General features: G+C 44.9%; 12 protein-coding genes and 3 non-coding genes across 33 annotated transcripts; 11 read left to right on the top strand and 4 right to left on the bottom strand.

Moving 5' to 3' along the window:
* The first annotated feature begins 24067 nt into the window (after nucleotides 1-24067).
* On the top strand, nucleotides 24068-26940 carry LOC100834390 (amino acid transporter AVT1I). Its single transcript, XM_003564002.4, has 3 exons — nucleotides 24068-25189; nucleotides 25332-25939; nucleotides 26209-26940. Exons 1-3 carry the CDS (start codon nucleotides 25114-25116, stop codon nucleotides 26722-26724), a joined length of 1200 nt encoding a protein of 399 aa, XP_003564050.1. The 5' UTR covers nucleotides 24068-25113; the 3' UTR covers nucleotides 26725-26940.
* An 18371-nt stretch (nucleotides 26941-45311) lies between these two features.
* On the bottom strand, nucleotides 45312-48010 carry LOC100835990 (amino acid permease 8). The gene is made up of 6 exons (XM_014900367.2): nucleotides 47792-48010; nucleotides 47314-47547; nucleotides 47048-47141; nucleotides 46728-46945; nucleotides 46410-46552; nucleotides 45312-46313 (listed from the first exon to the last, which is right to left on the bottom strand). The coding sequence occupies exons 1-6, from the start codon at nucleotides 47919-47921 to the stop codon at nucleotides 45666-45668; spliced, it is 1467 nt and encodes a 488-aa protein (XP_014755853.1). The 5' UTR covers nucleotides 47922-48010; the 3' UTR covers nucleotides 45312-45665.
* A 5698-nt stretch (nucleotides 48011-53708) lies between these two features.
* On the top strand, nucleotides 53709-56187 carry LOC100835683 (pentatricopeptide repeat-containing protein At1g62260, mitochondrial). Of its 2 annotated transcripts, none has more exons than XM_024458012.1 (2): nucleotides 53709-55794; nucleotides 56105-56187. In XM_024458012.1, the coding sequence occupies exon 1, from the start codon at nucleotides 53761-53763 to the stop codon at nucleotides 55789-55791; it is 2031 nt and encodes a 676-aa protein (XP_024313780.1). In that variant the 5' UTR covers nucleotides 53709-53760; the 3' UTR covers nucleotides 55792-55794; nucleotides 56105-56187. The 2 variants fall into 2 exon arrangements, with proteins under 2 accessions (XP_024313780.1, XP_014753167.1); XM_014897681.2 differs by having other exon boundaries at nucleotides 56110-56177.
* Nucleotides 56110-58645, top strand: LOC104581604 (protein RKD1). The gene is made up of 5 exons (XM_014896257.2): nucleotides 56110-56214; nucleotides 56324-56335; nucleotides 57580-57725; nucleotides 57812-58155; nucleotides 58261-58645. The coding sequence occupies exons 4-5, from the start codon at nucleotides 57862-57864 to the stop codon at nucleotides 58348-58350; spliced, it is 384 nt and encodes a 127-aa protein (XP_014751743.1). The 5' UTR covers nucleotides 56110-56214; nucleotides 56324-56335; nucleotides 57580-57725; nucleotides 57812-57861; the 3' UTR covers nucleotides 58351-58645.
* Nucleotides 58646-58790: 145 nt separating this feature from the next.
* Nucleotides 58791-61196, bottom strand: LOC100834087 (ATP-dependent zinc metalloprotease FTSH 6, chloroplastic). Its single transcript, XM_003564001.4, has 2 exons — nucleotides 59634-61196; nucleotides 58791-59554 (listed from the first exon to the last, which is right to left on the bottom strand). Exons 1-2 carry the CDS (start codon nucleotides 61058-61060, stop codon nucleotides 58972-58974), a joined length of 2010 nt encoding a protein of 669 aa, XP_003564049.1. The 5' UTR covers nucleotides 61061-61196; the 3' UTR covers nucleotides 58791-58971.
* A 5890-nt stretch (nucleotides 61197-67086) lies between these two features.
* LOC100833777 (beta-1,3-galactosyltransferase GALT1) lies at nucleotides 67087-72614 on the top strand. 2 transcript variants are annotated; one of them, XM_010229525.3, is made up of 9 exons: nucleotides 67087-67642; nucleotides 68225-68368; nucleotides 68472-69297; nucleotides 69647-69882; nucleotides 70046-70327; nucleotides 71081-71209; nucleotides 71298-71477; nucleotides 71694-71801; nucleotides 71966-72614. In XM_010229525.3, exons 3-9 carry the CDS (start codon nucleotides 68529-68531, stop codon nucleotides 72173-72175), a joined length of 1914 nt encoding a protein of 637 aa, XP_010227827.1. In that variant the 5' UTR covers nucleotides 67087-67642; nucleotides 68225-68368; nucleotides 68472-68528; the 3' UTR covers nucleotides 72176-72614. The 2 variants fall into 2 exon arrangements, with proteins under 2 accessions (XP_010227827.1, XP_003564048.1); XM_003564000.4 differs by having other exon boundaries at nucleotides 68261-69297.
* Nucleotides 72615-73497: 883 nt separating this feature from the next.
* Nucleotides 73498-75113, top strand: LOC100833470 (GDSL esterase/lipase At1g74460). Its single transcript, XM_003563999.4, has 2 exons — nucleotides 73498-74053; nucleotides 74156-75113. The coding sequence occupies exons 1-2, from the start codon at nucleotides 73667-73669 to the stop codon at nucleotides 74855-74857; spliced, it is 1089 nt and encodes a 362-aa protein (XP_003564047.1). The 5' UTR covers nucleotides 73498-73666; the 3' UTR covers nucleotides 74858-75113.
* A 689-nt stretch (nucleotides 75114-75802) lies between these two features.
* LOC100835372 (soluble starch synthase 2-2, chloroplastic/amyloplastic) lies at nucleotides 75803-81600 on the top strand. The gene is made up of 8 exons (XM_010229523.3): nucleotides 75803-76365; nucleotides 76484-77297; nucleotides 77385-77449; nucleotides 79022-79099; nucleotides 79190-79300; nucleotides 79387-79431; nucleotides 79854-80027; nucleotides 80210-81600. Exons 1-8 carry the CDS (start codon nucleotides 76093-76095, stop codon nucleotides 81164-81166), a joined length of 2517 nt encoding a protein of 838 aa, XP_010227825.1. The 5' UTR covers nucleotides 75803-76092; the 3' UTR covers nucleotides 81167-81600.
* Nucleotides 81601-84603: 3003 nt separating this feature from the next.
* On the top strand, nucleotides 84604-88920 carry LOC100835066 (probable mannan synthase 3). 3 transcript variants are annotated; one of them, XM_010229521.3, is made up of 9 exons: nucleotides 84604-85077; nucleotides 85659-85757; nucleotides 86338-86590; nucleotides 86964-87041; nucleotides 87170-87306; nucleotides 87595-87708; nucleotides 87933-88132; nucleotides 88223-88417; nucleotides 88527-88920. In XM_010229521.3, the coding sequence occupies exons 1-9, from the start codon at nucleotides 84727-84729 to the stop codon at nucleotides 88681-88683; spliced, it is 1584 nt and encodes a 527-aa protein (XP_010227823.1). In that variant the 5' UTR covers nucleotides 84604-84726; the 3' UTR covers nucleotides 88684-88920. The 3 variants fall into 3 exon arrangements, with proteins under 3 accessions (XP_010227823.1, XP_003560885.1, XP_010227824.1); XM_003560837.4 differs by having other exon boundaries at nucleotides 84605-85077; nucleotides 86964-87074; XM_010229522.3 differs by lacking the exon at nucleotides 84604-85077 and adding an exon at nucleotides 85233-85476 and having other exon boundaries at nucleotides 86964-87074.
* A 944-nt stretch (nucleotides 88921-89864) lies between these two features.
* Nucleotides 89865-101544, top strand: LOC100834758 (myosin-11). 3 transcript variants are annotated; one of them, XM_010229520.3, is made up of 39 exons: nucleotides 89866-90209; nucleotides 90632-90760; nucleotides 90847-90990; nucleotides 91122-91267; nucleotides 91348-91504; nucleotides 91598-91656; nucleotides 91766-91925; nucleotides 92047-92196; nucleotides 92290-92426; nucleotides 92514-92660; nucleotides 92779-92880; nucleotides 92961-93018; nucleotides 93109-93210; nucleotides 93647-93684; nucleotides 93823-93949; nucleotides 94028-94198; nucleotides 94340-94471; nucleotides 94587-94696; nucleotides 94810-94870; nucleotides 95113-95290; nucleotides 95372-95577; nucleotides 95698-95817; nucleotides 96803-96901; nucleotides 97082-97303; nucleotides 97468-97607; nucleotides 97980-98091; nucleotides 98177-98227; nucleotides 98328-98408; nucleotides 98506-98676; nucleotides 98753-98908; nucleotides 98986-99192; nucleotides 99337-99480; nucleotides 99622-99692; nucleotides 99792-99891; nucleotides 100002-100058; nucleotides 100390-100446; nucleotides 100543-100623; nucleotides 100703-100785; nucleotides 100876-101544. In XM_010229520.3, the coding sequence occupies exons 1-39, from the start codon at nucleotides 90207-90209 to the stop codon at nucleotides 100997-100999; spliced, it is 4593 nt and encodes a 1530-aa protein (XP_010227822.1). In that variant the 5' UTR covers nucleotides 89866-90206; the 3' UTR covers nucleotides 101000-101544. The 3 variants fall into 3 exon arrangements, 2 of the variants coding, with proteins under 2 accessions (XP_010227822.1, XP_010227821.1); XM_010229519.3 differs by having other exon boundaries at nucleotides 98322-98408; XR_002962081.1 differs by lacking the exons at nucleotides 100703-100785; nucleotides 100876-101544 and adding an exon at nucleotides 100226-100321 and having other exon boundaries at nucleotides 89865-90209; nucleotides 98322-98408; nucleotides 100543-100625.
* Nucleotides 101545-107069: 5525 nt separating this feature from the next.
* LOC100834455 lies at nucleotides 107070-113293 on the bottom strand. Of its 13 annotated transcripts, none has more exons than XR_002961702.1 (7): nucleotides 112850-113289; nucleotides 111798-111875; nucleotides 111612-111672; nucleotides 111360-111461; nucleotides 111226-111273; nucleotides 110167-110246; nucleotides 107070-107389 (listed from the first exon to the last, which is right to left on the bottom strand). XR_002961702.1 is itself a non-coding variant. In XM_010229518.3 (4 exons), exons 1-3 carry the CDS (start codon nucleotides 113254-113256, stop codon nucleotides 111639-111641), a joined length of 519 nt encoding a protein of 172 aa, XP_010227820.1. In that variant the 5' UTR covers nucleotides 113257-113293; the 3' UTR covers nucleotides 111360-111461; nucleotides 111612-111638. The 13 variants fall into 13 exon arrangements, 1 of the variants encoding a protein (XP_010227820.1); XR_002961705.1 differs by having other exon boundaries at nucleotides 111226-111264; XR_002961696.1 differs by lacking the exon at nucleotides 107070-107389 and adding exons at nucleotides 107431-107628; nucleotides 109722-109753 and having other exon boundaries at nucleotides 111226-111461.
* A 129-nt stretch (nucleotides 113294-113422) lies between these two features.
* LOC112269752 (protein ALP1-like) lies at nucleotides 113423-117031 on the bottom strand. The gene is made up of 2 exons (XM_024456785.1): nucleotides 116059-117031; nucleotides 113423-115976 (listed from the first exon to the last, which is right to left on the bottom strand). Exons 1-2 carry the CDS (start codon nucleotides 116228-116230, stop codon nucleotides 115522-115524), a joined length of 627 nt encoding a protein of 208 aa, XP_024312553.1. The 5' UTR covers nucleotides 116231-117031; the 3' UTR covers nucleotides 113423-115521.
* A 993-nt stretch (nucleotides 117032-118024) lies between these two features.
* Nucleotides 118025-118123, top strand: LOC112270286. Its single transcript, XR_002962681.1, has one exon. It is a non-coding gene; the product is annotated as a small nucleolar RNA R44/J54/Z268 family (small nucleolar RNA).
* A 150-nt stretch (nucleotides 118124-118273) lies between these two features.
* On the top strand, nucleotides 118274-118371 carry LOC112270283. Its single transcript, XR_002962678.1, has one exon. It is a non-coding gene; the product is annotated as a small nucleolar RNA R44/J54/Z268 family (small nucleolar RNA).
* Nucleotides 118372-118486: 115 nt separating this feature from the next.
* Nucleotides 118487-118583, top strand: LOC112270284. The gene has a single exon (XR_002962679.1). It is a non-coding gene; the product is annotated as a small nucleolar RNA R44/J54/Z268 family (small nucleolar RNA).
* The last annotated feature ends 3313 nt before the right edge of the window (nucleotides 118584-121896 follow it).

Genomic DNA, 121896 nt, shown 5'->3' with positions numbered 1-121896 from the left:
CTTTGACTAAATTTGAATGCATCTATACATTAAGTCATGTCTAGATACGTCCAAATTTTGTTGAGACATGAGGGAGTATTTTTTTTGAGGCTGTAGAGGAAATTCCTAAAGTATATTGTGAGCACCAGGATTTGAACCATAGTGGGTGGAGTCATGCACCCATACACCACCACACCATGAGCTGTTTCTCTTATTTTTTAGTGAATTTCACCTTTTACCTCCGTTAAGAAAGTTTTCGACACATTTTACCGTATCTAGTAAAAACTTCTTTCATATTGGCACAACTAGCATGGTGTCCCGCGCAATTGTGTGGATCTTTATGTGTCTTTAATTACTTTGGCTCACATAGATACAATTGCTATATTATTTTAAAAACCACCTAAACACTAGTAGAATAGAAGCTATGCATGGTGTTTGTGAGGCAGAGTGCAACGTCGTAGCCGCCGTTAGGGATCTACCAGTTCCTCTGGCCTTTGGATGTCATCTTGTCATCTCGAGGTGGGAGGAACCTTTGGGTCCTCCTAGACGTATCAAATCTATACCAATATATTAAATTGTAGTTGGTGATGATGGTATGGTCGCGGCGGTACGTTACTTCACCGAAAACACGCTCCATATGCCACCGGAAAAAATCGTAAACCGTCCCACGCACACTAACAAGAAAAAGAAAACAGAACATCTGTCTTGCGCCGCCGGTCGTACGTCAACATCGTGTGTGCCCGTCCCGCTCCGATTCTCTTTCCCTCCTCCGCGCCCGAGGCCATTCTGCCCTAGCTCGTTTCCCGCGTCAACATCGTGTGCGATCCGTCCCGCCCCGATTCTCTTTCCCTCCTCCTTGCCCGGGGCCACCGTGCCCTAGCTCGTTTCCCGCGCGGCCACGGAACAGGTCGGGATCCATCCCCGTTGCGACTTGCGAGGGAATCCTCCAGACGGCCATGTCACGATGGCATCTCCAGGTGGCCAGCGGTGAGCATTCCTGCCGGAAGTTCCGATCCGTGCTCGCCCCCCAGTGTGCCGCGTACACGTGCTTCGCCACCAAGTGTGTTGTGCCACCAAAAGATCGTGCAGTGCACCACTACCAGATCAGGGACGAGGAAGGGGCTTCGTCGTCCAGATCGATGGGATTGGGGAATTTGGGAGATCTAGCTCCTGCTTACTCGTGGTCCTGGATGTAGATAGGAAGAAGGGAAGAACATGCATTGGTGGGCCGCCAGATCGGGAGTAGTTGGGGAGGGGGCAGGCCCGCAACGAATGAGGGAAGTGGCAGAGTGGGCTGCCAGATCGAGAATGACATGGGTTGCCTGTGTAACAGATTAAAAAAAGTTAAATGGGCCGGGTCGACCGGCATGTAGGCTTGAGATCCAGGCTTGCGGGCCAGCACAACCCGTTTAGTTCCATACTTTTTGGCCCCGCGGGCTCATGGGCTTTTTGGCCCGATCAATTGGCCACCTATAGTCATGGGATAGCGCAACGTCTTCTATTTTTTTTATTGATGATCAAATTTTTGCGAGCACATGTAGTCAAAGTGAAAGAGACATCGTGTGCATAATAACAGATTATCTTGTTTGTGTGAGATATATTCTCCGCAGTGACACAAATTCTATTGACTTTGAGCATTCATGTCGATTTCTACATAGTTTCGTCATTATACATTTGCAGGAGAGCATGTGGTGGCCCGTTGGAAGGCACGGGTATTTTACTAGTAGTAATATAAATTGTGTGTTTCTCGTTGACAACACTATGATGCAGAGTGCGGTGTCTAATATTAGGACACAGAGTCAGAGATGGATAGTACATATTAGGACTTGCCAAAAGAAAATTGCTAAAATTAAAATTTTGTGTATTAGGCTTACTACTAATTCTGGCATGATACAATGTAGAACTGAATTCCAATCTGGTAAAAAAAAGAACTGAATTCCAATTACTAACTTCTAATGCCTCACACGGACACACCTGCGCGGTCCGCCCTGACGCAACCCATTTCTTTTATTTTTTGGCACGATGTAGTCTATCCTCGCCGTTTGCTATTTTTGTACCGGCCAGCTACACGACGCTAAAATCAAAAAGCCCTAGGAAATCAATGGTCCAATTATAGCACCTACAATTACGTAGATCAATCGTTATGTATTGGATTAGGTTAGCCTTAAACCAATTCGTAACCCCATAAAAAAACATATCCCTCTCATTAAATTCTAACCATTAAATATAAGATCCGATGCAAATATAATTCAGGTGATGTGGATCAACGGGAAGCTTCCCTCGTATTCCTCCTATGTCTAAATCTTAAATCTTAGTGATCTTTGAAATTTCAGCCAGTCAGGGTACATCCAGGGCCGTACCTATGAATTCAAGGCCCGGCGCAAAATCCAATAGTGGGACCTAAAATTTGGGAGATGCTAGTAACCAAAATATTGTTTTGGCCAATGCTGTATTTTAGTGTTGTTGTTGTTGTTGTTACTTGGGAGACGAAACAATCCGTGGTCAGGAATGGATCAATCTAATGATCTACGTACATGTTCTGGGCTTTCTCCTTTTTCTCTTGTGCCACTTGGTTTTTCACTAATTCATCATTAAATATGTGCTTAGTAGTACTAAATAAAGAAATTTGGGGTCCTAATTTTTAAGAGGTCCTGTTCGGTCGGCCACCTGTCCCTGCTACTATACGGCCCTGGGTACATCATGCGTGCGTCTAACAAATGGACCGCGACGGCCGGCTGGTTTTCGACCGAGCGAGCTGGCCTGTGTACTGTAGAGAAGAAGACGACCGTCGGCCGTTGGGGGCGCTCTTTTTTCCGGTAGAGGACACGACCGTGACACGACATACGTGCGCGCTTTCGCCCCGACCCCGATGAGCACTCTTTAGGCAGGCACTCGCGAGTTCTCATCACATCCCCGCTTCTATCTTCGTTCCATTTTTCTTTGGCCGAAAACAACCGGTCGGCGGGCATTATTCGCCCCAATATACCGCCTTTGTACGGTCACATTACTCTCGTTTAAATTTGGTCCTTCTTCCTGGAAGGAGTAGTCGTGCTCGTGCCCGTGCTCAGTTTACGCTTTTCTGCCTTGGGAGGTGGTCCGTGCCATTCCGGCGCGCCCACGTACATTGACCAGGGGGTTCATTGGACGTCAGATTCCTGATGGATCGAGTTGGTTAAATTACCAACATGCGTATATATACGCGTAATGCAGCGATCGATCGATTCATATGGACTAGCTGATATTTTCCAATGATTTGATGGCACGAGTTATACAGGTTGCTCCAGCGGTCCAGCCTCTTGTGTTGCGTTGAAAGTTGAAACGATATTTATGAGCAAGTGCTTGAAGCACATATGCATACGGGATTGAATTGTTTGTTATGTATTTTGCGTGCTCCTGGTGCAATTATATGACTCGGTCAACAAGAACTTGCGTCATTGCCAGCCAAGATGCGCATGGATGAAGATAAGCTCTGTCGTTCATGAGAGAATCTGTTTCTTGATTAGATTTAGATGGATAATGGCTTGCAACCTTGGGGAATCTGCAAAAGTTCACATCTTAGTCGACTTTTATCTAAAGATTTGCCGAATTTGAAACAAAAACACATGAGAAAAGAAAACTGACTTTTCATGAAGAGTCCGACTCTTTAGCTATAAGTTAATTAAGAGTTGGCTCAATGTCGACAATTTTATCATTGCACATCATCCATTTTTACGCTAACAAATCATGTCAAATCATGTATCATCAGCTTACTGACACAAATGACTGTATATGTTATTGTCGTATCGTCAACTCAAGGTGACATGGAGAGTCAATATTGACTCTACCTTCGTAGATGCCCTTTTTTTAGTCCAACCAAGACAAAATGCTGCTAGAAGTGCTCTCTTTTTAATAACAATTATTGCACCTAATACATGTAAAATTATTTATGAGAGAAATTGTCCAAATTTTTGGAGTGGTTTTAAATAGTGTCGTTTTAAGGTAATAGGGCCCTGTTTGTTTGGGCTTCTGCTCCAGCTTTTGGTGCTTTCAGCTTCATGTATAAACTGAAAGCACCAAAAGCTGGAACAGAAGACCAAACAAACAGGGCCTAGATTTGTAATTAATGGGATTTTCGTAATTGATGAGGTCGGACGATTGAGTATACCAATGGCACTGGTGTGTAATTAAAATGTCATGTATCGTTCAAACATCATGGGGCGCTAGAATTAGTCGGTTGGCTGGCTAATTTAGATCTTTTGGATCCACCACGACTCGTACTTTTCTTAATAATAGAGAAGATATTAGAAAGAATACTCTATGCATGTCTCTCCGTAGATTAACAATGCCTTAAATGACCGGATCGGTTGCAAGTTACAAGGTGATGAGAGAATTACAAAGAAAACAGAAAGGAACAAATAGGAAACAAATAAAGAGGAGAGACAACATAAATAACCATGCCTCATCCACCAAAGCGGTTTTTAATCACGAAAGAGGCAAGTTCAGAGCCAAAATGTGGAAACCGTCTATCTCTAGGAGGAAGAACCATTGTCTATTTCGGAAAAGAAATGAACGACAAAGTGACCATCGGTCAACCATGGGCCCAAGAGGGCCCCTACTATCTCACACTAGCTCAATGGGCATTGGACCATCAAACGACAAAAAGCTCACCGGGAGAGCTCAGAAAGGAAAGTGTGATGGAGTCACCATGAGGATAGACTCTGAGTGCGACCACCACTTCAAGTCGAACACACACCAAGAGAAACATGTGCATTGTTCATAGGTTAACTCCGCAACGACTAGTCGGCAGAGATATAGGCTCCCGAAACGCCACCCCCAAGGGAGGAAGGATGCGAACACAGGGGCGTTTCTAGGTTGAGCGAGTGGAGTGTACCGGACACGGGTAAAAAATTATTATTATTGGTATATTATTGTTCTAAACATAGCGCATGTCACCCCTAAATTTAGAAGAGAAATATGTGAGTTAGATGCATGGTCATAGATCGGTTTCGTTTCGTTTCGTTCTAGGTCCACCAGAACGCGTTGCCCTCTTTTAGTAAATAGAAAACTTTTTACACATAAACAAATACCTCCAATGAATGTAAAATTTAGGTTAAGCATTATAGTTTAGCGCTAGTGTTCGATGTTGTGACATCTCTCTAAATCTAAGGGTGGATGTGTTACTAGATATTCCGACGATGGTGAGGTTCAAGGAGTAGCGGCGGTCTCCGTCCATGCCAGTAGTCACCCCCTCTTGTTCTTCCACCCGCATTCCTGCATTTTTCCTCCCTTCTAGATCAGACAACACCTGAGCGTTTCCTCCCAAAGACCAGGAAGAGATCTTTGGTGCCAATTAGATTTTCCGAAACATATAACCTATAAAATGCCAACATGTGTTTAATATTGTAAAATATACTCCCTCTGATTCTAAATTTTTGACTCAAATTTGCTTAAATATGGATGTATCTATTTTTAAAAACGTCTAGATACATGTAATATTTGGACAACAGTTTAGGATCGAAGAGAGTATACAAAAGAAACTAATGCTTCAGGCCTCAGCTACCGGCCGGCAATCAATCTGCATAATAAAGATTAGACTCTAAAGATTACTTTCCTCCTGGCACAAGGTGGATCACACAAGTGGGAGGCAGGAGGAGCGAGAGAGGAAACAAGCGTACTACTCCTAAGATAGTGGGGGCGTGCGCGCTGCAGGCGTTCAGGATCGCTTCCTTTTCCGAGAATATTTGCAGAGAAAAAGGGTGAGCTAGCAGTGGCCGCGAGGGCGACGGGATCGATACACGCGCCCAAATGGCCCGTCGAACACCTTGCCATCCATCGCGCCCAAGCTCAAACCGCGCAGCGGTGCCTACGACGTCGTGGCTCGGTCTGTAAATTAATTTGGTCATTTTGGGTCGTTGCAATCGGTGTGCAGTGCGACGACAACGTCCGTGTCAAGAAGACGACCTTCCATGATGTGGGTCAACGGTATGGGGGTGCAGGCCGGCGTTTCTTTTCTCCGAGTCGTGCTCGTGATCGAGTGACACCAGGATTATTTCATACTTTGGACGTGGCAATAGGTCCCTCGGGAAATAGCAGGACAAAGCAACTAAGCAAGGAATTGAAGGGACTAGCTAGGGAGGATCGAGGAGAAATGTGAATTTGTGCAAAACACACAGCCAGTGACCGCTGCTGGTGGAGGAGGAGGACACTGGACACTTATTTTCCCGATCGTGCATCGATCGGATCAGAACAGCAGAGCAAGGTTCATGCTGCGCATGGACAACGCTCACTGTTCCGATCGGTAATTCCATTATAGGCTGACCTGGTACTGTGCAGGGCTCAAGGGCTGCATGCCTGTTTGGTCAGGTTTGTAGTTTTCCCAGCGATCCAACGGCCCTGCCGGCCGGTGAGGCTCAAGTCGGGCCAGATCGCGCTGCTCTCGCCGATGGACGAGCCTTTTTGAAAACAGTGCCGGCCGGCCGGTCACATGCTGTGGATGGATCATGGATATACCGCATGGCCTGTTGTTAGGCTAGCTTTGACACTGCAAATATATTTATGCGAATATGAGATACTCCATGATTGCGTATAAAATACTTGCATGGAAGGAAGATGAGGCCGTTTGGTCTTGTCTAGAGCATCATCGGGGTGCGCGTGCTCTGGTTGCTGCTCTGTCTGTTGTGTGCTTCAGGATAAGAGCTGGCAATGGCATGGACAAGAGAATTTCTGCTTCCTTTTGCAAATAGTAGTATAGTACCCGCTTTTTTATTGTTTTCCTTTTTTTAGGGACGAGACAGTAGTTTCGTTCTGAATTTTCCCTAAATAATTGGGCATCGCGGTGGTTTATCTGCTTGGGCTACAATGTTTGCTAACCTCGGCCTGTTGGGCCGTAAACGTCCGTCGTGTCTGTATGGGAGCTCCAAACTGCCGCCAGGTTTGCCTGTACTCCTTTCTATGTGGCACAAGTTGGCACCCCCACATGGACGGCAAGTCGGCAACCCACGGCACGAAAAGCAGGCGAGGACCAGCTGGGGAGCGTCACGGGCATCACGGACAAGGAGCGGGCGCGCTGAGGCGGGAGAATCTGGGCGAGCAGCAAGCCCAAGGCCAGGGAGAGCAACCAGAGGCCCAGGTGGGCGCTGGGTCAGTCCAGGTTTAACCCCACTAATTACACTTAATTTAACAAGATGCACATGCAGCCTATCCACGTTAGCATTTCAACTAATTTCTAATTTTCATTTAATTCCGGTTCTAATTTTGATTTATTCCATTAGATAACTTGGCCCATCACGTCCAGCCCACTGTGTGCAGCCCATCTTACGTGCAGAGCTGCCAGCCCACGAACAGGCCTCGCGTACTCGCGTTTGCGTCGAGGCAAGCCATGGACGAGCTTTGCATCCAGATCCAGCCAGCCATGAAGCACGAGCCTGTTCCACCGCCGCCGCCGGCCGCCGTTAGCATTGCGCGCACCCCTGAGCACCCTGCCTGCCGTCCCCGAGCGCCCCGCCCGCCGCCATGCGCTGCCCCTTGCTGCGCCATCCCCATCAGGCTTCGTCGTTGCCGACCCAGCCGCCGCCATGCGCTTCCCCTTGCTGCTCCATACCCGCCGGGTTTCGCCGCTGCCGACCACTGCCATGGCTCCCACGGCGCCCGTCTTCGAGGTCGTGCTTACGCGCGCCCCCGCCGTAACCACGACCATCTGATTCGTTTGCCCGTCGCGTCAAGTCTACTGTCGTTGGGACGGCCCACCAAGTGCAGCCCATTTAGGGCAGATCTGGAAGTGCTTTCTTTTAGGTCTTCGAAGGAAGAATTCAAAATCAAACTAGCCCAAGTCTTGCAGCTCCTTAATTATTTGTTTTACAGCAAGGGCTTTTGCGCCCATTTCTCTGTCTTTGTACATACATGTAAATTGTTTTTGCTCTCTTCATATTAATATATCTGATTCGTTTGCTCGTCGCGTCGAGTCTACTGTCGTTGGGACGGCCCACCAAGTGCAGCCCGTTTAGGGCAGATCTGGAAGTGCTTGCTTTTAGGTCTTCGAAGGAAGAATTCAAAATCAAACTAGCCCAAGTCTTGCCTTGTTTATTTGTTTTACAGCAAGGGCTTTTGCCCCCGTTTCTCTGTCTTTGTACATACATGTAAATTGTTTTTACTCTCTTCATATTAATACAAGTGCAGTAGGAGCCTCTCCTGCTGTTTTCAAGGTCAAAAAAAAAAGTGCAGCCCGTCTTGCGTCGTCCTGTCGGTCGTGAGTGTTCCTCCGCTGCCAATTCGTTGATTTGTTCCGCCGTCGCTCCACCTCCGGCCGCGCTAAGTAACCGCAGCTTTCACTCCCCTCTCATTTACGACAGAAACGGCAGCCATCCCACCTGAATTCGAGGGGACTTCGGGCCGGTTTTAATGGCGACCGCTCTATTTAGTCCCTTCTTCCACGCGGTTCTTCCTCACCCCTACTTCTGCCGAGAACTGCCGAATTCCAGGAGCCATTCCAAGGTTTGGGATTTCCCATCTTAGGTTTTATGTGTGGGTGTCCAGATTGTGCGCCAGCGTGGTGTTGAATTGGTTATTTTCGTCAGGGATTTGCAAACCACTTTCTCAAATTGATCCGTTTTTGAAGTTAGAATGCACCAGCAGTAAGAAGAATTATGTCGTATTTCTGTGCGAATTGATATCATCCGTATCAGCGAACTCTCTCCTGACGGTATGTACTCAAGATCTTTTTTTGTGTTATCCTTTTGTCTTATTAAATTTTGATATCTGCATCTTTTTGTTGTTCTATATGCATATGCGTCATAAGATACAAGCTTATGTCCATGCCAAAAAGACAATTGGATTGCAGTTGAGTCAAATAAATATTATAGGATATCAAAGAGAAGGACATATGCTCATTCATGTTTGGTACTACTGATTTTGAAGTAAGTGTGTGATTGGTGAAGTAAACATATGTAGCACTGTGGCAGCCCGGCAGGAGCCGGCCGCCGGTGGCCTCTCCAGTCTCCACACTTGCATGTGTATTGCATCGCAATTAAGTTTTAAGTGGTCTCATTAATGTTGGGAATTGCAAATTTTAGAAAAAAATTTGTACCGATTGCTAGAGGCAGTAGGTGTAAACCAAGCACCCATGAAAGTGTAAATGTTATGGTACAAACATGAAGATGAGCAAGAGTAAGAAATGGAAGGAGAGACTAAAAATTCTATGGCCACTGAACAAGTGGAAGAATATTTTGTAAATTCAATCGAAGTAGTAGTGGAAGAGAATGTTTATTACTGATTTAAGTGTAGATCACATTGAGTTTGATATAGGACTTTGCATTCCAGTTGATAGATTTTCTCCCAATATTGAGATGATGTTATATTTGCTTATCTTGAGAAAGGTCCAACTCTGGGAATAAAAGATGGGGTTTATTACCTTGATACATTCTCAATATTGGCTAAGACTGTGAAGATATGCCCACAGGAAGAGGGAAAAATAAAAAAAACATCCTTGGTATAACTTGATTTACATCCCTGTTTCATCAAATTATTTTTATGTTTGAGTTCGCCTAACTTTAAGTCTGTTTCATCCTCCGCCCTGTCGGCTCAAATTCTTCTTTCTTAGTCGTTGCTCAATATTCAAGCTTTAGGGAGCAGCAAAGTACTTCCACGATCTTTCCATCCTCTTCTCTTTGCTTCGGATGATCACCTTTTTTACTGCAGGCCTTTTAAGTGGATCCTTAATCCTAATGCTTGCCTTCTGACTGGATGTTGTAGGAGATAAATGACTGCCTTTTAGAGTGCAGGAAATGAATCACATGATGAGCATCTCAATGCTCTTCATATTTTTCTATAATATTAGTTCCATGTCAGATGCATATTTATTGTATAAGAAGTAACTGATTTGAGCTAATACATCTGAGGTTAAGTTGCTTCAAAGGATTTTTGCACCAGAAATTTGACGCAACACCTTAATTGGAGTTTATTGTTATATGCTTGGTAGTCTCACACAAATTTCTCCACCCATGTATTTCCTTAATTGAATTGAGTTGTTTTGCCTCTCACTGTATATATCTCATCAGGTTATGGCTCTGCGGGGTGTTCTACAGTATCCTCTCACCTGTGTACATGGAGTCACTCATCTAAACTGTGTGTTGATCGATCATCCGGAATATATATCATCAACTCCTTTAATTGGATCCAGTTCACCTCCATTTGGTGCTTCTACAGTTCTATCTGGCTCAAGTTTGAATTTATTTTTAATATATACATTAGGATGAAGTCCTTCCTTTTGGCCAGTGATGCTACTTGCATTGTGGTGTTACCATTTTTTTGTCATCTCATACATATTCTACGATTGAGCAGGTTGCTCATTCAACAAGAGAGAAGCATGTGCAGTGTCGAATTTTGAGACGTAGAAGCAGAATCTTCTTTTGCCCCCGTTTACAATTTTGGATCTCCTTTTGTTAATCCTTTATTACATTTTTTGTCATGCTTTGTTCTCTCCTCAACACCTAATAATTAAGTTTATGCCAAATATTCAAATGGAGTCCTGTGTAGATTGCTAAATAATTAAGTTTATGCCAAATATTCAAATGGAGTCATGTATGTCAAACTCTTTGTATCTTGGACGTTTGTTGAGGTTGTATGTAATTGATGGTTTTGTGTTGTACACATATGACATATGTAGTTTCTGTTGTTCTAATATATGGAACTTTCATCTTTACAAAATCTAGGCTTTGTGCAATGCTGAATTTCAACAGTTTTCTTACTGCTGCACCGAGTACTTTGAACGGGTACTTTCAAATTATATCTATTGTAATCTTCTTCATTTATGTTCTGTTTACTCACTGTACAATGAGAGTGTCCTTTTACCTCATGTAGAGACAATGCATTTTCTGCCTGGCTTGGCTTTTTCCAATCACATATTATCATACCAAATTTATGATATTTATCATGATTTATGTCTTATGCTCATTTTTTTTTTGTTCAAACTTCATTCTTCGTAAAAAAATGTTTTGAGTTTCCGCAGCAACGCGTGGGGAATCATCTAGTTGAATTTATGCACAACCAATGCAATCAAAAGTCTTGACTAATACTCCCTCCGATCCATATGAATTGTCGAAATATTACATGTATCTAAACGCTTGTCAGCATAGATACATCCATATTTTGGCAAATTTGAGACAATTAATATCGATTGGAGGGTTCCTAAATACTTGTCGTGGTTTTAGTGCAACAAACTCATCACTTCTTGCAAAAGATGAAGGATATGGGGTTCAAATGCCATACTGATATTCTGGTGGGTGCGATCACTGGTTTGAAAGAGATACTATACTCAAATTCTAATAATGGTGCTTACACTTTCTCAATTGCAAATGGGAAGAAGGATGGAGTCTATAACCTACGTCATTTCGAGAGCGAAAATATTGATTTTGAGTTTGATCACTAAAACCACGACAAGTATTTAGGAGGGAGTAGTAGCCTTCCCATTCATAGATTTTTTTCCCCAATGAACCATTGAACAATAAGGTTGATTTCACAAATTCCTACAAAATCTATTGCCATATCCTTGATTACAAAAGAGTACCAACACAATTCTAAATCTCATTTTATTTTTCCTTTGAAAAGTCTAATGCACTTGTACTCTATCTCTCTCTACTATATTGTGTGAAATTTCTGTGTTTACTTCATGTGCAATATCCAAAAGGCACATTTTACATAATTCTTTTAATTTGAAATCCTGTAGGAATTCAACTTACGTAGTATCTTAATCTTGTGTAATTTCTAGTCCTGTGCTTTTAAAATCCTACAATCCAAAGAAGCACTTCACATGGCAAGCAATAAAAATAGGGCTCCTATAGTGGCCGTTTAATCATGTGAGTTGATTTCTCTGCATATGCAGACATGCCACATACATGGTCTCCATGCAACCTGGGCTAGCAATCCAACTTTACTTGATCAATTGTGTGCCTCTCTAATAGAAGTTTAATGTGGATGGATTTATTTCACAACACGGTGACTCTGGTGTGTGCTAGATAGCATGCTTGTTTCGCCCGTCGATTTGGTGCTCCGGAATTCATGTCAAGATGTTTCACTAAGTTTCGTCATGTGGTACATCCTAAACATCCCACTACAATTTTCTAGAATACTCTACATGTATATTGGTTCTAGGTAATTCTCACTCGTTCTTGAAACTTACCCTACGACCTTCCATGATAAATAGCAACCTTCTTTAACTAACCTCTCCAGCCTTGTAGAACATTCCAATCCTCTAATGACACTAGAAGGCTCATTGTAAATATCTTCTCCTCCAATAATCTAAGGTATTTTAGAATCTTCTCGAATATGCATAGCTAATTCTCAATACTCTCCAATTATCTAAAGTATTCTGGAATATTCTTAAATAGGCATTGCTATTTCTCAACAATTCCCTTCAATGCATACTTGACCGCCAAAATATCTCTTCAATGATATCCTTGGATCTTCTGAGCTCTTCCGTTCCGAACTTTCTTCTTTTCTTCATGCATTGGGTAGTTCTTAACCTCATTGCATTTTTGCGGCTCAACCTTCTTCTTTGTCCTTCTCCAAACTTGGACTTTTTCTATTACATTGGATGAAGATACTCGGGAAAGATAAGCATCGACATACCTGGAATCTGGTGGCTTTGTCCCGCACACTTCATGTTTCTTGACCTCCAGTTGACTCCGCTGGGGCTCCTTGACTCTAGGTTGATCCATACATTTGTTCTCCATTACTTTCATGGATCATCTTTCATGATTAATGCTCCATCACTATCTTCGTTATACTCAGACCCCTCGTGTGGCTTCTCGTACACATAATATATAAGCTCTTGTTCCTTTGGCTTATCCTCACTATCCTCCAAGTCTCCATTACTGTCATATCCGATTACTTGGAGGTTAGTTATAGGCTCTATATTTCTCACCTCGTTGGAGAAGCCACCTTCTGCATCCAATTCTTCTCATTATCATTATTATTCTCTTCTCTAGATTCTTCTAGATCCTCAGTGGAGAAGCCAACTTCAGCATCCCATTCCTCTTCATCCTCATTCTCTTCCTCTTTAGATTCTTCTAGAGCCACAGCATGGGTTGATGGATGCTCCCCTTCAGTAAGGTCTTTACCTTTGTAAAGTAATCACTAGTTGCCACTTCTTCCATGAAATTCTGATTCGGCGCAAGTTGAGATATCTCATGACAAATATTTTTCACCTTTGTGAAGTACTCACTAGTTACCACTTCTTTCCCGATTGCTTCTTTGGACTCCAACAATCTCTAGCAAGATGACCACTATTGCCACAAGTAAAGCACTCATCTTTTTTTCTCCTTTCATATATCAGCTCCCATCGATCTTCTTTTCTTCTTGGAGCTCCCCTTGAATAGCTGCTCTTCCTTGGGCACCACCTCTCATCTCTTGTCCACTTTTCCTTCACTATTGCAAGGTTCTTTAGTGGATTCTTCTTCCTATAGGTGAGGAGCGCCTTCTATTCATCTCTTTCTTTCAAGGGGATACTGCCCATCTGTTTGGCCAGCTCCTCTTGATTAGCCAATAAATTTTCCAACTCACTATCGAAGGTTGAGTAGGCCATCCCATCACCGCAGCCATAAACCCATTTTATTCGGGTCTAAGACCATGGATGATGATTCTCCTCATTCGAGCCTTGCTCACTTTCTCATCTGGCGCAAGTTGAGATATCTCACGACAAATATTTTTCACCTTTGTAAAATACTCACCTGCGAGCTCATTTTCTAGGAGCTGAAGTCTCGCCTCTTTCTTCCTTAAGAACATCTTTGCCAATGTGTCCCAAGCCGCTTTCGGTGTCTTATGTGATGTATGTAATTCAAATGTGGTATACACCTGTGTTAGGTCATGCTTATGCTTGATCCATTTGTTGTGAGGCCACTCTGAGTGCCTGTAAAATTAGATGTTAATCTTCTTTTCATTCTTTCCTGTGCTCCTTCTGATGGATGATTGTTTAGCCTTACTATTAAGCCAATTTAATTGCCAAGCTCCTAAACTATTTACTAAAGGAATCCTTCTCTATGGTACTTCCTTAGGGAGGATGCACAGAGATTGTATTCAGTGAATTGGTATTAGGGATGCACTATCAATGTGATGTTTAATTAGTTTTGCTGAGACCACCATTCAAATGATGGCCCAAGTTGTACACAAGCTTTATGCTTGATGACATTTTTTGCTAGAATACACCAAAGCTGGTGTATCATCTTGTATTAGAGAAGAATGTTGCAAAGCAGCTACAAGCCTTAGAAGGCTGGGTTTACATTACTCTGCCCATTGTCTCTCCACTCCACACAACCGGGTAAACAACCAAACTCTAGACCACTAATCAATCCATCTTGGCACCACTGTTTGCTTCCAATGCAATGATGTTGATAATAGTTCCTTTGTTAACTGATTCTCCATCAAAGACAGCTCTATTGTGTGCCTTCCAGATAGACTAGAAAATGAGCGCTGAAGAGGTGGCCATCTGGACTTTGTCCTTGCCGACCAAAGGAATGGAGGACACCAATTAGTGATATTGTCCGTAGCACTAGCAAGCCAGGCTTCTTTTCTCCAACCCTTCAAGATGTGCCACCAAATCTCCCGTGCAACCACACATCCATCTAACAGTTGGTATGGTAGCACTTGCATGAGGCCGATGGGTGACTGGTGTATGTGGAAGCTACAGTGTGCGTTGGTGAGCCAGGAGATGCAAATTAAGCGATAGGAGGTGCATGAGGCCCAGAGGCCAAGTACGCATAATAAGGCCTCAAGAGTCTTCAGCGTGTCTTTCGGACTAGAACCTCTAGTATTCCCAACAAGACAAATTCTCTCGCGTTTGACAGACCAATTTTTTTTTTGACCAGGTGATATTACGCGATCACAAGAGCAATTTTCAGCCTCTGCATGGACTGATGCACACATACATATATTATGCGATAAAGAAAGTACGCAAGGTCAGTTGGAACAGAGACAATGATGATATCGATGTTGATGACATATGAGCGTGATGTTTTCTCTAAACAGTGAGTGTGATAATGACAATGCTTGAGTCTAGTTGGTGTGGCAACACGTGGTAGACACCCCCAATGTGTAGATTTTAACATGGCATGGTGTGTTGTGGATTGGGAATAGTATCTGCGCAAACATGGATAGAGAGATATCTCAATTTGACGAGCGCGAATGTGGGGTGTACATCTATTATCGAGTGGTGTTGAAGGTGAAGGTAGAGTCCTAGGAGGATTTCACTCGGCACGTGAGGGTCTGATGGAGCCTGGAGGCATGACACTCATCATTGGTCAGATATGGATATGGTCAGTTGTTTTCACTGCTATAAGCGATTCAGGACGTGTGGTGTTGCCATACAAGAGACTTAAGTTGAGTTGGCATTGGGGTGAATTATGATAATCCAGCTTTTTAACTAGTTTTACCTATTTTTCTGTTTGGCTAACCAATTTTTCAGTGCTTTCCTATGTATTTTCACACAACAGATTATGAAATAAGTTCAGCAATGTCATATTGAACCTTAGCCAAGACAATAGAGGCTTGACGGGGTAATTTATGTAAGCCATGCGGTCAACAGAAACAAGGATCTTGAGTACGGATAACTTGTGCAAGTCATACCTAATGAGCGAGTTGTTTCTTTTCATGGAGACGAATAAACGATGCGTGATGGCGTTGAATGAATAATACGAAAAGTTGAAACTCAAATTATTACTCCCTCTGATCCTAAATTCTTGACTCAAATTTGTCAAAATATGAATGTATCTATTCTTAAAATGCGTCTAGATACATGTAATATTTCGATAACAATTTAGGATCAGAGGGAGTAGATCGCAAAATAAAGATGGAAAAAAACTTAATTTTGGCAAAGCATTTATTATGATAAAGACAAGAATGGTGTAAATCTATAGGTGCAGTTTTAGTGCTATGTTCAAATAGTCTCTCCGTCCACAAATAAGTACACAAATAAGTGTACATGTGAAAATTTCAAAAAAGAAGAAGAAATGAGATAGAAAATGCATTGGAAAGGTACCAACCACTAGCTCTCTCATTTTTAATTCTCCCAACTCTAATGAGTTAAGTGCATAGAGAAATGTTATTTGGTTTGATTTCCATGTAACGAGAGGAAAACGATTTTTCTTAGTCTAAAGTTCTTTGAAAAGAGAAAAGTACACTATTTTATGTACAAATTTTAAAGTCAAACGTACACTTGTGGACGGATGGAGTATGTGCATGGACGAAGATTTACCATTAAACCTCCGGGGTCTAGGGTATGTTTGGATGGTGGCCAAACTTTGCCAAACCAATTTTTTGGTCATTGACCAAGAATTGTTATTGTTTGGATCAAACCAATTTTTTGGCAAGTCAATATCTCGTTACGGTTCATTTTTTTTGTCAAAGTTGGCCAATTCATGGTGTGAAACCCCAGGTTTCAAGCACCTAAATTATATAGCCTAATCATCATATATCACAAAAATAATACAAAGTCCTTTACTACAAATTAATATTTCGAAAATTACAAACAGGTCATTGAAGTTCTACAACTCAGCCCTTGAGCAAATTCTTAACATTTAAGAAACCCCTAGGTGGGCCCAGCTGCATGCTTGCCAATTGTCACTTGCTGTGTGCCATTTGTCACCAGAAGCTAGCACGTGGAGGACATGCAACATCACCGCACACCACCTGTCACCGCACTACACAGTACACTAACACTATAAATAGCAAATTTCTTCTTTTACTGTTGCTTTTTCCACCGACCCACCACTTTTCACCTCTGTTTGGACACAAAGTTTTTTTCAAACTGTGGTATTGCAAAACTACAATATTATTTACCCTGCGTAGAGAATACTGTAGTTTCTAGCAATACCAGTTTTTCTCAGTTTTAACAAAACCACATGTAGCGTTTGGCAAGTGCTATGTTTTACCGCATATCCTAGCTCTGTTCGCATGACCTGTGGCGGCAGTGCGCGGCAACCAGCGGCAGTGGCACGGCGACCTGCAGCGAGGGGCGGCGCCGCGACTGGCAGAGGGCGGCAGCGGCACGGCAACCCGCAGCGGTGGGCAGCGCGGCGGCCAGCAGCAGGCGCCAGCGGCTACCGGCAGCGAGGGCGGAGGCCAGCAGCGGAGGCGGTGCGCAGCAGGGCTGCAGGGGGCGGAGCGGCGACCGGCAGCAGGCGGCGGCATGGGGATCTGCAGCAGGGGTGCCGGGGCGGCGACCTCCAGCGGCAGCGCGCGTCCCCCTGCAGCGGTGGCACGCGGATCTGCGGCGGCCGAGACCTCCAGCCACGGCCGCGCATTGATCTCCAGCGGCAGCAACCTCCAGCCATGACCGCGCATCAATCTGCAGCGTCGGCGCGGCGGCGACATCCAACGGCAGTCGCGCATGGATCTCCGGTGCTCAGTTTTTCTTGTCCGTGCTTGGTAAAAAATAAAGAGGTCCGGATCTCTTTATTTTATACAGAGGAAATACCACAGTTTTAGGGATACCATGGTATTAAACTGCAGTATTTTTTAGATAACCAAACACCACACTGGTTTATAAAACCACAGTAAATCTAGAAACCGTAGTATTTTAGAAATACTGAGAAAAAACTGAGCTCCCAAACATAGCTGTTCTTCTTCCTCCACGAGCTTTTCCTCTGCAAAAAGGGGTGGACAGGTACCGAAAGTAGATGTAGTGATTATAGAAGTTTTGCTACTCTTTGCATGATTGTTTTGCTTGTACGATTACAGTAGAGTAAAATACATGTTTAGTCAGTACTTTATAAAGCTAATCTAGAACCCATATATATGCTTTGTGAAAGTATTTTCATTTTGCTAATAGGGAGTAGAACACAACTACCTGCTAGTAATCACCATCTTATTTAATTTGTTCACACAAATCATTTAGTCATCTGAATCTCATCTCCACATGCACAACACTAGGACTTGTTTCCCTAAAACACTAAAACTTGTTGTCAGAGAGAGAGAGAGAGGGACTTAACTTTTCTTGGAGCACTTAGCAGTAGGCCGCGCACGCCGGACCACCGGTCCCAACGCCGGCGAGCTGGGGAGGAGGAAGTGTGACCCCAGCCTCGCCGTCGCCGGCGACGACGCCTTGAAGTCGTTGCCTTTTCTTGTAGATGTTGTAGCTCCGCGTCTAGACGACTAGTAGGGGGAGGAACGCCATGGTAGCAAGGAGACGGCGAGGTAGTCCTCGCCGGAGCCGAGGTTGACGGACGCGGCCATGGCAGCCCCAAAGACTAGGGTTGCACTCTCGGGGTGAGTTGGTGGCGTTTTGTAGAAATTAGTTTGGGGATCTAGAAGAGGAGGGAGAGAGGAGTCTAGGGCTGGTCTCAGCTTGGCCGGGCATGGCCGGATCAGGGAGATCCAGGCGGCGGCGTGGTGCTGAGCTTGCTCGAGAGAGAGAAAGGAGAAAAGGGAGAGAGGCCGAGAGAAAGGAGAGAAGGGAGAGGGAGGAGTACTACTAGCGATAGCTGGACAGTGCTCCGGAGCATTTTGTGCTTCGTTGGTCTTTAGTCTGACATAGTAGCACACATCGACACTCATATACTAGAGAGACTACGTGTAAGTAGCTTAGAAAATTTGTTATAAATGCATGTTTATGTTTGTCTTGCTTTATTTTACTTGTTACAGTTCTGTTTAGGAAAGTTTTAAGTATGTTATGAATTAAATATTAGGAGTTAACTCCGGACAAGTAGGACACCCGGACGGTGTTTCCGAGCTGACCGGAACGCTACCAGGCAAGTCGCATCCTTTGAACATGTTTTCGAAAATGTTTTTATGAAATTTGTCGGATTTCAAAATTCTTGCATGTCACTCAAAAATAAGTTTTATAAATATTAAGAATTTTTATGTGGATTAGGAAGATCCATTAGTTTGGTCAGTACTAGATATGCCAGCCCGGACAGGGTTACGGCTAGAGTATATTCAGCGTTTAGGGAGCTCAGGTAGTAGAGCAACCAGGATAGGGTTGACGGAAAATCAGGGCTCTCCTGCATAGGAATATCATATAAGGACAAACCAACTGGCGCTTACTTCAAAAGCGGCGAAGACCGTACTGACCATAGACATGGAATGGGACAGGCTGAGCCGAACCACGCCAAGTAGCTGCCTCTGCCCAGATGAGAAGGTGACTGTATTCGGGTAGGTGCAGACACCCTAGGGCGGGACCTACCGGTCAGGGGTCTCGACCCGCAGGCCTACGTAAGGCAAGGCGGCGAAGCAGAGGTAGTGTACGGGCCGGTTTTGGTTCTGGTTCCTTGGTCTAGTCACGTGCCAACGATTAGTGCACCGATGAGAATTGACCAAGTGATGGTATGGGTAAAGTAGTACACCTCAGATCAGAGTCAAATGTGATACCACTCCTAGCTTCCGGGTTTGGAAGTGGGTCGTGTGGGTTTTCCTCTAACACGGGATGTAAGATCACACGTCGATCTACCGCCAGTAGATTTTTCATTTTCAACAAAATACTAAAAATAGCTTATTTTCGGATATAATTATTTTTGGACCGACGGCTTGATGGTCGTCAAGGTTAACTCATGCATAATGCTTTCTGGCGACTTGCAGAGTACGTATGAAATAAGTATTTTCATACGTACTCAGCCTTGCTTCTTATGTTGATTTTAGAACCAATGATCTTGCTGAGCCCCGAAGAGGTAGAGGCCGGTACTTATGATGAGTCCGGTCCTTACTATGAAACTGAATATGCTGAAGTGGAGTATGAGTATGAGGATGCCGCTGGCGAAGATGATGTTGCGTAGTTCCACCAGGAGGGTAGTACAAGATGGCCTAATAATGTCTAGATGAGAAGCATCTCTTGCCGTAATAAGACTTGATACATTTTGAGTGTCCTTGTAATAAGACACCGTCTGCGAACGGTGAAGGTTCCTATTGTACATGCTACTGTTTTCCTCAAGTTGATCTTGACGCAACACTTTATGTGGTGATTCTTTCGTTATGCTGACTTTGTCAGAGATAACGGGACGTCACAGAAAAGTTGGTATCAGACGCTGCTTGAGGAAACATACGTGTACTTAGCTAGAGACTGTTGGAGCCTTAAGGAAGAATAATTCCCTTCTCATCTAAATAACTAAAGTCTTCTCATCTTGAACTAATTTGTCTATTCTTATTTTATTTTATTTAAAAAAAAATTATCTATCTATTTCCGGCGTCTGTTCTGTAGCAAGGGTACCTACTGACCTGACCAAAGTAACTAGTAAATAAAATAAGGACTATATATTAGTGCTGGACCAGAACGTGTGGCAAACAAATAAATTGAACAAGCATGCATGATTGAATAGATTTGTGCTACTTAGAGTATATTGTACTGCATGGTATTGATCGCTTACTACCTAGAGTCAATATATCGCTTACTTGCTTGCTTACTGTCTTGGAGTAAATGTATTGAATAATTAATTGAATTCTTATCTAACCGATGCAGGATGAAGAGTACAGTGACGGGTACGGGTTTTAAGTACGGGGTTTTTGCTCGCTTCTTGGTTCAGCTCCTTTACATTCTGTGTATTCGCTTTGAACCGTACTACACCGTGGTTCAAGACCCTTGTGACGTTGCGTACTTAGTCACTTGCACCTTCCCCCTGAGGGAGACTTGTAGGTGTTGTTCCGTCGACCTACAGTGTTGCACGTTACAACTTCGTGTCAGCACTTCAGGGAGCGACACGAAACGCTGCTTTGCACATCTTCCATGCGTACCATGCTTCACTAGCTCGGATTGGCGTGGGAGAGTGGCCTCACCACCTAGAGGAGTCAGGGAGTACATATACAGCTTCCCCGCCCACCTTCGTGCCCCCGCAGCTCGTGTCCACCTCCGTGTTGCCTCCACTTTCACCACTTGTCCCCACGTTCGTACCACCAGCGCCACCACCTCCGAGTGCTCTTCCTCCTCTGTACCCGTTCCACCCAGTACTTCAGACTTCTCAGCTCCACCTAGAGTGTTTAGAGGTTCTTCCTCTCGAGCCGTGTCGCGTCCACCTACACCCTACAGACGGCCACCTTCACCTCAGAGTTCACTACAGGAGCTGTTGAGCCTGCTTGATAGCGTACAGCAGCGTTGCTTCCGCCTTGAGCGGGAGAACCGCGACTTGACTGCCGCGTTGAGGGACTACACCCACTCGGGTATGGCCCTCACCCCACTTGTGCTTGAGAGCTCTCCTTCTGTCACTCCAGACCGTGTTGGGTACTCGATTGACCAGCAATCTCTTGCCGTAATAAGACTTGGAGACACTTTGAGTGTCCTTGTAATAAGACACCGTCCTCAGGTGTAGGTTTCTTTTGTATATGCTATTGTTTTCCTCAAGTTGGTCTTGGCGCAACTCTTTACGTAGCGATTTTTTCGTTACGTTGACTTTGTCACAGGTAACAGGACGCCACGGGCAAGTAAAACCTCAACCCATATTTTTGGCATGGCATTTGTGAGCTCAAACAAAAGAGCCCCTGTCTCTTTTTTATGTTTTTTTGAACCGGGGATTTAGTCTCTGAGAGACTGACGGTTTTCGCTTGTGCGTTTTTTAGGTTTGAGCGGGAGGCCGCCGCTGGTGCTGCTTGGTCGATGGCGCCGCGCCGCGCGTTCATCGTCCGTCCGGTGGGGTATTATTTTCCAGGCGCGGGCACATGGGAAGCGATGCAGAGCCGGAACTGCTGGGCGGCAATTGGAAGGTAACTGAAGTATTCAGTTCACTGGCCGGCCGCATCATCAGAAAGGTAGGTGTATCCTGTGCGAGCACAACTCTTTTCTTAATTTATAGTGGTGATGCACAATGTGTGGGTGCGCGTGCGGTGCACTGGTTATGCGGCATAATTAGACGCAGGGATTCTGACGGATCTAAATTCTGAGAAGAACAGGCAGTGCTTGCTGAGTAGGTGCGCGTTCATACTTCTCGTCACTATAATTTTGAGTTTTCCTTTGAACTATGTTGGGACTTTCCTGGGTCTCCCATAACCAGGATAAATCTGAACTTCTCCTTTCAAGTTAAATTGCCGATCTTGTTCGAATTTGGGTAATAGAATGGTGATTTGCTTTGCATTGTTCGATGCTGCACCTGTCCGTCAGAAAAAGGAGGGACAATAACTTGGGAGGTAGGAAGGTAAAGTTGTGGCTTCACTAGTTTCTTCTGTTGGCATGTCAGATTCATCCTATGCATTTTGGCGAGGGTCTTATTCAACTCTTGAAGGCCATATTGTATTTGACACCACCACCACCATTTTCCCACAGAAAGAACCAGACCAAACTGTTTAATTGAATCAATTCAGAAGATCTTGAAATAGTATTCGTTCTGATGCTCCGTTGTGCCCAAACATAATATCCTGCACCATGAAGATATTTTGCCGGATTATTGCAGGAGATATTTGTTTCCTGCAAGACTCCTGTGAAGTTCCAGCACTCTGTGCATGCCCTGAATATTAGAAATGTAAGAAAAACAAAAAACAAAAAAAGTGACTTAGCTTTGAGAAAAAGTTAAGATTCTACTGCTTTTCACTAAGCATCTTCTACTACCTGTCTGGTAACTTTCCCATTAAAGAATACCTAATCATGATCACTTGCTGCTGCAGCCTCCATCAACTTTTGCTTGCTTTCATTACTCTTTTATTTTTTGGTTATCCTGTTAGCATGCATTCATTTTATGAAATTGAAAATGTTTTATTTCATGTCTTGTGCTATTTCGTCTGAGTACACTTCTTTAACACATAACTTATATGTTTGCTTTCATGCATTGAAATGCGTGCTTTAGCTTTTATGTATGATCAAATTGATAAGCTGACAGGTGTAAGAGTACGCAACTAACACTTGTGGCTGTGGAGATTGTATTTGTGCTTTCTTTTAGATTTATCAGGATATAGGGTGGACCACTTGAAGTAACTTTAATGGGTAGACAAGACTCTAGAGGATACCACAAGGGATACCACAATGACATCTTTTGTGCTACCTCACTGAAGTGCTTCAGACCGAATCAATTTCAAACCTAGCATTGTAAAACTTGAATCATATTATGGGTTTGCTGAGGCTCCAAGTTTCATTTCTAAGAAGGAACTCTGAACCCTCGATACATTAATACGATACATCCTTTGCGTGTACATTTATAGTTTGATACTTGAAAAATTGCCTATTTTTGGTGTCAAATTCATCCTGACATAAAGAATCCGAAAAGACAAAGGCAGACTTGCAATCTGCATATATATGTGAAGACTGTCAATTTATCTTTCTTGCATCTTGAATTCTTTATACCCGGGACAAATTTGATACTGAAATTAGCAGTTTTGCACAACCTTTTTGTGTAATTTGTGCTGCATGTATGACTTTCTGTTGGAATTTTGGAATCATTGTATCATCATTTTTTATGGAACTTTAGAATCATTGTATAATCAATTTTTATGAAAAAAATTCACAAATGAGAATGCCTCCATTTACGCAGGACTTCATAGGATTGTTTAAGTAAACCCTGCAGTACTTTACTTTTGGCACACAAATTATATTTATCATTGTTAAAGAAGTAAAATAGAATGATTTTTTCAAGTGCTTACGTTTGGAATCTTTCACATAATCTGCTTTATATACTTGGCCTAGCACCTTTCAAGTGCACACCCATGTGGCTTATATACTACTCTCATAAAGTGGTTCTTTTGTCATCTGCTTTGATCTAAATAATGGAACCATTCTGCAGATAGTGAAGTTCTTCTGTTTGCAGAAAAATATGTTATTATCATTTTGGTACTTATTATTTAATACGATCCCACCAGATATAGAATAGTCACAATTTAGTATAATGGTCATCTTTTATGTATTTACTAGAGCAACATGGTAGCAGAGAGCTTTATGGTTGTGTCGGTTCCATATTTATTCTGTGCAACATTTTTTATCACTAGAATGGAGACATCACATAGTGGGATGTGTCATGATTTTCAAGAGTAGCAGGTTCTGGCCACATATTTTGTCTTCTGTCATCATTCTCTTTCTTCTCATTGAAATATTATTTTTACACAATTACCACTTAAGAGGGTTATTGTTCTTTCTGCATTGGAAGGTCATTTGGGATCAAAATTCTCTGATCAGACAATCAGTAATCAGGTACAATTCTCATCAAGTCTAACCTTTAAGAAAATGTATTCTAGAAAGAAAAAAACTTTAAGAAAATGATTCTTTTTTTCAATTCTGTTGCTGTTGGATGCTAAATTTGTGGACCCCTTTACTGTCTACATCCCACTATGACATGTAATTAACAGAAAGTCGTCTGCTTGACGTATGTTCCGTCACATCTTAAAATGTGACTGGGCTGGGCGTAAAGTGCACTGCATGCAGGATGTGAGCTAATCTTGAAAAGGCATCAAGTCAGTTTTATGGTTAACGACTTAATGTTAATCCTGGATACTCATCTAGTTCTGCTGGTTTATTCACATTATTTGCTAGGTTAGTGTATCACTCTAGGATGTTTCTTGGCTGCTGGCTAAATATATATTCTCACTCTTAATAATGAATCTAGTTTTGACTTCCTAGCTATCTAACTTACCTCTGTTCTTTTCATGGATATACACTAAAACATGGTGGTAAGAAATGCAGAATATTCTTTCTGCATCATGATACCACACCAATTTCATGTGTGCAATTAACAAAGAATAACTTAATAGCCTACCTTTCAAAAAAATATTTCGGTTGTATAAAGTGTCAACAGACTATATAGCCTTGTCCAAGGAAAAGGGCAAACGACAGCACAAAAAGAGATGTTCAAAAAGTTTGAATCTATGCATATCCTAGTTACTCATTTGCACCAAAGCAATTCAAGAATATTAGAAGATGGAGCTATTTCACTCGTTTGACTCGTTTCCCTGCTTTTTGCATGGCCCCTACATGCATTTTGGATGGGCGTCTTTCCCTCCTTAACTTCTGGGAGCATTTATTTAGATCGCCAGTGTATGGTACATATCTGCTATCGAGAAACTCAATATCCATCACGAATCCACTTTGCTGCCCTTGCAACTCCACTAAGTGTTTTTTTTATATATTTCCTTTTCCCTTCTTTTGAATAAATGGACATCTACTCAATTTACACAAGCAGTGCCCTGCTAATGCCAACCTCTTGCACCTGCACCCTTCTCTTTAAAAGGCAAGGCAATGCACATAGTATAGTCCAATAGCACTAGGAGTTTGTGATGGACACTAGTGCTCCTTCGAAGTCTGGGACAGGTTTCTTCAAAACTTGCTTCAATGGAGTTAATGCTCTCTCAGGTTTCTTCGATTCTGTCCCTGTCTTGCTCAAGCATGAGATTGGAGAAGCCATGTTATATGTATTTACTTACTCGTACCGCTCCATATTTCCTCCTCAACCTAGCTGCTAACTTGCGGTATATATTAACTTGCTATTTTGCAGGGGTTGGAATATTATCCATTCCTTATGCATTATCTCAAGGGGGGTGGTTGAGCTTACTTATCTTCACAACTATAGCAATTATCTGCTTCTACACTGGGATTCTCTTACAAAGGTGTATAAATTCAAGCTCACTTGTTAAGACCTATCCTGATATAGGCGAGCTGGCTTTTGGACGGAAAGGAAAAATCATCGTAGCAATATTCATGTACCTGGAGCTGTACCTTGTGGCAATTGATTTCATGATATTAGAAGGCGACAACTTGGATAAATTATTTCCAAGTGTCAACTTCCATGTTGCTGGACTCAAGATTGGAGGCAAGCAAGGGTTTGTTCTGATTTTCAGCCTGTTGGTTTTGCCGACAACATGGTTTCGGAGCTTGAATGCGCTAGCGTATGTCTCTCTTGGAGGAATCTTTGCTTCAATCGTTCTCATCGCCTCTGTTACATGGGTAGGAGCATTTGATGGTGTTGGTTTCCACGAGAAAGGCGTGCTTTTGAACTGGGCTGGTATTCCAACTGCTATGAGCTTATATTCCTTCTGTTTCAGTGGCCATGCCGTTTTCCCCATGATATACACAGGAATGAGTGACAGAAAAAAGTTCCCAACAGTAAGTAAAGCAGTTCTTTCACTGATCTATTGTGTTTGTTTGACCAAGAATTTGTATGCCCAACTATTATGGTTCTCTTTTGCTTTACATGTTCTTAGTCAAAGCAAAATATAACCTTTTTAACTGATCGGATAAAATATATGTTGCACATACAAAAATGTTAACTCCTATTCTGGGAACTGGAATCCTGTCAAACTTTCCGATTACATAAAGTTGCAGAGTCCTAGCTAGTGACATCACCGCGCCTTCTTCTCCTTTTACGATTTCAGGTGTTGCTCTCGTGCTTCATCGTCTGCACTCTTGGCTATGGGCTGATGGGCGTCGTTGGGTACTTGATGTTTGGCAAATCGCTGAGGTCCCAAGTCACCCTGAACCTTCCGACAAGGAATTGGAGCTCCAGCATCGCCATATACACTACCCTGATCAACCCGTTCACCAAGTTCGCGTTACTGGTGACTCCAATAGCAGAAGCGATCGAGGACAGCCTTCATGTTGGCAAGAACAAGGCTGTCAGCGTTACCATTAGGACTGCGTTGGTCGTCAGCACAACCATCGTGGCGCTTTCTGTGCCATTCTTCGCCTACGCTGTTGCCCTCACGGGCTCATTCCTGAGCGGCACTGCCACGATGTTGCTGCCATGTGCTTGCTACCTGAAGATCAGATCCAGAACCTGCAGAAAGCTGGGGTTCGAGCAGGTGGTTTGCCTGGGTATTATCGTAGTTGGTGTAGGAGTTGTGGTCGTTGGCACTTGCAGTTCCCTGAAACAGATTGTTCAAAGCTTATGAAAAACTGTATGATGTGGACGAATCATATGTGGAGCTGACTATGGTAAAGTTATATCTGTTCTCTGTACTTGTATTTTGGCAGGATATAGATAGGCATTTTCAGGCTACGAAAAGGCTGGATAAGAAAAATGCCTAATATCTTGTGATACGGAGACTTACTTCTTCCAAAGAAACTGGTTGCATCTATTATGTTTATAAACATTATTCACATGTCTACTCTGGGGTTGTTTCTTACTATTGATTGTTCAGCAGAGTTCCTGCATGCCTCTCTTTTTTGGGTAAGAGGACATCATATTCAGGTCTGCATCCAGGTCGTAATTTTCAGGTCAAAGATTCAAAGTCTGCTCTCTTCTTCAAGACAAGCACTCAGCCCATGACAAACAAGCATACTGATACGCATTCGTATATTTTCATATTGTTATTATAATTTTGCCAGAAGATGCACGTTCGTGTACTATGTAATGCAGTGGCAGAGGCGGCCGTGGCTCCCTTATGATTTCGAATTTCTACTTATAGCTCGTTTGGCAACCAAGAATTCATTTCATTTGATCAAAACGAAATGAAATTCAATTTTTGACAGGATTTCATTTGGTTGAATTTGAATTCCGGGTTGAAAAATCATGTTTGTCTACCACATGGAATTGAAGAGTGAGAGACAATTCTAAAAAAATGATGGCTTTTAGAGAAAAATTGAGGCTAGTTATACTGTGATTTCATGGAATTTGAGATTGAATTCCTGTGGTTAATTCCGTGCCAACCAAACAAGTTGTTTTTTGAAATTCAAAATGAATTCTACAATTCTATGCCCAAATGATGGGTGCAAACGAGCTGTAAGTCCTTCTATATTCTTTGCAATTTCATCATATGAGCTTCATATTCTTATGATTTAGCCCTCCCTAATAAATCATCATTTTATTCTGATCCTCCCCGTATCATTTTCCTGCCTCCGCCCTGATGTAATGTCTATACATTCAAGTTGAAATAAACAGTACCTGTGACTTCCATCGGTATCTGGATATGGTGTCGGCACAGATCCTCTAACGTAAGTGATGAGTGTGAATTCTCAGCCCTAGCTTAATTGATGTTTTAAAATATTCAAAAGTCATATTTTAAGTGCCAAAAAACTTTTGTATATACCTATAAATTGTCATGCATACCTGTTTTGTACACACACACAAATATATATATAGGGCAGCACTAAACCGTAACCTACCTTAAGAGTTCCTGTTTAACTTAAACAGGAACTATTCCCCTGTTTAGAGCATCCCCGACCCGACCACTCCCAATCCCGAGAAACAGACCACCCCGATCCCAACCACCTTCTTCCCAACCCGACACGGGCGAGCGAGCGGCGGCAGAGGCCAATGCGAGGGAGCCCGCGGCGGCCGCCACGCGCCGCCCACCTCCTTCCTGTCGGTGCGGCCAAGCGAGCGAATGATGCAATCTAAAAAGGACGGACAATATTTTTACGATTGTGTTTGAACCGCTTGTCGGGATGATGCAAGTAATACGGCGTTGGAAAGCTATGAACCAGGCGCACCTTTTTCGTATATAATGTTTTTGCTAATTCTTAACGGTTTAAGAGAAGTTTGCAAATTATCGTCCGCCGGATTACGACCAAACAAAAACCAGCGGACGGTATTTCTACGATATATTTTGAAGCAAATGTTGTAATGATGCAAATGATACGGCGTTGGAAAGCTATGAACTAGGCGCAACTTTTTCGTGTATAAAGGTTTTGCTAATTCCTTATGGTTTAAGAGCAGATTTCGAATTATCGTCCGCTGTTCGAAACCGTCAGGAAGTTCACATGGTATAAACGAGGAAGATATAAGCGGCGGAGGTTCAGAGACCGCCGGGAAGTTCACAGTCTATAAAACGGAAGTTCACTCGTGCATCGATGGAAGTTCAGAACGTTCACGCCCGTTGACCTCCTTGTTCTCTAACACGGGCAAAAATTACAGTCGGCGGAGCTTCAGAGACTGTCAGGAAGTTCACAGTTTATAAAACGGAAGTTCACTCGTGTGGTCGATATAAGTTCAGAACGTTCACGCCCGTAGACCACAGTTATAGGCGTGGTACGCTGGGAAGTTCACATTGGCTTTTAGGGAAGTTCACGTATGCAGATTGAGAAGTTCACTAGGTAATTTTCATGAGAGTTTACTTGTACAGAAGTTCAGATGCCCTATCATGGGAGTTCGCTCGTACAGACTGAGAAGTTCACCAGCTAGTTTTCATGGGAGTTCACTTGTTTAGACTGAGAAGTTCAGATGCCCTTTCATGGAAGTTTCGTTTGTTTAGACTGAGAAGTTCACTGTTAGTTTCATGGGAATTCGCAAGTTTTATTTGGGAAGTTCACTAGCTGGCACGCTGCAAAAATAGGGGTGTAGTAGCCTTGTTAATCTGGATTTGCAAAACTTCCTCGCCAAAATTTTTGTACTAGGGAAGTTCACGGTCTATAAAATAAGAAGTTCACACTTGTATTTAGAAAAGTTCAGTACATTTACGTCCGGACACCTCCTCCTTCTCTAGCGCGGACAAAATATTACAGCCGACGGAGGTTCAGAGACCGTCATGAAGTTCACGGTCTATAAAATGGAAGTTCACTCGTGTATCAATGGAAGTTCAGAACATGCACGCCGTGTTGCCGCGTAAGATGTACTGATTTTTCTTCGCGTTTCTCAAACTTTTTCAGATTTGCACAAACGATATACCGTTGGAAAGCTACTGAAAATTCTCAGCTTTTTCATATGTAATGTTTTTCCAAATTCTCCACGGTTTAGGAATAATTTCAAAAATACCGAAATCGGATCAATCTAAAATGGACGGACAGTATTTTTACGATTGTGTTTGAACCGCTTGTCGGAATGATGCAAGTAATACGGTGTTGGAAAGCTATGAACTAGGCGCACCTTTTTCGTATATAACGTTTTTGCTAATTCCGTACGGTTTAAGAGTAGATTTCAAATTACCGTCTGCACAGATCACCCGTACTGCGTGCGCGTGCAGAATATAGTGCAGCGAGGGAAAGTTCACATCCGCATAAGCGGAAGTTCACTCGTGCAGGCGTGGGGGTTCGCTTCGTTCCCTATTTAGTTAAACAGGAACCGGTTCCTGTTTAGCTTGTAGGTGTGTGTGTGTGTATATGTTCATTTGTGTGATATATAAGAAAAACTATAATAGTGAATATTGAATGAATAGTGCATCCACAATAATAGCCAATATTTGTATTTATTTTTTACGTAGTCCACACCAAGTTATTGCACCTATGTGATTCTGCAAATGTATCCATATGACACGAAACTATCTCTTCTAATGGGGGACACACGAAACTATGTCATGCAATGGGGGAGGGGGTCACGGGTTTATTCGTGACTTGATTTCAAAGATTTAAGAAAAAACCATTAAAGTATCCTCTGGAAACCGAAACCCTAGTTCACACATAATAATTTTGCTCGATGGATTGTAGTAGGGTGTAGTAAAAATCTATAGGTATGTGTGAAAAAATTTCTTAACTTTTGAAAACTTTAACATTTTATTTCTTTAAAAGTGATAGGTGTTATTTTTCGGTACCATAATAGAAAAAATCAGAAGATCTAGTTATGTAAAGACACACCAGTCAAGCTAAACGTTAGGTTGGTTAGGTGTCTCCGGGCTAGTTCTTTTTAGCTTCGGTTTCTTCAGTAACAGCTTTAACTTCTCTGCCCACATAAATCACGGTGGGGAGAAGCTATTGAGAAACCTAATTCCAGTTTTTTTAGCTTCCATCGTTTGAGCTTGCTGGCTTGAAATTTGTTCGTCAGAAATTGCGCTTCCCCTGCGACTGAATGAAGACCAACCACGGGGCAGCGCCTGCAACTGAAGACCTGCGTCGCTGCGTCAAGGCTCCCGCACTTGCCGTACATGTCGATGAGTGCCGTGGCCACGACGCCGTCCACCTGCCCCCTCCCGGCAACGAGCGCATGCAGCCACCTCCCTTGCTCCAGCGCCTTGAGCGAGCCGCACGCGGCCAGAGCGCCCATGACGGCCGCGACTGTTGGGCTTGGAGACCCACGCGGCGGCAGCGGTTGTTTCTGGCGGCCCACACGGCGGGGGCGGCGAACCTGCAGGGCGGCGGAGGAGCGAGGGAATCTCCGGCGGAGGAAGGTGGCGGGCCTCCCGGCGAGAGGAGGGTGGCTGACCCCGGCGGATGGAGGTGGCTGGCCCCGACGGATGGAGGTAGGCGAAGGGAGAGATGCAGATGCGACGGGTCGCAGGGTCGGGTTCGGGAGAAAAAAAGATCGATTGAATCGGTACGGGTGGTAATCTCGTCGTAATTAGCTACATCTCCGTGGGCGAAGAAAGGTGGAATTTTTCAGAACCGGGAAGCTGTCCTGGACTAGCGTTTTCTCGTAGACGGATTTTGAGGGTTGGATTGATCATAGAAATCGGTTGGAGTGGAGTCCTTTTCGATTTCAGGTGCTTTGGACCTAGAAGTCTTTTTAGAATCCCAAAGAACTGGCCCTTAGCTCAGTATGATCGCTGATCCAAAAAATTGCATGTTCAAAATGACCAAAACCATTATTAATAAAAACTAAAAATAGTTGCGCACTTCATTGATTCCCGTCCAAGTCTCGGTACGGAGTAATATAATTTTTCCATCACATATTAAGTGATTCAAATTTATTCAAATATGAATATATTTATATCAAAAAATATTTAAATACATGTAATATTTCGTCATTTAACATGGGACGAATGGAATAATAGACAGGCCCCTGTTGATCTTCTTTTTTTCTTGTGACGGACAGCCCCCTTGTTGTACGGAGAACAGGTGCCAGGCGACGAGAGGAAGAACAGGACAAGTCATCCATACGATCCGGAGACGAGCACCTGCCGAGAGTTCACATGGGCCTGCTGGAGCTGGGGCAATTCTATTGTATTGGGCCTAATCAATACAGACCGATCAAGGGGAGACGAGCACCTGTCGAGAGGGGAGTACTCGTCGAGAGGGAGACCAGCATCCACACGATCCGGAGCGGTTTTGTCGAGAGTTCACATGAGCCTGCTGGTGCTTGGACAATTCTATTGTATTGGGCCTAATCAATACAAATCGAGGATCTATTCCCTTGGGCTTAAATCCGTTTTTCTAACATGTACGCACAAAAAAAGAGAGATTCTCAAAAAAAAAAGAGAGAGGGAGAAAAAACATTTGGCTCACAGATGCCTCTTCTTTTTTTTTTGAAAGGCCCAGATGCCTCTTCTCTCTTAACGGAAGACAAACATTTTTTTTTTTGAAAAAAAGTGTCGTGCTGGTGTCATGACAGATGTCATATGATAGTTTAACTTGGGGCCGATGGACGAAGGAGGAACCGGAGGAATGAGGACGTGAAGAAGAACACGCACGATTCACACAAGAACACACAGATTTACCCAGGTTCGGAGCCCTCTTGTCGAGGTAAGACTCCTACTCCTGCTTTGTTGAATTCGTCGAGATAGGCAAGCTCTACAATGGCGCTCCTTGAGCTGTATTCTTGAGGAAGAAGAAGAAGAAGGGGAAACCCTAAAATGTCTAAGTGCTCGATCTTCTCTCCGGGGAGGTGTAGTGCTCTATTTATGGGCCAGGCATGTTACACTGACATGCGGGCCGAATCTAACGTCACCTTCCTTGGGCCCCGCGGGCACGCGGCTCGGTTCCCTCCAGGCAGTACCGCAGGGGACAAGACAACTTGACTTTTCCCTGCCAGCCTGCAACGGGTACAGCTATCCTCTGCCGGCTTCCGTCATAGATTCCCTTTCGGTGCTTCTCTAGCGTGGTCACCTGACACCGGTACGCAGACGCTGACTGCTTTTCTGAGATGATGATGACGCTGCTTTACTTTGCACCGCGTGGTCAGGATAAGACCGTTGAAGGATCTCGGCACCACCGAGGTCAAGGGGCCCGTCCTTATCCTGCAAACTTACAAGATAAGAAAACTATGCCGGCATACGCCCGGGATGCCTTCTTAGCGTTAGTTTAACTTTATGATGCCGGCATACGTTGCTATGCCGGGTTTGCCTCCGTTATCTCGGCTAGAGTTATGTCGCCATGACCCTACCCGAGGTCATCCCCTCGACACTAGTCCCCGAAGCTGTTGTGGTCCGGCATAGAAGGATGTCGGGTAGCGACAGTTTCCCATAGATAGACCACTAACACCTACTTGGGTCCAGCCGAGAGGGATGCCAAGACAACCCCAGGTCCTCCTAGCCGAGATCAATTCATTCCGGGACTCCGGGTTGGCGTTCTTATCCAGCCCTTAGCCGAGATTCTTTCTTCTCCATGACCGACAATTAAAAACTTACTTCTGCCGACATAACCGCCACCAACGGAAGGATAACGCTTGAGTTACTGCCACCGTGCTTTTTGATGCGTGCGTGTTGTCGCGTCGGACAGTAAAGCCGACAGAGCCTTTAAGGATAGAACTTCAGTTCCCACGCGAACACTTATCCTCTGGATCTCGCAGGATTCTCGGCGGCACGCCGCGCAGTAACCGAGCGTGCGCCTTGATGAGCATAACTGCCCAAATCGTGCACAATCTTCCCGTCAGCCACTAAGGTGGTGGCACGGGAAATGCGCACCCCATTACTTCGCCTCATATATAAAAGGAGGAGGAGGGCGTGGGCAAAAAACCCTTCGCACTCCTCGCTCTCTTCGCCCCTTCGTTCTCCTCTGGTAAGCCTTAACTTTTACTCATTTCATGCTTGTATCCCACATACGGCTATGCCGGCACTTGTCCAATATAAGCTTATCTCGGTTCAACCCGATTCCTTTGTGCAGATGTTCTCTCTTCAGGGAGGGAATACGGGGGCTCTCCCGACAAGCGCTCCGCCGCCCCGCGCAGATCCGCTGACGCTGAGGATCCGGACTCGGAGGATTTCATGCCAATCCCCCATGCCGGTCCTCGCAGTACTGAAAGTAAGGACCTTTGACACTCTTCTGTAATTTCTTCAATATCTGTTAGTAAAATACTCATACTTGCGTTTTTCCGGATATAGCCGACTCGGGCGAGCCTGCCACGGAGGCGCCGACTCGGGAGAAACGCGCCGTCTCAAAGAAGTGCGCCGCCGAGAAGGACCTTCCGGCGAATGTGAAGCGTAAGAGGGCTGCGGCTCGTGGCCCCAAGCCCAAGCCCTTGGTCGTCGGGTAAGGCCAATCTCACCTCGATCGCTTATGTTGGTCTTCTTCTTTCGTTGTCAAGCAAATAGCTAAGTTTTACTTCTACAGGGAGGCTTTGACGGCCACACAATCTCAGACGTGTATCGCGTATGAGATTCCGGTGGCTCATTCTTCCCATGCCGAGGCCTCAAACCCGGCTACGGGTGGGACTGAGACCGCCCGGGGTCCGACATCCCCCACCCAGGATGTCGGCTCAAGTGCCGACGCCACGGTCGTCGGCTAGACCGAGATTCCTTCGACCGGGGTCTCGGCGACCGAGGCTGCAACCGAGGTAGCCCCTTCCTCGGCCGCAGCCGAGACATCAACGGAGCCGCCGGCCTCCGAGACGCCGCAAGACCCGGCGACGGGTCCCCAGGACCTCCAAGAGCCGCAGCCGACTCCGATGCCGCCTCCGTCTACGTCGCGGCCGAAGGATGCCCAAGTTGCTGCCACACAGGCTAAGAAAGCCAAGGGCCCTGCTACTGCAACAAAGTCGGCAACCCCAGGCTCCGCTGGCCCGCTGCCTTCCGGCAGGCCGCAGGACGTTCCCCATCGGACAACCAATGGGCACACCTGGGGTCATTGGGCCAGTCCGTCATGGACTGGAACAATGCTGATCACTATGAAGTGACCTCCAGCAGCGTGCAGTCGGCACGGCAGAGCCCCTTGGTGGGGCCACCGCCGGCAGCGACTCCGGAGTCGATCTCGACCCGGATGTACCAAGCCAGGGTGGCTTTGTTCGAGGCCGGCCGAGCCACCGAGGTGTGAACAATCCTTCAAAAAACTTTAACTTCTAAATTTAGCATCGTATCCGTATTCTTAGTCCCCGAGGTTTAGGGCAAGTAGAAAATAGTCGGCCTGAAGCTTAGAATACTTCAAACAGTTATTCTCCGAGATTCAGGCCGGGTTTAGAATAGTCGGCCTGAAGCTTAGAATACTTCAAATACTTATTCCCCGAGATTCAAGTCGGGTTTAGAATAGTCGGCCTGAAGCTTAGAATACTTCAAACACTTATTCCCCGAGATTCGGGCCGGGTTTAGAATAGTCGGCCTGAAGCTTAGAATACTTCGAACACTTATTCCTCGAGATTCGGATCGGGTTTATAATAGTCGGCCCGAAGCTTAGAATACTTCGAACACTTATTCCTCGAGATTCGGGTATTAACTTCCTGTTGCGGTAATCTTAGCTGTGAATCACTGTTTTGCAGCTTTGCATGAATAAGCGCACCGCCATCTTCAAGACTTTGCTAGCGAAGTACAAGAAGTTGGAGGCAGAGCACAGGGCTCTGAAGGCTGAGCGCGAGAGCCAGAGTAAGTATATCCTACCGAGATAAGATCTCTGTCCGAGTATCAGTATTCTGCACACACTAACACTTATTCTTGTTCACAGCCGGGGACAACGCTCAAGTAGCGGAGCTGCTAAAGCGCGTCGCCGAGGTTCAAGGTAACATTTCATCCTCAGTCCGGGTTCCATTCATATTAAATGTCAGCCTCTGTAATCTGCATCCGTTTAAACAGATGAGAAGACTAGCCTGGCCGATCAGCACCGAGAAGAAATTACCCGGCTGCAAGCGCAGATCGCGGCGCAGGCGCAGATCGCGGTGCAGGCTGAGGCGCACTAGGCCGATGAGAAAATCCGCCTGGAAGACGAGGTGAAGAAGGGCAAGGCCCTCGCTGCCAGCTCGAGACTCGTGCCACTTCCACCGAGTTGGAGGACGCCGAGAAGGCCGGCTTGCTTGAGGTCCTCCGTCGTGACATCATCAAGATCGAGAGCATGCTGATGAGTAAGTTGAACTTCTTCATTCAGTTACTTGTTTGAATAGTAGCACTAACATGCCGAGATTGACTACAATTCCTCTGCTTCTGCCAGAATTCTTCCCCTTATCCGTCCAGCATGCTCAAGATAGCGTGAGTGTCGCTCCCCGGAAGAGGGATCCGGCGGTAGCAATGGGGGAGCCCTACGAATGGGACTTGGTGGACTACCTAGTGAGCATCGTGAGCCGGGTTAAGCCTCTCAAGTCATTCGGCATCGACATGCTGGACGCCGCCCTCCAAACCTTCCGCGCATTGTGGCCCGGCGAAGAGGTTCCGATGGAGATCCCGGACCTGGCGAGGCGGTTACACGAGGCCCCGTCCTGGCTGCAAGAATGGCGGGAGTCGGCTGCACGCGTCGGTGCCGACGAGGCCCTGTCGTTTGTACTATCTTGGTACGACGGCATCAACCTCGATGTGCTGCAGACAATGCGGGCTGGCTCCCCCCATCTCTCTGATCCGGAGTTGGTGGTCAAACGCAAAGAGCGAGCTACTCCTTCATACAATATGCTGACGTGAATAAGTTTGTTGAGGGCCCAATCTCCGACGCCGAGGCTGAGATGACGGATGGGGAAGAGGAAGCGGAAGAAGAAGAAGCCGTTGTGGAGTCGGGCTCCACTACGCCGAGTTCCGGCACCAATAACCCTGATGTATCTTCTTAGTTTATTCATGAAAAATTGTAGAATGGTTAGATCCCCGGAATGCCGGGTGCAAGTGTAACCGACATACTTCTATCCTCTCAATTTTAACTAAGTCTTTTGTTTATCAAATTCCCGACCGAGTCCCCGAGTGCATTTTTTTTCTCTTAGTGAAATCTTAGAACTTCGGTTCTTTTGTCTGTCTAACCGGCGTTCGACGTATGAATCGCAAAGTCATAAAACCACTCTCTCAAAAAAAGTAACTCGAAGAATTCGCTCGGCAATAACCGAGTTACAATGAAATGCCGAGTTAAGATAACATGTATCTCGGATCGCCTCTTTGCTTGCTTCTACAGTCATTTTTCATGTGGTCGGTTATTTTATATCCATTTCTAGCTTTCCATGAAGCCGGGTTGCGGACAACAGCGAAGTCATAGAGGAGTTTTTTCAATACCGACACACTACTAGATTAACATAAGATTACGCAACCAAACCATGCCGACATACAAAAGAGAATTGTAACAAAGCACTTAAATTTAAGTCCTTGAGTTTCTTTTAAGAACCCGGCAGATAATTTCGTTGTCTTAATCAAAACATTCAACATAATGAAAAAACGATACACATACTCAGCTCTCAAGTATAGAACGGACGAAGCAATGCTACATTCCACGGCCTCTTGGTCTCCTCGCCTGACCGGTCCATCCTGTTCGCCTTGGGATCTTGTGCATCTATAAGATAGTAAGAATCATTGTGGAGTGCTTTGCTCACAATGAAGGGTCCTTCCCATGGAGGTGATAATTTGTGCATGCCGGTTGTGCGCTGCACAAGCCAAAGGACCAGATCTCCTTCCCGGAATACTCACGGGCTGACCTTTCGGCTGTGATAACGCTTTAGGTGCTGTTGATAGATGGCCGACCGAGATAGAGCCAATTCCCGTACTTCTTCGAGCATGTCGACATAATTTTCTCGGGCCTCTTTCACCTCGGCCTCCGTATACATGGTTACTACTGGAGAGTCATGTTCAATGTAGGCTGGTAGGACAGCTTCCGCCCCGTACACAAAGAAGAATGTCGTGTAGCCTGTAGAGCGATTGGGAGTCGTCCTGAGACTCCAAAGCACAGCCGGGAGTTCATCCAGCCAGCATCCCGGAGTACGCTCCAATGGTTCGATTAGCCGGGGTTTTATGCCGGCCAAAACCATGCCGTTCGCCCTTTCAACTTGCCCATTGGATTGAGGATGTGGTACGGAAGCAACATCCAGCCGGATTTTCTTTTCAGCACAGAATCGCGCGAAAGGTCCCTCCGCGAAGTTCGTTCCATTATCCGTGATGATACTGTGCGGGTACCCATATCTCAAGATGATATCCTTCAGAAATGACACCGCGGTTTTGCCGTCACACTTTTTTATCGGCTTGAGCTCAATCCATTTGGTGAACTTGTCGACCATGACCAGGATATGCGTCATGCCTCCTCGCGCCCGCTTGAACGGTCCTACCATATCCAAACACCAGACGGCAAAAGGCCAAGTGATTGGAATAGTCTTGAGTTCGGATGCCGGCATATGAATCTTGCTGGCATATCTCTAGCAGCCTTTGCACTTCCTGACTATGTCTTCTGCTTCTTGTAGTGCACTCAGCCAGTAAAAACCATGCCGGAAAGCTTTGCCCACTAGCGTTCTCGAAGATGCGTGATGGCCACACTCTCCTTGATGAATATCCCGAAGTATTTCTTGTCCTTCCTCCGGCTCGACGCACCACTGTAGGACGTTAGTGACGCTCCTCTTGTAAAGCTCGCCATTGATGATGGTGTACGCTTTTGCTCTTCTCTGGATTTGTCTTGCCAACTGTTCCTCTTCCGGGAGACTCCCATCTTTGAGGTAAGACATTATAAGTTGCGCCCAGGCCGGCACGGGGCGAGTGGTGAAGATCGGCTCATCTGGTTTGTCTATCTCCATTGGTTGAACCGCCATTGCTTCCGCTGAGTTAAGGCGCTCAGTCCCCGGGTTATTGGAACCGTTGTCACTGTCAATGTCCATGGGGGTGGCGTCAGCTTCTGAACTTGTCGGGATAAATATCGACTCCGATTCTGGCGAGGGTTTGATGGACGGTTTCCGTAAATGTTCTAACGCCACCCCAGCTGGAATAGCCTGTCGTGTCGAGCTGAGTTTCGACAATGTGTCGGTTGCTTCATTTTCTGCCCGAGATACATGGTGAAATTCACACCCGTCAAAGTGACCACTGATTTTCTGAACGTGAAACCGGTATAGCGCCATATTGGCATCCAATGCATCCCAGTTACCAGAAGCCTGCTGGACGACAAGATCCGAATCACTGAAACATTGGATCCGGTGAACTCCAATTTCCTTTGCCATTTTCAATCCATGTACAAGCGCTTCATACTCGGCCACGTTGTTGGATGCTGCGAAGTGAATTTGCAATACGTACTTAAGCTGATCGCGCTTTGGCGAGGTCAGAACTATGCCGGCGCCAAGCCCGCTTTTCATCTTAGAGCCGTCAAAATGTAATTTCCAGTAGTTAGTTTCCGGGGGCGGTGGTTCGTACTCCATCTCGGCCCAATCCACCAAGAAATCCATCGAAGCCTGAGATTTCACTGCATCCCGTCTGTCGTACTGCAGCGCATAGGACGCCAACTCGACGGCCCATTTTGCGACTCGGCCGCTCGCATCTTTGTTACTCATGATTCCCGAGACGGGTGCCTCACATATAATTCGGATCTGATGTGCCTCAAAGTAATGCTTTACCTTTTTTGCCGCCATATATACGCCATACGCCATCTTTTGGTAGTGGGGATAATTTTGCTTGGACGACGATAACACCTCGCTCAAGTAATATACTGGCCTCTGCACCGATTTGCCATTTTCATCCCTTTCCACTACGATGACAGCACTGACAACTCGATTTGTCGCTGCAATGTATAACAACATAGGCTCCTTCTCCATCGGCGAAGCTAATATAGGTGCCGTAGCAATCATCTTCTTCAGCTCTTGAAAAGCTAGGTCTGCCTGTGGTGTCCACACAAATTTGTCGGTTTTCTTCATCAGCTGGTATAAGGGCATAGCCTTTTCCCCTAGCCGACTAACGAAACGACTCAGCGACGCTAGGCATCCCGTGAATTTCTGCACATCTTTGAGGCGCTTTGGCAGTTTCATTCTTTCTATAGCAGCAATTTTCACATGGTTTGTTTCTCTTCCTCGGCTTGATACCAGGAAACCGAGCAACTTTCCTGCCGGCACACCGAATGTGCACTTGGCCGGGTTCAGTTTCATTCGGAATCTCCGCAGATTTGCGAATGTTTTCCGGATATCATCCAGGAGCGTGGCGCTTTTCTTGGTTTTTATGACGACATCGTCGACATACACTTGCACATTTTTGCCGAGTTGATCGTGCAAGCACTTCTGCATGCACCTTTGATAGGTAGCCCCTGCATTTCTCAAATCAAACGGCATAGTGCGATAGCAAATAGCCCCGAACAAGGTGATAAATGATGTCTTTATTTGATCATTAGGATTCAGCGATATTTGATGAAAACCAGAGTACGCATCCACAAAATACAACAACTCACACCCGACAGTGGAGCCGATCACTTGATAGATCCGAGGTAATGCAAAGGGATCTTTGGGACATGCCTTGTTGAGGCTGGTGTAATCGATACACATGCGCCACACCCTGGCAGTAGTTGGGTCGTCTTTCTTCTTCTCGACCATGACCGGGTTTGCCAGCCAGTCGGGATACAACACCTCCATGATGAAGCCGGCAGCTAGAAGCCGGGATACCTCTTCTGGTATAACTTTCCTTCCGTCGTCAGTGAAGCGTCGAAGGGGCTGCTTCACCGATCTTGCGTCTGGTCTGACATGCAATGAGTGCTCAGCTAACTCCCTCGGCACACCTGGCAGGTCTTGAGTTGACCATGCAAAGATATCCTGATTCTCACGGAGGAAGCTGCTGAGCTCGCCTTCCTATTTCTCCCCCAGGCCGGCACCAATGATGACGGTGCGGTCCGGGAACTCGCTGTCGACATGTATCTTCTTTGTCTCCTTGGCTGCCTGAAAAGCCACACTTCCATGGGGATTGGTCATAGCCGGCAGGCCAATTTGTGCCGCCTGAGCCATCGCAACAGTTTCTTGTAATTTCTTCTTCTCGCCAGCGATGACCAGCGACTCGACCAGAGCGGATCCTGCCGCCGTGCATTCAATTGAACGCTTGTAATTGCCAGAGATGGTTATGGTACCATTTGGTCCCGGCATCTTCATCTTGAGATAGCCAATGTGAGTAGTTGCCATGAACTTGGTGAGTGCCGGTCTGCCAAGCAGGGTGTGGTACGGACTATTGAGGTCCACCACCTCGAACACTAGGTTCTCAGTCCGACAATTCTCCCCGGTGCCGAATAAGACGTCCACTCGAATCTTGCCTACCGGAGCACAAGACACTGCCGGCACAATACCGTGAAAGGTAGTCCGGCTGGGTTCAAGCATGTTATCTGTAATGCCGAGCTTGAGCATCGTGTCCCAGTATAGGATATTGATGCTGCTCTCATTATCAATGAGAACCCGAGTGAATTTGACGTTAACGTCGGGCCCGATGAGTGTCGGATCAACCACCAGGGCGTATCCGCCAGGATTGGGCATAACCTTTGGATGGTCTACCCGGTTCCAGTTGATCTCCTGCTCCGACCAATACATGAATTTTGGGACTACCGGCATAACAACATTGACTTCCATCTCTCGCATGCGCTGACTTTGCTTGTCAGTAGCCTCAGTGATTAAAATCATGTAGCTTTGGTGATGCTCTTTGTACCCATTTCTCCCGGCATACCCTTGGATTTCTTGTTCCTCCACCTGATTAACAGCGTTGTTTGCCTGATGGGGTCCCTGAATCTGTGCGTTTGCACCTGTGAGAGGTGGAGGCGGGGGTAATCGACTGGCCTCACCCTTCTCGGCTCGCTGCATCTAGCTACAGTGTTGAGTGATATGGTTCGCCGGCTTGTTGGGGTTAATCGTATGAAAACGACAAGGCTGATCCAACATCACCTTGAACGTATACTTCGGCTTATCCTGCCAGGGCTTCTTTTGCTCCCCCTTCTTAACCTATTGTTGATTTCCTGTTTTCTGACACTGGTTTGAACCGGCATCAGGTTGGTCCTGAATCGCAGCGACATGGGTTGGCCCATATCGGTAATCCTTCCTGTCATCCCTTCTTTTGTTGCGGTGATCTTGATGATCATTCCTCCGGAAAGCCCCAGCAGGATTGTATGTCGGCTGCTCCCTTTGTGGCTCTACCGGCATCAGCGATGGCTGAGTCGGATCACCAAGCGCGTACATGTCGGCGATCCTGATCATTTCCGACAGAGTGGCCGGCATCTCTCTTTGCAGTTTTTGCCACAACATGCTGCCGTGTCGACATCCTTGGGCAAACCACGCTATGGCTTGCGATTCCACTATCCCTTCACAGGAATTGCAGAGATTTGTTCCATCTTGTCAGGTAATCCCGGTCGGTTCGTTGTCTCTTTGCTTGCACATGGACAACTGTTGGGGACGATTTGGCCTTTTGTAAGTGCTAGTGAAATTACTGACAAAAGCTTCCTCAAAGTCTATACAGCAATTGACACTGCCCTCCGGCAGGTTGTTCAGCCATATTCTTGCCGGCCCTACCAGCATCTGGGGCGAATAGCGTACCGCCCATCTGCGGTTGCCGCCTGCCACGCTCACCGTCGTGACATAGTCTTCCAGTCAATCTTCCGGCTTAGTGCTGCCGTCATATGTTCTTGTACCCCTGGGCAGCTGGAAACCCGGGGCTGGTCTCTCCCTCATGATCCGATGCGCAAAGCAACACGGTCCCGGAGGGCCTTGTTCCTCCAGAAGTTCGGAGATAAATTCTGTCAAGCCGATGTCGGGCATCCAGAGGTGATACTTGTTTGTTCCCAACTCTGGCTCCAAGTGGGCCGAGATTGTCGCGCTCCCGCCTGATATAGCCCTCGTCAGCCATGGCCGAGTATCCGTCATCGTAACGGTCATAACGGTGATCTTCACCTCGATACAGGGGGTTGCGCCCGACACCCTGCTGTCCCGCAGCAGTATTTGGTGCCGGACCCCGAGGTCAGTGCCCATGATCAAACGAGTAACGTTCTTGCTGGTCTCGACGATTGTTGTCGGGACGTAGACCACTTTGGCTGTCATCAACCCAACTGAATATTTGTTTCTCAGCCAGGGTTGGGTCATAGCGTTCTAACTACTTATCCCGGCCAGAGTTAACGCTTTTGTCCCGCTTACCACCAGGCGAAGACGCTTGCTTGTCAACCCGGCCACCAGCATCTGCCGCCGAGTGACTGACCTACGATGCACCGGATTTACCGTGCATTCTCATGTATGCCTCATTCTGCTCCTTAGTTGTCTGTAGCAACTCTTTTACGCGCTGCTGCTGCTGCCGAAGTGCCTCTCCTGTAAGATTCGGCAACTCCTCAGTCGCAGCCTCGGCAGCCCTGAGATTTTTGGCTAGGGTATTGTATTTCGGCTTTAGTGCCGAGGCAAAACTTGCCGACACAGCTGGCACACCCCTGCCATCTCTTGTCATCTCGGCATTCAAGTTCTTGCCACGGTTACGCACTTCCCCAACTCTGCTAGGGTTAGTAAACGTAGTAGAACTAAGACCATGAGCTTTGTTATACTCACGAAGTGAGATCTCGAGCTGTTGTCGGGAGTTGGCAACGTCGACTGCTTCTTTTAGCAGCTTCTGTCTCTCCAACTCCAACTCCGCCTGCAGCTGGGCCGGGTTAGCGTTTGATGCTACCGGCGCAGTTAGCCGCTCGATGGAGGCCTGGATCGAAGTTGGCTTTGGCGGCAGAGCCGATGTGCCGGCTTGAGCGGTGATGTTCTCCGGCTTCTCCAAGTGGAGCTTCGCCGTTCTCCCGGACTTGGTTGGGACCGCGCCACTTCCTGCAGCGTCCCTTCCCGTATCAGCACCGTGAGCGGTCACCATGACCTCCACACGGTCAGCAGGGCAGTCAACATGCCAGCCGCGACCCGTGCAGATGGCGGGGGGATCTTCGGCCATCACCACCTGCTCCGGATACCTGCAAGGGCTATCAGTGGCAACATAGACCTCGTGCATGCCGAAGTTGATGAAGCGGCCTGCACAGGGAAGCGGTGCTCCGTTGAAGCAGTCCGCGTTGTTGTCGATGAAGCCCAGAGAGCCGAATCTCTGGACCAAACCAGAGACCACGCGTTCTCCGGTGACGAGGAAGCTTCCCGTCCGGATGAAAACTCCAGCCAGCGCCGCTGCTGGCCCCACGGTGGGCACCAACTGTCGTGGTGGTGTCACGGCAGATGCCATAGGATGGCTTAACTTGGGGCCGATGGACGAAGGAGGAACCGGAGGAGGGAGGACGTGAAGAAGAACACGCACGATTCACACAAGAACACACAAATTTACCCAGGTTCGGAGCCCTCTTGTCGAGGTAAGACTCCTATTCCTGCTTTATTGTATTAGCCGAGATAGACAAGCTCTACAATGGCGCTCCTTGAGCTGTATTCTTAGGAAGAAGAAGAAGAAGGGGAAACCCTAAAATGTCTAAGTGCTTGATCTCCTCTCCAGGGAGGTGTAGTGCTCTATTTATGGGCCAGGCATGTCACACTGACATGCGGGCCGAGTCTAACGTCACCTTCTTGGGCCCCGCCGGGCACGCGGCTCGGTTCCCTCCAGGCAGTACCGCAGGGGACAAGACAACTTGACTTTTCCCTGCCAGCCTGCAACGGGTACAGCTATCCTCTGCCGGCTTCCGTCATAGATTCCCTTTCGGTGCTTCTCTAGCGTGGTCACCTGACACTGGTACGCAAGCGCTGACTGCTTTTCTGAGATGATGATGGCGCTGCTTTATTTTGCACCGCGTGGTCAGGATAAGACCGTCGAAGGATCTCGGCACCACCGAGATCAAGGGGCCCGTCCTTATCCTACAAACTTAAAAGATAAGAAAACTATGCCGGCATACGTCCGGGATGCCGGCTTAGCGTTAGTTTAACTTTATGATGCCGGCATACGTTGGCTATGCCGGCTTTGCCTCCGTTATCTCGGCTAGAGTTGTGTCTCCATGAGCCTATCCGGGGTCATCCCCCCGACAAAAAGGGTGCGTGGGTGAGAGAGAGATGTTTTTTTTCGAAAAAGAGAAACTCCCGGCAATCTCCTCATAATGATACACCAAATTATTTTATTGCAAAATCAAGCTAACAACCAGCGTAGTTCACGGATCACACGACGTGGATACAAAAATCAACCAACGAAACGATATATGATATATCTCATGAAGAGTGTATATGCATCTTGCGATCCATGTGACCATCGAAGCCATATTACTTCCTTTGTCGGTGGGCAGAAGTAGGGACCATAAGCAGATCAAAGAAGTGGCCCCGTAGACAACCTGCAGAAAATCGATAATTATAGATATGTTACAAATAGTTTCACTTTTGCATTTCCAAATAACCCAACAAAAAGAAAAAGAAGAGATTCGTAGGTCCAGTATATCAACATCATAGAGAAACCAATGTACTTCCTCCGTCCAATAAAGGATGTCTTAAGTTTGTTAAAGTTTGGATGCATCTATACACTAAGTCATGTCTAGATACATCCAAATTTTGACAAACTTGAGACATCTTTTGTTGGACGGAGGAAGTACACAGATTTTTTGTATGCACATATAGTTGTTGAAGATCAGTAAGCTCAACCATCCTCTTTGAGATTCATAGGTCCGGCATCACAGAAAATTGAGATTCCAAAACAAACTTGTCAGCAGCCCTGAGATATGAACCATCATTAATTTTTGGACTAAGTGCAACCACAATGTCCACTTATCTTCAGTCGAGCCTTCTGAAGCTGATATTAAGACATCAGCAACACGTTGCACAATGTTAAATAATGATGGATATTGATAAGATAATTGCCCATCCCTGAGCCAAGTGTCCTCCCAAAATCGAGTCCTCCACCGTTGCATATAACAAAATCATTTTTAACTCACATGAAACCTTTTCAATATGGTGAATCAGTCAGTCTAATCTTAACTTGTGATATGTGCTAGAATGAAGGTATTAATTGTGAAGTAGCTCTTGTCACGTACCTTCCTCACTCAGAAGTTTAAACAATCATTTGCTGAGTAAACACTTGTTCTGAGGGCGACAAATGATGTTCCATTTGCTTAATCAATATTTGTTCTTTTGATCATCAGTTTGCCATATGGCGTTGTAGCTTCATTGGAGTATCTATTTGAATAAAAAAAACTTAATGATGAATCTGGTCAACTCCCTACTGTATTTTGTTCACAGCTTTGTCTTGAACGGCACATAGTTCTTGAGCGACAGGGTGATCCCCTCTATGGACGCGACGGTCGCCGCCGCCGACACCACGAAGCACAGCACGCTGATGCTCTGCAGCAGGAGCCACTTCCTGGAGAACCTCTCCACCTTGCTCTGCCGGATGTACATCTCCACGGGGAAGTAGACGGTGAGCGGCCAGAACCCGAGCGCGCCGAGGAGCCCCAGAATGTCGTTGAAGAAGGGCAGCGAGATCGCAAGCACCGTGCTCACGACCACGAACGCCGTCCTCCACACCAGCCTGAACATGTTGACGCTGAACTTGCCGTTAGCCAGGACCGGGTACTCGCGGAGGACGAAGCCGGAGCGCGGCCAGCGGGCCGCGGCCCAGTTCTCGACGGCCGCGTAGATGGGCTGGCAGTAGACCTGGTAGGCGCCCACGAGGTGCACCACGATGCAGACGTTGGCGAAGTCGATGAGCCAGAAGGGCTCGTAGAAGCCGAACCCCGTGAGCATGTTCCCCGGCGCCGCGTTGCCGAAGGCCGAGTAGCCGAGGCAGCCGCAGAGCATGTAGAATGCCGTGGTGGTGGACACGCCCAGCAGGTTCGCCTTCCTCATCGTCTTGTTCTCGGCCGGGGGCGCCTTCACCGTGTCCTGAACAATTTTCCAGGCCACAGATGCCATTAGGACCAGCTAGCTGTGATTAATTAATGATGGTCGTAATTTATACGAGTAATTACTTATGCATACCTGGATTTCTATGAGGACCATGGAGTATGAGTAGGCGAACGCGATGTTGCCAAGAGCCTGCAACGTCAGCCATACCTTCTGGGACGAATCGACAACGTCCACCCCAACTACAGTGCCACCCAAGGTCGTCTTGCCAGTTGGACCTGGTAATTATAATTATAATTGTGACAAAATAATAAGTACTCCGTATACAGAATCGTACTGGCACTACTACTACTCAACAGTGACAGCGTGCATGCATTAAATGCTTTGGTATCTTGCGGGATTTTCTTTCCATCTGAAAAAGGATCTTGGAAGGTTCCCGAATTTAGTACTTACCTGATATGGTTTGTGCCAGGGAGAGGCCAACGCCGATGGTGGCGTAGGAGAAGGACATGACGGCTGCGAGGATGGACAGCCAGGCCATCTCGTGGAGGTTGGGGAGCTGGGAGAAGAAGATCTGGGAGACACCGAAGACGACCATGTACATGGTGGTGAAGACGCCGCAGTCGGCGGAGTGGCCGTTCTTGTGGAAGCAATTGGACTTGTACACAGCTCTGTATATTGATCAGAAATGCCACAACAACAATGAGATCGATTCCTCGGAAATTAACTGAACATTACGCCATGGAAATTCAGAAACGGGGATTCCGACTTACGCGGCACTGATCGACGCTGTAATGGTGTACCCGATTGCGGTTCCAACAAGATTGACATACTGGCAGAGTCCGCAAAACCACACTTGCCAGCCACCTACAACGACGAGCAGAGCAAGGTAAAGATTGTGCGTGAAAATGCTGCCCGAATTCAAGGACAAATCAACTGCTTAATTCTTCGGTCCACGTCTTCACGCAGCAGGCATGGACTAGAGAGTTCTAATGAAGAACGAAAAAGAAGTCTTTGTTCTTCGTGCGGCGTTCGTTACCTAGGTAGGACTCGACGGCCTCCATGTAGGTGTAGTTCCTCTTGCCGGTGACGGGGTTGTCGCTGCGGTAGCAGTCGGTGAGGAGCACGGAGGTGTAGTAGGTGATGACGGCGAAGAGGAAGAGCGTCACCGGCCCGGCCACCCAGCCCAGCTGCGCCGTCGACCAGGGCAGCGACAGCACGCCGGAGCCGATGACCGCCGTTATGATGTGCGCCCCCGCCGTCCAAACCGTCCCTGCTCTCGCCAAAAAATTCGAAACGCTTAGCCGATAAAAACAGAGTAAGATCGAACAACTTAGTCGACAAAACAGAGCAAATTTCGAGAAATTAACCGTCCGACAAAACAAACGCACGCACGTGCCCATCTCCAGCGCGTTAGTGATGCATGTGCGCATGCAAACGATGCGATTGATTTGCGGCGAAGACTAGATAGAAATAGAAAAGAGAGAGGGTTTGAATCTGCGTTTTTTCTTTCTTGCCTGTTCTCTTGGGCTTGCCGTCGTCGTCGAAGGCGGCGTCGTCGCCGCCGCCGCTGATCCGCCGGTGAGGAGAGCGGTGCGGCAGCGCCGCCACCGCCAGTCCCCCGGCCTCGAGGTCTGCCCGCGCCATCTCTCTCAATAGACGGTGAGTGTGGGGAGCCCGCGGCGTGTACGTTTGGGGAGAAGAACGATATGCCAACGCCAATATATTGCCGACCGTGACCTCTGGAGTTCCGGTCCTTCCCGTCTTCCAGTCGAATTTCCAAATCGGGTCACTTTCGAATTAGGGGATATGTAAACCGCGTACGAGTAGACGATTTGTGCTTGACGTGGTCGCTAATTTCAGATTTGATCTCGGCTTCCATCGCTAGGGCCCGCATCTCCCCTACTCCAGCTAATAGTGGGGGGAAGCCTCGTTTCTGTCGGACTAAAATTCAATTCCGGTGGGTTGTGTTTGGCTGGTGATTAAATTTAAATTTAATCTCATTAATGTTTTACCCGTGATAATTTTTTTTTTACTTTAGCTAGGATGAAGGTCAAATTGCTGCCATGCCTATGACCCTTAGGTTATGTTTGCGATTTGTTAACCGGTGTTCTGCTACGAAAGATATGCAAGAGTCTAAATGATAAAATAGATGATCTATCCTTGAAAATTGGATTACCGTAATCAAATTTAATGCCAAATGTTGTAAGAACATGTTAGATAGACACAAGCATTTTGTAACTCACTTTGTACATATTTTTTATGAATAAATTGCAGTAGGTCTTTACTCTTTAGACCTCATGTTTACCTTAAAAAAAACATGTTAGATACTCTATTCAATATGGCACATCTAGTTTACTAAAACAATTCAAGTAATAGGATGTTGTTACTAGGCATCTCTGTTTGAATTTATAAGGCTTGCACATATTTCTAAATCCTCAATTTCATGAAAACTACATCATTAGAGTTGTATTCGGAAGAAGTTTTTAATGATATGCTTGTTGTCATAAGTTTTAAATTAGTGATCTACTACTAATACCTTATATGCCCCTTATATACCCGAATGGCGGGAGTAAACATGACTCATACAAGCGTATGTCATCCGCATTAGTGCAACGCATGGCAACATGTATAATCATGTAATGTGGCATTGAATTCATGGCCTGTTAACCATGTGAGTTAATGGGTTAATTGCTCGCCCCATTGTCACGTGGAATAAATGGCGATGCACGGCAGTTGCATTTGTGTATGTAAGCCATATGCACTAATCGGCAGTTAGCAATCTGATTGCTTGGCTGCTTTGGAAGAGACACGTCAGCTGGAAGCAGAGTCTCATGCCTTTTGGACCGCAACGCATGCACGCACTAGCATTGCATGGCACGTGTGCACGTTTGGGTGATTAGCACGGGAAACTGCTGTGGCGTGTGTTGCTTCGACGAGTGGAATAACGGCCGGCGTCTGCTCGGAGGGATGTGTCTGTTACTCTGTTCGGTAATGTCTCTAGTGCTAACATTATATATATCCCTTCCTCCTGGGAGGAGCACAAGGTGCTGTAAAATCTATGTGTCAGGACTTAAGGATCGTTAGATTAAACTTAATCATGCACTGTCCATCAAAAGAGCACTAACAGTAGAGAGATTAGACGAGATGCAATCATACGTGCGATGGAGGAGGACGCCATGGTCGGAGATGCCGTAGAGGAAGTAGTCGTACGATGGAGCTAGCGACGTCCTTCCGGTCTGTACCGGCACTGCCCGGTCACCGGAGCGGACGTCGTGGTTGGAGTCGATCTTCCCGATGCTTCAGCGCTTACCCAGATCGGTAGGGTCGTTGGGATTTTGGGTTTTGGCGTAGCACTCACGGAGATGGGATGAACCTCGTGAGAGTACCGGCCTTCCCTTTTATATGTAGCGCTGCACATCAGAGGACAGAAACCAAAATTGGTTAGAGCCTCCGATTAAGGCGCGTTTGACTCGGGAATGGCCCGTTGGGGCTCATACCTATCCTCTCGATCAATTTATTTTAACCGAGATCAATTTTCCAACACTATGCTGTCAAAAAAAGTGTGCGCCTCAATATATGTGTCAATAAAATGGCCTGCCTTAGTAAGGAGTGAACAACAACAGCCTAGGCAGTAGAACATTCGGGAGTTGGCGAGAAAGAACCATGCATGGTGACCACACCTCCTTGCAAGTCTCAAATGCAGTAAGTCAGTCTTGCACCGTCCAAACGTATACACATATCTGTAGCGGCAATGTCATAAACGCAACCATTTATGTCATTCTACAAGTACTAGAAAATTACAAACGGTAGCAGGAAAAGACAGGCTTGGTATGCAGACAAAAAGCAATTTAACACCTCCCATTTTTCACCTTAATTAGCATATGTGCATGCACCCAGCTTTTCCACTCGTTCGCTCCACTGTCAAACGGTCGGCTAGGCAAAAAAAATTTACAAAACTGCACCAGCTGAGGAACACACAATTACTCCGTATTCTGGACTACGGAAGCAGAGTCATGCCTCCTGGACTACGGAATTCCTACATTGGTAAAGAATTAGCATAAGAGGAAAGGAAATGAGCGCTTGTATTTCGCTAAATTATGTGGTGGAAATCTGGGTTTAAATTCTAAATTTGCATTAGTACTTACATTTATTTTAATTTATTTCAAGATGATATTTTTCACTGGGAGTGAGCTACCTGCCAATTATAATTATGATGTGCTTGTGTCTCAGATATGCTCATAGGGATATTCAACTAGGAGGCGCTTGTCTCTCACAGAAATAGGGTGTTTGTGCGTTCATACGAACAATTGTTCGTGCGTGTTTGTAGTGTATACATTTTACTGTTTTTTTAGTCAGAACCAAAGATAATGGGAACGGTGGACATTAAACGGAGATAAACAAATAATTCTCTACGGCTTGATTGACAATTCCGTGATACATGACCAATGAATGGAAGGGGGCAGCCGGGCAGGGGCTTCCGTCCCCTTTGACCCGAATATTCCCAGTTGACGCCCCTTGGGGTTTGTTTATCTTTATTTTTGCGTATCACGTGTTGTAACTCGTAGAAAACTCTTCTCCTGATTGATGATAGAAACCCTCCTCTAAAAATGCATAAAAGAACGCATAGAGAATAAGCGGCAAACAGGCAATAATGCAAAGAGAATAAGTGAATGTCTCTGCGTACTGTGCATAGAGAATAATGCAAAGCTTCAATTATACTAGAATCGTATAAAATATGTTCTACGCATAGCACTGCTCAAGTATAATTAGTCCCATAAAACAAACATTGACCTCCGTCCAATGATACCTTGCAAGCTCACCACACGTTTGGTGCACACGTAGAATTTGGTTCGTAAACTTTGCACTAAAATCACGACAAATATTTAGAAATGGAGGAAGTACGTGGATTATATTACGGTTTGAATGCTGCCCACTTGCCCCGAAACGAGGATGCCTTGCAACTTCGTGCACCACATGTTGAGTGCACAGGATTATCGCACAAATAATACATGGATCAGAGAAATTTCAACAGGTAGCTCTCGCATCTATACTGCCCAGAAACATGGTGTCGTCATTAAATAAATGGTCACTTGGTCAGAGTACAAACGAAAGAAATGACTGCCATCTCCAAAGTCCAAACCCTCCAAACTCCAAAGGCCTCGTGCTACACGTCGGCAGCAGGTCCTCTGAAGCAAACTACGGTGCGTGAGTTCCATTTCAGGTCATGTTTCGTCTAAATAAATGGTCACTTGGTCAGAGTACATACGAAAGGATTCTCCCTTTGCCTAGGTACTCCTACCAGAAAAATATCTTGGTCTTGGCCTCTTGGGAGGCGGTTTAAATTTAACGGATATTTGTGCTAACTTCATGAGAATCTTGTAGTACATCGAACTAATTGAAAGTTGACCATCATAATATAAAGCCCATGTGAAGGTCATGTTCATTAGTCAAAGATGATGATGCCCGTGACATTAAATTCGACAAAGCCGCTCATTTGGGACCTACCGAAGCGCTTGTCAAACTGTGACGTGGGACGAGGACTTGTATCGGTCGAGCACTTGGCCCACGGTAGCATTTTCCGTTGCATAATAAGTATATTTTTCTCTACACTTGTTAAAAATCTGAATTGGTGGTCGACACTCAACAAGACTATCCTTTAATGGCTATGGATTCATCTAATTGTCACTTATTTTATACGTATCGCGATCTTTTGACTATTCTTAATTGGTTTTGATGACTTTCAAGGTAAAAAATCAAAAATAATATTTTGGGATAATTCTTGTTTATTAGAAATTTTTAAAAAACATGAGCCACAGATTCTTAATCTTGTAGTGAAGCATGGACATTTAGCTACTCCCTCTGTTCCATAATTCTTGTCGAAATATTACATGTATCTAGACACTTTTTAGGAATAGATACATCCATTTGTGATCAAATTTGAGACAAGAATTATGAAACGGAGGGAGTAGTATATACAAAGTTTGTTATTGTAGTACCGATACTCGTACCTTCACCGATCCATATCTCTTCCAAAAAACAAATTTACAAACAATTCGACCTGGTTAACTGGACAAGGTACGAGTAGACCTTAAGCCCATGACCCCTACCTGGAAGGCTAGAACTGCGAATCTCAACACAGGCGTCCAACATCAGCGACATGTGAAAGAATTCTATCGCGCAACGACGTAAGCACTTATTCTTGTAAGTAGTACTCTAAATACTTGTCGTGGTTTTAGTGCAAACCACGACGAGTTTTTTTTGGATCTCTTGTTTATATCAAGTCGAAGAGGCACCTTTCAACGAGGACATTTATTAAGTATTTTGAATATCCTAACCTTTCAGTCAAGGACATCATGCTTCATTTGGTAAGCCCATACTTACTAGATGGATACAGATAAGTTATTTGCAAAAAAAAAAACTAGGTTGTAACTTGGAAAGGACCAGTATGTGAGAACTTCCTTGCCCTGAGCGTACATGTATAATATTTCTTTCTGTATGCGACATTCGCGCGGCACATACGGCTCGCCACTCCCAAATCCCAATGCATTGTCCCTTAGGTGTTGTCTCTTAGCCCACAATAATGGCTAAGAAACCATATTTTCTCCGTTTCTTTTTTGACAACTTAGCAAGGGTCCTTCCATTTTATTAACTAGAGAGAAAAACTTTACAAGAAACAGAAGGTGCCCCAGGTACACAGGAAAGCGAAAATGAAAAGAAAAAGAACTCAAACAAATGTCAAGCAGATGACTGGCCCGAAGAAAAGAGCTACTCAATATTTCAGGCCGATTTCAGACTTATTCTTCAATTTTTGTAGTGCATTCGGTAACTAAAATAACGGTTGTATTGGTGTGTGAAGTCATATATAATTGAACACTAGATTGTTATGCCAAAGGTATAAAAAAAAAGAAAGCCACCAGTTTCGTAACAAAACATTGTATTGGTTTCAAACAGTTTCTCGTATTCTTGACGAGTAAAAGCAGTACAATAAGTAGTCCAAAAATAACTAACATGAAGATCAAAGACTTTTTGTTAGAACGAAATTTACATCAAACAATTTTCAAAATGGTCGTCTTTGTCTTTGCCCATGCCAACTCCTCAATACAGTATTATTCCTAAGTACTACTTTCATTCCTTATTATAAAAAGTTCTGAATTTGTTCTACGCCAAACTTCTTCGAGTTTGACCAAGTTCGTAAAAAATCCACCATCATATAAACTTTATATTAGTTTTATTGAATCTATCATATACTCATTGGATACTAGACCGAGACAAAATTCATGTGTGGCGGGTGCATCCAGATACGGGTACGGGGACCTAGATTCAGTGACGTAACTTCACCTGATTTTGAGTGGCTGACATGTGGACCAACGGGTTGTGGGACCCATATGTCAGCCACCCAAAATCAGGTGAAGTAACTTCACCGAATGCTTCTCCAACGCATACCTGTCACATATTCACATCACGGCCTGGTTCCTGAATCCTGATGCGGAGATGGCCGCCACCCATCCCAGGCTTCGCCAACCACCGCGCCCTGGCAACAGCCGCGGTCGCATCCCCCACCGACGAACTCGTCCGCCAGCACAACCGCTCTCTCGTAGCTCTCCTCCGCCGTGGCCGCTTGGCCGCGGCCCGTCGCCTCTTCGATGCCCTCCCCGCCCGCTCCGTTGTGACCTGGAACTCGTTTTTGGCGGCGCTAGCCCGAGGCCGCGACGTAGCCGCCGCGCGCGCGTTTTTCGCCTCCATGCCCGTCCGTGACGCTGTCTCGTGGAACACGCTCCTCGCCGCTTACTCCCGCTCGCTGAACTCCGAGCACCTCGCCGCCGCGCGCCGGCTGTTCGACGAAATGCCCCAGCGCGACGCTGTGACATGGAACACCCTCCTCGGCGCCTACGTGCGCCGCGGCCTCATGGTCGAGGCTGAGAAGCTGTTCGACGAGATGCCGCAGAGAAACGTGGCTTCTTGGAACACGATGGTCACTGGGTTTTTCTCAGCTGGTCAGGTGAACAAGGCCCTTGACATGTTCGATGCAATGCCCGTGAAGGACTCCGCATCACTGGGCACGCTGGTGTCGGGGTTTATAAAGAACGGCCGGTTGCACGAAGCTGAGGAGCTGCTGACAAAGCGCTTGAGGGTGACGGACATGGACGAGGCTGTTGATGCTTATAATACGCTGATTGCTGCATATGGGCAGGTAGGGAGGGTGAGTGATGCAAGAAGATTATTCGATATGATACCCAGAGGGCAGTACCAGTGCAAGACGAACAACATGAGGGTATTTGCGAGGAATGTTGTATCATGGAACTCAATGATGACGTGCTATATCCGAACTGGTGATGTTTGCTCAGCTAGGGAAATCTTTAATGAGATGCCGGACAAGGACTTGGTGTCATGGAACACTATGATAGCTGGCTACACCAAGGTTTCAGATATGGAGGAAGCAGAAAAGCTGTTTTGGGAAATGCCAGACCCTGATATAGTTTCTTGGAATTTAATAATACGAGGATTTACACAGAAAGGAGACGTTGAGCATGCCCGGGGATTTTTCGATAGGATGCCAGAGCGTGGAACCATCTCTTGGAATACAATGATATCAGGTTATGAGCAAAATGGGCACTATGATGGTGCGATCGAGCTATTTACAAAGATGCTAGAAGCTGGTGGAACGCCTGATCGGCATACCTTCTCTTCAGTTCTAGCAGCATGTGCGTCACTCCCTATGTTGCGCCTTGGAGCTCAGCTTCACCAACTTATTGAGAAGTCGTTTCTTCCAGATACTGCAACTAGCAATGCACTTATGACGATGTACTCCAGAGGTGGGGCACTAACTGATGCTGAAGCCATCTTCAAGCAGATGCCACAAAAAGATTTAGTGTCCTGGAATGCATTGATAGGAGGTTATGAACACCATGGTTGTGCTACAGAGGCCTTGCAACTGTTCGAAGACATGAGAAGTGCTAGGGTTATGCCAACACATATAACCTTCATTTCTCTCTTAAGTGCATGCGGAAATGCTGGCCTTGTCTCTGAAGGATGGATGGTGTTTGATACCATGATTCATGAGTATAGCATTGCTGCCAGGATTGAGCACTATGCAGCACTTGTCAATCTCATAGGTCGACATGGTCAGCTTGACGATGCATTGGAGGTAATCAATAGCATGCCAATTGCTCCAGACCGATCCGTGTGGGGAGCATTTCTTGGAGCCTGTACGGCAAAGAAGAATGAACTGCTGGCTCACATGGCTGCAAAAGCATTGTCCAAAATTGATCCTGAGAGTTCTGCTCCATATGTTCTGATTCATAACTTGCATGCCCATGAGGGAAGGTGGGGAAGTGCATCTGTGGTGAGGGAAGAGATGGAACAGCAAGGTATTCACAAGCATCCTGGGTACAGCTGGATTGATCTGCACGATAAGGTGCATGTCTTCATCTCAGGGGATACCTCGCATCCCCTTACCCAGGAGATTTTTTCAGTCCTAAAATGTTTTGACATGTCATCCAGAGATTGGAGCTAGACGGTAAGGAGAAATTGTTCTGATGTTCATGTAGAATAAAGAAAAATATTTTGCGGCACAGAAACAAAAGACCCGTATTTCTCTTAATTATTCTTGACTCGTACATATCTCATTTATGTACTACTGTACTCTTTGTATCTGACTGAGATCAAGAAAACATTTAGAATTTGTAAACTACCAGCAAACTATAGCAATCTGTTATAATTGTTGATATATGCATCCTCTCCTAATGAAATATTCAAAACTGGTAAGTTTATGCGTGAACGGCAAAAATACGCTAATTAAATTATTTGTTTTTCGGTTTTTTCCTCAGTGCAGCTGTTTACTGGCTTTTTGTGGCGTGCCAGTTTCACAATCCAAGAAACATAGGGATGAGCCAGGCAATTCAAGTGAGTTTGTGTTACTTCTACTTGTTTGGTACAGGTGTACTTTGATACTCCATCTACTTTTAACTGTTGTGTTACACCAATTCATACATAATGATTCTCTCTCTCTCTCTCTCTCTCTCATACACATGGATCCGGCTGAACAGAACCCACTACAGGTGCATTCAAAGCTTTGCACATAAGTTCCTACATCATTCCGTTTTATGCCTCTTCAATGAGCATATAATGTTACGTGCATGGCTACCTATTTAATGCATGATCTCTCCTCTTACATAGTATTCACTCCTTTCTCCATTCTTGTTGAAGTTTGACCATGTTTATTGATAAAATATCAACATATACAACAGTACCAAGTAAATACATTATGAATATATATATATATTTCATGATCAACCTATTGTTATCGATTTGATAGTGTAGATGTTGATATCTCGATCAATAAACATGGTATGTCAATACATATGTATGCATGAATAAACCAAAACCCTTGGTTCAAAACTATGTCATGAACTTCTCAAGCAATACACAAATAGGTGATTTTTTTTACCCCAAAACGACTCCAAAAGACCAAAACCTTCCTCTCCCGTGAAACCTTCCTTTCTTGGTTCTACAATTATACTACTAGTAGTATAGATGTTGCTTATCCTCCGTTTTTATGACTGATGTCATCTATAGGCAATGTGTTTTTCTTCTTTTTTTGACACAATCTATAGGCAATGTGCATTGGCAAAAACCTGGCATGAATGGTTATGAAAGTTGGTACTCTGTTACTCGTCGTGCATCAGTCTTTACATGTCCAAGAAGTTTTAATAGTTTCTCTGGAAAATAAAACATGCAAAATGTAGCCAAAAAGTTTTGATTAGTCATTAATCCATGCTCTTCAATGCACAAACCCCAAGGCGCGTTCGTCCATTACAAATACTATTAGCCAATAATTATTACCGCGCAGCCAACCCCATCATTACTGCGTTCTCTGTAACTCCCGATCCATTAGCCACTCTTTGAATTAATTACTTGCATGATTTTTAATATTAGCCGTTTCCATGTACTGATATGATGATTTAAGAGCTGGCTTTGCCTTCCATCTATTATATATATTTCTGCCTGCCACCATCCTAGTCTCTCTAGAAAGCATGGATTCCAACCAAGAACATAGGCAAGCTTTTTGGTTCTTGATTGTCAATATGGTTGCGCAAGAATACTAGTGGTAGTTTTTTGCAGGAAGATAATCTGGTAGTGAGCAGCCTACATCGAAGAATTGACATACATTTGTTACTTACTGTATTTGGTTAGCCAATTTTTTTAGTTCTAGTAGTTTTTAGCAGGAAGATAGTGCTCAGCGTACATCAAGAAGTAGTACGTCAATATTGTTAAGTTGATCTAGCTTTCTTGCATGCACCAGCTCGTGGCCTTATTGGCCAAGTTTTTGGCCTGATAGTTACCTGCTTGAAGAGGAGGCACTCCTTTCCAGTCTTCCCCTCCCAAGCTCCTATTGCCAACCATTATGCTCTACTGGATCCACAGTTACACATAGCAGCGATCTGCAAGGTATGGTCTGTTCTTTCTCTTTGAAATGGGCAATACTTTATAAAGCTATAGAGCTTGCAGCTTATTGCTTGTTCGTTGCAGCACAGGCGAGCTTGATACCATCTTTGATGATGATGTGCTGAAGTACTGGGACGATATGGAACAATCTGAGAGCAAAAGAGAAGAGAGCGAGAAGGGGTTACCGATAATATGTTGTAGTGATGAGATAGGAGCAGCCTTCCACACCAAGAGAGGAGATCGTGTTAGACCAGAGGAGAAGGTTTTGACGTTCAAGCTTGTGTCACGGTACTTCCACCTGCCAATTGTTCAGGCAGCTCGAGAACTGAATGTCGGGCTCACGATTCTGAAGAAGAAGTGCAGGGATCTGGGGATCCCTAGGTGGCCACATCGCAAGATGAATAGCTTGCAGAATCTAATTAACAATGTCGAGGCCGGTTCCTTCTTCATCCACAGCAGTTTTCTATCTCTAATTAATCAGCCAGCACTTACATCTGTTTTGGCGTGTAATCATCTGTGATGTTGGTCATGGTTGCAGGTCCTGAAGGAAGCAGGAAAGACAAACGACGACGAGCAGCTGAAGGCGATGGTAGAGATGCTGGAGCAGGAGAGGAGGCTCCTGGAATAGAAGCCATATGTTGAGATGAAGGAGAAGACGAAGAGACTTAGGCAGGCCTGCTTCAAAGCCAATTACAAAAAGAGACGGCTCTTGGCTCTTGAAGCTTGAGAGGCATGAAAGTATTACTGATGGCCAAGCGTCTCGCATAAGACAAAATATAGTGCAAGTATTACTCTCATCTTTCATCATAAGAATCTACTCCTGTCTCCTATATTCAGTCCGGTCAAGTTTTATTATATACCGAAAGATGCTACATGCCCAAGATGTTTTGCTGTCTCTAAGAAAAGATGTTTTGCTCTACTTATGTTTACTTGTCTCAGTTTTCGCTTTTTAACCACGCATCCTCGTTGTCTGGGATTCTGAACACAAGTTTTGTTGGATTATAAAAAGCAGAATTGGGGTAATAACTACTGCTTGCAGGAAACAAAGCACTAGTACTGCCAAAGCTGTGAGGTATTGCTCCGTCTTATAATTCTTGTCAAATACATGTGTGTAGACACTTTTTAAGGATAAATACATTCATATTTGGATAAATTTGAGACAATAATTATGAAGAAGTTCCTTGCAATTCATTTTTACATCAAAGCTATGCTGTCGTTCTACACTACATAATTCTACTGTCTGGAAGTTTCAAGCAGTAACCATGTCTGTCCGCGCGGCCGTGTCCCGCTGCTCCTTGCCAATATCAACGTACTCCGACAAGACCGCCCTGAACTCATCGCCGGTGAGCGTCTCCTTCTCCATGAGCACGTCCACCAGCTGGTCGATGGCCGGCCGGGTCCTCCTGATGTGCGCCTTGGCAACCTCATACGCCTCGTCCACGATGGCCTTCACCGTCCTGTCGATGTCGGCGGCGAGCCTCTCAGACATGGAGTTCCTGGCCATCATCCGTAGCACGACGTCCCCGCTCCGCGCGGCCTGGTCCGTCAGCGCCCACGGCCCGATCTCCGACATGCCGAACGTGGTCACCATCTGCCGCGCCACCTGCGTCACCTGCTGCAGGTCCCCCGCCGCGCCCGTGGTCACCTCAGGCTCGCCGAAGATCACCTCCTCCGCTGCGCGGCCGCCGAGCCCGCCCACGATCCTGGCCAGGATCTGCTGCTTGGTCACCAGCGCCGGGTCCTCGCCGGGCAGGAACCACGTCAGCCCCCGCGCCTGCCCCCGCGGGATCAGCGTCACCTTCTGCACCGCGTCGTGCCCCGGCGTCAGCGTCCTGCATCAAACAATTCTGTTAGTATCACCGTGAAATAATCGTGTACGGAATGAGACGAGGCATGTGTGGATCTAGTTACGCGCAGACGGCGTGGCCGATCTCGTGATAGGCAACGAGCGTCTTGCTCTTTCCGTCGGTCATGCTGGTGCCCTCCAGGCCGGCGACGATGCGGTCGGTGGAGTCATCGATCTCCTTGACGGAGATGCGGTCCTTGCCGCGGCGGCCGGCAAGGATGGCGGCCTCGTTCATGAGGTTAGCAAGGTCGGCGCCACTGAAGCCCGGCGTGCGCATGGCCACCACGCCCAATGACACGCCCTCGTCCAGCCTCTTGTTGGCGGCGTGCACCCTGAGGATCTCCTCGCGGCCACGCACATCAGGGAGCCCCACGGACACCTGCCTGTCAAAGCGGCCGGGCCGGAGCAGCGCCGCGTCAAGGATCTCCGGCCGGTTCGTGGCGGCAATCACTATGACGCCTGTGCTGTCTCCGCTGAACCCGTCCATCTCGGTGAGCAGCTGGTTCAGGGTCTGCTCCCTCTCGTCGTTGCCGCCGCCGATGCCCGTGCCGCGCTGCCGCCCCACGGCGTCGATCTCGTCCACGAACACCAGGCACGGCGCGTTTGCCTTGGCCTTGGCGAAAAGGTCGCGCACCCGAGACGCGCCCACGCCGACAAACATCTCGATGAACTCCGACCCGGACAGCGAGAAGAAGGGCACCCCGGCCTCCCCCGCGATGGCCCTGGCCAGCAGCGTCTTCCCCGTGCCCGGCGGGCCCACCAGCAGCACCCCTCTCGGGATCCTCGCGCCCACCGCCGTGAACTTGTCCGGGGACTTCAAGAACTGCACGATCTCCTGGAAGTCCTGCTTCGCCTCGTCGACGCCGGCCACGTCGTCGAACGTGACGCCCGTGTTGGGCTCCATCTGGAACTTGGCCTTGGACCGGCCCAGCCCGAACGGCAGGCTCGGCCCGCCAACGCCGCCGGGGTTGTTCGTCCTCGACCGCAGGAAGAGGGATGCGAGGAAGAGGAGAGGGAAGCCGAGGTTAAGCAGGAGGCCGAGGACGTCCAGCCCAACGTTGGGCTCGGGCTGTTGGGCCGCGAAATCGACGCCCTTATCCCGGAGCTTCCGGACCAGCTCGGCGGGGAGCCCCGGGAGCTGGACCTTGACGCGGTGGGCTCGAGCCAGCACCGGGTCGTCCACCTCGGCGACGGCCACGGTGCCGTTCTGGAAGAAGAAATCCACCTTCTTGATGGCGCCGGCGTTGAGGTAGTCCAGGAACCTGGAGTAGGACATGCGGCTTGATGTCAGCTCCTCCGGCGCCAAGGTCGGCGGCGGCTCAGCGCGTGCGGTCTGCTTTGTCATGGCGAGCCCGAGCCCGAGACCGGCTGATTGGAGCAGCCTCCGCCTGCTCTTGGTGGGAGGCGGCGCTTGCTTGGAGACAACATCCTGCGCCTTGCAGACGGGCAGGTGGCTCGTCGTCGTCAGCGACATGGCCGTCGTCGGCCACATGCCTGCTATAGAGTAATTCAATGAGGCAAGGCAAGTACTCCTGCTTGTGTCCTGTTGTGTACTGAATACTGAGCAGAGAAACCGCAGTGTCGATGTCGTGTTTCTGCTCTCTGATTTTGGAGGGAACGTAACGTACGGCGAGTCCGTGTTTAAATAGCTTCATGCCAGTGTGCCACGGTGACGACACAGACAGACAGAGGCTGATGCAGTGTCATCTGTTCACGTGGAATGAAGCAATTTTGGATTACTCCGGTGGTTTCGTGGCGGAACTGGAGTGAGCTTTGTCGTGTTCGACTTCTCGTAGGATCCGGAGACGACGGCGCTCGCCTAGATGGAGAATCCTGGTCCCCAAATCGCGTCCGGTCACGGCCTCGCACCGTCGCTGTCTTGATCCTGCCGGTGGTAGTGACTAGTGAGTTCAAGCCGCGTCCGGTGGGTGTTTGTTGACTGTTCGCGTCGCGCTGCCGCACGCACACTTGGGCTCGTCCTGCCCGTGCCGTTGTACACTTGTACTTGCACATGCCACACGGGACATGTCGACGCATCAGCCGATCCGCGCCACACGTAGCTTTACCGGATTGTCGTTGCGACTCTTTCCAAAATATTTCCGCGCATACTTATGTGACTGTATTCATCCATTTTAAATTTTGTGTCAAAACTTATTGTAATTTGTTACACCGTGACAAAATTTACAGTATTTTACAATTGCGTTCTACTCGCGGTTTCGGTTCGGAGAGAAACTATCTTGAGCGAGAGAATCAAGGGGAAATCAATGCGAGGCGGCGTGCACTGGAGCTGCGCTCGAGGCCTCGAGCTCAGGGAGGAAGACGAGCCGGGCCCGGGCGCGCTGGGCTACATTTTTTTAGACAATCGTGCTGGGCTGTTTTTTTTTCTGAGAGGATCGTGCTGGCCTGGTTAACTGCTGAGGTGATCGACCAGGGCCCGCCAAGTAAGAGAAAAACCGAGAACAGAGAGTTTGCTGGTCTGGATCTTCGAAAGATGGGTTTGGCCCAGAGAGAGGAGAGGAAAAGAGAGAAGGTAGGCTTTAGCCCAGGATACCAAAGTTACTCTAACCAGACGATGTCTCGCACGTTGTTGCTGAATTTTTTTTTAATATACGTGAGCCCATATTGTTGAGAACATACATGAGTGAAAAAATAGCAACAAAAAAGTATTCAGTGAAAATGTATAAATGTATAATGGAATTGTATGATAGATTATAAATTCTTCACTTAGTGGAATAACTTGATGAAAAGCAGCATGCATGCATGTGCAAAAAAAATGAGTTTTCCACTAAATAGGTGTGAACAAATTAATAGTGTGATGATGTGGCATGATTGCATGTTGAGAAGAATCAAGTAGTGGATTTCTCCTACTTAGATATAGAAGATAATTTCAGAAACATTCAATGAATGCATCACTATATTTATGCAGAGCCAAAAAAATATGGTTAATTTCATATATATCATGCAATTAGGGTGGCTAATGAGCACGCTCGGTTCGTTAAGAGCTCGGATTAGAAATAACACAACAAAAGTGAAATAACAACACAACTCCAAAAGCAAAATAATTTCCAGTAGCCACTCACAAGTGGTGTACGAGACGAGCTCGCTAACGAGCTTAACGAGCGCTCGCCGAGCTAGCTCGTTAAGACCGTTAAGATTAACGTCTGAAAAGGAAGTTCTGTTTGATTCTTTAGTTAACGAACTGAGCCCTTAACGAACTGAGTTAGCGAGCGTTTAATAAGATTGTCGCATTTCGATCTTTTCGTCCAGGCCTACATGCAATCGTAACGAACTTGAAATTGCCACAACAATTTTTATCTTTCAAAAAATGGCACCACAATAGGTCGAAAAGATGCCACCACAATGGCCTGAACTGGTGCAAACCAAACCGTTAGGCCACAAACCCCGAGCCTTTTGATGCCACTAAGGCCGACATGTGGGACCCTCTGGTTTTCTGATGGCACCCGATGGGTTCGGGTACGGGTACAGCTCTACCATACCCGACGATCCGACCCTCAACCGCTACCCGTACCCGTACTCATGGTCGGGTATGAAATTTAACCATACCCGCCACCCGTCACGGGTACGGGTAACCCGCGGGTATTTTTACCCGACCCGCCACCAACAGTAAGTCGCAAAAAAAATCACAGAAGAAAAGCACAAGAAGAAATCGCAGAAAAAAAAATCCTCGAAATCCCTCATCGTCTCCATGCCGCGACATGAATGGCGGCGGCGTGCTGGATCCACGGCGTAGGGGGCTTGATCTGATGGCGGCGGGGGCAGGGTCGGCCGGATCCCACGGCGGCGGGTCCTGATCCGGCGGCGGCGGGGGCACCGTCGGCCAGATCCCACATCGTCGGGTGCACTGCGTACAAGGGCAAGGGTCCACAACGTTGGTCGTCGGTGTAGGGCAGCGGTCGTCGGCGTGAAGGGCCGCAGGAGGAGGCCGCCGCTTCCCTCTTCCTGATGCGCAGCCGACGGCTGCAGACTGAGAAGAGGCGGGGGCGCTAGCCAGAGTGGAGAGTGGAGGAGGCGGGGGTGTTGGCCGGCACGGACTGGAGGAGCAGGAGGAGGCGTGGGCATGTCACGTGTGTGTGCATGGGGCGGCGGAGGGAGCAGGAGGAAGGAGGCGGGGCGCGGGGCGGCTGGTGGAGGAGGCTGGAGGCAGCGGATAGGGGAATAGAGGATGGAGCCTGGCGGCGGGGAGGGGATTCGGGCGAGCGGGGATTGGGGAATTTGGGGATTGGCGTTAGGTCAGTGGGGTTGAGGGTTTATATACTACATGTATTGGGTTGGGCCTTAGGCAAGATTTAATGGGCTTATGTAATGGGCTGGCAACTTAGGTGCGGGTATACGGGTTCGGATAGTCCTGTACCATACCTGTACCCGTCATATACCGTTGGGTACAGAATTTTACCATTTACGTACCCGCGGGTATTTTTTCTTACCATACTCGTATCTTAAACGGGTAAATACCCGTCGGGTATGCGGGTATCGGGTACCCATTGCCATCCGTGTACTCTGGTTGGAAATGTTATCCGATTTTTCGATACCCAGATTATAGGTTTTCTGGTACGGATTAGTAAGATAGTTGGTTTATGTGATAAAATTTCAAAAGTTGTAGTTTTGAGATACCTTTCGTCCAAAAACAGCATTTCTTGATATTTACTGGAACAAATTAAATAGACTTTCTGTTTTACCATCAAATTTTCAGAGACAAACTTCCGTCTGTCACATATTTTCAAATTTTTGGGAAGGCTGAAAAAGAAGGGTGGTGTCACAATCTAGACACCATGCCCTTTTCAAATTGAATCGAAGGCGCTAAGGATTCAACATTAAACAACTTAATTAAAGGGCTGGCAGGTCGTGGTAGTCCACAGATATACATCCTCGTGTGGGCGTTCATAAGAGGAAGGCCCAAGTTTTTTAGGTGTGGTTATGTCTCAAGCGTTTTAATTTTATAAGCAAAATATTTAAATTTCAGTCGACTCATCAAGCTGTTGGATTAAGATTTGGTCGTCATCCAAACTCAACCTCCACATTGTTTGTTTCGAATCTTAAAACACTAACTGAATCCAACGGCTGAGTAATGGACTTATTCGTAACTAAAAATCAGTCATTCGACATGGCAAAACCGTAATTTTTTTACATAGGTTATGTTGGTGTCTTTTATATATTGCGAGGACATAAGTAAGATACTCTGGAGACATCAAGTTAGGTTAGGTGGCTGCTGGTGCCCGATCGATCGGTGGAGATGATGAGGGCCCAGAAATTCCAGTCTCATTGTTCAAGGAAAACAACAGCTGATGCTGACGTTACGATGAAGGTACCCATTCCCCACACGGAAATAAAATAGGAAACTCCACGTACGACATGCGCAAATTGGTGCACCTAACCCAAACAAGATTCACCGTACCACCGGAAAGCTTATATATATATATATATATATATATATATATATATATATATATATATATATATATATATATATATAGACACACACACACACACACACACACATCAGTTAAAGATGTCCAGGGCCTGATGATGTCCTAGCTGAAACACCTGATACTCGTCGAGTTCATAGAAAACGCCATACCCTGTCGGCAAAAAAAATACTTAAGTAAAGACGCCACCATACCAGGGCAAGTGAATGTTTTCATCTTCGAATATATTTTGCGTGTGCATATTTCTGTGATTTAAATTAACAAGCCCGGCCCTCTAACCTTTGGATCTTGTCAAATGGTGTTTTGTCTGCTTCAAATTTGGAATTTTACCCTTCTCCTTACTCTTTGATCTGCTTGGCAGTTTCGAGGTAACTTTCCAGAAAGAAAAAGAGCGTATGTAGCTTTGCTCGAGTCCTCGAGACTTGGGAGCTTTCATGGACCCAAAGACGAGGTTCGGTTTACACGACGGCACGATGCCTTCTTCCACCGGGAATTCGACCGTAGCTTTCAATTTCTGGTCGGTTTGGTAAGCGAGAAAGCCAGAAAGGGACATATTTGTGTCCACTTGTTACCCGGTCACCGGAGCAGAAGAAGTCATGGAGGACGGGCAGTAATCGTATCCTGCATAGGCGAGCGGCGTGCCGAAGCCGCTGTGGCACGGCGGTCCGTGCAAGAGACTTGTTCCGGCACTGACTGCTGCACGTTGTCAAGTTTGAAGGATGGACAAGAGCTCGAGATGGTCAGAATACATGCACGAGATGTACGCACGCTTAATAAGTACCGTACCCAGCTTTGACCCGTACAAAGGCACATACGGTCTTGCTGCCACCAGGACAATATATGTGTGCGTGTGTATTTTTTTTTCTTTCTTCCGTTTCAAATTAGTTACTCCATCTGATTCTAAATTTTTTACTCAAATATAAATGTACCTATTCTTAAAAAGTATCTAGACACATGTAATATTTCGACAACAATTTAGAATCAGAGAGAGTATACATTAGCCTTTTAGACTAAATAAATCAAAGTGACAAAATACTCCTGTACTACTTGATCTTATTTTTCGTATTTTCATGTTTTTTTTTCTTTTCATGCAATTTATTTAGCCCACCTCCCTTCATCCAATAGGATTATAGCATTAATATTATTTGCCTGAAAAATAAGTGCATAATGATCGATAAGCTTTGAAAGTTTAAATGTAAGTGTTCTGAGAAAACTTACAGGGCTTATATGTACAAGTAATTTAAAACAGAGCGGCTCAATTTGAAGGCAGAGGAAAAATGGAACAACTTCGACAGGTGAGCGTGATATAAGTATATATACTTTCACCATCCTCATTTTCTCCAAATTAATTATTTTATTAGCCGTCATCTATTCCACCAATGAATCCCCTCCGGACCCGGTTCTAATTCAAATTTCTTAGAACTTGATCAAGTTTATAGAAAAATCAACTAACATCAGCAACAATAAAGTTACTTTAAATCCGATATGATATACGGAGTATATCTCTATACTATATATTAGTGCATTTGGATTTGGTATTATCTTTATTTCTCTTGGTGCACCTAGAATTTATTTCTTTATTTGGAACGCGGAAATACAAAACACAGAAATAGAAAAAAGGGAATATGATGAAACATAAGATCAAACTGCACGGGTTTAAAAATAAAGGAGCAAAAACGTTTGATCCAAGTCAGCGTTTTGTTTAAGTGATTCACATAGAGAATGTTCTATTCGAATTGTTACCGTGGGTACCTTTGCTCCAAAGAAAAAAATAAAATCAAATAAGAAACAAACCAAACAATACACTACCAAACTTGGATGAAAACGGGACCCGCAATACAGCCCACTTCTAATTTTAATTCTCAAATCTTTTAGATAAGATTTGGTTCAAAAGTTAAATGAGAACTGAATCAAGAATGGACAATAAATGCGATCCTGCTGGCATCCCAAAATTTTGGCTAGAAGATGAAAAATTAAACTAAAAATTCCGCTTGTTTCCAAAACCTTTTCAGTCAAAAATCACAAAATCCTCTCATCTTGTAGCAGCCGCATATTTTCCTCGGGCACGTCGGCAACGACCAAACAGGCCCGAAATCCCCCGGCATAGCTCCCATTCGCCCCGGTCGGTCAGCTCGTAGCGTCTACTCGACGGCTGCAAAGCATCTCCTTTCCTTGGCCGTCGTCCCCCTCGAAGCTCCAAAGCCGCTTGCTCCGTTCGAGTTCTCCTGCGCGGCGCCTCCCTCGTATTTCGCAGCCACTCGGTCCACCTTCTGCAGTTACGCTGGCCGCGGCTGCTGCTCCGGGTCTCTGCAGCTTCGCTTGCTCCTGTGGCTGCGGCGACGAGACGGGCAGGCAGCCCGAGCCGAGGCGGCGCGGCTGACCTGGCGCGAGGTTCCGTGCATTTCGCCTGTGCTTCGCGGATTCAAATCGCATTGTGAGATGGGCGGGGAGCTCTCGGTTGGCGGCGGTTCGCTTTTGAATCAGGGTGGCGCGATGGCGGTGATTCGCTGCGGAATTTGGGCCCGTGCGAGCGCGTGTTGATTGTGCTGTGCCTGATCTCGCGCGTGGAGTTCCTGCCCCAGATTCGTTGCCGTTTTGGTGATCTGCGCACTGCTGTGGAGTATCCAGCGGTGAGTCTCTCTCTCTTTTTTTCCGTGAAAAGAAGTTGTCGGTGGGAGTTTGTGGGGGGTTGTCGCTAGATTTGCGGTGTCTATTTCGTGTTATTTCTGCTGAATAAAAACGGATAGTTTTCGCCGGCGCATTTTCTGTGCCTTTTTTTGATCTACCTGTAAGTAGAACTCGTTTTAGTTGCAGTTTCTTAATGGAGTAAATAAATTCGTTATTTCCCATTAATTTCTAAATATGTGCTGTTTAAACTCGACATCCGTAATCATGTCACAGCGTGGGGATGCCGTAGTCTTAGGTGGGTGCAATATGACATGAAGAGTGCTTGAGATTTGTCGATGGCAATTACATGAGTTCTTACTAGTATGTCACGTGAGATCGGTTCTAACTATTTTAGGGATAATATGTGAGATTGATTACTGTATGCTACTTATAAATACTTGGTTGTATTCTTGTTGACTATTGTTATTTGAGGCATATTTGCAACATGTATGCACGGACCTTTGCATAATTGTGTTACGTGGATGCCTTTGATGCAATCAAAATCTCAGTGCTGTTGTTAAGTACCATCAATTCTTCTTTTACAGGTTAAAGTTCATTGTAGTGCTTCTTCACCTTGGCAGGACACACCAACCTCCCTCTGTCTCCCCGATACACTTCTTTTTGTGGTAATTTGGCTGTAAAGTTTCATCATTACCTGGGGTAATGTTTGTGTGACCTTTAATTCGTTGGTAAGTACTAGACCAAGGTGGAAGTTCAGAAGGAGTTGACTTGACTTTCTGACTTGAATGGTTAGTTCTGAACTGACCATTACACGGTTACATGCTACTTCAGGCTGAAAATATATTGATTTGTGAAACTCAGACCAACTTGTCATATCAGTATTGAGTTATGAAGAAATGGCACGGTGGTTCTGTCATAGTATCTTTGTTCGTAATCTTATTGTTAAGATATGTGATATTGGATAGTCCGCTTGCGGAGAGATCTCTTCAGAATGTCTTCCAACAAAATAGCACGACCCAGTTACACTGGTTAGAAGTTCCAAACCCACCTGCACTTCAGAATCCAGAGAACTTCTCTCAAGTCATATCAACTGAATTGTTAGCTTCCAATCTTTCCATAACAAGAAATCTCTCTGATAGAGAAATACAGTCATTGCATTCTTGGAATCATCTGAGGGACCTAGTAAGTAATGCCCACATCCTACCAGATGGATTGGATGCAATCAAGGAAGCTGGAATCGCATGGAGCAAACTGAATGCAGCACTTGAACAGGATGAATCGATTGTTTCAGTCAATGGAAGCACACAGCACAAAGACAAAGAGAAGCAATGCCCATATTCTATTCGTAGAATGAATGCTACAAGGTTAGGTGATAGATATGTCTTAAAAATTCCATGTGGGCTTATTCAGGGCTCTTCAATAACTATTATTGGAACCCCTGGTGGTCTTCTGGGTGATTTTAAGATAGACTTGACTGGAGCTGCAGTCCCTGGTGAACCAGACCCTCCCATTGTGCTTCATTACAATGTCCGTCTTCTTGGTGATAAACTTACAGAAGATCCTGTGATTGTCCAAAATACATGGACTATAGCTGATGATTGGGGTTCTGAACACCGTTGCCCATCTCCTGATTCGGATGCTAAAGACAGCGCAAAAGGTAGTTTTAATTTCATTGGTCCATATTCTACATTTTTCTCGGGACATGGTGATATCCATGACATTGCATTGTGCATGAGCTACTCCTAAAATCTGTTTCTGCAATTAACAAATTGTATCCACCTTGTTGAGTATAGTTTATATGCCACTATAAATATGCACTATATTGAGGTATTGTATCTGAAAGGTAATATTACTTGTGTGAAGCTTCTGATATCATCATCTGTGTCTACCTTTTCCACCCTTTTATTCGTGTCCATTAATACCTGTAAAACAAAATGGATTCATATATTGGTAAATAATTATTTCTTCCATTTGATCCCACGCTTGACATAGAGTTTTGTTTTCAGTGGATGATTTAGAAAAATGTAGTAGCATGGTGGGCAATGACCAGAAACAATTCTTGGCATCGAAGTTGCATTCTAATGCTTCGAGCATGCAACCTACCAGGAAAATGACTGCAGAACGTAAAAAATATTATCCCTTCAGACAAGGATATCTTGCTATAGCAATTCTCCGTGTTGGAGCAGAGGGGATCCATATGACTGTAGATGGGAAACATGTCACTTCCTTCGCACTTCGAGAGGTGAGTCCTGTATTCCATTGAGTTGTTGGGTAACAAAATATCTGTTACGTCTTATGATCGTCTGTCAAAATTATTCTTCCACACTCTGATCAGGAAACTATTTATCCCCTTGTGTTGAAATATGTTGGCATTGCTAATCATCAAACATTGTTCTTGTTAGCAGGATTTGGAGCCTGGTTTTGTTGGTGAAGTAAGAATTGCAGGAGATATTAAATTGTTGTCTGTGATAGCAAGTGGTTTGCCTACAACAGAGGACTTTGAGCATGTCACTGACTTGGAAATCTTGAAGGCTCCACCTGTCCCCATGGATAAATTGGTTGATCTCTTTATTGGGATATTCTCTACAGCAAATAATTTCAAACGCAGAATGGCAGTTCGCAGAACTTGGATGCAATATGATGCTGTCCGCTCAGGAAAAGTCGCAGTACGGTTCTTTGTTGGACTGGTAAGAATAAAAGACTCACAATATAATATCTCAATAACTCTTATCATGTAGTAGTTCTAGGTATATATATGTCTATATGAGTGCATTTGTCAAAATAATATGTGCATAGCTGCATGTGGATAACAGCATATACAAGGCATCATTTGTGTTATGCATGGTAAACAAAACATGTACCGTGATCTCTTTGTGCGTGTGGTGGGGTGGGGGGTATCACCCGCATGCAACACCTACCACCTTACTGATGATATTTGTCCCTGTTTTGCTTGCATTTGCACCCGATATGTACTTGTGTACAAGTACAACTCACTGCAAGAACACGCTCTTCCCTTAGCACCATGATTTCTTTACTTCTTATAAAGATATGAGTTGGTTGTCGTCTGTTCACTCCATTGAGACTATTCCCTATATGCTAGAAAATGGATGTGATTGCACTCACTCAATTGGTAGATATACGTATCACGATCTTTTGACTACAATTGATTGGATTGATATATATTTTGAGATAATTGTTATTCAGCACAAATTTTGGAAACATAAGGCAAAAGCACATTTAAGCAAATTATGCAAAATAATAATAATAATAAGAATAAGAATAAGAATGATAATATGCCCAACAAAAAAATACTGTAGCAATGCACATGTATTTATCTAGTATGCCTAAAATCTTCAGTGTATTCTGTTGTACATTAGCCTGAATTAGAGATCTCCACTTCATAGTCAGTACTGAGTCCTTTTTTATCTCTTCGTTAAAAGCATAAAAACGAGGTGGTGAATGAGGAGCTCTGGAATGAAGCACGGACATATGGAGACATCCAGTTGATGCCGTTTGTTGATTATTATAGCCTGATTCTTTGGAAGACCATTGCCATTTGCATATACGGGGTATGTATCTGCTGTCTGAATATCTTATTTAGTCGAACGCTGGGACTTCTCCTGCATTTTGAATTTTCTGACATCACTTCTATTGCAGACAAATGTGCTGTCAGCCAAGTATGTGATGAAAACAGATGATGATGCTTTTGTTCGTGTAGATGAGATACTATCCTCACTACATCAAGCAAATATCAGCCATGGACTGCTGTATGGCCGTGTCAATTCTAATTCTCAGCCTCATCGAGATCCATATAGCAAGTGGTACATAACTCCAGAGGTAGCATGTTCTAAACTATACTTTTCTATATAAGTGTTATGCAAACACTTCCTTGGGACATGGAAACTCGTGTTCTGTGAGATGGAAACTCATCTTTAAACTGCTGTGACGGTCATGTGTACTGTGTATTAGTATCATTTATCATGCAGTAGATGCTTAGACAAATGCTTTTGCTTCTATCTCAACCGTCTGATTGTACTCCTGTACTTCACATAGGAATGGCCCGAGGAGAGTTATCCCCCATGGGCACATGGCCCAGGATACATTGTATCTCAGGATATAGCAAAAGAAGTTTACAGGAAACACAAGAGAGGGGAGTTAAAGGTATCGTGACTTCTATAATGTGTAAAAGGCCACCCGTTTTCCGGTCAGACAATGAATTCTCTTGGTTTGAGAGGATATTGAAGTCTGCTTGGAAAAAGTATCATGTTCTCTAGCTGTCTGTTACTGCAGGGGTGAAGGATATTAACTGGGATTTTGACTTGCAGATGTTCAAGCTGGAGGATGTCGCGATGGGGATATGGATCAATGAGATGAAGAAGGAAGGCTTGGATGTCAAGTACCAGAATGACGGAAGGATCTTGGTGGAAGGATGTGAGGATGGGTATGTAGTTGCCCATTACCAGGAGCCAAGGCAAATGATGTGCCTCTGGGACAAATTCCAGAAAACAAAGCGAGGAAGCTGTTGCAAAGAGTAAAACAATCTTCTATATTCTGATGGCTGTTGCCTGCTGACACCTATCACATATGGCAAGCTTGACACAATCCATGGAAGAGGAGCCAGTTAGCCTCTCGTTGATTGTTTCTGATTGTCGACGATAGACAGCCTTTTTTTGGATGTTACCCACTTTTGTATGTCTGCACTCTGGAGTACTTTCAAGGCTAACCACCATAATTTTTTTTGTAGAAGATATAGTAGGTTTCTTCCGTTTTGGCCACAGATAGGAAGGTGTGGCTTCTTGTAACATATCTTACTAGAATGTAGGATTACATTTTTAGGATAGATGAAGAGATCCAGTGTTGCCATTCTTTATCAATGAATGCATTTTGTAGCCGATGTAAAGCTATTGATTGAGAACTGCTCTACAGTACTCTAAAAATACACTCCCTTGCCAGTGCATACCTGGATTTAAGTTACCATGCAGCCCCAGCATTTATAAATCTTCGAGGCTGTGGTTTACGGTTAGCATATCTCACATCAAAGGTTCACAGATGCTGCAAACGAAGATGGTACAATACTCCGTCCATTCTTTTGTTTTATCCTTTTCATCAAGACTGGAACATTTTGCAATCTTTTGTCCCCGTGCAAGAGCAATTTGGCGTTCTTTGGGTTTCCCCGTTGATGGTTTTCAGAATATTCAGGAGCTTTTCACTTCGGCCAAGACCTTTTGCTCTCCAGAACTTCTTCCAGCTTGGGAATTGCTGCAATCTCTGTTCTTTGGAATCTTTGGGTTTCTAGAAATCGCAAAGTGACAATGTTTATTTCTCAATCCCGATGGTTGTCCGTCAGTGTACTGAAAAATCTGGTTGCTTCACCTTAAACAGTCGGAAAAAAAAAGGCAGCTTCCCTCCTTATTGAAGCTTGGCCTGGTTGATTTTCTTTCCTTTTTGTAACACCTTTTTATCAGCTTTGGCTTTTTGATGATTTATAAAATTAAGGTAGGAGACTCCCCTTCCTATTCGTTAAAAAAAAGGTTTTGACCCTCATTCAGAATAAATGTTTCACTCGCTCGCAGTGTATTCTATGTTGCATATGAACCGGCTCATTTTTGCCTCGTTGGAATGCTTGTTGTTGCAATATCTACGCATCCTCACATCCTTCCACCGGAGTAATATGGTTTGAATTTTCGTATGCAAGGTTGCCAAGGAGGATAACCTGCCGCCGGCTGACACAGGCCACGCCAGTAAATTATTATGTTAGGTCAACTCCTCCACTGCACTGGCCACCAAATTAAGCTCCCTTTAAGCTCGATGAAAGATTGAAAGTTTCGCTTGCCACGATTCGCAGGTAGGTAGGTGCATCCAACCCCCAACTCCCCAGCCGCTTCAACACAAAACAAACACCCCACTTATATATGCAAATCAAGTCCAGTCGCTAGTACTCCGTATGAGTTAAATTTTCGGATCTCGCGCTGTACAATAGGAAGGCCTTGCTTACTTACACCTCCTCGAGACAGAGTATTGCAGACATGGCTTACGAGAGGAAGCAGCCGTCGTTGGCCGTGGCTTTGTCGCTGGTCCTGCTCCTGGGCCTGGCCAGCATCAGGCTTTGCCGCGGCGACGTGGTGCAGTTCATCTTCGGCGACTCGCTGTCGGACGTTGGCAACAACAACTACCTGACCAAGAGCCTCGCCCGCGCCGCGCTGCCGTGGTACGGCATCGACTTCGGCAGCGGCATGCCCAACGGCCGCTTCTGCAACGGCCGCACCGTCGCCGACATCATCGGCGACAAGATGGGCCTGCCCAGGCCGCCGGCGTTCCTGGACCCGGCCGTCGACGCGGACGCCATCTTCAAGAACGGCCTCAACTACGCCTCCGGCGGCGGCGGCATCCTCAACGAGACATCCTCCCTCTTCGTAAGCCATCCATCCATCAAATCGATTCTCCTAGGCAGATAGATCACATATAACTTTATAAACGCCCATAATTTGATTTGATTAACTGTGTACGGCATGCAGATACAGAGGTTCTCGCTGTACAAGCAGATAGAGCTGTTCCAAGGGACGCAGGCGTACATGCGGGAGAAGATCGGGGAGGCGGCGGCGGACAAGCTCTTCGGGGACGCGTACTTCGTGGTGGCCATGGGCGCCAACGACTTCATCAACAACTACCTCCTCCCGGTCTACTCCGACTCGTGGACCTACAACGCGGACACCTTCGTGGCCCACATGGTCACCACGCTCTCGGCCCAGCTGAAGCTGCTGCACCAGCTGGGGGCCCGGCGGCTGACCTTCTTCGGGCTCGGGCCCATGGGCTGCATCCCGCTGCAGCGGATCCTGCAGCGGTCCTCCACCGCGTGCCAGGAGTCCACCAACAAGCTCGCCCTCAGCTTCAACAAGCAGGCCGGGGCGGCCATCCGGGAGCTGGCGGCGTCGCTGCCCAACGCCACGTTCCAGTTCGGGGACGTGTACGATTACTTCCAGGATATTATTGACAGGCCGTACATGCACGGGTTTAACAACTCCCACGCGCCCTGCTGCACGCTGGGGAAGATCCGCCCCACGCTGACGTGCACGCCGCTCTCCACGCTCTGCAAGGACCGAAGCAAGTACGTGTTCTGGGACGAGTACCACCCGACTGATAGGGCCAACGAGCTCATCGCGCTCGAGACGCTCAAGAGGCTCAACATCACTGTCGTCGCCAACAGCACCGCCAGCTAGCCTAGCTAGGCCGCCGCCGGCGAAATCCGAAATTTAGTGCATGGGCTCTGCCAGGGTGTTTTGCGTGATTGATGTGCCTGCAGCTTCGATCGGAACCAAATTATCATGTGTTGATTTCTGCAAGGATTGGTGGTGGTATGTACAGGCGCATGTAACAATTTTGTGTCTGTAGGAACTGAGAGCTAAGATGTTGGCTGTCGTTGCACATTCCTGGTTGCCTTCTAACATTAAAATTGCACACAAGTTGGCTGTTGCACGTTCGTGTTTTTTTTCAGTTTTGTCGACCGTTTCTACTGCTTCTTGAATCAACTAAGTCAGATGTTTCCAAAAAAAAAAGAGATTCAGGTATTCTGAAAAAAAAAACACGAGATCGGTTCTCACTCCTCGGCCGTGCTTGGAGAAAAATGACTGCAGTACGATCGACATGGAAAAAGCAAAGCAGAGCTCCCGACTCCGTAGCAAGGAGACAATTCCGAGAGGTCGTCACCTGGGCAAAGCTACTCGTTTGTTTCTCCCCTATACACGCATCTGACTGAGCGTTTGCGGTGGAGATCGGAGCACCGTGCATCCACAAACCAACAAACCAACAGCCATGTCCCAGGACTCCAGCTGCAAGTACAATCATCATCGATCGGTTCACCGCAAGTCTGCAAGGGTTCTTCCTTGTACGCGAAGCCCTCAGCCCCGTTCTGTTTTCCCGTGGATTCAGCTGTTTCCGTGCTGGTCCCGGGATGTCAGAGCAGCTGGGCCTGCCCGAGGAGCTCGCTGTTTCCGTTTCACCGTAGGCGCTTCAAAACCCACGGCTTTTTGCGTGTCCACCCGTGCAGCAGAAGAACAGTCACCAACATGTGGGTCCAGATTTGCGTGGGTCCGCGATGTCAGAGTGATAAGTTCGGGGTCTTTCTGGGGGCCGAACGGGGAAACGGCTACACGCCTCGTGTCCCAGGTGCTCTCTCCGCGGGCCGCGGCCGCAAACCGCAGGCCAACACGCGAGTGCCGTTCGTACCCCAAGCCTGCCCCTCGCGGCTCGTGCCGCCGCCGCCGTCGTCTTCCTCAGCTCCCCCTTTCTTCGGCCCCAGCCGTACGTCACGCACAGAGCACACTCCACTCCACTCCCCCACTGATCCCCCCCTCCCGCTCCCACTCCCCCCGCGTGCGCTGCTGCGCTCTGCTCCCGGCCGCGGCGAGTGCGCGCGCGCGGACCAAACCCGCGCAAAACCCCGATCCCGCCCGCCATGTTGTCGGCGGTCGCGTCCCCGGCTTCCTTCCTCGCGCTCGCGTCCGCGTCTCGCCGGCAGCCGAGGGTGAGCACCGCCCCGCCCCTGCACGCCGGGGCGAACCGGTGTCTGGCGCTGCATCACTGGCCGCCGCCGCAGCGCACGGCCCGGGATGGGGCGGTGGTGCGCGCCGAGGCTGGGGCTGCCGGGAAGAAGGACGCGAGGGGCGACGATGCTGCGCCCGCGGCCGCGAGGCAGCCTCGCTTGCGCCGTGGCGGCGCCGCGGGCAAGGTATATATGTAGTTGCGATGCGCGCGTACACCTCGAGATCGTCGTCCTCGAGAGGTTCCGCTCTCGCTTCCAGTGTTTCTTTACAAATTATAATAACCCACGCGTTCGTACTGTGCAGGTCGCGAAACGGAGGGATCCCGCCGTCCGCCCGGTCGATCGTTACGGCTCCGGCGACGCGGCGGGGACTGCCCACCAGTCCCCGCCCACGCCGAGGCAGGACGCCCCCCAGCCCCGTGTGCCCATCCTGAATGGCGTGTTGGTGAGTGGCGAAGACAAATCTATCGTCACCGCACCACCGACGAAAATAGTGAAAGTCCCGACTCCGGATTCCGGCGCGATCCTTACCGCCAGGAACAAAGCGGCGGAGAGCATTGTCCTAGTCAAGAAGACGCCGCCACCGTCCGGATCAAATTTCGCGTCGTCAGTTTCTGCTCCCAGGTCTAACACTGCTAGCAATGTGGAACTTGTAGAGAAGAAGGGTGCAGAAATTGCCAAGGAAGCTCCAAAGCCGAAGTCTTCGGTTTCTGCTCCTAGGTCTGACATTGTTGGCCATGTGGAACCTGCAGAGAAGAAGGGTGCAGACATTGTCAAGGAAGCTTCAAAGCTGAAGACTCCGGTTACTGCTCCCAGGTCTGACACTGTTAACAATTTGGAACCTGCAGAGAAGAAGGGTGCAGACATTGTCAAGGAAGCACCAAAGCCGAAGACTCTTCCACCCCCTGCAGCGCCCACTGTACAAGAGGCAGCTTGGGATTTCAAGAAATACATTGGTTTCGAGGAGTCTGCGGAGGTGAAGGATAATGGCTTGGCAGCTGCAGATGGCGCAGGTTCCTTTGAAGATCACCAGAATAACCATTCCGGACCTTTGGCTGGGGAGAATGTCATGAACGTGATCGTGGTGGCTGCTGAATGTTCACCCTGGTGCAAAACAGGCATGGAGACATCGCCTCTTTAGTCTCTGCTTTTGTTCGAACAACTCTGCTTCATTTACTAATATGAACAACCGTTGTGTTGCATAGGGGGTCTTGGAGATGTTGCGGGTGCTTTGCCCAAGGCTTTGGCAAGGAGAGGACATCGTGTTATGGTACTACTCACTTTCATATTAATTCTGATGAGTCCATATGTTCAGATATACATTTTGAATGAAATGCAAGATAGATTGATCTTTTATGTACATAAACATGTTACTCTTAATGCGTAGCACTCCCTCCGTTCCTGAATACAAGATGTCAAGATGTTCTAGCTTTGTCCCAAGTTAAACCTTTTAAAGTTTGACCAAGTTTATACAAAAATCTACAAGCATCTATAGCTCCAAATTAGTTTTATTAAATCCATCGTGATATATATATATATATATATATATATCTTCATAGTATACTTATTTGATATTGTAGATATTAGTATATTTTATTATAAAATTTGGTCAAATTTGAAGAAATTTAACTTAGGACAAAGCCAGAACATCTTATATTTAGGAACGGAGGTAGAACTTGTTATTCTTAGGTCTAATAGGTATGTATAACTCTTCCTTTAGGCACCTTTACTATTAGGTCTAATAGACATGTAACCCTTAGGCACCCTATGTAGTCAACGATCCTGCACATTGATTATTTAGCTAATGGAAAGAGGGTAGTTGCCCTTTAAATTGTGTGTAACCTTAGGTTTACAAATGTGCTACTCTGCAGCACACTTCTACACGTTTTTATGCAAGTTTAGACCCCCATAATGTGCAATTGCTTGACTTAGAAATACTTCTCGGTCGACTGAGAAATACCCAATCTATTTTTCTTAATCCAAGACATTATATGGAGGTTTGGATCATGTTCTTGTGAAATTCTCATTTCCTAATCTCATTCAGTTGATTTTTACCATCATAACTGTATGTGGGCCACCTGATGAACCTGTGGGATCTTTTTCATTTTGCCTGATTAATGTGGTACTTCCCTCCGATCCTAAATTCTTGTCTTGTCATGCTTTTAGTTCAGATTCTTGTAACTAAAAGCACGACAAGAATTTAGGATCGGAGGAAGTATCTTTTTCTGATTAATATGAGAATTCTGTTCCTCAAAATTAAGGAGAGTTTTGTGTACCATGTGTTGTTTAGATATTTAGGAAGTCATAGAATGAAATTATGCAAAGCAATTTCTAAAATTAGAATGCTTACAGTCAATAGAGAAATATCCATAACTGCCATTGGGTTCGAAATATATGCATGTCATGATTCATGAATCTGGATAATTAGATGGGCACTCTCGTCTTCTTAAATAATGGATTGAAGCCTTTGGACTCCGGTTAAAAAAAAACAAGCACATGTGAGGAAGGTAGGCAATGGAGAATGGCCGAAACTAAGGTGGTATATAAGATGTTCGCCACTCCGTGGGGGTTGTGCGGAGTTAGCTCTGGGTCTGCTTATTGTCCTTCTTGCCAGCAGATAGTTTCAGGACATTGCAGGATATTAGTCTGTATATGTTGACTTCTTAATTCACGATTGACAGTTATCCTGGATGTTCTTTAAAAATTAATAATAGGAAATAGCTATGATAAAAAAATGAACCACAAATTATTCAGAATCTAGAATCGGGGACTCCTGGCTAGACTTCGATGATATGAAGTCTTAAACTTCACGATAATTGAAAAATGCTTCTTTCTACCTTAGGTTGTTGTACCAAGGTATGGGGACTATCAAGAAGCCTATGATCTCGGAATCCGGAAATACTACAAGGCTGCTGGACAGGTATGCCAATAATGCAATCAGAGGGGAGCTGAAATATCAAAGTTTAATGTCATAACATTTTTTTTTATGTTACTTTGTTTTATCCTGCAGGATTTGGAAGTGAACTATTTCCACGCATACATCGATGGTGTTGATTTTGTGTTTATTGATGCTCCTCTCTTCCGACACCGTCAAGGTGACATTTATGGGGGGAGCAGACAGGTAAATCTTCTACTACATTGCCCTGATTAACAAATAACACAAGCCAAGGCCTAATGACTGGCATATCATTACCTATTCCATTTCAGGAAATTATGAAGCGCATGATATTGTTCTGCAAGGCTGCTGTTGAGGTATCCTCTCCAACTTCCATTGACAGATGATTGCCACTATGCATTTACATATATGTGTAGTTCATATCGATTCATAATATCTTGTAAAGTGCATACCAAGGAAAATATGGCTACTCCTAAATGTACCCTCAGTCCGAGTACACGCTTTTACGTTTAAACTAATCTACTGTGAATGATCTTTAAATTATGGCTACTCCATCGCTGTTATGGTAGGAGTTTCCATTTCACCTAGATGTTGTTCTCTTATAGGAGTTCATACTATTCACCACTTCTTGATAGCAGAAACAGCATTTCCACCTACATATTGTTCTGTTATAAGAGTTATATACTTCTAATTTCCATCCAGTGTAGAAATTTCTCAGTTGGTGTAGCATAGGTTTAAAAATACCGGACTATCTTTTCTATTCATCCATAATTTGCAGGTTCCTTGGCATGTTCCATGTGGCGGCGTACCATATGGGGATGGAAATCTGGTGTTCATCGCAAATGATTGGCACACTGCACTACTACCAGTCTATCTGAAAGCATATTACAGAGACCATGGCTTGATGCAGTACACCCGCTCTGTTTTGGTGATACATAACATCGCTCACCAGGTTCTTTTTCTCCTAATCTTGGTTTTTCTATAATATTACTTTGTTCGAGAAACTAAATTGCTTGTGGAATTACTATGGTTTATAAAAGTTATGCAGCATTGACATGCTAAATTATGTGATTCGGTCAATTTGATTTCCTTCAGAATTCGTTGGGTTGAACTTTTTGTGTGTGTCGTATGTAGGGCCGTGGCCCTGTAGATGAATTCCCATTCACCGATTTGCCTGAGCACTACCTGGAGCACTTCAAACTGTACGACCCAGTCGGTGGTGAACATGCCAACTACTTCGCCGCCGGCCTGAAGATGGCGGATCAGGTTGTCGCTGTCAGCCGTGGATACCTGTGGGAGCTGAAGACGGTGGAGGGCGGCTGGGGGCTGCACGACATCATACGCCAGAACGACTGGAAAATAAACGGCATCGTGAATGGCATCGACAACAAGGAGTGGAACCCGGAGGTGGATGTCCACCTCCAGTCAGACGGCTACACCAACTACTCCCTGAGGACGTTGGACGCCGGCAAACGGCAGTGCAAGGCCTCCCTGCAGCGTGAGCTGGGCCTGCAGGTCCGCGACGACGTGCCGTTGATCGGTTTCATCGGGCGGTTGGACGGGCAGAAGGGCGTGGAGATCATCGGGGACGCGATGCCATGGATCGTGAGCCAGGACGTGCAGCTGGTGATGCTGGGCACCGGGCGCAGCGACCTGGAGCAGATGCTACAGCACTTCGAGTGGCAGCACAAGGACAAGGTGCGCGGATGGGTTGGGTTCTCCGTGCCGATGGCACACCGGATCACGGCGGGCGTGGACGTGCTCGTCATGCCGTCGCGGTTCGAGCCGTGCGGGCTGAACCAGCTCTACGCGATGGCGTACGGCACAGTCCCCGTGGTGCACGCCGTCGGCGGGCTGAGGGACACCGTGTCGCCGTTCGACCCCTTCGGCGACTCCGGGCTCGGGTGGACCTTCGACCGAGCCGAGGCGCACAAGCTCATCGAGGCACTCGGCCACTGCCTCGACACGTACCGGAACTACAGGGAGAGCTGGAGGGGTCTCCAGCAGCGCGGCATGTCGCAGGACTTCAGCTGGGACCACGCCGCGCAGCTGTACGAGGACGTCCTTGTCAAGGCCAAGTACCAGTGGTGAAACAGCGGTAGCGGATCCAGCGGCTTGCCTGCGCTGCGCCCATGACAGGGGTCGCAATGTACATTGCTTACTCGATAGGCCATGCAGGAACTTGCCAACAATGTCGATCGTGTCATCAGACTCATCCTTGATGGTGGAACAGCCAGCGTCCGCGAGATGTAGTGACCTGAGGCGTGTGATAGGCTTCGGACTGGGTTCGCAGCACAGTGCAGTTGAGTGGAGGTAGAGATAGAAGAAGCGTTCGATGTTGCAGGTACATCATCAGTACATGGGAAGTTATCTTGATAGTGTAATTTGCTATATGTTGTGCGCATTGTTAAATTGTTACTCCGTTCCAAACTATGAGATGTTATAGCTTTGTCCTAAGTTATTTTAGAAGCTTGACCAACGGCCTGGTGATTCTAGATGAACACGTGGAACAAGTTTAGACACTATTTTAGTGTTTCACAAGTAGTACAACTAAATTCCATGAACGGATCATATGTTTCGTTCGTGTGTCCTTGGCGATGACATCTTGACAATGAATACAACGTGCATACAGGATAAAAGTCTCCCAGTTCTAGCCTTCACAATCTACATTGGAGAGCAAGTTGGTGCTTTTGCTTTGCGGATCACTTCTCAATCCGATGGTTGGTTGCCTTGGTGCTTTGGTTTGTCTCCTTTCTGTAATGTCGACAGTACGTGGTGCCGAGTTTGTTATGGTCATTGGCTCTTCCTTTCTGTAATGTCGTGCTCTTGGTATTATTACCTAACGTAATCGGATGATGAAGCAACGGTTCACCATCTTGCTATGCAAAGGGTATGTATGTACCCTTCGATTTAGGTCTTATGTGTTAGGGTGGGCGGCTCATGTGATTGAAATCTACTACTCCGTGAAAGCTTAGTCTAGCTTATGTGGGGTTTACAATTTTTAACGGATGCTGGAAAGGAGGACTAATTTGTTCAAGAAATCGGTACTGCTCGGTCGGACAGGATTAATGATTAATCGGATTTTGGACCGATTAGTTGGTTTAATCGGTCGACCATTATACTGTATCGTATATATAATTACATATTCAGCAAATAAAAAAAATACAATCAAGGGAATCAAACATGGTCACTAACCATGATTGATATGTAGCACCATTTGTATAGAATGTGGCCGTGATTTCAAGGATAGGAATCGTATCCCGCGATGCTTGACTTATACACCACCATTTGTATAGAATGTGGCTGTGATTTCAGACATCTTAATTAGTGATTGTCTACCTATGAATTAGTAATTGCCTTTTTTACCCACTACTACAATCCATAGTTTTTCCTAATGCCAAATACTCAAGGTGAAAGCAGCAAAATCTTAGATAAAGGCTTCACCTAGAGACTGCTATAGGGAAAAAAAACCTAGGTATAGTATGATGGGGAAAGAGGGGCTTACCTAGAGGCTTTTGACAGCTCTAAGAGAACATTTATTTACCCAGGGGTTGTAATTCTAGTGAAACTTATCATAGGGCAGTTGTATGGCAAGGTGGAAAGTTACAATTTCTAGGGTCAGTTTAGTTCTAGGGAAAGGTGTGGGACCAAAATTTACCTAGGGTCATATCATTATCTTCCCCTAGTGGACTTTACCTACCCGAATTTGAAATACACTCTAGGAAACCATATTGGAATTGATATTGACCATATATGAATTCATACTAATCATAGTTGAATTCAAAATGAACATAATTCAAATATATTCAAATGGTGCCAGAATTAATAAACAACAAAAACTGTACATGACACAAATATTTTAGTCAATGTCAGTATAACATGTTCATAATCTAGTACCAAGGTTGCTGCTACACCAAAAAACAGACCTCATTACAGCCGTAACAGGTCAGTAAATAGCATCTTGTTGAGTAGGTAGGGCACAAATTAACTCTAGGTATAGTTTACTTCAGATCTGTTGTTTAACGCAAATTTTCTTTACCTAGAGTTACACTATTTGTACCTTTATTTTACCTAGAGGAGAGAGATGAGATGTAAGTAAAAAATTTTGCTTAGAAAAAACTGTGATTTCTAATAGTGCGTACATATCATTTAACCAAAGGGACAATATCACGTACTCTCTTCGATCCATAATAAGTATCTTGAATTTAGTACAAAGTTGTACTAGCTTTGTACTAATTTGAAGACACTTATTATGGATCGAAGAGTGTATTAATCTATCAAGACGGAATAAGAGAAGGGAAGAGAACGGGAAGATACATGAGGGGAGAGGAGACATATGCGCCAGAGGAGAAGCCTAGCCCGTAGGAGGAAGCTACGACAGGCTTTCACTTTGCCGGAGGAGGAAGCCCCGGTCGTTTCTCTCTCTCCCTCCCCTGCACCCTCTGTCCCCCCCCCCCCCCCCCATATGGTATCGGGGGAGGGAAGATTATTCGGGATTTCGGGCGATTAATCGGGATCTCGGGCAATTAATTGGTTGTCAGACATCGGGTCTCGGACGATTTTCTTTGCCGATAAGCGTTAATCTACACGGTGTCCTGCCAATCAGCAATTAATCGCTGAATCGACCGATTTCTCGAACGATATACACATGTCGATTAGCTTACTCACACCTAATATTTTTGTTCTCGTAACCGAAACCAAATACGAAGTTAGTATCTCGATGACAGATGTATGAGTATGACCGCTACTCTTTTCCAGCAGAAACTTACCCCTAAAACACGTGAAAAGATAATTCAAAAGGCTGTGTGCTTTGACGCGACCGCGTAAGGTATGTGCAACATCACCCAAAGCGTTTAACTCCAAATCGTACAGGAAGATTGAAAATAGATACAGTCACGAGGAATACCAATTTAAATTCTAGCGTGAATAGCAAGTTTGGCTACCATTCTATTCCTGCGGTGTCCTTTGGCTTGCATTCCGCTGTCGATTGCTACCCAAGAATAAAGTTGTCATGTGCCAAGCAGCAAACGCAACTGTCATTTTTATCTTCGGCATCGAGAAAAGCCACGCATTCTCGTATGATCGTCGAACTTTTGCTTGTCCCAAAGTGGAACACGAGCAACACGACGGAACACGTCCATTTGGGAGCAGGAAAAGCCCTTAACTATCAACCACTCCCAGAACTGTCCTTGGCCGCGTGCACCGTGGCCACCGCCCACAAGCCCGACAAGAGCCGACTATGACTCCGTGGACGTGCTCAGGCACCCCGATTTGTCAACTTATATTGCGACCTCAACCTTGGACCATTGCACGTGCGTGATTATCCAGCCGTGAGCATGACGGGTAGGCTCCACGTAGGCGGTGGCCCAACGTACAGTACAAAATGTCCTACAGAGCAACGCAAGCTGTGGTTCGTCGCTAGTAGCCTAGCAGCTGGAAGCACCACTGGACTATTGGACGGAGAGAACGCAGGTCCCACCTGTCATGGTGGGAAGCTGAAATGCCCTGCCTTTATGTACCAGCGCCTCTTCTCGTTTCTGGTTGCGGGAGGAAAGCCTCGCCTGACGCGCACAAAAAGCAGCCTGAAAAGCAAAAAAGGAGGAGCTAGGCCGCCTGGTACTACTACGCAGCGCAGGAAAAGCCGAAAGCGGATGGCCGGCGAGGGCGCCGCCGCCTCTGCGGCGGCAGCGGAGGTAGCAGCAGATTGGCGCGACGGGTGGCGCGGCGGCGAGCTGTTGGGGGCGTGGGAGGCGGTGCGCGCGGGGGCCGTGGCGCCGGCGCTCGCGGCCCTGTCGCGCGTGTGCCTCGCCATGTCGGCCATGCTGCTCGTCGAGGCCGTGTTCCTGGCCGCCGCCAGCCACGCTCGCCGCCGCCCCGAGCGGAGGTACCGCGCGGACCCGCTCGGCGGCGGCGGCGCCCACGACGACGGCGAGGACGAGGAGGCCGGCCTCCTGGGCTACCCCATGGTGCTCGTCCAGATTCCCATGTTCAACGAGAGGGAGGTACGTATAATTAAATGCCTGTGTTTTCCTTCCTTCCTTCCTTAATTGGCCGGGAGTGCTTTAGTGCTTTCCATAAAAAAAAAGTTAGCACCAAGTTTAAAGCCAAACAAGTGGAGAAAAATGGAGCCACCAGTTAAGACAAACGGAAAGACGCGATCCAATTAGATTTTTCAGAAAAGGAAAACATCTTTGTCCTCGTCCTTTTGTCTGAGAAGATGGGTTCGTTAGACGACGGACATGGAGGAGGAGATAAAGCGAGCGCTGATGCGCTTGGAGAAGACAAGCCACGAATCGCGCGTACGTTCTCGCTGCCGCGCGATGTGCGAATTGGGGCCAACCACGGAAGCGATCGTGGGGTTGAAGTTGAATAGGACTGGATTCGAGCCCCTGGATCCAACGGTTCGACTTACACTTACTGACAAATCATCATTAGTGTTGCTTTGAGATATGCGCAAAAACATCATTTGACGGGCATAAAACCACTTCTCGCTACTATTTGCCGGTTTGGTTTATTTGGTGTACCGTGTACGTGTGCGTTATACATACTAATAACTACATTGATTTGCGTCTGTTGGGTGCAGGTGTACAAGCTATCGATTGGAGCAGCGTGCGGGCTGTCGTGGCCGTCGGATAGGATCATTGTACAGGTTCTAGACGATTCCACGGATCCAACAGTCAAGGTAAGCTTTAAAGGCCATCTCCCTTTGCAGCGTTGTACATCTAAACACTTTGAAGTAGCGGCACTTTTGGCCTTAGCAATTTAGCATGTCCAATGTCAGCCTGGACTTTGTCCTTTGTGTGTTCAACGGTTGAGGACTTGAGGTTAGCTCATTAATCTATTATTTTACGCAAAATCACTATATATGTAAGGGACTAAAAACGGAGAACTGTAACAAAAACACTATATATGTAATAGAAGATACATCGTGATCAAAACAGAAACTGAACATGGTTACATGAAGATGATGATAACTTGATAAGAGGTCTGCTATAAACGGCTTACACAAGATTTTATTTATTTTAGAGAAAGGCGGTTAAATAACAATTCAAGCTGAATTTCTGAAAATTTCTTTTTAACTACAATGTAGAAGTTCCTGCAGTCCTGTTGTTGTTACTGGCATTGATAACCTGTTTGAGTAGAGTGAGTGCCCGTACATATTAACTTGAGATATTTAATTAAGTCCTTAGAGGGTATGGATTTTGTTGACGACTTGTTTCCCTCCTAAAAAATAAATCATTCATGTGGTGTGCTCTCAATAGGATCTGGTGGAGCTCGAATGCAAGTTTTGGGCTAACGAAGGCAAGAACGTAAAATATGAGGTGAGAAACACTCGTGAAGGATACAAGGCTGGTGCGTTGAAAGAGGGGATGCTGCATGCTTATGTCCAACGGTGTGATTTCCTTGCTGTTTTTGATGCCGATTTCCAACCAGAACCTGACTTCCTCATGAGAACTATCCCATATCTTGCGCGCAATCCACAAATTTCTCTTGTTCAAGCACGCTGGGAATTCGGTAAGCCTGAAAAGCAATGAAGATTACCTTTGCTATGGTTTATTTGGTTAGTATATTATTATCTGATGATGCTACTAGCGAATCTGTAAGCTACCTACTCATAGCATCTAAATGGAACTAGTCTTATGAAGCAGACGAGCAAACACCACCAAAGAACCACCAAAATTGGAGGAGAAAAGATAACACTGGACTATATATGTTTTTGAGGGCAACTGTATCAATATACTATAATAACTTGTTCGATTAATTAACTCTGCTTATGGTGCACAACAAGTTTGACAATACATCATCTTAGTAGGGTTTATCTGGCTGATGCACCTGTTGTTCCAATTCACAGGAACTTGCTGACTGGCATTTCGGGGCGGTTTTGCAGTTAATCCCAATGAGTGCCTGATGACAAGGATACAGAAGATGACACTAGATTATCACTTTAAAGTAGAGCAGGAAGCAGGTTCATCCACCTTTGCCTTCTTTGGTTTTAATGGTACAACAAGCATGTTTCCCATTAAGAACTGAACTGTCCGCAACCCTGTAGATCAACCTATTTAACTCCACGGATTGCTTGTTTCAAAACTTTAGGAACTGCTGGGGTCTGGAGAATTTCTGCCATCAAGGAAGCTGGGGGCTGGGATGATCGAACCACAGTTGAAGACATGGATTTGGCAGTCAGAGCAGGCCTGAAAGGATGGAAATTTGTCTATGTTGGCGATGTTAAGGTAGGATGGTCATAGTACTAACGAATTATATGGATTCATCTATTCTGTTGAATTATATTGTTTATATATTTCTACCTTAAGAAAGTATTTAATAATTTAGAAGGAAAAATATGTAGTCTTGAGAGAAGCATGATAGTTTGCTGAATGGGATTCATGTGAAGAAAATGTCATCTCATTTCCAAACAGTTCATATTACAAGTTAATGGTCAACCAGCCTTCACTCGCAAGCATACTTTTACTGTTTTACATGTGATGTAACTCAAAAGGAAATTATTACTGAAACCAAAGGTAAAAAGTGAACTTCCAAGTAATCTGAAGGCATATCGTCGTCAACAACACCGTTGGACATGTGGGGCAGCTAATTTATTCCGGAAGATGGGAGCAGAGATATTGCTTACTAAGGCAAGTATATTTATTAATATCAAATAGTTTTTGCACGAGAAATTTTTTAGTGATGTTATGCATTTGATGATGGGTGGTCTTTTTTTTTATCTCATATGCATGAGCATCAAATATTTTTTCCTGGACGTTTCATGCCCTATTTTCTGCGTGTATTCTTACAATTTGACTACATCATTACTGTCTGTTTCTTATGTTCATCTGACAACCTCTAAATTGTGGAGCAGGAGGTATCATTTTGGAGGAAGCTTTATTTGCTATACAGCTTCTTCTTTGTGAGGAAGGTTGTTGCTCATGTGGTACCTTTCATGCTCTACTGTGTAGTGATCCCGTTATCGGTTCTAGTTCCCGAGGTCACAATTCCTGTATGGGGCATGGTCTATATTCCAACAGCAATAACTCTATTATATGCCATAAGAAATCCAAGGTTTGATGCTTGCAGAAATTAAGAGCTTGTTAATTACCAATAATATGTTTGTGCCACATATGTTGGTTTCTAACTAGGGCCTCCTTGCAGTTCTATCCACTTCATACCATTCTGGATCCTCTTCGAGAATGTTATGTCGTTTCACCGTACAAAGGCGATGTTCATCGGTTTGCTCGAGCTAGGGAGCGTGAACGAGTGGGTGGTCACAGAGAAACTTGGCAGTTCAACCAACACAAAGCCCATATCTCAGATACTCGAAAGGCCTCGCTGCAGGTTCTGGGACAGGTAAAGAGGGCTGATCCTATGTACCTCCCAAGCTTCACAGTTCTCGTCGAGGTTATGTTGAACTGATCCGCAAAATTCTGAAATCTGAACCCTTTTCATGTTCTTGCAGATGGACTATGTCAGAAATTTTGTTTGCAGCTTTCCTTTTCTTTTGCGCGACCTACAACTTGGTGCATGGAGGCGACTTCGAATGCATCTACATATATCTACAGGCTATAACATTTCTCATTGTTGGCACTGGTTTCTGCGGAATCTCCAACTCATAGCATCATAGCAACTGACCCAACAGAAGGAATTATTCACCATAGGCCAGCATGATGTAATAACCTCATTTGTAATACCACAATTCCACAAAGCAAAATGGCGCCTGTTTTTTTTTTCTTTTAGAAAAGGCTGCTGGGAATGTACAATGCCATACCCCTTACATGTAACTGTGCTTCTTCCGAGTTCAATTTTTCTGGAGTTTGATTCTTGTTATTGTTATTTTCCAAAAAGGAGGAAAACCTACAATCCCTCACTCCCCACAGTTAGAATAAGGACTCCTGCATGAATATGAAAGATCTATCTATGCATACATCAAGCCATGAGAAGAACATAGTGTATATATTGTTGTAATTGCGAGTCTTAATTCAAGAGGCACATACGAAGAAGAGTGCTAAGTTCTAGTTGATTATGCAGTACATAAGGTTTTCTGCAGCTGTGGACAATCTGAAAGAGTTGGAATATTGTGTAGTCTGCTTTGAAAGCCCTTGATTTCATGAATATTGAGTATCTTCCAAACCACTATATTTTGAAACAATGGACTCGAGAAGCACAAAACAGTACTATTCAGGACAGCCATGTTTTGGAAGACCCTACATTGGAAAATAGGTGTCGCTTGAAGTTTCTCGTTCACAAGTTCCTTGGTACAGCTTCCCAAGCAGCTAGATCTGAAGAATGCAGCAAACTAGTAGATGATGCTATGGAGATCCTTAGGGCCACTGCCCGTTTAAGGTTTGATTTCAGCCGTCATAAACCTCATGTCCAATGTCCCTTGAGTTGTACCGTGAACTCTTTTGAACTTGGGTTGCGTTTGATATTGCAGTGTGTTCTTGTGATCCCTTTTGATAAAATAAATTTAGCACGACATAGTTCAACAAACACAAACTGAGTCTCAGACCGAGCCCGGTCCAAGAGCCCGGTCCCAGGTCTAATTAACACAGAGACGTTTCGTTTAAAAGAAAAGCAATAATTGTCACAATGCATATGTTGTAAAATATACAGTGGCACATGAGACTAAGAAGAGATGCTACTGCAGGTTAAAAAAAGAAGAGATGCTACTGCTTGTAAAAAAAGAGAAGAGATGCTGCCAGTACTGAACTGCACATTGTACAGTACTGTACTTATTAGAATGTCTGAATGTGTGTGAGTTTCACCCCACACTACTAATAGCAGATTGTTTTCCCGAAATTTGGGGGTTCAACTTCAACCCACCCATGCCGCATGTCTAGTCCGCTCCTGATGGCGCCCCGCAGAGATCGAGGTGAGGCCAGCCATGGCCGCTCCACGTATTGCATCCCCTCCACCCCACACCGCCTGCCTTCTACACATCCCCTTCTCTCTCTCCACTCCCCCGCTTTTGCACCGCACCAGCACCTCTTCCTCCCCCGAGGCGGCGACGACGACGACGGCGTTCGGAGGGGGGTTTGGGCGAGTAACGGGTACGAGCGTGGGGAGAGAGAGAGGGATATGAGTTCATCTGTCCAGTCCCTCACAGCGTCCAACTGATCAACCTCCAACGGCCGGCGAAATGGTAATTTCGCCTTCTGCTTTGTGTCCGCTTGAGTAATGCGCTGCAGTAGCAACGCGATGTCGCTGTGTTTCCTATTAGGATACCGATTGTTGTTTTTTATCTGAATCATGATGGTTACTTGCAGGCTTTTTAACACAAGGGTCCGGTAGAATTATACACAGCGTTGCATTAGAATATTAGATGGATTGATGAACTACGACCTGTGACTTTTAGTTCCTATTATGAGTAATGAGTTATGACTAGCTTCCTGATTTGTGACAATTTGCTTGCACGACACGATTGTGAATCCAAAAAAAAAAAGCTTTCGTCCCTGTAGCAGAGTTGTAATCTTTGAACACTGGCAAAATGCAAATGCACTGTCATCATCATATCATAGGCCTTTGTAGACGATGGCAAAGCATAACTGAGATATTTCATTTCAGGGGACGAAAGTAAATATCATAGTAGGCTCACATGTATGGGCTGAAGACTCTGAGATTGCCTGGATCGATGGAGAAGTCGTTAAGATCAATGGCGAAGAGGCTGAAATCCAAGCAACCAATGGGAAAAAGGTAAGTGACATTTCGTAATACTATTACTTATTTGCATCCATTTTTGTATAATACTGCTACTTATGTTTAAAATGCCACAATTTTAGATCGTTCAAAATTTATCGAAACTATATCCCAAAGATATGGAAGCTGCTGCTGGTGGAGTTGATGACATGACAAAGCTCTCCTATCTCCATGAACCAGGAGTTTTACAGAATTTGGCGATCCGATATGAACTTAATGAAATCTATGTATGTTTTTTATACTGTTTGGTGCTTGGGCACTTGCTGCAGATATGCTGTTATGTCAGTTGTACTGTCTGAGTTTATGTTTGAAAAACTCACCCAATGTTTCTTATCGCTGATACGTTTCATTTGGGCAGACATACACAGGAAATATTCTCATTGCTGTCAATCCTTTCCAAAGATTGCCACATCTGTATGATCCACATATGATGCAACAGTATAAGGGGGCACCATTTGGAGAGTTAAGTCCACATGTTTTTGCTGTCGCAGATGTTGCATACAGGTAAGTAAATGTAGCCAAAATTGGTTCAGTATTTCCACAGAAGGCGGGTTGATCTCTTTTTTATATTTTACGTGAATTAGGGCCATGATTAATGAAAAAAAGAGCAACTCTATTCTTGTGAGTGGTGAGAGTGGTGCTGGTAAAACAGAGACAACAAAAATGCTTATGAGGTACCTTGCCTATTTGGGTGGCCGCGCTGCAACAGAAGGAAGAACAGTAGAGCAACAAGTTCTTGAAGTAAGACAGACTGTACTTAGCCTTGCAAGACAATTACTCTTCAGTTATTTTATACTTCAATTGATCTTCTACTTTATATTCTGATATCTGCAGTCAAATCCAGTCCTTGAAGCTTTTGGCAACGCCAAGACTGTCAGAAATAACAATTCTAGGTAGGAAATAAAAAACAATCATATATCTCAATCATAAAATTACTTGCATTTTTCAAATTATGGATGTGTATATTCTCCAGTCTCAATATTTCCATAATGCTTGGTGCAGTCGATTTGGTAAGTTTGTTGAGATTCAGTTTGATAAACAAGGGAGAATCTCAGGTGCTGCTGTGAGAACTTACTTGCTAGAAAGGTCACGGGTATGCCAAATTTCTGATCCCGAACGCAACTACCACTGCTTTTATCTTCTTTGCGCGGCCCCACAGGAGGTAATGATCTATATTCTCCTTGGGTACTTCTTATGGGCCTTGCTGAACTCATCATTGGTGTTCTGTACACTTGAGCTTTGGTACCTAATACACACTATCTACTTTCGCATTGCATTTTCAGGAAGTTGAAAAGTACAAACTAGGAAATCCTAAGACTTTTCATTATCTTAATAAATCAAATTGCTACGAGTTGGTTGGGGTAAGCGATGCTCATGAATATTTGGCTACCAGAAGAGCAATGGATATTGTTGGCATCAGTACTCAGGAACAGGTAGCTCAAATTATTTCCATATGTTCTTTGGTATGATCAATGGCTTGTTGAACTGCTTTTCTCTCACTTAGTTGCACTTAAATTTGTTTCCAGGATGCTATTTTCAGGGTTGTTGCAGCTATCCTTCATATAGGAAACATTGAATTTGCCAAGGGGAAAGAAGCTGATTCCTCAGTTTTGAAAGATGACAAATCTAAGTTCCATCTTGATACAGCTGCAGAACTTCTTATGTAGCCACCTTTATTTTGTTCTTTTCTCTACCTGCTGGTATTACTATGTGGTATCTGCATTGACTGTTGACATGTACTCTGTGTCAGGTGTGATCCTGGTGCCTTGACAGATGCTCTCTGTAAGCGTGTCATGGTAACACCAGAGGAGGTCATAAAAAGGAGTCTTGATCCTTACAATGCAACTATCAGCAGGGATGGTCTAGCAAAGACAATATATTCTCGCCTGTTTGATTGGTAATACAATGATGTATTTTCTACTTTATTACTATATGTGTTCTTCGTCATGAAATTCCAGCGCAATGCGGAAGGACAAAATATTGCATTTATTGTTGCATCCATCTTTGTCTTGCAGGCTTGTTGATAAAATTAATAGTTCCATTGGGCAAGATGCTAACTCTAAATGTCTTATTGGTGTCCTGGACATTTATGGTTTTGAGAGCTTCAAGTTAAACAGGTAATGTTCACTGTAGTCCAGTCTTATATTTACAATCAACTAGGTTGTTTTCATAAATTGACAAATAATCATTTCTGCAGTTTTGAACAATTCTGTATTAATTATACCAATGAGAAATTGCAACAGCATTTCAATCAGGTAATACTTGTTCATAAAGAATTGTTCATGTTCGGCAAATTCCCATAGCTGTTTGGCGAACAAAAGATCATACTGTACTGTCTGTTTCAGCACGTTTTCAAGATGGAACAAGAGGAGTACACGAAAGAACAAATTGATTGGAGCTACATTGAGTTTGTTGATAATCAAGATGTTCTTGACCTTATTGAGAAGGTACGTGCAACCATCATACACGAAGGAATAAATAATCTTTTAACCAGTTTATTCATCTCATATCTTGATGGGGAAGTCTCAAGTTTGTAATGGCGTATAGTTATCATTTTTTTTTCTTGGATGTCATCAATCTTGCCGGTATGGTTCTGCCACCGTAGACTGCAATCCAATAGTCCTCAGTGCCTACTGGCCAAAGTCCAGACTCACTTTTATGGGCCAACAAACTTAAAACAAAGCCAAGCATTGATTCAACATACATGTAGACAATCTTTTAAAAAAATCAGCTTCTCCATGGAAGCCCCTATTTTGTGCAGGCAAATACGCTGGATTCTTTTTCCTGTACTTGTTTAAGAACAATGCACGTCTTTATCAATCATTTTTGCAATGGATTTTCACCTATTTATTTTCCATTTATTGCTGAATTGCCTCTTTGAAGAAACCTGGCGGCGTTATTGCACTTCTTGATGAGGCATGGTATGCTTACTATATCTTTTACTTTGTTCTTCCATTTAATCAATTTTACTTTACTGTGTCATTGAATATTTAAGTTAATGACCTCGGATTAGATACAAATCATGTTATAATTATTGTCTGATACTGTACTGCATTCAGTATGTTTCCCAAGTCAACACATGAGACCTTTGCCCAGAAGCTGTACCAAACTTTTCAAAAGCATAAACGGTTTGTGAAACCTAAGCTATCTCGAACAGATTTTGCAATCGCTCACTACGCAGGAGAGGTTAGCTTTTATTCATAAAATTCAATTCCTCCAGGATATCGTTGATTTTTAACTAATACTCATACTTGTGCTATACAGGTGATGTATCAGTCTGACCAATTTCTTGACAAAAATAAAGACTACGTTGTGGCAGAGCACCAGGAGTTACTGAGTGCTTCTAGATGCTCCTTTATTGCGGGATTATTTCCTACTCTGCCAGATGAAACATCGAAATCCTCAAAGTTTTCTTCCATTGGAGCACGCTTCAAGGTTTCCCCTCTTTTGTCTTATACATGATTTTTCTTCAGAATTTGCTACCAGTTCTATGTCCACCTATTCCATCTCCATTTTTTGTCCAGTATACTATCATGTATGACTATCTTTACCAACGTCTGATTTTTTGTGTGGCAGCAACAACTTCAAGCTCTTATGGAAACATTAAATTCTACTGAACCTCATTATATTAGATGTGTTAAGCCAAACAATGTGCTTAAACCGGCAATTTTTGAAAATGTCAATGTCATGCAACAGTTGCGTTGTGGTGTAAGTGCCTCTTAACTATTATCTATTGTGCCTCAGCCTTAACTGCAGGCAAATTTAGGCTATGTTTTAGTTGGTCGATATCACAGAGTCGTTCCATAAAATTCTGTATCATCAGGGTGTACTTGAGGCCATCAGGATCAGTTGTGCCGGATACCCTACACGCCGCACATTTTATGAGTTTTTGCATCGTTTTGGAATACTTGCTCCAGATGCAGTTGAAGTAAAGTAAGTTCTTTGAAGTTATGCAGATTTGTAGTTTAATATCTCAGACTCATTAGAGTTTTCCAGGGCTTCTGAATGTGATAACCGCTAAGATTATTTTTTTCATATCTCTATAGTTGTGATGAAAAGGTTGCATGCAAGAGGATTCTGGAAAAGAAAGGTCTTCTAGGCTTTCAGGTAACTAACCTAAACTTTATCGAGTCTATCTCTGCCTTGTCAGATGCCTCTTTTATTCTAAGTTGAATCTTCTTTAAATGCCTAGCATACTGGACAGGTATTGATGATCTGGTAAACGAAATGTTGTAATAAAACTGATGTACTTGCTTCATTTGTAAGCATAGAGAGAATAAATAGATAAATTCAAGATCATTAGAACTTATTTTGTTTATCTTAAACTAACACCTGTTTGTATTTGTCAGATAGGTAAAACAAAAGTTTTTCTGAGAGCAGGCCAGATGGCCGAATTAGATGCTAGAAGAACTGAAGTTCTCAGTGCTGCTGCAAAAACAATTCAAGGGAAAATGCGAACACATATCATGCGGAAGAAGTTTGTTTCTTTGAGGAAGGCATCTGTATGTTTTCAGGCAGTATGGAGAGGTCTGTTTTGCTTGCACTCAACTGCAGACCTGGTGATTTTTTAGTATACTTATAATGGTCAAATTGCACTCTGTGTTTTAGGAACATTGGCTTGTAAACTATATGATCGCATGCGAAGGGAAGCAGCTTCAGTCAAAATTCAGAAAAATCAACGTAGGCATCACGCAAGGAGGTCCTACAAGCTTCTAAATGCTTCAGTTCTCGTAGTGCAAACGGCATTGCGTGCGATGGCAGCAAGGAATGATTTTAGAAACAAGAAGCGATCTCAGGCAGCGATTACAATTCAGGTGATCTTCAGTTAAACAACTCAAGGTCGCAGCTCCTTTTTTTAGGTTTGATGAAACTGCAGGAGCTCGTTACTGGCTCGATACACGATATTTTCCTAATGTCCTGATTCTGTGTTACAGGCTCGTTATAGGTGCCATAGAGCTCATCTATACCATAACAAATTGAAGAGTGCAGCCATTGTTGCACAATGCAGATGGAGGGGGAGGATTGCAAGGAAAGAACTGAGGAAACTTAAAATGGTATGCGTATTATCACAGTGAATGGACTACCATTACATGCTATATGCTAGTTATGATACAACATGAATTGCCAGTCCTGTTTGGTGTGTCCACCTTGGGTGGGTGCTGTAACTTTTACATTTGATTCTTTATTGGATGGATTGAGAGCTCCTATCATCAGTTTTATTAATGCCCTATTTATACTTTGATGGTTTTACATCGGTTTTACATCATTCTTATATAATGCAACTTAATGCTAATGGTATGCAATTACCTTTCTGCTTGGGCATCAAATAGAAATATCCAAGAAAATTATATGTGCTTCTCGATTCCCCATACGGATCACCCGTGTATATGTATAAAATTTTGAGTTCAAATTCATTCGGCATTAAGAGTAATGAAAATGAGAAAAAACATGAGAAATTGTAAATTTAATCAATAGGAAAGGAGGGTGGGGATAAATACTACTCCCTCCATGCCATATTAAGGCTGTGTTTAGCTAAAAACAGTGACCTATCAACTGGCGAATTCTTGTTTTTCCTTCTCTGTTAGGTCACTGTCCCTTTGCTTTTGGACCAATTAGCTTGCTCTTTTCTGCTAGTTAGGCTTACAATGTAGTGATTTCAGGTTTCAGTTCTCTCTTAACGAAGGAAATGCAAAGCTTTCGTACTTTCTGGAGAAAACGAACTCTAGACTATTATCTTCTCGTCAAATTGAGTATAGGTGATAGACATTCCTTCTTTGCCTCAAACATTTTATATTCTTCAAATTGAACTGCAAGACCAAAGAGAGTGAGTGACCCGTGAATTATCTACTATTAAGTTCATAAAAGTGAATAATAAGGTAGAACCATCATTGAGCACGAAATCATTTCTAATGCATTACTATTATGTTCTTCAGGAAGCAAGAGTTACTACTGCTAAGAGCATGAAATCAGTAATTACATAGCACCATCGGGCAGCACAAAATTAAGAATTCTAATGTGTTGCTATTATCTTCTCTTCAGGAAGCTAGAGAAACAGGTGCGCTCAAGGAAGCAAAAGATAAACTTGAAAAGACAGTGGAGGAGCTTACCTGGCGTGTGCAGTTAGAGAAGCGAATGAGGGTACTATGTTGGATTTATTCTGTTATTTCATATAAATTCCGCTCCCTGCACACTTCTAAGGAGTAAAATGTTTTACATCATGGTTCTATAATTTTGACTTGTTACTTTACAAAATAAAAATTATCTGTGATGGACCTCTTATTTCAATCATTTCACACAAATCAATTCACAAATATACAGACAGATTCGGAAGAAGGAAAAGCCCAGGAGTTATCAAAACTGCAGAGCTCCATGGATGCACTCCAAGCTAAACTGGATGAGACAAATGCAATGCTCGTTAAGGAACGAGAAGCTGCTAAGAAGGCTATCGCGGAAGCGCCTTCTTTAGTAAAGGAAACAGAGGTTGTGGTCCAAGACACTGAAAAGGTTAATTCTTTGGAAGCAGAGGTAGATGGACTTAAGGTATGCAATCTACTAGACTACCACTATTCTTGTTGACCAGAATTTTTTAATATTATGTTCATCCAGTAATTTGCAAAATAGATACTATCAGATAAATAAGCACTTCCATATTGTATTTAATGCTTTACACTAATTCTGTGCTGTACAACTTCGCTTCCCTGTAGACTTCACTTCAATCAGAAAAACAAAGAGCAGATGAACTAGAAAAGAAATGCTCTGAAGAAGCACAAGCAAATGAAGAAAAGCAAAAGAAACTGGAAGAGACTGAAATAAAAATACGTCAATTTCAGGACTATCTGAGAAGGTTAGGCTTTACACATGTTGCTTGTTATGCCTTTTTCACCAATGTTGCATGTTTTTTTCCAGTTGTGCATGATGCATGTGCAGATCAGATGCTCCTTTCGATTTGAATTTTGAGACTACATCCATGTTGCGAAACTGTAAAAGACATTCTAATTATATGCTCTATCATTTGCTCATACACTCAGAGATATGACGGTCTTAACTCATATAATGTCTTTCGAAGTTCGACAAATAGTGTCATTCCCCCCTCATTTTCTGCACAACTTTTGGAGCGTCTGAATTATAGTTATGTTGATATCTAAATGCATTGTCGTCATTATGCATCATTGAATCTTCATCTAATAGTGCACGTGATCTGGGTGTTCTCCTTTAGGCTAGAGGAGAAGTTATCTAATGTAGAATCTGAAAATAAAGTCCTTCGTCAGCAAGCTGTTTCAATGGCTCCAAGTAAAATTTTGTCAGGACGTTCCAAGTCAAATTTACAGGTGAACCAGTTAATGTAGTTGTGTTTTCTCAATTGTTCCTTTCTGGGAATCAAACAATAGTTTACATTGCTTGTTTATTTCACAGAGGAATGCGGAAAGTGGTCATGTATCAGTCGCAGATTCGAAAATAACTCCAGTGAGTTGACATCATCTATTCATTTGGTTACCCGCTATATACTTGTCCTGGTAATGCATCAAAATGAAATCAATCTTTTTTTAATCTATTGTAGTTTCAGGAATCCACTAACGTCTCCTCTCCTAAAAGGGAATATGACATAGATGATAAGCCACAGAAATCTCTAAATGAGAAGCAGCAGGTGTAGTCTGCTATCTAACACATGTTTTTTAAGACCACTGTATAAATCCTTTAGATTTATGTCGGTCTCTGTAATTGATATGTTAGTACCTTGGCAGGAAAATCAAGATCTATTAATTAGGTGTATAGCCCAGCATTTGGGCTTTGGTGGGAACAGGCCAGTCGCTGCTTGTATTATATACAAGTGCCTTCTTCACTGGAGATCATTTGAAGTAGAGCGTACTAGTGTTTTTGATCGCATTATTCAGACCATCGGACATGCAATTGAGGTTATGATCTTTAGATTCAACTTTACTAGTATCATTATCTACAGTGATACTGAATTATTATTTTCTGTATCTACAGACACAGGACAATAATGAAGTCTTAGCATATTGGCTCTCAAATGCTTCAACGCTGTTGCTTTTGCTTCAACGAACGCTGAAAGCGAGTGGATCGACAGGAATGGCTCCACAGCGTCGAAGATCGTCTTCTGCTACTCTTTTTGGAAGGATGACCCAGGTGCACAACTTTATCTTCTTTAACGGAAGCTTCATAATAGTTACTGAACGATTATGTTATTCCTTTTCTATCTCCAGAGCTTCAGAGGGACTCCACAAGGTGTAAATCTTGCTCTAATAAATGGAAGCATGGTTAGTGGAGTAGAGACACTTAGACAGGTCGAAGCCAAGTATCCTGCTTTACTGTTTAAACAGCAACTTACGGCATACGTAGAGAAGATATATGGAATGATCCGGGATAATTTGAAGAAAGAGATTTCTCCTTTGCTCGGTTTGTGCATTCAGGTGCCTATGTTTTCTTAGTTCAGAGATGATAGTCATTTTGTTAGCTCAACTTCTAGTCATGGAATACTAGCAAATATGAGTTGCAATACATTTGTCTAATTGGTGTCATATTTGCAACTATCGCCATCAATGCAAACACTATAGGCCCCAAGAACATCGAGAGCAAGCTTGATGAAGGGATCTTCTCGTTCAAACACAAATACAGCTGCACAACAAGCTTTGATTGCTCACTGGCAAGGGATTGTGAAGAGCCTTGGAAATTTCCTGAACATACTTAAAGTGAACAATGTCAGTTTGTTGAATCATACTTTCCTTTTACTTCATATAATTAGGATAATTTCTTCAGCAGTTGTAACTTTTAATACAATCATTCACATAATCATGTGTTTATCTTAAAAGAAATCATGTTTTTCTGTGTCACTGCTCCAGGTTCCTCCATTCTTGGTGCGGAAAGTATTCACCCAGATATTCTCATTCATCAATGTGCAGCTGTTTAACAGGTAAATTATGTTCACATAAAGATGAGAAACATCGAGTTAATTGCTTGCAAACACCAGAAATGCTCGACTGAGATTCATTTTATTATTATTTATGTTCAGTCTGCTATTGAGAAGAGAGTGCTGTTCATTCAGTAACGGTGAGTACGTAAAAGCAGGCTTAGCTGAACTTGAGCATTGGTGCTATAGAGCTACTGATGAGGTACTCATTAACCCAAGAAATTCTGAAAATATTGATGGCTGTAACAAATCCTTATGTGTGTTTGTGGGCATCAAATGTTGATTTTTCATCTAGTGTTTTCCTACTTGCAGTATGCAGGTTCAGCCTGGGATGAGCTTAAACATATTAGACAAGCTATTGGTTTCCTGGTATTTCTTTCTCGTCTGCTCTTAGAAATTGAATTGCACATTATTTTTCATTAGTAGAATAAGCACCTATATTATCGCTACAAAGAGGAATTGTACAGTAAAATACAAGGCCATGATTGCAACATGACTCAGAACTGGAACTCCCTTCTGATTATGTTTTCCTTTAGAAGTTTGTCTACTGAGACAATCCACAAGTCAGGGTTTCGATTATAAGGATGTAGTACCGACCTCAACACTTAGGATACAAGAATTGATATTAAAAGGTGAAGATTGCAGTGGTGCACATTGACAAACTAAATGCACAGGTCTCTCACTTGTATTATTTTTCCAGGTGATTCATCAAAAGCCAAAGAAAACGTTGGATGAAATAAGTCATGACCTCTGTCCAGTAAGTGGAGAAATAGAGAACGTGACATTCTGTCCCTTTGTTTAACAAGTTAGATTTCCGTGGAATCTTTTAACAACCCTGTAACAACCTGTTTAGGTGCTTAGCATACAACAGCTATACAGGATCAGCACTATGTACTGGGATGACAAGTACGGAACACATAGCGTGTCCCCGGAGGTAAGTTTCACATAGTATTGCATGCATGCACCCCATTTGACCTGATAAGAAGTGATGACAGATGATTTATAAATATTAGGTTATATCAAACATGAGAGTATTAATGACCGAAGACTCCAATAATCCTGTAAGCAATTCATTTCTACTGGATGACGACTCAAGGTTGCTATCTCTATGCTCCAATCAATTTGATTTCATATACTAATCTCCTATAAAGTACTGTCTGCTTACCATCTGCAATTCGAACTGCAGCATACCGTTCTCTGTTGATGACATATCGAAATCAATGCAGCAGATTGACATCTCTGACATTGAACCACCCCCACTCATCCGGGAGAACTCAGGGTTTGTATTCTTGTTGCCGCCGCCTGAATAAAGTGCATGGTGGTCTGAACAAGACTTAGGCATGGAATGTGCTGGCCCAGAGAGATGTGGTCTATGCGGATTGAGTTTTTCCTGTTTACCAGTGACCGATGAGACGCAACACACGGCTTCCTTGTCTGAACTTTGGTATTTCTTCCTGGTAGGAAGTCGATGTATCCTGGCACCACGGCAAATGTGCGTTGCCTTTGGCTCAGATCAAAAGTAGTTTCACTTCAGTGCTATGTTTTCTTTTTTGTTTCCGTACTCATGTTCTTTCATTTATTCTTCTTAAGTTCAGAGTGGTCACACTAGTTCAATTCAGCTAGACAGAAAGTTTTAGCACAATCAGCTGATTCATTCATTCCTTAGGTTCTTGTGTAGTTCTAGAGCACTTTTGAGGTGAGTTTGCCAGAGCAGTGTAACTGGAAACATTTTCCCTTGCTATTCAGTCCTGTGTATTCCGTCGCTACCTTACCTTGTACTAATCTTGTGTATACAACAATGATCTGCAGTTAATGATTATTTGCTGTATGAGTTTAAGAGATAATATTTGATTCATATGCTTTTATGGTAGTTTCTTTTCTGTCGGAACTTTTGCTTTATATTTTATTTTTGTTCCTTTCATTCCATAATGTGTATATGGCACATAAATATGTGTGCAGTAAATTCTCCAAGCTCTGGTCATTACTATATGTCAAAGTATATGGATTGAGCATTTGAGAGCAATATCATTGTATTTGTCTTTCAAAATACTAATATGCATATGTTCTTTTACTAATCTTCTATATTGAAATAGGAGACCACCATTACCTATTTTTTTCAACATGTAAGTATGTCACATGAGCAGGCTAACCACTAGCTCCTTCACTATTTATTTATGTTAGAGCATTGTTAGAGCATCTCTAAGATACCCCATATGACCGATCCGAACTCCGTTTTCGGATTTGGGCCAAAAGAACAAGCGGAACAGAATTCACGAAACAGCCTGGCTCGAAAAACGCGTTTCAGTTTACCCCAAAACAAACCGAGCGGTCGCATATTTGCCTACTCGCAACGCGTTTTTGGTGTCCACACCTCACTCCCCCGCCGCCCAAAGACGCCGCCAAACACTACCCCGCCACCCAAATCCGTCGCCATTTCTCCTTCTTCTCCAACTCTGGCAACCTAGCATCTCACTCTCCAACCCAATGATGCACATCGTACGGACTTGGGGGTCCGCCGGTCGCCGTACCGCTTCCCCGCGCAAGCGGGGAAACCCTAGCGGCGGCCGAGCCGAAGGGGACGGCAATGATGTAGTCCTCCGTCGATGAACGCACCGGTTGCAGAGGTGCATCCGACGGACGAAGCGGAGGCGCCAGCGGACGCCACACCATTGGCCGGACTAGCGGCCTCGCCAATGTTGGCGGAGCAGCCGTCGTCGTAGCAGCAATCGTAGTCGGAGCAGTGGGATGAACCGGATCTACAAACCCTCTCAAGACAAACCCTTCTGGACAAACCATGGCGAGGTGGATGGAGGTAAAATATATGAGGAGCTCGTACTGCATCGTCTTCCTCCGTTTGAGGGTATTTATAGGCGGTTGCGAGGCTGGGAAATGGACCGGAGGCGGAGGCGATGGAGCAGAAGAGGACGCCATGGACTGGATAAAGAGGTGTATGTGTGTACTCCTAAGGCGGGTCGCCGGGGGCGCCATGGCTATGGGCTCATACTCTGCTCGATTTCTGAAACACTCTACGTCTCTACAACGAGGGGCATCCCATGTGTAAGATTCGAAAAACCCTCTGATGCTTCCAAAATAGACGTGTCACTGTATGGGTGTCTTCTGACGCGTTCAAATAAAACGCGTCAGAGAGAACTTTCTTCCATCTGACATGCCTGAAAATTTGTCCTTTGACACTTCTTCATGCAATGCGTCAGAGGAGTTGAGCACTGCTGACACAACCTGCATCTCCACCTTTGACGCTTCTTCGTCTAAGGTAGAACTGACCCACACATTAAGTAAACTAGGTGATTCCCCGCGCGTTGCTGCGGAATAGTTAGATAAAGAGATCTAAATGATCATGTATGATAAACATGTAACTTGAGAAAAAACATAGATGCTGAATAAAGAGGGAAAACTATTGATAAGAAGAAGTCAAGAACCCAACATGCTGTCAGAAAAAAGAGAGTCAAATTGGGCGTTTAAAATGCAAAAGCAACAGAAAAGAACATATTACATTATTTGACTATATTCAGATTTGAATTTCACCATAAATCACAAATATGCAGGGTGTAGACTGCACAAATTATTTGCAGACATATATTGCTTATTGTAGATCACAAATGGATAGTACAGGGACAACAATTAGCATGTCTTGAGGACATCATGTAGCCATGGAGCATGAATCCTGGTAACTATTCTTTATTAAAAGAGAAGTAAAACGCCGCTAATAAAAAGACAGCACATATGAATGTAGAGGTCCACCATATATGCCTGAATATCAGCTACATTTTTGCATTTGCGCACGTACTGGAAAACAATATGACATAGATGGAAAGCTGACCAATTATCTTCTCTTTTCACAGTATATTGATATATAGCCTCCATAAAGCAGTCTGGTAAATTGCAAAGAAACTGAATGCGAACGTCTAGCGAGTTGTATATATGTATTAGCGTAGAAAAAGAAGAACTGAATCAGCCCTCAGTAAACTGCTAAAACAGTGAATGCGAACAGCTACAAAGTTGCATCTACATGGCGCATATTTCAAAGGATCTGCAGGCAGGAAAAGAATAATGTTGGTTGGTTCTATGATGGAGTCAGTAAATGGATTTTCGTAAAACAACAAAATGGAAAAAAAATAAAGGTCGATTTAAAGCAAAGAAGGAAGCTTACATTTATTAAGCAAATATTTGGAGACAACAACATAATAAGATTCCCTCACTCTTGTGCAATGATTCACAGTGTACGACTCTATTTAAACATATGATTCGATAATTTTTTGATTCAAGGACCTCACATGATAAATCTTAACAATATGTAAAAATGGCTAATGGGAGCCATGCCTCCTTCACGAAACAAATATATCTGAAACACCGTAGAAGAAAATAGAAGTGTGAGTGTGAAGTTGAACATAAACATGGCTTCTTGCAATATTGACATTCGTCGTGTAGAAATTACTATAGCGAGCAAATCACATCGAACTTATAAAAAACGCAAACTGAACAGATATATAATCAACTAAACTTAAAAAAAAATCTGGTCGTGGGCAAGTACCTGCATAGAGCTGAGCTGATGTGGACCACGGATATGAAAAAAATCCCACGTGGACTGATGGTCTATCCAGTTTAAGTATTGATTGGATAATAAATTACAATTATATGTGAGCACAGCAGTACTGATCACAGCAAGATGACAATTAGAAGTGCTTCTTCTTTTTTATTTCCTCTTATGCCTGTAACCTCTGAACGCTGCAACGAACCGCCAAGGGCAAATGCTTGGAAATTGCAAGACGTCAATTATGAATACATTAAGTGATTGATTTTGTTCCATATATGCACATGGTTACCACGGCAGGGAGGATCTTCATCTACAATCTTTGCTGCACGAAGGAACATCAGTTCATATAGGAATTTTATCAATCACCTATGAAGCAAAACCTGCAAGCAAGTAAAACAATCTGAGCGAGTGAATATGAGATGGAGAAGCAGATGGGAAGATCAAAGCACAGATGAGCGCAGCGAGAAGTTTAACTAATGAATACTCATCTTATTCCGGAGGCGTCAGAGACTCGGAGGGACCACGAACTCCTGGAGAGGAAAGACTACGGCTTGCCAACTCCGGCAAGGGGAGGGTGTGCGTCGCTGCTAGGGATGTTGCCACCGGTGGCTTTTGTTCCTAGGGATCTGACACCGCTGCACTACTAATCTGCTACCGCTTGGTAAACAGAGACACGGTGGGGAGGGGAGGAGAAAGAGGGGGTGAATATAGAAAAGCGGTGGGGAAGGGAGGAGACGCACTCCGAAGAACACTAGGAGGCGCAGGGGCAACCACAACAATTGCTTGAGAAGAGGTCATGGAGGGGACTCATATACGACAGCCAGCGCCATTAAAATGGATGGAGCGCCTCTTCACATTTTGCCGCAAGTCATGCCGACGGTTACTTACGCATTGAAACTTGGGAAAGGAATAATAACGAGGGCTAAGTGAAAGATGAGAGGTCATCCGGCGGTTTGCGGTGCCGGCATGGAGGGACGGCCCGGACGCCCGGCCAGCGCTGCTATCCCAACTTTTCCCCTGCCAACACGTTGTATTGGCCGAGCGGGCTTTTCATGTACATGGATGGTGGTGGGACGCGGCGTATCTTGACAGCGTTAATGGGGAAGATGAGTCCATGTGTTAATGGGGAAGATTTTTTTTTAGCGACGTTAACGGGGAAGATGAGTCGATGCAGTAGGGGAGATCCGAAGATGACTCAGGATAGGACGTTAACTGGGATGATGTTATGCCATCGATGCAGCATTCAAAATTGGGCTGTTTTTTTTCACTTTGAATTGGGTCCTGGTGCTAGCTGGGCTAAATGGTTTTTGAAGCCCACGTGCTACGTAAAGCCGACGCCCATCATGGAATGCAGGGAGTTCGCTAGGGGCAGGAGGAATCGAGGGGGTGCGTCCGGCCGCACAGGCAGAGCGTTGAATAAAGGATGGGGAGTTACTATTTAGTTATAAAAGAATACACGGGGAAAACGGGATTAGAAATTATAAATTAGAAGATGAGGAAAAACGCTGACGTGGACGCTGAGGTGGATAGGCTGCATGTGCAACTTACTAAATTTATTGCATTTAGTGGGTTTCAACTTTATAAACTTTATAGATAGATAGCTAATCCATTCAATTTTTCTTTAATTAAACTAAATTTGTTCAGTTCGCACAGAACCGATCCACAAGATATAAACAAAATAATTAACTGTACATTAACAAGATTCGACTGACTTTTGTTTCTGCCTCATGTGTTTGAATGTGGTGAGCTCCCGCACGCCCTTTGGCTCAGCATTTCGTCTTCCCATGCAAATTCAATGCCTTCATTGTTTTGAATTCCCAAGCAATAACTCGATCCGTATATGCCTATATCATTCCGGCGGCCTTGTTTTGGTGATCAATCGATCGATCGAGATCATCGTTTCCAATAGCTAGCTATGGCCTCCTTCTACATGCAAACTTGGTCTGGAGATTCGTTCCAGACCTCCTCCATTGAGACGGAGAAGAGGGGGCGATAGCCCTTACCGGAGGCGGCCGGAGCCGATCTCATCGAACGATGAGGAGGTTCGGGGGGGGGGGGGGGGGGGGGTATAGAGTACCTCGGCAAACTCCACCGCCGGCGTCCGCCAAAAGGCGCCAGGGCGACCCGCCACCACCGCCTATCGGACCTGCCGCCGACAATACCGCCGCTGCCGCCTTCGACAACACTGTCGGCGTCAAGTGCCGCAAAAGGCACAGCGACGGCCCGCCTCCACCACTAGCATCGCCACCTTTATCTCCTCCAGCACCGCCTCCGGGATCTCCAACGGTTCCTTTATCACTTCAGGTGCTCTGATCATTGATCGGAAAACTTGAGAAGTGTATCAAAGCCTTGGGAAAGATAACGAGGAACGCACAAAAATATATTTTTTATCTTTAGCTGTATTTCTTTATAATTTTTTATCTTTAGCTGTATTTTTTATAATTCTACGTATATAGAGTCGCGTTATTTGGCTCCCGCCCCGAGCCCCACGCGCCTGACGTAGCATGCAACGTAAAATTATGTCCCCAATCACCTCCGTAACTGCAGCCCGTGCGGCCAGGACCAGGCTTGCATGCAGCGTAAAATTCTTTTGCTGTTCAGATTCCGTAGCCACGCTGCCGACGCTGCCAGGCATGCAAGCGACGTATTTTAGATCGGCTTTTTTTATCGGTGCATGCGACGTAAAGTTATGCGTGTTAGCTCTGTGAGCTGAGCTTGTTGCCATTATTTTGCATGTGACGTAAGAAAGATATGTTGCATGCGGAAATTGGACTGGAGTCTGAGGCTGTGAGATTATATTGCACGCGACATTAATTGAAGCCTGCATGTAACATAAGATATGCTGCATATAACAAAATTTTCTGGTTGGTTTGTACACATAGAGTACGCTATCCAGGTTGTGGACGTACTAAAGTAGAATAAGGAAGGCCAACATAAATTCTTGGTACAAAGAAGCCTCCCGGCAACATCGGAAGAACCATACCCCATCAGTAATGCCACATAAGAATTATACAACTTATTTTATCACATAACTTATTGTGTATTGAACTGTGTCGTCCATGGAGACACACTTAGCTGTGGTTGTGTGAGAACCCGGAATTAACTTCCAGACCCTCCTTGTGTTTCACTTCATCAGTCCAGGATCAAGCTGATGAACACAAACAAAATGAGTACCATTGCACAACAAAGTAAAATAAAATAAACTTTATTATTAATATGCCAAAAGACATACAAAGTGCAATGTCTCATGACATTAATACAATCAGAAATCAGCGGAAATAAAATGCGTAGAGATTGAATCTCAGCCACAGGCAATCGAGGTAGTCCACGTGACCTCACATCGGGATCCTCCTAGTAGATGTACTCGGCATCCTCATCTTCATAGAACTGTATATCAACAAAATGCAATTTCCATGAGTACATTACGTACTACGGGAGAAAGCGGCTTTGCCAGGGGCCAGGGGCCGCCGGCAAAGGCCGTCGGCACGGAGATTCACCGGCAAAGGACTCTTTGCCGACGGCTTTCTCACGGGTCCGTCGGTGAAGCTTTTGCCGGCGGCCGAAACGACGGCCTCCGGCAAAGAAAAGGAGATCACGGCATGCGATGCCGTTAACAGCTGGGCCCACATGTCGGGCCTTTGCCGGCGGCCAAGGAAAAAGCTGCCGGCAAAGGGCCGGCACGTGGCACGCCGCGAGCAGGTTAAATCCTGGAATAATCCAGGGAAATGTGACACCCATGTCAAGTCTAGGACTTGAACCTGGATGGGCTGGTTCCACCACAAGGAACCAGACCACCTGAGCTAGGCTTAGTTCACTTTTTTTCCCCAGTTTTTACTTTATTTATTCACAAAACATTGGGGTTTTCATGTCAGTTTAGACTTCCTTTTTGTTCTATTAGGACATTTGAACATGAAAACCAAAAATCTACTCATTTTCTTAAAAAATTTTGCTCCGTCCGTCCGAATTGCAACTTTTCCCCCCTAAGTCCGGAATTTCCGTGCGGGTTAGTCTAGTTTGTGAAGGAATTGCAACCTCAGATACTTGGATTGTGTTTTCCTCTTAACACCATCTTTATGAACCCATTTCATGACATCATCCAAGATTTCAAGTTCTCTGGATCATTCGTCGTGTGATTTCAGGCATCGCCCTCTCCTGCGGGCCTCCGGTTTTCTCCGGGCTAGCTTTTCACCAAACTTTGTGTTCTCAAGTCACTTTACTCTATACCTTTGTGTTGTACTAGCACATGGGAACATGAAAAACCAAAAAGTTACCCAAGTCCTCAAAGGATTTTTTTTTCCTTCGGTTCAATTCGAACGGGGGACATTTTGGGGAAAAAAATGGCCTTTGCCGGCGGCCTTTTCTCGGGGCCGCCGGCAAAGGGTTATTTCTTTTTTTTCTTCTGATTCGATTCGAACGGGGGATATTTGGGGAAAAAAATGGCCTTTGCCGGCGGCCTTTTCTCGAGGCCGCCGGCAAAGGGTTATTTCCTTTTCTTTTATTTGTGCCCGCGCGTCCAAATTTGAACGGATTATCGCGGGAAAAACAAATCTCTTTGCCGGCAGCTTTTTTTTGGTGGCCGCCGGCAAAGATAGTTTTTTTTTCTCCCACCGCCGGCCGTTTCGCCCGCCGTTAACCTCACAAGCAGGCCCACGTGCAGGGTCTCTTTGCCGGCGGCCGCCCTTTGCCGACGGCTTTTCGGAATATTTGCCGGCGGCCGAGCCCACGGCATAGGGCCTCTTTGCCGGCGGCCCGATAGAAAGCCGCCGGCAAAGGCCTTTGCCGCCGGCAACGGCCAGTTTTCCCGTAGTGCGTGTACGGTCGACGGTTCGGGCTGCAGGTCAGAGCGTTGGATTTGAGACATCGTCAAGATGCTCCTGGTGCGAGGGTTCGTCCAGAGGGAATTGTCCAGCAGCTACCAAGGCGAGGCGGTTGCAGATGCATGGCTGCGGGACGATGCGGCCAATGGATTCAGATGGTGCAGGACCTTGTCAAGAGGTAGATGAGAATGAGATCAAGATAAACATATGGGCTCATAGCATTGATCGATCAACGGCTTACCAGGCACCACATGATCTTGAGACGAAGTTCAGGACGAAGTCTAATTAATTGGAACACAAAATTGATCGGGCGTAGTTGACGGGTTGGGTAGACGATCATCTGAATGGAATCTTGAAGATGAGGTATTGATTCTGGTGTGATGGTTCAGCCCTTGGCGCTTTGGTTCTCTGGAATTCGGCGAGGCAACATCAATGGCGATTGGCGGGAATTAGGGCGCAGACAAGGACTTGGCGATGCTGCGGGTGGAACTCAGGCTTTGGCGTGCAGAAGCAGTGAGGAAAGGAAAGAAGGGACAAGACGGGGTTATTTTGATGGCTGCCGGGCGGCATTTCTTGCTGCCGGTTTCTGGCGTCGAGGAGACGGCAGTTCTCCTGTGTCCTTCGGAGATTAAACACACGAGGGAGAAGATAGATGCAACTCACGGTGGTCTGGAGCAGTTCGTCCAGAAGTTGGGCTACACCAGAAATAAAAGAGAGGGAGAGTTAGGCTAGGAGGGAATTTCAGCCCAAGGCTAAACAGAAAAAGGAAATCTCTTTTTCCTTTTACACAAAGCTAGGAGATCAGAGGAACTTCAAAAATAAATACCAAATCAGATTCTGAAAATACCATCAAAATTCAGATGTGCATATTTGGGTATGCAGAGTCCAAATAAAATGTAAGAAACCAAACGATCAAAACAAAAGCTGTTTTAAATTCTAGTTGGTGTTAGTTCAATTTAAAACTAAAGAATCGAGAAATTTCTAGTTAAGCTTTGTTTAATTCAACGAAATTTTCAAGTAGTCATTTTTAGGAATAGATTTTGGAACTCTGAAAACCGGTATGTTACAGGTTGGATATTAACCATAATTTTGGTAGCATCTATATCACCTATGCACTTCAGAAGAACCATGATTTTGGTAGCATCTAGAAACATATCCACTTGAGAAGCACGATAATCATGGCGTAATCTGCAGATGATCATAACAAGCTTATGTTAATTTCTGGACAAAGCATTTATATACCTTTTGCTTAGCATGCAAAATAAGGAGTATGGCTAGCTACTGCCTGCTAGTATGTTACACCGTCAGATATAAGAACAACAAAATGGCATGGTGATGATACCATTGGTGATCTAATTTATATCTGAAAACATATAACTTACTTTACTTTTTGTGCAAGCATCAGAGTCAGTTTAAAATGCATCTTACTTAGATCACCAATCTATGCAAGTGGTTACTTACAGCCATTAGTAAGAATCCTTATTTTGACATGTTACTGAACTACAAGAACATAAGCTCAACTCTTTTTGTCTGCAGCTTAAATTCTGAAATGTTCACTTGTACATACAACTTCACAAAACTGAGGTTTCATCTCTTCAATTTAATATGTGTTCTTACAAAGAACAGACAACTCCACCTAACGCTATTTTTAAATTTCAAGAGTACATATCATTCTCAGACACTGAAGCATTAGTAATATTCTGACATAGAACCTGAAAATGACTTTCAGGATTCATGTGTGTAAGCATATACTGATACTACCACAGCACACTAGTGAAAAGGATGGTTCTGAAAAACTGAAATGGAACTTTTTATGTTACAAAATTATTAAGCTAAAGGGACAGGTTCCTTTGAGCTGTAGCTTATTTTTAAATGATCAAACCTTTCTCTTCTACATTAAATAAAACAGATTGAATCATGACAATTATTTCTTTGATTAGCAATAGGCCTGGCCATGATTGTTTCAGAGAAGTACCTGTATTACAGTATCTTGAAATTGGGTATAGGAAAAATAATCAACAACCAGGGCGTAAGCTATACTCCTATTGTCATTTTGGAACACATAATAAATCATAGTCATAAGCCTGTAAGCACCTTATTTAAGCTAAACCTGGTTATGTCCAACCATATGAAAACCTGGTTAATAGCAGAAGATAATAAGTCATACCTGCCTCAGGGCCCCGTGGCTAGTTCTCGATCTGTATTCCTGGAAGCACTTTATATAGCAGAATAAATCTCAATATACTCAGGTGATTTCGCAAGATTTCCACTGAACACAAGTAGACAAGTGAGACACATTACTTGCAACGTCCTTGACATAGTTTACGGAGAGGTTCATCATCAGCAGTCCAGCTTTAAATGTACTCTTTCTCTTTAGTTGTAGCATTATGTGAAACCACCTTTCTGCAATCAGCATTTTATGGCAAAGGGTTAATGGGTTATACTAATAACACTCGATGGAGTTATACGCCTCTTAGTCCCCCCTTTAATCAATCCCTAAGAAAATCCATAACAACAGACATAAAAGGAAACAGGATCAAGCCAAGTACGTACATATTCTGCAATCCATAGCATCCGTTCTTAGTTTGGGCCCTTTGGGGGCATGATCAGGTCTCTGTGTACGTAGTGTAGGTATTAATTCCTCAGGTAAGACACGAGAAAGTCTATGATATAGATAGAAAGTCTTGCTTGTGCCGATCATGCAGTGCATGGGACAAAAGCTCCGGTTCTGTTATTTACCTATTTCTCAACCAGGTGATGCTGTAGAATTGCTGGGAGCTGATGGTAGTGGTGCAGCATCCCCCCATCCATGATGCTCTGCATTATTGTTACAATTTTATCAATCGCTCACTCAGTCAGTCATACTAATTCATCCATTAGTAGTGCAAAAATATTATCAATAGCTATTTGTGAGAGCCAAGAAATTAAATAAGAACATTAACTGAACAAACCCATGCTCAGATGCCAGTGCTACATCTGAAATGTACAGCTGCATTGCGTTTTCAGAATTCTAGATGAGATGATGTTGATTGATCTTACAGTGTAACTCGTAAGCAAAATAATCATCAATATACCGAGTGTGATCAATCATAGCACAACTTATATACAAAGCATATTCTGCAGGACATTAACACAAACACATGGCATGCGGTTGAGAATAAGGTCTGAGGGCAAGGATTTTAGCTCCCACGATTACCAGCCTCTAATCAAGCAAGACAAGAAAAAAAAACAAGATGAAGAATAACACATGGCATGCTATTTGACTCCCAAGGACCAGAATATTATTCTGCACCCCGCCAGAACATTTGGTTTTATTGTTTTTTAAATGTAAATCACTTTTTACATTTTTTCATTAGTTTTAATTAAGTTTAAGCATTTATTTATGCATTTGTTTTAACACGGTTCTGCGGTGGGGGGCATCATTTAATTTTGTAAACATATATAAGTCAAAATTATACTCCCTCTAGTTGGAATTACTTGTCGAAATATTACATGTATCTGGACGCTTTTTACACGTAGATACATCCGTATTTGGGCAAATTCGAGACAAGTAATACCGAGTAATACCGGTCGGAGGGAGTAGTCAATTAGACCGTAAAAAACGAACATATATAAATCAAAATTCTATTCAGAGCTGGACAATAAAAACGTGGCTCATATTTTGGAACCAAGAAAGTCTACTAAGAGCAAGCGCAATGTTGGTCAGCATCCAGTGCTAAGAAGAGTTAGACCCGGGTCTTGGAACATGGAGGGGTTAAGAAATTTTTCTTAGAATCAGGCAACTACTTTACCCGGGTCTAGCAAATGGTTGACCTCGTGGGTCCCACCCGAGCGCTTCCTTCCCCACCAGAGCGGCCGCGGACACGCTCGCCGACGCTGCTTCTTGTGGAGCCCCCCGTCCTTGCTCCCGCATCCAGCCGCTGCGAGAGCCGTCGGGAGGAGAGGAGCCACCGCTGCGCCCAGCCACCGCCCACAGGCCGCCCGCGCCCGCCGCCGTCGAGCACGGCGGCTCCCTCAGACGAAGATTTAAGTGAAGGAGGCAGGGGAGATCTGACAGGCGGAGGAATGCTGCCGCTGGCAGGGGGAAGGAGGAGGGGCAGATCTGACCGGCGGTGAGAAGGAGGAGCAGGGATGCTGCACACAGCCCGGAGAAAGAATCGGGGGAGGATAGGAGATGTGCTGTGCTAGTGTGCTGCATAGGCGAGAGAAAGAAGAAGACATGACGGGAAAGTGACGTGGAGGATTAAAATAAACAGACAATGGATGCCACGGGTACTCCCTCCATTCCACGATAGAACGGATCCCACAGGTACTCTCACTCCATTCCACAATACAAACGTGCATAGATTTTTTTATTTGTTCCACAATACATCTCATTTTTCTCTTGGTACCCGCTCCGGCCAATAACTGTTCACATCCATTTATTATTAACCCAATATGAATGGTCAAACACTAGAAACGAAAGCTGCTTTGATCCAAGCGCACAAATCTATATGAGATGTATTTTGGAATAGAGTGAGTAATAGCTAAGAAAAACACACGCTGCACACATTTCGTTTATTTAGGCTCGAGTCTGCCTTTTTTCTTAGCCTTGCCCACGTTGGCCTTGCAGACCTCAATTCATGCTCCAAAACAGAGCATCTCCAGCAGGTTCTAAAAAGTTTCTCCCGCGTCCTAATCAACTCTGCCACCACCCACCGGAGACGGAGAGGCAATAGACACCTAGGTTTCTCCTGTGCCGCCGGCCTCTTCGACCTCGCCCGTGAGTAGACCTCGGCATACCCGAGGGCAGGCTAATTTTCGGACAATTCAAAGTCCAGCTCTAGGATGCGTTTGGTTCCCGGGCAAGCAAAGGAGGATAGGGATAGCCATGGACGGACTGGATAGGGATATCCAGTTTCAATGTTTGGTTGTATAAGTTGGATGAGCCGGGTTCTTGTTTGGTGAGATGGATGAGAAATGGATAGGGCGAGCCCAGTTTCTATTTGGTTGAGTGGATGGGATGGATATGAGGTTGTGGTGTCCTTCATGTAACAAAATGGTGAGATTACCTCATTACATCATAATTTCAGCAAGTTATAAGTCATAACAACAAATTTCTGGCCACAAGCTACAAGATACCAAGATGTAGTATTCCTCATTCATTCCAACAAGTCATAATTTTTTACATAGCAGCAAGTTCATTGTTCACAACAAAAGCATACATCCATTGGTTCACAACAAAAGCATAAGTCATAATATCCCAAGTTCATTGTTTTGGGTCAACAACAAAATATGCCATGCAACCGATACACATGTCTTCGTTGAGGGTTAGCCTCAGTGTCAGAAGGAATGTTATTTGTAACATACCTAGCAACCCAAACCATCTTCTCATCATGCTCCAAGGTGTGGAATGACCTGGCAATTCGTGGATGTTCAACCAAGTAGGCATAGTAATGAGCAAGAAAATCCCTACAAAATGTTGGAAGTGTCTTCATGTTCTCCCAAAGACCCTCGGGCAAGGTGTTGTCGTTGCTCACATTCTTCTCTATGGCAATAGCTAGCCTTTCACCAACCTGAACAAGTGTTGCTCCTAGGCCTTTTTCCTCACATTGTGTTGTCCTGGTCCTTTTTGAGGGCCTAGAGGCTCACCAACATTGTGTGAACGAGTCACTTCTTCATTCGGAGGTGGAGTAGCATTACCATTGTTGGTAGGTTCATCATCTTCAATATCCACAAAATTAGTGGCTAGTGGTTCACTTGACCCCTTTGCATAATCTCCAGTAGTCATACCATTGCCATAGATTGTAACCATCTCATTGTAATGCTCAAGAGTCTTGTTGAGATATGGCTCATCTCCTTTGTGATCCTAGTGTAAAATCATGGATTAGTTCCACACAATAGCAAACTAATTCCAGCAACTTCTAGGCATTGCAAAATAATTCCAGAAACTAATTCCAGCAAGTATTTGGACAAAAGAAAACTAATTCCAGAATATACATACCTTAATATGATCCGTGTAATGCTCATGATCAAGAACAATCATACAGTTCTGTTCATCCCATAATGCAGCTCTTAGTTTCTTGAGTTTTGCTATTTTCTGCCACTTCCTCTTCCATGTCCTATTATGATTGCCAACCTGACCTCCGGTCAGATTGAGCTTGAAATGATCATTCAAAGCCCTAGCACAAGCATTGAGGTGCACTGCCTTGAAACCATGATATGTTCTCACACCACTAGACACCAAATTAAATAAGTGATTAAGCATGAAAAGACATTGGAGGTGTCCACACCACTTGACCACTTCCTTTGGGTCCTTCACCATCCATTTCCTACGATGTTATGCAGGTCAAACAAATACAACAAGTACCATTACAAAATTGAACTCAATTCAGCACATAAACTCTAGCAAATATCATTACAATGATACAAATAGGTCCAAAATACAAATAGGTCCACAATCAAATAGGGGCACAACCAAATATTACACATTATTGGCAAGGTAGTTCTGTCGGGCTTGCCACATTTGATCAACTATTCCCTGCCTAAAATTAACCATGTAAGCATGCTCTTGAGCTTGGCCAGTATAAGATGAAGCATGATTAATATTAGGTGGCCGCTCATCTTTGGGTATGATATATTCATCGATCTCATCACCTAGAACCCAATTATGGATAATGCAACAAGCTACAACAATGTCCACTTGAGTAGGAAAGCGAAAGAATGGAGTAGCATCATCAAGTATTTTGAATCTCCTCTTGAGTGAACCAAATGCACGCTCTACTGTCACTCGAAGTGAAGAATGCCTAAGGTTGAACAATTCCTTCTCATTTTGCACAAGATTGTTCCCCCACTCATTCAAATGGTATCTCACACCACGAAAAGGAGGCATAAATCCCGGCTTGGCTCCATACCCAGCATCAACTAGATAATATTTTCCTAACATGAGGGACAAGTTGGTTACTTTGGTACATATGAATTAATGATATGAAGAAATGAAGATACATGATTGTTTTATTACCTTGTGGGACACGTAACCCATTTGGGCGTTCTAAAGCATCTCTTAAAACTAGAGCATCATGTGCTGTCCCCTCCCAACCAGCCAGCACATATGTGAATCGTAGATCAAAATCTACTGCCGCCATTACATTTTGACTAGCATAGGGCTTTCTACCACAAAAGGCAGGCTCCATGGCCTTACTAACAGAAGCTCTCACATGTGTACCATCAATAGCTCCAACACAATCCTATTTGGTAAAACAAAAGCCAAAATTTATTAGAATCTGTACAGATTCATGTTCACATTTTTTTAATACAAGTGCCACTCCATCACATACCTGAAAGTATGGATCCCACCTGTAATTTCCTTGTATTTTGGCTGGGGTCTCAAGTGAAGGCTTCCTAATAAGTTCATTTCGTAGTTCACCGATGGCATGAAGGACTATTTTGAAATAACGGCTAACAGTTTCACCAGACCTATCAAAATTAGTGGCAATTAACCTATTCCTAAGGTTGTGCCCAACGGTGTTCAAAAACATGGCTACTTGCTGTTCGACACACATATGAATCGTGTCTTTAAGCAATTGACGATCCCTCAAAAGTTTACAAAATCGGAAGAAAGGTGCTCTTCTAAGCCTAAGCATGTTTATACATGTCGTGTCATTCTTCCATATCTTGTTATTTAGATACTCTATTCTCATCCTATCCCTCTCAACCATTGGCTCATATGTAATAGGTTCTCTCATTTTCCTTTTCCTAGACTCAACAACCACTGCCATCATCGAGATAAGCATATACGATGCAGCCGCATAAATCAACATCTTTGTCCATTCAAGGTTCACAAAGTAATCTCAAATTCACATTCACTTCAGCAAACACTACAAGCCATTCTAGCATGCAAATGCAAAGAGAGATTTATCAATACCACAAACCTCAGCTTTCCAAAGTCACAAGTCTCCTTCCTTTGTGTCCTGCATGGAGATACATAGGTTTAGATTGACATAAAGAGAGAGGGAGATGGGGTGGGGCGGGGCGGGAGAGGGAGAGAACCAACGGGAGAGGGAGAGGGAGATGGGCGCGGCTGGAAGGGAGATGGTCGCGGCTGGAGAGGGAGATGGGCGAGGGGAGAGGGAGATGGTGGCCGGCCGTAGAGGAAGATGGGAGATGGGCGCGGCTAGAGAGGGAGATGGGCGCGGCGGCCGGATCTGAGCGAGAAGGAGAGGGAGAGGTTCGCGGCGGCCGGATTTGAGCGAGAGCGAGATAGAGAAGGAGAATACCTGGGTTTGGAGCGCCGTCCCCAACTCGCGACGAGATCCGTTGCAGCGGCCGCCGCCGCCAGGGAGAGTGGAGTGAAGGTGAAGAATGAATCGACGGAGATGGAGGTGAGATATAAGGAAAAGAGGAGGGAAAAACGTTTCGGGAGGTGAGACGCCTGGACAGCCCCATCCGGCCAAAATTTTCAGATATGGCCAGCCAACATGTGAGAAGAATATGCTACATAGTTGGCTGCCCATATCCATCTTATCCATCCAACCAAACGAGAGTCATCCAAGCAAAATATGAATATCCCGGTCCCATCCACACCTGTCCAGTGAAGCAAACTCATCCCTACATGCGAAGCCTGACCCCACCCGAGACACGGAAATATCATCCTTTTGGCATTAAAATTATACAGTTTGGGTGAGAACCGGAGCTTAAGTCCGGCCCATGTCAGTACCTTCCGCGGGCACCAGTCCGGTCCAGCCGTCCAGCCCATTAACAAGCCAGCTTTGTCCCTTTATATATCCCCGTCTGCAGTACCTGTAACCCTAGAACTAGAAGTCCTTCCGCCGGAATCCAATTTCCAAGCCTCCTCCTCGTCTCTCCCCCGTGCCAAAATGGCTAGAGCACAGCCAAATCACGCCCCTCCACCAGATCGCAGCCCATCCAGCCGGTCTTGATTCATTTTTTCCTGGAGAGAACATGGCTATTTCGCCGCAAAAGCAAAACTAGCAAATGATGTCAAGCAAGACAGGGACTCTGCAGCGCTCCCGATTTTAAACGGGGGCGTGAATGATGCATCCGTCTAGGGGAATCTCTAATGCTATTCGAAGTTCGTTCTTTTTTTATTTCCGTTGTTCTTGCAGAGTTTTTATTTATCCTTTTCATTGTATTGCTGTACCTGAAAATCAGCATGAGTGGATCTGAAATCTGACTGTTGACTGAATATGACTAGACTGTGCGTATAAGAACTGAAATTAGCAGATGACGATAAGCAAGACAGGGACTCTGCAGCGCTTCCGAGTCAAATCGGGACGCGGATGATGCATTCGTCTAGGGGAATCTCTGATGCTAATCTCAGTTTTGTTGCATCTTCTCTAGCTGAAGCTGAGGCTTGTAGGATTTGAATTTTACTGGGTTTCGTTGATTTTTTCGAGTACACATGGGCCATACCCATACTGGGTGATTCATTAGCATATGGCGACAAGCAAGACAGGGACTCTGCCGCACCCGATTTCAAATCGGGGACGCATGATGTATTCCGTCTAGGGGAATCTCTGATGCTAATCACAGTTCCCGTTATAGTCCTTTTTCTTGCGTTTTGCTGTCTATGTTCCTCGTGTTATTTGGATTTAGCTGCCTGAGGCTGTAAATACACTGCATCTTGTCTTGCAATAAAAGGACCTAATCTGAATGGAGTGTTAATAATTAGCGAGTTGCCAGCCTGATGATTATCAACAAGAACGGAGATCTGAATCTCCTCCGTTGAAGCCCGCTTGGCCGCTTTACTGGATCATGTGGTGCTCCCTCTTCATTTCTTGGCTGGTTTTCTCTCAGGAGTAAATTGAAACCTCCAACATGCACACACACACATACACATGCACCAAGACACATTTTGCACAAAGCAGGCTAAATGGGCTCCGGAAATGGATGTGTAGACTCAAAAGTTATGAAGGCTTTGGCGGATCAAATGAATGACCCTGCTAGATTCGTGTGACGGGACTTGTTTGATGAGTACTTGATATATTTTTTTCTGGAGGAACGCTGCATTTGTGATCTACCAGAGCCTTATCATAACCTTTGCAATATGAATGATTCACCGCTGTGGTGGATTCTACTTCATGTCCAAATGCTCCCACTGCCCTCTTCGAGGCAATGGCAGGGGTGCATTCTTTTCCCCTATAGGATTCAAGTGAGCAATGCCACTGCAATGTGTTTTTGGAACCCTTCAGATCAAAGATTCCCATACTGAATCTCTGATCATCAACAGGGGTGCTAGGCCGGCTGTGGTCAGTCTGGAGATACACAAATTGCCTTTCTAGTGCTACTGTATTATTATTTGCTAATAACTAGTTGAGGAAGTTCGTGGTAGCAATAAACTGCAAATGCATAATTTCTTGAAAACGCTTTGGAGCTCCGTTTAATGTGTGAGTTTGGAAGTTGACTATTTTAGCTTTGTTATTGGACCATTCTGATCTACCTGCCTGTTGATTACAATTGTTTGCACTAAGAATGGAGATCTGAATGTACTTCCCTGTTGAAGCCTGCTTTGACGCTCTGATGGATTGTATTTCTGTTTGCTCCGCCACTACTGCTGCTGCTACTACTCCCTCTGTTCCTAAATTCTCCTTAACTCTGTTTTCCAATGGAGTACTCCTTCCGATTCATATTAAGTGCCGGGGATTTACTCATAAGTTATATCCACTGAGCTGGCTAAGTGGACTCCAGGGAATGCATATGTTGATGCAAGAATGATGAAGGCTTGGTAGATTGAAAGAATGCTCCCATTTCTGAACTGTCAAGGTTTTTTTTTTCTGTAGCGAGTTTTGCAGCTCTGTTTGCTGAGTTGCCATTGGTGTAATGGTGTTTCTATACTTATACACGATTCCTCTTTCTGGCATGCCGCAAGGCAATATTGGAGCCAATGCTTTCTTAACGAGGTTGTTGCTGATTTATTTTGTTGAATTAATTGGGTTTATTGAAATTGTAGGATTTGATTTCAAAGTTCATGACTTCATGTTCAGTATGGCATTTGGAGTAAGTGCGTGCAGGGTTACTTACTGTCTGATTTTAAGTCGACGATATGAGAAACAGACAATAGTAGGGAGAGTTGTACTTTGTTGATAAAAACTACAGTAGTGTGTATATATGCTGCCCTCTAGTAACACTTCTCTAGGTTCAGACGAAATCAAGAACATTAGTACATGTGTATATATGTTCCTATTCATCAGAAAAACTAATGTAAACCCTTTCTTAGCTGAGTAAATTGAACTTTTTGAATTTGTCATGCTACATAAAGTTGTCATTAATTTTGTTTTTGTTAAGAGTAATTATTTATGATCAATTAGATTAATTGTTAGTTAGCTAATGATTAATGAGACAGTTAGTTATGTAACTGTTCGTGTCCTGGAAAATTTGGGACGCGAAGGCAAAAGTTTGGGACACCAATGCATGTATTGGTGTCTCTTCACTCTGTATAAATATTATCATCAATCAACGGAATAGAACATAGAGATTCATTCTCATTTTCATTCACAACACGTTATCAGCACTGCGTAGTGAGAAGCAATGGCAATCTACGATCTGCCCTTAGTTCTTGTGGCTCCCCTCGAGTTCTTTGGCCAAGGAGCAAGACGCCGCGGAACTTACCGTCGCCGGTGGACCCCATGCCGCCGCTGACCTGCACGGGTGGTCGTCGTGTCTGCCGCGGCCGCCGGTTCACTGCCATGGGCGCCGGTCCAACTGCGGCCGCACAGACGGCCCTTGCACCACCGGCTTCACCGGACTACTCGCCAACGACGACTTGGATGTTGAGCGGTCCGGCGGCCCCAATGCTTGGTGAAGAAGATGACTTCGAGGCTGCCCTCGCACCGCCCCCGCCGCCGTTGTACTGCCCCGCCCACGGGTCCGGGCCGTGCCCGGTGAGGGACGGCACGGCGCCGCCACTCCCGTCGCCTACTCCACCCACACCGGTCGCCGACTCCATGCCTCCAACCGTCGATGACGAGCCTCCGGTTAACTACCCCGCACCACCGGCTGACGACGGCGCCGCGCTTGACGACGTCCACCCGGAGGCGAGGCACCTCCTCCGCAAGTTTGCGGCTGCCATGGCCGCACACCGCTTCGGTCCGGCCGCCGGCGGCTGGAATCCCGCGGCCCTCGACCTCTCCTCCTCCAACGAGGGGGGGGGGGGGTCCTCCTTCCCCTAGGCGCGCCGGCGAGTGGGGCGGGCGGCGGCGGCAGCAGGATTTGGGGGAGCAGTGGCGACGGAGGCGGTGCTGGGCGGGGGTACCCCTAACCCTAACCGCCCGCCCCACCCCCCTTTGTAACCGCGCCCCTCGGCTCGACTTGGGCCGGTCGAAAGGCCGCCGAGGCCCACGCCCACGCCTCGAGCCGCTTGCACGCACACGCCCTCCCCACTGGCTAAGGCCATTTTGCAGAAAAGCCCAGAACTTCCGGCTATTTACGATTTGGTCCATGTATCTATTTAACAGTTGTATTTTACATACTTATAGGTCCCTGCACTTATATTTATTTAGATTCCAGTGGTTTTTAGGATATATTCCTACTAAAGACATATTCCTATGTAAATGTCAATGTAAATATTGTCGTGTTCAATGTGTTTGTATGATATACATCCCCTATTACATGTGATATTTACACTTTGCAATTGAGATCTTTATTTCTTGCATTTTTTAGAATTTTGCTTCAACAATTAATAAGGCACCAAAAATACCCAAAAATTTGACTTGATTCAAGAAAAATCTCCATTCGTGATAAACAAAAATTATCACTATGTGACTACCTCAATTTAATATATACGAATCACAAGGTACTATAGACTTTCAATAACGGTAAAACGATATATTGCGTTGAATGT

This window comes from Brachypodium distachyon, chromosome 1 (assembly GCF_000005505.3).
Source record: "Brachypodium distachyon strain Bd21 chromosome 1, Brachypodium_distachyon_v3.0, whole genome shotgun sequence".
Classification (NCBI taxonomy): Eukaryota; Viridiplantae; Streptophyta; class Magnoliopsida; order Poales; family Poaceae; genus Brachypodium; species Brachypodium distachyon.
This window is presented reverse-complemented; position numbering and strand designations above follow the sequence as displayed.

Coding starts and splice junctions, on each gene's coding strand:
- LOC100834390 (XM_003564002.4), top strand. CDS start 25,114: ATGGACACTAGTGCTCCTTCGAAGTCTGGGACAGGTTTCTTCAAAACT. Junction 25,190..25,331: donor TGGAGTTAATGCTCTCTCAG/GTTTCTTCGATT, acceptor GCTATTTTGCAG/GGGTTGGAATATTATCCATT. Junction 25,940..26,208: donor ACAGAAAAAAGTTCCCAACA/GTAAGTAAAGCA, acceptor TTACGATTTCAG/GTGTTGCTCTCGTGCTTCAT.
- LOC100835990 (XM_014900367.2), bottom strand. CDS start 47,921: ATGGCGCGGGCAGACCTCGAGGCCGGGGGACTGGCGGTGGCGGCGCTG. Junction 47,142..47,313: donor GGCCGTCGAGTCCTACCTAG/GTAACGAACGCC, acceptor TCGTCGTTGTAG/GTGGCTGGCAAGTGTGGTTT. Junction 46,946..47,047: donor ACAGCGTCGATCAGTGCCGC/GTAAGTCGGAAT, acceptor ATCAATATACAG/AGCTGTGTACAAGTCCAATT.
- LOC100835683 (XM_024458012.1), top strand. CDS start 53,761: ATGCGGAGATGGCCGCCACCCATCCCAGGCTTCGCCAACCACCGCGCC.
- LOC104581604 (XM_014896257.2), top strand. CDS start 57,862: ATGGAACAATCTGAGAGCAAAAGAGAAGAGAGCGAGAAGGGGTTACCG. Junction 58,156..58,260: donor ATCTAATTAACAATGTCGAG/GCCGGTTCCTTC, acceptor TCATGGTTGCAG/GTCCTGAAGGAAGCAGGAAA.
- LOC100834087 (XM_003564001.4), bottom strand. CDS start 61,060: ATGTGGCCGACGACGGCCATGTCGCTGACGACGACGAGCCACCTGCCC. Junction 59,555..59,633: donor ATCGGCCACGCCGTCTGCGC/GTAACTAGATCC, acceptor TGTTTGATGCAG/GACGCTGACGCCGGGGCACG.
- LOC100833777 (XM_003564000.4), top strand. CDS start 68,529: ATGAAGAAATGGCACGGTGGTTCTGTCATAGTATCTTTGTTCGTAATC. Junction 69,298..69,646: donor TGCTAAAGACAGCGCAAAAG/GTAGTTTTAATT, acceptor TTTTGTTTTCAG/TGGATGATTTAGAAAAATGT. Junction 71,210..71,297: donor TTGCCATTTGCATATACGGG/GTATGTATCTGC, acceptor CTTCTATTGCAG/ACAAATGTGCTGTCAGCCAA.
- LOC100833470 (XM_003563999.4), top strand. CDS start 73,667: ATGGCTTACGAGAGGAAGCAGCCGTCGTTGGCCGTGGCTTTGTCGCTG. Junction 74,054..74,155: donor ACGAGACATCCTCCCTCTTC/GTAAGCCATCCA, acceptor TACGGCATGCAG/ATACAGAGGTTCTCGCTGTA.
- LOC100835372 (XM_010229523.3), top strand. CDS start 76,093: ATGTTGTCGGCGGTCGCGTCCCCGGCTTCCTTCCTCGCGCTCGCGTCC. Junction 77,450..79,021: donor GGAGAGGACATCGTGTTATG/GTACTACTCACT, acceptor TTTCTACCTTAG/GTTGTTGTACCAAGGTATGG. Junction 79,301..79,386: donor TTTATGGGGGGAGCAGACAG/GTAAATCTTCTA, acceptor ATTCCATTTCAG/GAAATTATGAAGCGCATGAT.
- LOC100835066 (XM_003560837.4), top strand. CDS start 84,727: ATGGCCGGCGAGGGCGCCGCCGCCTCTGCGGCGGCAGCGGAGGTAGCA. Junction 85,758..86,337: donor CCACGGATCCAACAGTCAAG/GTAAGCTTTAAA, acceptor TGCTCTCAATAG/GATCTGGTGGAGCTCGAATG. Junction 87,307..87,594: donor TCTATGTTGGCGATGTTAAG/GTAGGATGGTCA, acceptor CTGAAACCAAAG/GTAAAAAGTGAACTTCCAAG.
- LOC100834758 (XM_010229519.3), top strand. Junction 93,019..93,108: donor TGCAACAGCATTTCAATCAG/GTAATACTTGTT, acceptor TGTCTGTTTCAG/CACGTTTTCAAGATGGAACA. Junction 95,818..96,802: donor AACTGAGGAAACTTAAAATG/GTATGCGTATTA, acceptor TCTTCTCTTCAG/GAAGCTAGAGAAACAGGTGC.
- LOC100834455 (XM_010229518.3), bottom strand. CDS start 113,256: ATGCAGCACACTAGCACAGCACATCTCCTATCCTCCCCCGATTCTTTC. Junction 111,876..112,849: donor CAACCATTTGCTAGACCCGG/GTAAAGTAGTTG, acceptor ACAATAATGCAG/AGCATCATGGATGGGGGGAT. Junction 111,673..111,797: donor ATCACCTGGTTGAGAAATAG/GTAAATAACAGA, acceptor CTACGTACACAG/AGACCTGATCATGCCCCCAA.
- LOC112269752 (XM_024456785.1), bottom strand. CDS start 116,230: ATGGAGCCTGCCTTTTGTGGTAGAAAGCCCTATGCTAGTCAAAATGTA. Junction 115,977..116,058: donor TGGGTTACGTGTCCCACAAG/GTAATAAAACAA, acceptor CCCTCATGTTAG/GAAAATATTATCTAGTTGAT.